General features: G+C 45.9%; 4 protein-coding genes, 1 long non-coding RNA gene and 1 other non-coding gene across 6 annotated transcripts; 2 read left to right on the plus strand and 4 right to left on the minus strand.

Moving 5' to 3' along the window:
* Positions 1-2,901: 2,901 nt before the first annotated feature.
* Positions 2,902-4,471, minus strand: LOC8042812 (cuticle protein 16.5-like). Its single transcript, XM_002415790.4, has 3 exons — positions 4,441-4,471; positions 3,100-3,967; positions 2,902-3,000 (listed from the first exon to the last, which is right to left on the minus strand). Coding segments are annotated over exons 1-3 (879 nt in total). The 5' UTR covers positions 4,450-4,471; the 3' UTR covers positions 2,902-2,998.
* Positions 4,472-30,442: 25,971 nt separating this feature from the next.
* LOC115314104 (cuticle protein 16.5-like) lies at positions 30,443-32,436 on the minus strand. Its single transcript, XM_029973135.3, has 3 exons — positions 32,407-32,436; positions 30,618-31,437; positions 30,443-30,530 (listed from the first exon to the last, which is right to left on the minus strand). Coding segments are annotated over exons 1-3 (831 nt in total). The 5' UTR covers positions 32,416-32,436; the 3' UTR covers positions 30,443-30,528.
* Positions 32,437-44,419: 11,983 nt separating this feature from the next.
* On the minus strand, positions 44,420-46,558 carry LOC115314101 (cuticle protein 16.5-like). The gene is made up of 3 exons (XM_029973125.4): positions 46,518-46,558; positions 44,650-45,544; positions 44,420-44,547 (listed from the first exon to the last, which is right to left on the minus strand). Coding segments are annotated over exons 1-3 (906 nt in total). The 5' UTR covers positions 46,527-46,558; the 3' UTR covers positions 44,420-44,545.
* Positions 46,559-68,168: 21,610 nt separating this feature from the next.
* LOC121835949 lies at positions 68,169-76,389 on the minus strand. Its single transcript, XR_006077727.1, has 3 exons — positions 76,303-76,389; positions 68,791-68,877; positions 68,169-68,288 (listed from the first exon to the last, which is right to left on the minus strand). It is a non-coding gene; the product is annotated as an uncharacterized LOC121835949 (long non-coding RNA).
* Positions 76,390-77,098: 709 nt separating this feature from the next.
* Positions 77,099-77,171, plus strand: Trnar-ucg. The gene has a single exon. It is a non-coding gene; the product is annotated as a tRNA-Arg (tRNA).
* Positions 77,172-81,880: 4,709 nt separating this feature from the next.
* LOC8042816 (neprilysin-1) lies at positions 81,881-112,137 on the plus strand. Its single transcript, XM_040210592.1, has 18 exons — positions 81,881-81,894; positions 82,240-82,469; positions 83,541-83,636; positions 84,408-84,613; positions 86,495-86,665; positions 89,558-89,641; positions 89,755-89,882; positions 90,743-90,974; positions 96,820-96,918; positions 97,007-97,084; positions 100,872-100,978; positions 102,814-102,872; positions 103,046-103,097; positions 103,699-103,897; positions 104,111-104,176; positions 105,021-105,125; positions 108,898-108,974; positions 112,029-112,137. Exons 1-18 carry the CDS (start codon positions 81,881-81,883, stop codon positions 112,135-112,137), a joined length of 2,112 nt encoding a protein of 703 aa, XP_040066526.1.
* The last annotated feature ends 18,719 nt before the right edge of the window (positions 112,138-130,856 follow it).

Below are 130,856 nucleotides of genomic sequence, written 5' to 3' on the forward strand. Positions count from 1 at the left end.
TAAAATTAGTGGTAAAAACGTCAATGCAAGCGAAGTGTTCTGCACGTTTCGACAGAAAGACTGGTATTACAGGCGGCCATCGCTGCCTCTGAAGCTCCATAAACTCAACAACAATTATTGAACAACGTGCGCGAGGTGCTCGAACAACGAAACCGAAAGAAGGTGAGTAGGGAGGGCGGAAGCTTTCTCCCTTCTGCCTGGAGAAGGAGAAAACGTCTCGTTCCTCCGTTCTTCTCGTGTCCGCTTGGGGGCGTGTCAGTAGAAGGGAGGAAAATGCGCCGTTGCTACCTTTTTCCTCCATGTTTCCTTAGAGTGCAGTGTCGGGGCAGCGGAAACTAGACAGCCGTTTTCTTTATCATGACGCCACTCTTCCCGCCGAGGTTGGGACAGCATATCCCAGTAAGAAATACGTTCAATAGGCCCGCTATTTGCCAGTGTCTCTTTCTGCACGTCGCTCAGACATGTCCTTTTAGGTCGTCACTTTGTTCGTCAATTGCAGAGACATCAGGCGCTGGAAGCGCTAAAGAAAAACCCAACTGGCTTCGCCGTTCCCCGATGCACCCAAGCAACGTCACTACTCATGTGCCTCGAAAAATGGTGTAGGAGTTCAAGGCGCCAAACGATTTGATATTTGTCATTTCATAATAGAGTAACTTACGCACGCACGCAGACAAGCTTGGACTTCAGTTTTTTAGTCTAGACTTGACAAAGGGCACCTCCTGCAATTATTTGCTTACACTCGAGAATCGTTTCACGGCCTATATAAACGCATTTGGGGTATAAAAAAAAAGCGATGAACTAATAATGCTTGTAGGTTTAGAAAGAGTTATATACGTAAAGACAGGGGACGTATATAACTCTAAACCTACATCATTACCAACGCGCTCACTAACAAGTGTAATAATGCTTACTTATAGCAGACACGGCGTTTGCCGTGCCTTGTTGAAGTAGAGTCCCGAACATACATCTAAACACTTCAGTCAGAAATGAGTGATCTTTAGGGGCCCGTTCACAAGATGACACGGAACTTCATTGCTATATTTTTCGTTACTCATCTATTTATTTATTTATCCCCCTTCTAATATCACAAGCGCGTTCATAAAGGCGTAACTTTGGACAAACTTCTTCGTGTTTGTACAATTTACAGCTCATCCTGCTTATAGCTCATTTTCTGTACCGGCGCAATCTTTTTTGCACGATTCCTGGGTTCTTCGGCGCGAGGTTTCGCTCCATGTGCTCCGATCTGCGGTTCGCAAACGCATTCGGCCACCAATCCCCCTCACACACAGACAGTGTCCCCGAAAGAAATGGTGGTGACAGAAACTGAGATTCTTAAGGTAGCTTAAGGTTCAAAAAGAATGGCTGAGCATAAATCATCTTTTTTTTGCAAAGTTAACATTCCCGTTGCGTTTTTTTACCTGTTCATGCTTTGTCACATGAGCTCCGGAACCGGGAAGGGGGGGGGGGGGGGGGGGGGGGGGGAGGGGAGCAGTGGGTGCACTTGCTCCTACAGGTTCTAAACCAGTGGCTGCATACCCCACACTCAAAGTTGTTCCGACCCCCCCCCCCTCTTCTTCTCTCCCATCACGATATATATATATATATATATATATATACATACATACATACATACACGATGTCACAAAAAAATTACATGTTTATTTTTTCACTGCAAAAGTAAACTAGACATCGCCGAACGCTCATTCTCCGCCGAAAGGCAACTCTGAAGGTCACTACAAGATGCCTAAGTTTCAGCCCGATCCGATACCTTATTCAAAAGTTATAAGTGAATTTCTGGAAATTTCAATGGGAAAATGGAGCCCATTTTTGCCTGTTTTCGGTTTCTGGTGCCCATAGAACACCATGTATTCGAAAACTCCGTCGGCCGCCATTTTCCCATTGAAATTTTCAAAAAATAACTTATAATTTTTGATCAAGGAATCGGATCGGGCTGAAACTTTGACATCTGGTTGTGACCTCTAGCACTTCTTTTGGGCGGAGAATGAGCGTTCGGCGATGCCTAGTTCATTTTTGCGGTGAAAAGAATACCCTGTATATATATATATATATATATATAACGGGCATGGTGGCGGGAGGCCGAAGGCGTGGGTATAAAACTGAGAAGAAAAAAACCCTTAGTGAAAAACAGCAACAACGGACGATATAATCTTCGACGTTTCGGCCGGAGTCCGGCCTTCCTGAAGGCCGGACTCCGGCCGAAACGTCGAAGATTAAATCGTCCGTTGCTGTTTTTTTTCACTAAGGGTTTTTTCCTTCTCAGTTTTATATATATATATATATATATATATATATATATATACAGGGTATTCTTGTATATAAATATATATATATACCCTGTATGTATATATATACAGTGTGTGTGTGTGTGTGTGTGTGTGTGTGTGTGTGTGTGTGTGTGTGTGTGTGTGTGTGTGTGTGTGTGTGTGTGTGTGTGTGTGTGTGTGTGTGTGTGTGTGTGCGTGTGTGTGTGTGTGTGTGTGTGTGTGTGTGTGGAGAGAGAGAGAGAGAGAGGGGTGAACTACATAATATTACGTCAGCCTTTAGACGGCGCCCCCACTCATCAGATACACTTCCGGAGCCCCTGCTTTGTCATTTCATTTCCGCTTCATGACTGCAATGGGCTCAGCTTCGCGTTGTCGTGTACCGTTCCTTATGTAAGTTATTCCAGGAGCATATTTTTTTTTCTAAAATTAAAAATAACGTATTTCACATAATGAATGCGAGATACTGAGAATTGTTATTATAATAGAGTAGCAACTACTCTTAATCAAATGTCTTTGCAAGATGCCAAAATAATACCAACGTATCTTAAATACTCCAGCTAGTGTAGAGAACATGAGATAGACACCAGTCTAGGCGAAAGTGAGAAGACTCAACGACTTTATTGCTTTCTTTATGGCAGCAGATATTGACAGTGGACACGTCTCCTCATAGAATCCTAGTGGCTACCACTCACGGCGGTAGAGCCTTGGAGATTTTCTGTAGAAGTGAAAAAACATTTAGAGTATTAATTCATAAGGCTGTACTGAATTTCAGCCATCCTGTTATTATAAAATAAAAACAAGTTCATGTACTTACACTTCTTCTTGCGGAGGAGGGTGGTGTAGTCTCCGTAGGTACCGAGACCGTATCCGTAGTTCAGACCGTAGCTGCCCAGGCCGTGTCCGTAACCGAAGTGGCCGGCACCGTAGCCGAGGGAGTTGACGCCGTATCCGTAGACTGGAGCAGCGTGGGCGTAGGAAGCCACAGCTGGAGCGGTGTGGTATGTCTGGTAGCTAGCAACAGCTGGAGCGTGGGCAACGGTGGCGACGGCTGGGGCAGCGTGGTAGGTCTGGTAGCTGGCGACAGCTGGAGCAGCGTGGACGGTGGACACCCTGGTCACGGCAGGAGCAGCAGCGTAGGTGGCGACTGGAGCAGCGTGGTAGGCAGCGAAAGCTGGAGCAGCGGCAGAGGTAGCGACAGCTGGAGCAGCCTGGTAGGTAGCGACCTTGGTGACAGCTGGGACAGCGGCGTAACTGGCGACTGGAGCAGCGTGGTAGGCAGCAACAGCTGGAGCAGCGGCATAGGTAGCGACAGCTGGAGCAGCCTGATAGGTAGCGACCTTGGTGACACCTGGGGCAGCGGCGTAACGGGCGACTGGAGCAGCGTGGTAGGCAGCAACAGCTGGAGCAGTTTGGTAGGCAGTGGCCACAGTGCGGCTCAGGGCTGGGGCAGCCACGCTGTAGCCGGTGAGACCAGAGTAGCCGAAGCCGTTGTTAAGACCAACAGAGTGGCCATAGCCAAGGCCATAGCCGTAACCAAGGCCAGAATAGCCAAGACCGTGGCCGTAGCCGAGGCCGGCGTAGCCCAGGCTGCCGTAAGCGAGGCCATGGCCGTAGCCAAGGCCACCCTGGACGTAACCAGCGATGGCGCTGCTGGCAAGGGCCAGGAAGAGACAAGCGTGGAACTGCAACAAGAATAGTGCGAACATATTTACATTCAAAGTTTTCTCAATTAAATATTGCTTATTCCACACGGTGGGTCATACTAATATCAAAGTAAATATGTGCAAAGTTTGATGTGTATTATATATTTAAAAATCAATATGTTTGCAAACATATGACAGTATACTCGACGGTCAACAACAACAAAAAAAACGCTCATGTTTAAAGGTAGCATTGAAGCATAAATACACAGTTATGTCTGAAATTTTGCAATTTGCAGACAATATTAATATTTAAATAACTGCGGCTCAAAATGTTTAAGTTTACGCGGCTTAGACATGAAAAGCAACAACTTTAAGTTCAAAACTCAAATGCCCATTTTTTCACTGCATAGCTTATAAACTTCTGCGAATAAGAGAGTGTCTAAATTGCAAATTCATATTGAAGAGAGCGCAAGGGAGCTTCATATGGGGTATTTCCAAGTTCATGTACTCACTCCAGTCATGATGTAGGTCTACAGAGGAAGTATCCAACTGCGAACTTTGAATTAAATGTTGGAGCTTATATACGCGAAAGGCGAGTCAGAAAGAGATATGCGTCCTATCAGAAAGCTGGAAAAACAAACAAGTTGAGGAGAACAAAAATACTTCATCGGTATTTGCAGGAAGATGACGTAGCCTATGTTAAAATTATTCAGTTATGTCGGACATGTACGTAAACGCCGTGACTCGATTCAGCACGATGCGAAGAATTCGTTGTGCATACTAGAAATAACTGGTTTGAGCAATACTTCAGTATTCTACTCTAGGCACCCGATGGAACGCACAAGTTTTATTAATATACGAACGCTGTGCGCCTCGCTGCATTCTTGAAGATCGTGTTGTTAGGTTAAACTGACAATTCGTATTCAAGGTGACGTGAGCTGTTTTAAAATTCCATCTTCAACAGCTTCAACGTGCGGCCGATCAGGGTTGTTTGCACTGAGAGTGTTTAAAACGGCCGGTCGTGACTTATGTTCGCGTTTCTTGATTCGTGATTTGTTCTGCAGCGTTCTTATTACCTAATTACTCCATATAATGGGATGTACAGCGATCATAAGGTGTTCAAGACTCACCATGTCCTGTCTTTCTTAAAGGAACCATGAAATGAATTTCCATCTTTTTCCAAATGAAGACCCCAATTACTCTTCAATGTTCATACAACCCCAAGCAGGAATCTATTCTCGTATTATTGCCTCCAGATTTGCACAGAAAAAAAAAAAGAGATAAATATTCACGTCTGCTTTCCTCCCCGACTCGACTCGACTCGGCCACCAATATGCCAAATGACGTGACCGTGGCGTAATGTATGCCTTCCTACCGGAAGCGGAAGTTCTCCCAGCCATCGCGTTTCTTCAGAACGACGTTTCTGCGTCGACGTTCCGACGCCAGGATGTGCAAACGCCGTCACCTACTGAGGTTCCCATTAACGCTGGTTGCTTCGTGGGACCCCTTGGTCCACGACGCCTGTGCGATCAGCGCCTTGGCTGTGGATGCATCGCAGCTGAGTGAAGTGCAGCTTAGAATGTTGTGGTACAGTGAAAGTATGGGCCTTGTTCCGTATGACGGGCCGCCCACGTGGCAAAGCGAGAACTCACCCCACAAAGGCTGCGGCAGTTCGGCGTCGGAACCGGCCGCGGAGGCGAGGCGAGAGCTCCGTACGGAATTGTAGCTTCACATTTTGGCAGCGAACACAAATCGCTAGAAACGAACCTCTCGTACCCTCGTTGACACTGTGGCTTATGCAGTCGGATATTGAGCTCGGTCATTTCTGTCTAAAGTACACTCTAAAAACTGTTCACGCAAAGCAAGCATGTCGCAAACGATTTTTTGCACTCTTGGTCTAAGCGTGCTGTTTTACAACGCTTAGAATTCACGCTCCCTAAACGTGAACGCGTTATTGTTTAACGCTTGGCAGGCGTTACGCTAAACGATTTTTTATAAACGCTTGTTCTAAGCGTGGTGTTTTTCAACGCTTAGAACTCACGCTTCCTAAGCGTGAACTGTGCTATGGTTTAACACTTGGCAGAACGATAATGACGCCTCCTAGGCGTGTGAAATGCGAGGCGCGGAGGGAACCTCTGGCCGTGTGCATGAGGATTTTTCGCATTTAGTATATCGTCCCATTAATCTTAGTTATTGGGACGATACACTAAATGCGAGAAAGCCCAATGCCCGCTACCAGAGGTTTCAACCGCGACGCGCATTTCACGCGCCAAGAAGGCGTCACCTTCAAAGCGTCGAGAAAACGCACGCCGTAATAAGCGTATAAGCACAAGGGCGCCCATGCATCATATCTTTATCTCATATTGTCACGGGTGGTGACCAGAATAACAATAAATAAACAGGAAGAACTAAACGTTTAATGTGGCGAACTTGTGCCAAAACAAAAAGATAATAGAAAATAATAACAAAGCGTCGCGAGCGTCGAGGTCGGCGAAACAGCAGAGTCGAGCGCTGGGGCGAAAACTGACTCGACAAGGTCGCGGGCGGCCTCTTATCTAGAGTGCGCCGCTATCTCGAAGATTCGGCGAAAGCGGTTCGAGCGTCGCGTGATCGGGGCGAGAATGAACACGCACTTTCTAGAAAACAAAAGCAGGGATAAATGATAGAAGTTGCGTGCGGTACATGAATAAACGGGAACTTTCTGGAGGACCGTGACCGAGCGTTGCTTTCTCAGCCTTGCGCGCGGCATTACTCCCCCCTTTAAAAGTGCATCGCCCCGATGCAGTGTAAAACAAATCAAAATAAAAAATACGATAAACTAAAGAGTCTTTTGGAGCACAAAAGGTCCACAGTCCTATCGAGCGTAGTACGGCTTCAGGCGCACGACGTGGACGACCTCAGGTCGTGGTGGGCGGCGTGACGATGTTCGTGTTCCGTCGGGCATCACCTCGTAGTTCAGCTCGCCGAGGCGACGAAGTACCTTGTATGGTCCAAAGTACCGTTTCAGCAATTTCTCACTGAGGCCGCGGCGGCGGATGGGCGTCCATACCCACACCCTATCTCCGGGCTGGAAGTGGATGTCCCTGCGACGAAGGTTGTAGCGGCCGGCGTCGACGCGTTGCTGGTCTTGAATACGGTGTCTGGCGAGCTGGCGGACCTCTTCTGCCCGTTGGGCAACCACCTGGGCGTCGTCACTTCCGTCGACAGCCGGTTCGTGGGGTAACATCGCGTCCAGCATTGTCGTTACTTTGCGACCATGAACCAGTTGAAAGGGTGTCACCCCGGTGGTCTCTTGCACGGCCGTGTTGTAGGCGAACGTGACGTAGGGCAACACCTCGTCCCACGTCTTGTGCTCTACGTCGACGTACATAGAGATCATATCGGCGATTGTCTTGTTGAGTCGCTCGGTCAGCCCGTTGGTCTGCGGGTGGTATGCAGTGGTTCGACGATGGCCGGTGCCACTGAGACGAAGGATCTCTTGCGTCAGCTGGGCCATGAACGAAGATCCACGGTCTGTGATGAGGACTTCAGGGGCGCCGTGCCGGAGGACAATGGACTCGATGAAAAACTTGGCGACTTCAACAGCCGTGCCTGCTGGAAGGGCTTTCGTCTCGGCGTACCGTGTGAGATAATCGGTGGCGACGATAATCCAGCGGTTTCCCGATGTTGACGGCGGGAAAGGGCCAAGTAAATCCATTCCGATCTGCTGGAAGGGTATAGACGGGGGAGTAATCGGATGCAGAAGTCCTGACGGCTTCGTTGGCGGTTTCTTGCGTCGCTGGCACTCGTGGCATGATCGAACGTATAGGTGAACGGTCTTCGGTAGCCTCGGCCAGTAGTACTTTTCTCGAATCCTGGCGAGCGTCCTGCTGTAGCCAAGGTGTCCAGCCGTTGGGTCGTCATGGCATCCTTGGAATATTTCGTCTCGAAGGCTGGCAGGAACAACCAACAGCCATGCTCTGTTGTTGTTGACGAAATTCTCCTTGTACAGCACCCCTTGCCGCATGGAGAATGTATGCAGGATTCTTAAGAAAGCACGGGGAACCGAACTCGCTTGTCCCTCTAAGTGCTCGATGAGCGCTCGCAGTTCAGGGTCGTCCCGTTGGAGTGCTGCCATGTCGCTGACGTCCAAAGCGCCGAGGAAACACTCATCGTCGTCGTCTTCGATACACTCAGGTCCGGCCTCGACAGGAGCTCTTGACAGGCAGTCGGCGTCATTGTGCTTCCGGCCGGACTTGTACACAACAGTCAGGTCGAACTCCTGCAGTCGTAGGCTCCACCGGGCGAGGCGTCCGGAGGGGTCTTTCAGATTCGCGAGCCAGCAGAGCGAGTGGTGGTCCGTGACCACGCGAAAAGGACTTCCATACAGATAAGGGCGAAACTTTGTTATTGCCCAGACGACAGCGAGGCACTCCTTTTCAGTTGTAGAGTAGTTCCTCTCCGCCTTAGACAGCGTCCGACTCGCGTATGCGATGACTCGCTCTGCCCCGTCCTGTCTTTGAACAAGCACCGCGCCAAGTCCGGTGTTACTGGCGTCCGTGTGGATCTCTGTATCTGCGAACTGGTCGAAATGGCCAAGAATCGGAGGCGTCTGGAGTCTTCGTTTCAGCTCATCGAATGACCGCTGGTGTTCGTCTGTCCATTCGAACTTTACGGCGTCCTTCGTGAGGTGCGTCAGCGGTGCGGACAGCTTGGCGAAGTCCCGAACAAATCGTCTGTAGTAGGCACAAAGACCGAGGAATCTTCTCACGGCCTTCTTGTCAGACGGCGGCGTAAATGCAGCTACGGCGCGGGTCTTCTCGGGGTCCGGTAGAACACCTTTGTTGCTCACGACGTGGCCAAGGAACTTAAGTTCACCATAGGCGAATCGACACTTTGTCGGCTTGAGTGACAGGCCGGCGGTCTTGATGGCTTGAAGCACGGCTCGAAGTCGTTTCAAGTGCTCGTCGAAATCTCGTGAAAATACCACGACGTCGTCGAGGTAGACGAGGCAGCTCTGCCATTTCAGACCTGCCAGCACGGTGTCCATGACACGCTGGAAGGTGGCTGGCGCAGTACAGAGCCCGAACGGCATCACTTTGAATTCGTACAGTCCGTCGGGAGTGACGAAGGCAGTTTTCTCCCGGTCGCGTTCGTCGACTTCAATCTGCCAGTAGCCACTCTTCAGATCCATCGACGAAAAATATCGGGAGTGGCGCAGTCGGTCTAACGTATCGTCGATGCGGGGGAGCGGATAGACGTCCTTCTTCGTCACAGCGTTCAGTCGACGATAGTCCACACAGAACCGCAGGGTTCCGTCCTTCTTCTTTACAAAGACGACGGGGGACGCCCATGGACTTCTTGAGGGTTGAATGATGTCGTCGTCGAGCATTTCTTGGACTTGATCCTGAATCACCTTCCTTTCCTTTAAGGAGACTCGATACGGCGATTGGTGGACAGGGAGCGCGTCGTCGTCGGTAATAACGCGATGTTTCGCCATTGGTGTTTGGCGAACCTTCGACGACGTGGCAAAACAGTCACGGTATTCAGCGAGGAGATCAACCAGTTGCCGGCGCTTAGGAGCTGGGAGCTCGGGGTCAATGTCGATCGGCGGCGGCGGCGTGCTGTTCTGCTGTGACGATGAGGTTTCTTCGGAGATTGCGGTGACCACGGCTGGCGCATGAAGCTCCTCAATGTGGCCCACAGTGGTACCCTTCGTTAGGTGCTGCGGCTCCTCTCGGAAGTTTGTCACAAGAACAGTTGCACGTCCTTCTTGGAGATCCGTTACGCCTCGTGCGACGCCAATTCCTTTCTCAAGGAGCAGTTGGACGCTGCCTTCCAGAAGAGCTTCACCGTGCATGGCTGCGTCGGTTATGACGGTGACGAAAACACTCGACCGCGGCGGTAAGTTCACATGGTCGGCGATAACTCGGATCGCGGTTGACGTCGTGTTGGTCTCCGCCGGCGGTAAAACAGGCTTGCGCAGCGTCAGCTGGTTTGCCCCGAGGTCGATGACGGCGCCATACTCGCAGAGAAAGTCCATTCCGAGGATAACGTCCCTTGAACAGTCTTGCAGAACGACGAACTTCACAGGGCACGTCTCACCGTGGATCTCGACGCGAGCAGTGCATCTCCCGACTGGTGTGATGAGGTGCCCTCCGGCGGTTCGTATTTGTGGTCCATCCCACGGCGTGGTGACTTTTCGAAGGCGGCGGGAGAGCCTCCCACTCAAGACCGAGTAGTCTGCTCCGGTGTCCACGAGTGCTGATGCGTCGTGCCCGTCAATGACGACGTTTAGGTTATTGGACACCGCTGCCGGGGCGTCGTTTCGGTCTCTGGTAGCGTTCGAGTGGGGGCCCTCCGACGTTCGTGGAGGATCTTGGCGTCGGTCGTCTTCGGCAACTCCACCTCCAGGGGTTGCCGCGCCTAGTTTCCCCGGCGTGGAGCGAGGGGCGACAGGCTTTCACGTCGGGGTCGGTGCATCGGCGAGGCTGGACGTCGTGGCGACGGTGACCGGAACTCTCGGCGGGACGCTGGCTCAGGGGACTGAGGTCGTCGCAGGTACTCGTCGATTTCCCGAGGGCGTTCACCATAACGTGGCCGCGGGTCGTTCGGGTGGAACCCGCGCAACCCGAGTCGTCGGTATGGGCATCGGCGGTACACATGGTCAGCTTCTCCGCAGTGGTAACACAGCGGGCGTCGGTCGGCCGTCCTCCAGACGTCTGTCTTCCTCGGCGCAGGTCGCTCTGGGGGAACGTGCGCCTGATCTTCCTGTCGTCGCGGGTACTGCGGCGTTGGGGCGTCTCTTCGGGGCGGCGCCGTGGCTTGGCGGGGAGTTTGCGGCGGTCGTCGGGCTATGGCAGCGTAGCTCAACGTCGGTTCTTCCGGTGCCACCGTGGTGACGGGAACCTCTGGTTGGAGCGCCCGTTGTACTTCCTCGCGCACAGCCTCGGCAATGGAGAGCGTCGCTGGTCGACTTGCGGCTGGCAGCAACTGGCGGAGTTCCTCCCGGACGACCTCCCGGATAATTTCGCGAATGTCCGTACCAGGAGCGTTCTCGCCGCCAAGCAGCGCGGTTGCAGCGACACTTGGATGTCGCTGGTAGTGGGAAGCGCGCGCTTGGAGGGCGCGCTCGATGTTTGTCGCCTCGGTGACGAAGGCTTCGACGGTGCCCGGCGGGTTGCGCACGAGGCCTCCAAAGATATCGTCTCTCACCCCGCGCATGAGGACCCGCAGCTTCTTGTCGTCTGTGGCTCGTGGGTCGGCACGGGCGCTCAGGCGGAGAACATCTTCTACGAAGCTTGTGACGCTTTCGTCGGGGCCCTGCGTTCGGATTCGGAGGAGATCTTCTGCCTTCTCCCGTCGGTGTAGGGTGGCGAACGTCCGCTGCAACTCGGCCACACAGATGTCCCACGACGTAAGCGAAGCCTCGTGATTCTCGAACCAATACCTCGCAGTACCCTCCAGCGAAAAGTAGAGGTTCTGGAGGCACTGCTCCGCAGTCCATCCGTTGTGCCGCGCCACACGCTCGTAGTGCTTGATCCAGTCTTCGACATCCTCATGGATCTCACCGTGGAAGGGAGTCGGCGTACGGGGGGCGGCGGGCAGGTAGACGACGGCAGGAGCGGCGGGGGTCGGCGACTGGTTGGCCATCGTCGGCTTCGTTGGCTGCTTGGTCCTGGGCGGCAGAAGTCCGAATTCCGGGTGTAGGCCTTGGGTGCGACGACTGAACCGGATCTCGGTAGTGCCTTCGTCGGATCTTCGTGGGCTTGGCGTCGGACTTGCACTGCGGTCCCTTGGAGGGGTACGCGGCAGGGGCATGCGTTACCCCGCACCTCCACCAAAATGTCACGGGTGGTGACCAGAATAACAATAAATAAACAGGAAGAACTAAACGTTTAATGTGGCGAACTTGTGCCAAAACAAAAAGATAATAGAAAATAATAACAAAGCGTCGCGAGCGTCGAGGTCGGCGAAACAGCAGAGTCGAGCGCTGGGGCGAAAACTGACTCGACAAGGTCGCGGGCGGCCTCTTATCTAGAGTGCGCCGCTATCTCGAAGATTCGGCGAAAGCGGTTCGAGCGTCGCGTGATCGGGGCGAGAATGAACACGCACTTTCTAGAAAACAAAAGCAGGGATAAATGATAGAAGTTGCGTGCGGTACATGAATAAACGGGAACTTTCTGGAGGACCGTGACCGAGCGTTGCTTTCTCAGCCTTGCGCGCGGCAATATCGTTATCGGAGCTCAAAATCCATCCACTAAATCTCTCTAGTGACTTCACCGGGCGAATTGAGTAGTGCAAGGAAGCCTAACGTGCTGTTCCATGTATAATTACGCACATATACGGATGGAAGTTGTGAATCAAAAGTAGTCGCCTCGATGCGTAACGTAGATAATGCATGTTACGCCTGCTACATTGCGCTAATTAATTTCGAGTTGTTCATAACCGTGGATTTTGTGTGACGATTTTAGAAAGTTAGGCTCCAGTTACCAAAAGGAACAGTCCAAACCGAAATAAATAGAAAGAGGCAAACACATATCAGCTTGGGGGCTAAACTCTTTATTAAACAAACTATTTTTGTTTGTACAAATAAACCAAACAAAAACAAGGTTCTTACTAAAATATTGTAGTCGTCCATGGTTAGCTGGCGAATGGCCGCAGTAAAGACACCAGTCAAATGGAAAGCCCTTTTCTTGGCTGCCATTCAGCTCCGTATCGCGCAGAAATTCGGGGCACTCGCACTAGTTGTGTTTGCAAACTTATGTCTGTCTTGTTTACGAGGTTCGAAACCCTAAAAACGGGCTTTTGACAACTTATTGCTTCCGTTATTTCGGAGTACCCAAGGCAAGGTATCTCGCTGATCTGGTTTCGGTTTCGGGGACAGGGATCCCCGTGAGCTAGCACAAACCGTGAACGTTCTAGCTCTTCGTCATGGCACTGTGTTGCAGAAAGCAGGGTGAAATACAACCACACGACCCACCGAAGCAAATCCATTGTTATCGTAAATCTTGGCTTGTGATTGCGCCTTTGTAGACCACCTTATTTGTTTTGCCGGAGAGACGCAAAACGACGGGCATTACAAAATCGTATGCGTATTCCGCCTACCTCGCAAAAGCACGTCCCCAGCCACCTTGCGAAAAGTGCGAAACGTGGAGTCCGCAGCGTCCTGATTTCCGAGACTTTTCCCTGCCTTAAGGCAGTTTTTACCTGCTAGTAGGTATGTCTACTGAAACTTGAAACTAGGGGCAGTGCCAGAAAGAAAAGAGACAAAGTTGGGAAAGCTTGCTCACTCTCCCCAATTTCTGAACTCTCAAGTGACTGTACTATAATAAATTCAACAACGGCTCTTTCCGAAATAAAAAAAAGTACTATGCTCATTACGTAAAAAAATCGTCTCAGTTCATGCATCTGTGGGCAGGTACGAAATCTTGCCCAAATTTATTCACACCGCATGATGACCGCAACAAACTTACACGAGATCAACAGGAAAATATCGGTTGTGACTTAAGTTTCCCTGAAATTCTCTATAACCGGTCATTTGCAGGACCGAATCATCCACTTGAGCGGTGCCCGTCGCTGTGCAAACACATCGCTGTGGAAACGCAGTCCAACAACACAAAGCATAAAAACTGCAGATTTAGGACAACAATCCGGAGTCCATTGTTCATATAAAACGACGTAATTTTCTTGAAAACGTCCGCAGATTTTTACTCACGGTATGCGTCGGGAATCTTTCCCATTTTGAAACGAAACGAAGGAACGAAGGAAGATTTGCTTTTAAACACGCTCGCCCCTGCTGCACTGGATCAGCTGACGACGACGGGACTGAACCCATTGGACCTCAACCCCACAACAACTAATTTGCGCTCCGTGTTACTGTGGGTTTCTGAATCCAAGCACCGCACCACACCCCACGAAAGTTTCAGCTCTTTGTCGCATCGCCGTGCTGCACCAAACAGAACGAGATTGTTGAAGTCAACACAGCGCTGCCGTGAACCTTGCCTTGTGGTTGCGCACTCGTGGACCCTGTGACTCCCTTCGCTTTCAAAGCACAGACGACGATTACGAATGGTACTTTCCGTCTTACGGGAAGATCACAGGAGCACTTCTCCGGTCACGTCTTCGCTACATGTGCTCGCTAGCCGCGGAGCTTCTCGCGTCCCGTCAAACCAAAATAATACTGGCGTCATGTTTAACGTGGGTTGTTGCCAGATTTGCTCCGACCAAACAAAAACAACGAAAGCAAACCGGCTCTGTTCCAGCGTACATCGGCGATGCACCGTGGCCGGATTTTCTCAGTCAGCTCTAACTTAAAGATGGCCTACAGATGCAGCAACACTGGTACACTGCTACCGAGTTTTCTCATGGCGGCCAGCATGGAGAGCCGTAAATTCTGAGGAGGTTGTATGAAAAGCAGGGCTCCCCCCCCCCCCCCCCCCCTCAACCCGTGCTGTTTTGACCTGTGCGGTTCTGTCATGGTGCCAAAAATTCATTTCTCTATTTTTAGCCATTCATATATTTCTTTATTTAGCCCCAGTCTAAGCTCACGAGCGCGTACATAAAGGCGTAACTTTGGAAAAACTTATCCGTGTTTTTACAGCTGATCCTGCTTGTAGCTCATTTTGTGTCTCGGAGAAAATTTTGTTCATTAAATTTCCTCGAGCTATATTCGTTCACTCACTAAAGTCAAACCAAATCCGGCGTTCCTATTCATACAACGTAAGGTGGGTCTGGTTTGAGGTAGGGCGACACTGGTTTACGTTTTGGATACAAAATTTAGCCTGTGCAGTACCCCTGCAGCCTGGGTTCCATAACAAGCACCATGCACTAGTGATACACAACCCCGCGCCGGTACAACACTCATTGAGATCGAAACGGGCAGGGGTGGGGATTGAACCCACGATTCCTGGGTTCTTCAGCCCGAGGTCTCGCTCCTTGTGTTCCAATCTGCGGTTCGCAAACGCATTTGGCCAGTCTCCCCGAAAGAAATACTGGCAACAGAAACTGAGATTCTTAAAGTGTCTCAAGTTTCGATAAAAATGACTAAAAATAAAACGATTTTTTTTCAGAATTAACATTACGGTCGCGTTTTGCTTCATGTTCGTGGTTCGGTAATTTCCGCTTCATGCCTGCAATGGACTCAGCTTCGCGCTGGGTGTACCGGCCGTTAAGTAAGTTATTCCAGTCGCAAATGTCTTCAAAAATAAAAGAAAGAAATGTATTTCACATATTGAATACGAGATACTGTGGAATGTAATTATAATATAGTAGCAACTACTCTTAATCAAATGTGTTTGTAAAATGCCAAAGTAACACCGAAATATTTTAAATTCTCCAGTTTGTGCAGAGAATTTGAGATAGGCAGAAGTCTATTAGAAAGTGAGAACACTTAACGACTTTATTGCTTTTTTTACGACAGCAGATATTGGCAGTGAACACGTCTCTTCATAGAATCTTTGTGGCTACCACCCCGAGCGGTAGATCCTTGTAAATGTTCTGTAGAAAAAATGCATTTAGAATATTAATTTATAACGCTGTACTAAATTTCATCAATCCTGTAATTATTAGATCAAAACAATTTCGTATACTTACACTTCTTTTTGCGGAAGAGGGTGCACTCTAAAAAAAGGGGGGTGTAGACGGTACACCCCTTGTCCCATATACGACACCCCAAAACTTCAGTTGGATGTAGAGCGCACTGACGTTGTACCGACGCTAAGCATTTTCACGAGCGGCTTGATAGCCGAGTTGTACAACTCATTAAGATATCTAACGTAAGTGTGACTGACTGGGAAAAAAAGTTATTGGGGTTTTCCAGGCTCAACTGCAAAATCTGTAGACTTTGATACGTACTAGCTTCTTTTTTTTTCTGTAGACTTTGATACGTACTTTAGCTGTTTAATATGTTATGTCGCACCGTCATCAACCCTCTCGCAAAAGTTGGGGCCTTCAACGTGATGTAAGTGCTCTGTACGTCCAACTGAAGTTTTGGTGTGTCGTATATGTGACAAGGGGTGTAACGTCCATACCCTTTTTTTTAGAGTGTGGTGTAGTCTCCATAGGTACCTAGACCGTATCCGTAGTTCAGACCGTAGCTGCCGAAGCCGTGTCCGTAACCCAAGTGGCCGGCACCGTAGCCGAGAGAGTTGACACCGTATCGGTAGACTGGAGCGGCGTGGGCGTAGGAAGCCACAGCTGGAGCAGCATGGTATGTCTGGTAGCTAGCAACAGCTGGAGCGTGGGCGACGGTGACAACGGCTGGGGCAGCGTGGAAGGTCTATTAGCTGGCAACAGTTGGAGCGGCGTGGATGGTGGACACCCTGGTCACGGCTGGCACAGCAGCGTAGGTGGCAACTGGAGCAGCGGCGTAAGTGGCGACAGCTGGAGCAGTTTGGTGGGTAGCAACCCTGGTAAAAGCTGGAGCAGCGCCGTAGGTGGCGGCTGGAGCAGCGTGGTACGCTGCGACAGCTGGAGCAACGGCGTAGGCGGAAACGGCAGGAACGGCCTGGTAAGAAGCAGCCACGGTGACACAGTGAGGCTGACGGCTGGTGCAGCAACGCTGTAGCCAGTCAGACCCGAGTACCCGAAGCCGTTGCTAAGGCCGACAGCGTGGCCGTAGCCGAGACCATGTCCGTAGCCGAGGCCAGAGTATTCAAGGCCGGAGTAGCTGAGGCTGCCGTAGCCGAGGCCATGGCAGTAGCCAAGATCTTCCCGGGCGTAACCAGCCATGGCGCTGCTGGCGAGAGCCAGAAGAAGAGAAGCACGGAGCTGGAATTTTTGAAGGTATTTGCACAGTTGTGTTAATTAAATATTGCTGATGCGATATGGTGCCTGATGATTCAGTATTTTTTTTTAATTGATTTGCATTTCAGTTCTGGTATTTCGGTCTAGGAATTTTATTTAGCGCGCTATACTAAATCATATTTTATTATGTTCGTTATGCTAGAATATGCGGATTTGCTAAATGGCTTGAAACGTCCTGACTACGCAGGGCGTTTTCAAAAATAAAGTTATTCTTAACTACAAGATGGGACTAATTCTAGATGATCATGTTATGGTAAACATCGTGGAGAGTAAGCATGTCAATGATCCGCCTATGCAAAAAAAGCAGTTATCGCCACCAAACATATTTTCTTAGCTAATTCTATACAGTATCTTCCTTCCAAAAATACTCCTCTTATTTATTCATGCTAAACAGTACGCTATCAAGTCAAAGCGAAGGCCTCTTGCCTAAACCTGGATAGAAGTTACGTTTGAGCTCATTCTTTCGCAATCATACTCTGTAAAAATATGATAATTCAATTTAGCTTTGATTTATCTGTTCTTCAAAGTTTGTTGATAATACGTGCAAATTGAACACACCTAAAATTGATGCATATAAGCGCTTGTCGCACCTATTGAGCATAAGATTACCCGATGTGACCAGGGTGTGACGACATTAGCTCTAATGTATCAGAATAAACGCAATCATGTTCAAAGTGTGTTATGACTTTCCATATTTACAAGCCGATACGCTCTGCAAATATAGGACGGTGTACACCACCAGCCACGCGAGCTCAGTTGTTCATTGAAAAACTGAGCTCGCGGTGTCCTCTTGCGAGTTCACGCGAGTTAGTCATGAAAAGCAACAAAGGGAGATCAAATTCGAAATGCTGATCATTCCATTTTGTGGTTCAATATATCAACTGACACGACTAGGACAATGCCCAAGGCATACAAAGACCTAACGAAAAGATCGTATTCGAGCCCTAAATAAGATATTTTCATTATGTCACATTCACTCCAATCATGATGTAGGTTTACAAAAGAGTTGTCCAACTGCAAACTTGGATTTTAAAATCTGAAGGTTGTGTAATCAAAATGCGAATACGAGAAAGCGATTAGGGGTCAATCAGAAAGCATAAAAAGATAGGCAAAATTTTAAAAGTAAAAAAATGCATCATCGGTATTCGTTGGAAGCTTACCGTCACCTCGGTTAAAATTATTCAGTTATGTCAAACATGCACACACATCTACTCAAATCAGCATGATGCAAAGAAGTCTGCTTTGTACGCACTGGAAATAACTGGTTTCAGAAGCACGTCAATATTGGAATCCGTGCTTCTGTTGCAACGCACTGATTTACTTACTGCACGAGTGCTGTCATTCAACTGTCAGTCTTATCCATGCACCGTATGCATCGCTGCATCCTTGAGCATCGTGTGGTGAGGTCAAACTAATTTCTTTTATCAAAGGTGATGGTCCCTCTGTTGAAATCCGATTAAAACTAATCAAGACTCAAATCACGGGTGGTCGATCAGCGTGCCTTGTAGTAGGACGCCTCACGCAGTAATACGACCTGAATAAATATGGATGAGAGCTACCAAGATGTATATGTTTGACAAAAAAAATCTTTTTGATACGATTTCGCAATAAGGATGTTGTACACTGCGCTACACTGTTAGCACGAACACGACGGAGGTGCCTTTTCGCATTTTAATTTTCTTAAGTCAGTGCTTTGAATCGACCCTTTCTACCCTACCGTAAGTTATTATGACATCCCTTTGATTGTAAGAGAACGACAAAAAGCGACGAGTTGTTGTTTGTGGTAACAGGGTCGCACTGCGTACATGAGGAATCAAAATCTCGGTCAACGCTGACGAATCAAAGACGCACTGATTTTCTCGCTACAGAATTGTAATATCCGAAGATGCCACGAAGACTGCAAACAAATTAATTAAATAAAATAAAAAAACACACACAAACATACTGGTTAACCAGGCACCATGTCATCACCGTTATAGTGACCCTACAAGACGAAATATATTCCTGACCGCAGAAACGCAACCTCCTTTTTTGATAAAGCCACAGAAGTTTCGATTACGCTCGTCTCCCCAAGGCTTGCAGTAAATATCAATCCATTCTAGATCTTCATAATCCCCGAATAAAGGGAACACAATAACATTTTACCAAAACATCGCCTTGGGTCGTGTTTGGGGATTTTTTCTTTGGTTGTGAGAAATATATAGCAGGAAACACATTACATTAACGCACTGTTTGCGACATTTTTAACACTTGAACCCACCAATAACGCCGCGTAGAAGGCATTCCTAAGCCGAAAATTGAAAGCCACGCCAAACAGCGGCTTACTTAACTGGTTGCGCCAAGAAGACAAAATGGAGGCAGACGATATATAGATTGAGGAACTCTGAGGGGAGAAGAATAGGGCGGCTATAGTGCGAGAACGATTCAAGCAGTTATCACTCGGAGAGATACACACAAAAACGGCGATTGGGCCAGAAAGAAAATACGTGAGTAAGAATGAAGTCATTGAGATAATGTATCGGAGAGCATACTGTTGTGCAATAACGAAATCATAGAATGCGCTTTCGTAACATAATATTTAAAAAAAATGAATTACCGTGCGCCCCAAAAAGGGGTGGGTTTCTGTGGTTCTATTTGCCATTATTGCCAAAATTGATAGTGGATTTAAAACAAAAAAAGTCAGCACAACCCATGAGCTTAAAAATGTGATTAAAATTTAAAGCCGGGCAAAGCTTCAGGAAACAACGGTCCGGGCGTTGAGATTTACAAGGCGTTTAAAAACCAACCTGGTCCTTTTTTGCGCTAGGTATTTAAAGACATATTTTACCTCCGTCGTTTTTGAGTACTCGCGCGATTTTTATGCGCAAAAGTGAGGACTCCTCAAAACGTTGTTTTATGAAGTTATTAGTCAGCGTTACTAAAACACTCAGTTTGGAAACTCGCCGTCGAAACTTTTGCCGCTAGCGTCCACCGAGACCGAGCTAAATACGACAACAGCGCCACTCTTTATCGTTTGTCTGTACTGGGGTTACCTTGAGCTTTTACAAAGCATGTTTTTGCGTAAAAACAAACGGAAAAGACTCTTTTTGTATGAAATTTGTTGGAGATTAGTACAACATAAAGGGCGCGTGATGCTTTTAAAATCTTTAGTTTGCAGGGTTTTGCGGCACAATTAATATTGTTTTTACACAATTACGCCCCAGCGGTGCTTTCAGGTGGCGCGTCCCGACCTAGGGGCATTTTAACTTTGGTAGCAAGTCGCGGCGCTTCCGCTGGGGAGACGGGGGTGGCACCCCTGTAACATCTTCCGCTGTATCTGTTTCGGCGCCAAAATGACCGATTAAAGCCAAAATAGATGTTACGTGCAGTTCCTCGAGTGGCCGCTACGGAAGAAATGGCGGCGTTGTGTTCGCCATTAGCTCGGTGCTCGAGGACAGATCGGGAACGCTTTTTCAGAGCAGTCTCTATGGCAGTTTCCCAGAGTGTTTTAGTAACGCTGGTATTGGCGGAGCGTTTGCACAGTGTTATAAACATGATTTTCGGCTCACACTGGACGTGTTGAATAAAAGGGAGGAACATTGTTACAAATGTGCATGTTACTTGGAGCATTCCGGAGTGTTGCATGACTCTTTTGCGCGAAGAGTTTTCATGTTACAGGTCGACATTGAAAAGAGTTTGACCGCGTGCCACGTTACACTATTTTCCTATATTATATCATGGTAACCTGAGGTCTGGCTTGGGCGACAGTATACGCATGGCGTAGCAAAACTACGCCCCTAGTGTTATTGTAAACAAATGTGGTAAGCGAGAGTATTCGTCTTTTTTCTTCGGTGCGATAAGGCTGTCCACTTTCGCCTTTGCTTTTGGTTTGTTTTTCTCTTTTTGGTTTTTTTGTTTTTCTTTTCTATTTTTCTTAAGCCGTTTTGTCTAAGTTCTACTCAGAATAGTTTTATTCGTAGGTTTAAGTTGGAAGCTACAGTGGCGCGTATTTTAGCGTACGCAATAAGGTTAGGATTTCATTTTTTTTTTTCGTAGGTTCAGAGGGTGTTGAAAAGCCTTTGAGCTTAAAAAGATATTTTGCGAAAATACTAGGAACTTCTTCAGCTGGGATAAGTGTTTGGGTCTTTGGCACGGCGATTTGCCTTCAACGCCGGCTGTTTTTTAAGCGTGTTGTATAGGCCGAATCACCAACCTGGTGTCTTGGAGTTCCTCTGGAACGCTACCGCATCAATGACGACTATTGGCACGGTCAGGTTAAAGTTTTGCGCGCAAAAGCGAGTACGTTGGTGGGCTATCAGATGTCTATTTTTGCGTGTGCATCGGTTTGCAATGCGTGTCTTATCGCAAATGTGTGGTATGTTGTGCAAGTGCTTCATTTCTCACGAATTAGCATACAACGTGTGCACCTTTGTTTTTTTTTTTAGATTTTATTTAGTGCTCGGTTTGGGAACCTACAAGTCGTACAAACCTGTTTCGTAGAGTGGAGAAGGGGGGAGGGGAGGGTTAATACTTTTTACGTGTTCCTGAGGAAACTTGTAAACTGATTAATTTTTATCAAAGACCAACGTGATCCAATTAAGAACCGTTATTCATGTGAGTTTGCGTGCTGCGCTTCCTGAGTTTATTCTTTCGTCAAGTGAGCACGTAGGTGCCTGTGTACGCGGGTATATAAAATAATTTGTTAGTGAATATTTGTTTTTAGTCACGCGTTTCTCTCTCGAATACTTGTTCAATGTGTCGCGCAAGCGATGAACGATTTTCTTCAAATTCTCGGCACCGATTTCTTTTTTCTTTTTTTTTTTTTTTTTGTACAGTGCAGGCCCAGGGCAGGAAGCGTTTAAGGGGCTCTGCAACGACTTTTGACCGGTTTTTATTTTCACCGAACCTGAGCGCACTGAACGTAGTGACTTCATTAAGCTTCTCTTCCCTCGAATTTCGTTTTATTGTAAAAGATATAAGCAAATTAAAATTACAAAAACAAGCAAACAATAACCTCCTTCATGACGTCCTTGGTCATGGCTTGAGTGGCCATGAACTAGAGGAGGGGTATTGCGCTCAGCAAGCACTCAAAGATGCCGCACTCTGTGTCGACGGCTCGAAAGGGCGCCACAAAGCATGTGCTGAATAGGCTGTATGAAGCGGGCGGCCAGGACGGCTCGCATTGCATTTGCTGCGCGATTAAGCACTAATTCGACATGACACTTCAATGGCCACAAACTACAGCAAGCACGGGGTAAAGATCCGTTCAGGACGGGAGCCACTTCGCGCTGCCATACCGCCAAACGGCCACACTACAAGCCAAACCTGCTCGCCGAAGGCCTTCGGAACGCTCGGAACCGATCAGATCGTCGAGCCCGTATACGACCGCAGCGCCGCCGCGTACATCCGGGACCTTTCTACGCTCGACGCTCGTCGGTACCTGATCCCATACCCCTTTCTAGTATGCGCCGCTTTTTCCACCGCTTGGCGGCGGGTATGTCGACAGGTCATTTCTCGTTTCCGTACTTTATAAAGTACGGAAACAAGAAAGGAAAGTAGTTTTGGTTCCGTATTTTAGATAAGAAAAAAAAACAAATGCAGTTTATATCGAAAACTACTTTCAAACCTATTTAAAACGGTTCGCGCCACTTACATTTTGTATTTCGACTAAAGAGAAGCTTTTGGCGACTCTGACCAGTAGTAAGCCCAGGACCGACGACTTCACATATCGCGCGCTTTCGGCACCGCGGGTCGCCCCCGTAGGTAGAGGAGGTTTCCGCGTCGTCCGGTTAAAATATGACGCACTGATACTTAGTTACTCTCTCTCCGTGCCCGCTGGCTTGCCCGAACCCCAAGAGACGTGGAAACGGCAAAAAATGTAAACGCTAATATATGATTGCAGGGCCTCTTTAAAGGGGGATTGCAACCATTTCCGAACTTCGGTCAAACATTTGTGGAAGTTGCCCTCTGACACTTCTGAAGTAAATAGCAGAAAACCGATTTCGGCTACGTGTCAAAGTTGTTGTGTAAAAAAAAAAAAAAAAAAAAAAAAAAGATAAATATTGGAATTTTTGGCACCCCTCAACTTACTCCCAGTCTGGTCGCACTCCTACTGACGTAATTCAGGGTGAGGTTCCCGTGTGCTCTCTCAGAGGACGCTTCATCTCCCTCTCTCTGCGTACATCAGCGGGCGTTAGGGCCCGTTCACACTCTTGCGACCGACTTCGACCGAGAGAGACCAGACCGGTTTTTAAGCCTTTTGCGACTTCTTAGGACCGGATGCGATGCAGCGGATCTGGTCCTAAGAAGTCGCAAGACGCTTACAAACCGGTCTGGTGTCTCTCAGTCAAACTCGATCGCAAGAGTGTGAACGGGCCTTTATGCTGCAGCTTAGAGCCGAGCGAGGTCACTTAAGCTTCTCGCCGTAGTTCCTTCGGCTGCCACTCGGGGCTACAAGTGGGGGAAAAAGCTCGGATTTTGCTTTGCTATTATGCAGCAGAATCGCGACATTTCTAAATAAAGTATATGTTTTCTCCATCCTCCGGGACGCGATTAAAACGTAAAAATGACGAAATGCATTTTTTTTTATCTTAAAATCGCTGCACCCCCCTTCCCCCTTTAACCCGTTATATTTTTTTATTCAGAGAACTCCTGCAGCGCCTAGAAGGCATTATTGCAGGGGGCGAATAATAACGAAAAGAACATATCAACATTTGCAGCACAAACTATACATTCCTGTAAAGCGTTCCAGTCCTTGACCGTCCTCACAAAAAAACGAATTTTCGCAGAGCTCCTTCCTAGTACAGTATTCGCGTATCTTGTGCACATGATCATTACGTTTAGAAAAATAATTTGGTTTTAAGAGGTATGATGAGCTATTAATACCAGTAGCTTCATGATAAATGTGGTATAAAAATTTCAACCGTAACTTTTTTCGCCCAAGATACAATGATGACCATTCTAGTGATTGTTTCAAGTTAGTTACACTAGAAAAACGGTCGTACTGGCCCGGGACCATGTAAGTTCATCTTGTAATAAATAAAAAAAAACGTCGCTCGTCTGCCGTCGGTGCTGTTCCTATTCGGCTTGATCCCTAGTTTTGCGTGCTTTCCGGGAAAGCACTATAAAAAACTGTCCGCTCTTAAAGCGAATATCCTAACTCAAAACGGCTAAAAGCGAATTTCCTGAAGCACATCCTTCAGCCCTAGAGTTGATTCTGTCTATCGCACCACACTTCCTGTGGTCGTTACACTTTTTTTGTTTACTACGTCCGCCGTCTTTTTTTTTTTTTTTTTGCTTTTTTTTTAGATACGCAGTTTTTTATTAAAAGATCAATTATTGTCACAGTGTGCGAAAAGAAAAAGACATTATCATTCTGATATGCATGAAGTTCTCATACTGTATATACAAAGTACAAGTCGTCAATGAGCAACAAATAAGTGTGTCCGTTTTTACTTGCCGTTTCTAGAGGTATCTGTGCCGAGTACATAAACACAGTGACGATTGACATTGCGTGACGGCGCTCCCTCTAATAAATGTAACCGTTTTGTATTTTTTCACATCGTCAATACAGTATCTCACTGTTGTAAGCAGAAATATCGAATCAGGTCCCTTCTTTTCTGCAGTGCAATCGAACACCTATACACTCCGTGCGACGCGACCGGCGCGCCGCCGCGCGGCCGTTACCGAAGGTAGGCAGTGAGAGCCCCACCGAAACGAAACCGCGCCGCGTACGTTGGTACGCTTTGAAGTCGGAGCGTTGCGGTTGCGCTGGGTTGACAGCATGAACTGCTGTGTCGTTAAGTGCTCCAATAGTAATGCGTCGTATCTCGTGGCAACGAAGTTTCAGTTTTTCACCTCGACGACGTTTTGTGGCACAGCGACCGCGATGGACCCATGCCCTACGACGCGAGAAATTTGGTCTCCCGATCATGTCTGCCACTATGTCGGCACTGCTGACATATTCTACACTGCCGCTTTGCGCTCTGCGTTCGTCTTCGTACCAGTAACGCCAACATATCTCAGCTCGAACTGAAATGCCATTCCACACTCGTGGGTATGAGGTGCGAATTTCGTTGAAGGAATGCCCTCGAAAGAAGTTCCGTCCCCATCGTACGTGTCGATGATATTTCCGGACCAGTATGGCACGCAGTCTGTACTTCATCAAGAAAGATTCGAACGGTACAAAAAGTGGCAAATATGAATCCAAGGAAAACTAGAATGAAACTTGGAATCTCTGGACAATCGATGTTTGACAATGAAAGTTTATGTGGTGTGCTTTCTTTTTTGATCAGCCTCCTTTTGGATGTGGAAACGCTGACACCCCGAGTCTTGAAGACAACAATTTTCTTTTCTCGGCTTTAGAGCCACCTATCGCAAAGTTGTTCGAACTGGAAGTACCGTTCACTGGTCCCTTCCTACCTGTAAAGTGTGCACCTTCCGGAAATGATGAGTGGTATTCTCTTGGCAGCATTTGACGGTCAAAAACGGTTCCCATTTAGTTACGCCGGCCAAAAATATTTCCACCTGGTTAGACTATGCCATCTCTTTTAGGTATAAGAAGTGTTTTGTCAAGTTACGGTTGTCCAAATACTTGTGTGCCGAAAATCAGCACCTCGCACAACCAGATTACTACATAACAGCTCACCGCAAAAGCCTTTGACGGCCAAACCGTGGGTTGGCCGGCAACTTAGTTTTCTCGGTTTGGAAGCCACCTTCCGTAAAGTTGTTTCAAGTGGAAGTGCAGTGCACCAGTCCCTTCCTACCTGTAAAGTCTCCATCTCCCACGACAAGTGGTATTCTCTTGACAGCCTTTTCACAGTCAAAACCGTTTCCCATTCAGTTACGCCGCCCAAACTAAATTTCCATCTGGTTTCCCTATGCCACCTATTTTTGCTATTATAACTGTTGTGTCAAATTACGGTCATGTCCAAGAACCTGCGTGTCTAAATCTGCACTTCGCACAGCCCGGTTATAACACTACATTTTGGGTCCATTATGGGATATTCCTGACAGCTTTATTACTTTATTCGTTCGAACCATAACTTTCACACCTGCTGTCTTAATAAAACTTGGCCCACTTAGTGCACGGATTTAGTGAACATCTCACTCGCCTCCAAATATCATCGACCCACCAACTTTACAGCGACAAGCGAAACAAATTTCCCACTGAAAGCAATTACGGTGGCGGCCATCTTGCTTTTCGGAAAATTGCCCAAAACCCCTTTTTCGACCGCAACTAGAGAAATTATCCCTATTTACGATTCAAACTTAATATATAAGAAGCGGAGAACAGCTAAATGCCCTTCTTAAATCTGCCCCAGCACTCATGCAACGTCATCCTCAACTTATCGGCTTAAAAAGCAAAAGTTCCGCCCGTGCGCGCTTCCGCCGCCACAGCTTCGCACGCGTAAAGGCGCCGCAGGCTGGTGAGCGCGCCTCGCTGTCGAACGCCAGCTCCTTCACTAGCGGCGCTACGCGCGTTTTTCAAAGCGCCCCCTATAGTTCCCGCACGAAGTGTATACTCATAGTTTTGTTTAACCCGAGACTGGGGTATTTCGGAAAAGGGACGAGAAGAAAAGAGGCCACAAGGAGGCGACGTCTCAAACACAGCTAAGGATTTTATTCCATCGTATGCACTTTTATACACACCACGTCCACACACCACCAACCAAGTCGACCAATGACAACATAACACCCGGAATACACTAAGCCAAACATAGGCCCAAAACATTACAAAAGAAAAATCTTTTAGCCAGACAAAAGGACAAGATAAGCCTCCGACTACACAAAGTCAACAAAGAACCGTTAAAAGGTTTTTTCAAACTCGCAAACACACGGAACCAAAGGGAAAGAGGGCATACAAGACCTAATTACACAAAGCCAAGCAACAAACCATTAAACTAGCCGATACTTAGTCACCGTAACAAAAAAAAAAGGAAAAAAAGCCGGCAACCGGTCATTCTAACCCGCACTACACATTGAAGGAAAGCGGAAGAGGGTAACCATGAACCAAAATACACAAAGGGGAGAATGCAAAAGTTCCAACCTCAACTACACACTTTCGGTTGCCGGCTTTTTTTTTTTTTTTTTTTTTTTACGGTGACTAAGTATCGGCTAGTTTAATGGTTTGTTGCTTGGCTTTGTGTAATTAGGTCTTGTATGCCCTCTTTCCCTTTGGTTCCGTGTGTTTGCGGGTTTGAAAAAACCTTTTAACGGTTCTTTGTTGACTTCGTGTAGTCGGAGGCTTATCTTGTCCTTTTGTCTGGCTAAAAGATTTTTCTTTTGTAATGTTTTGGGCCTATGTTTGGCTTAGTGTATTCCGGGTGTTATGTTGTCATTGGTCGACTTGGTTGGTGGTGTGTGGACGTGGTGTGTATAAAAGTGCATACGATGGAATAAAATCCTTAGCTGTGTTTGAGACGTCGCCACCTTGTGGCCTCTTTTCTTCTCGTCCCTTTTCCGAAATACCCCAGTCTCGGGTTAAACAAAACTATGGTTAACTTCCACTAGCTCGCCTGCACCCTTACAATTTTTTCACTGTATACTCATAGTTTTGTTTAACCCGAGACTGGGGTATTTCGGAAAAGGGACGAGAAGAAAAGAGGCCACAAGGAGGCGACGTCTCAAACACAGCTAAGGATTTTATTCTATCGTATGCACTTTTATACACACCACGTCCACACACCACCAACCAAGTCGACCAATGACAACATAACACCCGGAATACACTAAGCCAAACATAGGCCCAAAACATTACAAAAGAAAAAATCTTTCAGCCAGACAAAAGGACAAGATAAACCTCCGACTACACAAAGTCAACAAAGAACCGTTAAAAGGTTTTTTCAAACCCGCAAACACACGGAACCAAAGGGAAAGAGGGCATACAAGACCTAATTACACAAAGCCAAGCAACAAACCATTAAACAAGCCGGTACTTAATCACCGTAAAGAAAAAAAAAACGGCAACCGGTCATTTTAACCCGCACTACACATTGAAGGAAAGCGGAAGAGGGTAACCATGAACCAAAATACACAAAGGGGAGAATGCAAAAGTTCCAACCTCAACTACACACTTGAAAGAAGTAACAAGGAATACCAGAACAAACAATATGTCCTGCACCTGTACTGCATCTTTGTAGGCAGCGCACAAAGTGCTGGATAGCTAAAAAAAAACAAGAAAAAAAAACGGGGGGTTTACATCTTGAGGAATTTTCTTGAGCTTTCTCCTAGATGCATTGATGGCTGGCTAATACAATTTCCCATCGACTTAATTCGGACTGTTTCCTTCACTACCCTTTTTATCTCATTTTCCTCTCGATGTATTACCTCCGTTTCCGACCAAAACACCTTACAATTGTTGCACTCAGACACGTGCTTGGCGATCTCCGAGTTCGGTGCCCCGTTTTTTACATTTCTTTTATGCTCGGTCAGTCTGTCATTCACGCACCGCGAAGTTTGCCCCACATGTCTAAAACCACATGCTAAGGGTATCTCATAGACTACACCTCCTTTGCAAGCCACTGACCTGTCCTGATGTTGCCTTCTACATTCCTTTGGAGGTGCAAAGAACGGAGTCATCCTGTTTAATTTGTAATCAGATGAAAACACTACGTCAACTCCAAACCTGTGAGCACTCGCTTTAAGGTTATGCGAAACACTGTGGTAGTACGGGACTACGGCAACCTTTTTACTTCTTTCTCTCGTTGTTCCATTTCTCTCGCCGAAACTTGGGGAGAGCTGCCTCGTGATGAAAACTTTATCATAACCCGCATCCTCTAACCTCACCCACTGCCTTTTGAGGGCTTGGCCTACATAATGAAGACATGACTTCTTTAGAGCGTTTCCGATTATTGATTTGACCACCCCAGCCTTCACAGTCTTTGAATGGCAGCTTCTTCTACTTAAAACTGGCTTTGCCGATTCTTTTCCGTACTCCCAGCACACTCCTTCTTGTACGTGAATACGTAAATCTAAAAACTCCAAAACTCCTCTGTCTGCCCTTCAACAGTAAAGGTAAGTTCCGGTGCTGAGGCTCTCACCAGACTCTCTATTGCTCCCGTATCCTTCCCATGAAAGCTCATGACCACAATGTCATCAACATACCTTCTCACTAAAACTTCACCCGACCCCCAAACTGTCAGCCTTTCTGAGATCGCGTTATCCAAAGAGTTTAAATAAATTTCTGCCAAAATAGGTGCCACCGCAGACCCAATACACACACCCTTCTTTTAAATCCACATGCGTTCCTTGAACTCCACTACCGTGGCTTTAATATAAAGATCCAGGATCGCTAAAAAACTATCTACCGGAATCCCCGTACCCGATTGAAATTTTACCAAATATACGCTCCAAAGCCTCTCTAACCCTACTCATCAACAGCTGTTTTTCAAGAGAATAGTACAGATCTTTAATGTCCATCGAGATCAACGAGCATTGCCTCCCATGGTGAGCATCTAAAATCTGAACAAAATCGTCTGAGTTTCTTAACGAAAGACTGTTTTCCAATCTAGCGAAGTCTAAACCTTTTTGAAGAAACTTCGAAACCATGCTTTGCCACGTTCCGTTCTCATTAATAACCGTGCGGAACGGCATTTCCGGCTTGTGGTCCTTTAAGAAGAATTTTAAACTTAAAGTGCTTCTCGGCTGATTCAGGACTTTCCTGGCTAAGGTCTCTAAACCCTCGTCTTTAAGGAAACAGTCCGAATTAAGTCGATGGGAAATTGTATTAGCCAGCCATCAATGCATCTAGGAGAAAGCTCAAGAAAATTCCTCAAGATGTAAACCCCCCGTTCTTTTTTTGGTTTTTTTTTTTTTTTGTTCTTTTTTTTTTTTTAGCTATCCAGCACTTTGTGCGCTGCCTACAAAGATGCAGTACAGGTGCAGGACATATTGTTTGTTCTGTATTCCTTGTTACTTCTTTCAAGTGTGTAGTTGAGGTTGGAACTTTTGCATTCTCCCCTTTGTGTATTTTGGTTCATGGTTACCCTCTTCCGCTTTCCTTCAATGTGTAGTGCGGGTTAAAATGACCGGCTGCCGTTTTTTTTTTTTTTATTTTTCTTTACGGTGACTATGTACCGGCTAGTTTAATGGTTTGTTGCTTGGCTTCGTGTAATTAGGTCTTGTATGCCCTCTTTTCCTTTGGTTCCGTGTGTTTGCGGGTTTGAAAAAACCTTTTAACGGTTCTTTGTTGACTTTGTGTAGTCGGAGGCTTATCTTGTCCTTTTGTCTGGCTGAAAGATTTTTTTTTTTGTAATGTTTTGGGCCTATGTTTGGCTTAGTGTATTCCGGGTGTTATGTTTTCATTGGTCGACTTGGTTGGTGGTGTGTGGACGTGGTGTGTATAAAAGTGCATACGATGGAATAAAATCCTTAGCTGTGTTTGAGACGTCGCCTCCTTGTGGCCTCTTTTCTTCTCGTCCTTTTTCCGAAATACCCCAGTCTCGGGTTAAACAAAACTATGGTCAACTTCCACCAGCTCGCCTGCACCCTTACAATTTTTTTACCTATACTCACTCTAACATTTAAAGTAAAATTTTTTCCTGCTATAGTTAGTCGTTGATATTTTACACAATCAGGCATGTGTGCTATACCTTTCTGTAGTAGAAACCTGTGCCTTAAAAATTACCGCCTTTCTACCGCACCTCCAGAGGTAAATATTTTAATCAAAAATGGAAACGTACGAGGCTTGAAAAATAAAAATATGTGTGTGAAGGTGACAAGAGGCATTCTCTTTATTGCTCTCTTTACGACAGCAAACGTTGGCAGTGAACATGTCCCTTCTTCAATGACTCCTGGTCGCTGAGTTCTATGGTGGTACGCCTGGTATGTGGAGTTTCTGTAATATAAGGGGTCAATACATTTAATCATCAGGACGCTAGGCTCAGATTAAGCAGTATAGCAAAAATATGTTTAGAGAACTCACACTTCTTCCTGCGGAGGAGGGTGCTGTAGTCACCATAGGTGCCAAGACCGTATCCGTAGTTCAGACCGTAGCTGCCGAGCCCGTGTCCGTAACCGAAGTGGCCGGCACCGTAGCCGAGGGAGCTGACGCCGTATCCATAGACTGGAGCAGCGTGGGCGTAGGATGCGACAGCTGGAGCGGCGTGGTAGGTCTGGTAGCTGGCGACAGCTGGAGCGTGGGCGACGGCGGCAACAGCTGGAGCAGCATGGTAGGTCTGGTAGCTAGCAACGGCTGGAGCGGCGTGAACGGTAGACACCCTGGTAACGGCTGGGGCAGCGGCGTAGGTGGCAACTGGAGCAGCGGCATAGGTGGCAACAGCTGGAGCAGCGTGGTAAGTCTGGTAGCTGGCGACAGCTGGAGCAGCGTGAACAGTGGATACCCTGGTCACAGCTGGAGCGGCGGCGTAGGTGGCGACAGCCGGAGCACTCTGGTAGGTAGCGACCTTGGTGACAGCTGGGGCAGCGGCGTAGGTGGCAACTGGAGCTGCGTGGTAGGAAGCGAAAGCTGGAGCGGCGGCGTAGGTAGCAACGGCTGGAGCAGCCTGGTAGGAAGTAGCCACAGTGCGGCTCACGGCTGGAGCAGCAACGCTGTAGCCGGTCAGACCAGAGTAGCCGAAGCCGTTGCTAATACCAACAGCGTGACCGTAGCCAAGACCATGGCCGTAGCCGAGGCCAGAGTAGCCGAGGCTGCCGTAACCGAGGCCAAGGCCGTAACCAAGACCACCCTGGACGTAGCCAGCGATGGCGCTGCTGGCCAGGGCCAGAATCAGACAAGCACGGAACTGCAGCAAGACAAAAAGAACACAAGGACAAAGTTAATTACTCCAAATCAGATACGACCTCTTCTCGTTTCAAGGGCTTCATCTTAATTTTTAAAAGTTCCAGAACCTGAAACATTGTTTTGTATGAGAAACATATTGATAAGTCACTGGATTAACCTAGTACTTTAAAACTTGGCGACGGCGTAGCTTAGAAAATGTGCCGAGAATTCGCGTGACGCGCCTCGTAGCACGTGTCATAGCGCTTTTGACGAGCTTCTCAACCGCAAACTATCATGTACATGGGGCAGGGCAGGGAGATATCGGGTGTGGGGGATACGTCCACAAATTTGAACACCATCAGTGTCGACTGGCACTTTGCTCATTGCTCGTTAGACTGCGTGGTCTGTACTCGCAGCTGTCGTAATTTCGCTCAAATCGGCATCTGCTATACAAGCAATAGAAGGTGCAATACATACATTGTCTAAATTTTGAACGGAAATTCTATCAGATATCAGATTCAAACTCACCATACCCTTAAAATCTCAATTGTAGTTTTGGTGTTCATCAATCTAAAATAAATGTGCTGTACATGGGAGGAAGTCCGAATTAAAGTGCAAAGGATTACCCTATATTATCTTGTGCTCAAAGAACATGATAAATGTGAGCTTCAAGTTATTTAATTTAAGTAATATTATCAAGAGTGATACGACAAATGCATGCCCCGAAATGCCACAGATATCAGATGGATGCCACATAACTACAATTTTACAGTTCACGTATGAAAATAACATAACATATTTTATATAAGACTGCGTGGCTTGGTTCCGAATCGCAAGGTAAATTAACACAATTTCAAGTAAATATTTAAACTTAGTTGCTATACAAAGTATAGGCATACGAGGAAAGGGCAGTGCCTAGCGTATAAATTTACTCATGAAAGAGTGAATACGCGAGTTCCAAAATGCGCTTTTCCCAAAACAGTGTACTCACTCCGGTCATGTTGTAAATTTACAAGAGAAGTGTCCAGCTGCAATCTTCGATGGAAGGTCTGAGCTTATATACACAAACGGATGGAGCAAGAACGTGATCAACGTCCAATGAGAAAACGCATATAGAGAAAGCATGAAAGAAAGAAGTACGCTATGTGAACATCGTGTTCGCTTATCGTAACCTTGGCGAAAGTACTCAGGTACGTCAATCACGTACACACAAGGAGTTGATTAGCACGAAGCGAGAAAGAGTTATTTGACCTACCAGAAATAACTGGTTTAAAAATTATCGCGGACACTCACCTCAATATTGAAGTCGTCGTCTGTGATGCAATGAGTGGGTTTCATTAGGGTACAAACGGACTTTGATTCGGACGGTATGGTACAGGCGCTATGGTCTTCACTCTCGTTTCACAGGCCGCCGACGTGTGTGTCAATTTTGATGGGACTGGAAATGAAGAAGTATCAGACATAAAAATGCTCACGATCAACAAAACTGGCGTAGGTCGGGCGTGCCGTGCTTGTTCGCTACGATGTGTCAAAATAATAAATTCAACTGTGTGACACTCGTTAGCTGATGTTACGTCGCGAATTAAGCAGTCGTTAATACTTTGGTATGCTTCAAAGATTACTGGAAACGCTTATGTACGGTTATGTCCTGTTTCAAAGCGTACATTCAGACAATCTTTTTTTTTTTTTTACGTAATGTTCTGCAAGGATTTATTACCGAGTGCACAAGCGAGTTGGTGGTACTTAATCATGCCGTTTAACACCTGAGAGTGGTTGAGAAAAGGAAAACTTTTAGTCGAAGGAACAGACACACAAAGGAAATTCTCGACGTTCCCGTCCCGTCTGTGTCTGTTCTTTCGTATAAAGTTTTTCTTTTCTTCACCACGGTCCCAGGTGTTAAACTACATGCTTAACGTTTTTAAGTCAATCGCTGCTTTTTATCTAATTTGAGACATATCACACCCAATATCATAATTGCTCTAAAGGAAAATATTCGAAATATTAACATGTGTTGTTTTCAAAATGTACCCTCAACAACCATAAAGTTTTAGCTTCGTTTGGTGCAAAAATATTCTTGTTTTGAATGACTAGTAAAAGATGCTAATTGATGCTTTGTTTAACTAAGCGAAAAATTTCTTTACCGGCGCCTACTAAGTGGAGGGGCTGGGTCAAATTTATCTAAAGATGCAGTCCTCATACATGCAACCAAATTCTGCGGTGACATAAACATCCTAGAAAACAATCCATTTCTGAGGCAGAGTCCCACTGAACCAATTGGCGTGTTTTTTTCTTTTTTTTTTTTTTTTTTTTGCACTGCGCAAGCGGAGATTAAAGTCTCAGGTTGCACTTCAGAGGAAAACTTATCTTAATCCAAGTTTGGCAACTTGGAGGACGGAACTTGGCCGTTATGGGAATTTTCTACAAGACGTATAGTTATGTTCAAGGCACTTTGTATTGATATTTAACTAGACAGAAAAAAAGTCAAAGTATTACTTTGTCCTTGTTCGCCACAAAAATGCTAAAGTGTCATACATGAGCCAGAAATGTGAGGCGAAACTTTAACGACCATGCACCAAAACCTAACCTTGGTATTTAATTGGGAAATTTGGGCCATAGATGCCATGGGTTAACCTAACCACCACGCAGTAAAGCTTAACTTTGGCGTTTATCTGGCGATATAGTACCAATATATCGTGACTTTTGCCTGTGAATAACAGTTTTGGCTGTACCTTGACTTCTTCGGGCTGGTTCTAAATTCTCTGATAAAAACCAATAAAAACCAATAGTTGGCACAAAGAGCTGTGCCACCTAGGCAGGCCTTTGTGGGTACTCGCTCAATCCTTTCAGATAATGCTTTCAAGTTTTCATTGTCCTATTCCACGTTAAAATGTTAAAGCTTCAATAAAATTCATCTTTTAAAATTTGGAATAGTACTGTGCCACATTCAGTGGGGAGTGCTGTTTTTCGTTCGAGGTGCCGTACATTCATCGGTAGAACAAAAATTTGATTTCCCCGGTATTTTTATCCCTGAACGCCTGTTCATACAAAGAGTTAAAAAAATATATATATATATGGGCCTGGTGTCGGGAGGCCGAAGGCAAAAAACCCTTGGTGAAAACAGCAACAACGGACGATTTATTCTTCGACATTTCGGCCGGAGTACAGATGAACGCGGCTGGTATTTATACAATGCTCCGGTCGAGTCCAAGTTTAAAAAACGGCAGGATGACGGCTGGAGTTTCCAAAGAAGCGTAGGAAGAGTTCCAGATGGGCAAACGTTTATACAATGCTAAGGTCGGGTCCAAATTTTGGCGGGGTGACGGTTGTAGCTTCGTGAGAGGGGGCGCAGGGTGATTTTGTGCCCGGACCCAAAGTCACCCCGTGCCCCCCCCCCCCCTCTCTCAAGAAGATATATATATATATATATATATATATATATATAGTGAACGAAGAGGGGAGAAGGTGATTATTGAATTTATTGCATTAAAGTTAGGGAAAGGAAATGGAGTCGGCCGAAACCAGTGGCCGGGATGGTCTCATCGGTTGAGGCGTCGCCAAGGACAGAAGGTTGCGGGTTCCCCCGCTCCTGGCCCAATTTTTTGCCAACTTTCTTTTCCTTTCCTTTTCCCTAACTTTGATGCAATAAATTCAATAATCACCTTCTCCCCTTTTCGTTTACAATATTACTACGGCTGCACTTGTCAATCTTCACTCATTCCCATTATATATTAAGTCAAAGGTGCGTACTGTCGGAGTTACTAATTCGAAGTTTATTACGACGTTTCGAGCGGAGACCGCTCTTCATCGGCTGAGTCCTTAATCACCTGATGAAGAGCGGTCCCCGCTCGAAACGTCGAATAAACTTCGAATTAGTAGCTACGACAGTACGCATCTTTGACTTATTAACTTTTCCCGGTCCATTGTTCTTATATTTACCTTACTTCATCTATATATTTATGTTTCACATAAAGACGGCACCAAGCGGGCGGCACACTAAGTAGGCATGGAGAGATTGGTTAAGTAGGTAAATGTATGAATGAGGCTGAGGCCTTTGAATCGTGCAAATGTTCCCTTGAGACAAGTCCCAAATTCGCACCGGCAGTTAATTCTAGTTCCGTTTAACTTTTTTTATTTTTTTTTTTATTTACTACGGCTTTTGGTTTCGAACAATAGAAGGAGTGTTACATGTTGAAACATAAAAAAGGCTATCGCGAGAAAACTGTCTAAATTATAGTGTTAAGTGTATATTTAAAACTATTAGGTGAAGAAAGTGTAAGAATATAAGCAACACGTGATTTTATGCACTTGCCTCGCGCAAGATGAAAAATATTTGAAAAAATTGTAATAAATTTGTATTGCTTGATCATGATTCTGAGTCCTTAATCTTGGTCACTCTGCCGGATAAAAAGGCGACATAGTTTGCAACATAAGTAGTCGGTTTACCATCTACTAACTAATATAAATAGATTAATGCACTGTTGCCCTAGATTCTTGCGCCTGAATGTTTGCTTGTTGAAGCAAATGCGATACAAAAATGCGGTTCCCAAACAGGTTAGGAAAAATCTAGCCATTTCTCATCGCTATTCCGTTTGTTCAAAATACCTACCTTGTGATAAATTAAATGTGGTAGCGTACACCATCATTAATTTAAGTAGGAATTTATATGCTGCATGTTTTGCGTCAGTCTGTGCAAATGTAAGCGTTCGCAAAAGAGTAGAACTTCTAGTCTTGTTCTAAGTATAAATGTATATAGCGCTCATTCGCCTTCTAGGCGAATGTACATTTGCTCAAATATTCTCACTAATGACTCCACCAGCTACGCCACACAGTTCACGACAGTCATGAGCGCCCTCCGAGCAATGCTTACTGCCTACTACAAGAAAATCGCCATACTTTACTCGTGAGTTCGCACATTGCACGCACCTATTCTTCAGCCATCCTGCAACTCGAAAGTGTTTACAGCTCCCTTTTGACAGCCCTTTTCGAAGTACTTAGCTCCTCAGAAGGTATTTTCCTCTCAATTTATACAGGCGAAACCGCACCGTCTCAATAGATTGTTTGAAGCCAGCTTATCGTGGAAGAATTTCGAACTCCTACTCTAAACCTACAAAGCGTGACTCTGCACCAAGCTTGCTTGCAAACACACCCCACATTCCGACTTCTTCCGCACAGTTGGTTTCCTGTCGTAAGCCAGAGAGGTTTTCTGATCGCCCTTGACGCTCCGTTATGTGGACGCATATGCTACCGGAACTTGGAACCCTTCAAAGAGCCCATTGCTGAAGGAGAAACACATAAAACCGGCTGGCCACAAAAAAAAAAAAAAGAAGAGCACGAGCGAGGTCGAGCTTGGATACCTCGATCAGAACAGCGATAACTCCGGTACTGACTCGACATCCGTATATCAACGTGTATAAATTTATAAAAAACAAACAAAAAAACGTTTCTTTCGTCACAATATATATATATATATATATATATAACGGGCATGGTGGCGGGAGGCCGAAGGCGTGGGTATAAAACTGAGAAGAAAAAAACCCTTAGTGAAAAACAGCAACAACGGACGATTTAATCTTCGACGTTTCGGCCGGAGTCCGGCCTTCGTCAGGAAGAAGCGTCAGGAAGAAGAAGTCTTCCTGACGAAGGCCGGACTCCGGCCGAAACGTCGAAGATTAAATCGTCCGTTGTTGCTGTTTTTCACTAAGGGTTTTTTTCTTCTCAGTTTTATATATATATATATATATATAGATATATATTACTCTACTTTTTTAATTGTTTGTGGGGTACAAGATGAGGCTATATTTGATACTTTGAATGCCACCTGAGCCCGTAAAATCTATTACAAATAATAGATTAAATCTGTATGTTTAATCTGCCGACTTCAAGCACCATTTTTACGGTATGTTTTATATGCCAAACCAGCTTGAACAGTATGTTGGCAATTGGAAAGTCGTTTTTTTTACATTCGTACCTTTTGAATTGCAATGATCTCTTCGCCTAAAGTATAACTATACGTTTATAGATTTTAGGTTAGCTCGCTGCTAAATTTAAGTTGTATTAAAATAATATCCAAAAAAAAGTCTGAGCGTCTGTACCACGTTTGCCGAACTACAGCACTTGAGCCAAATTAGAACTTGGACAGTGTTGGTCGTTTAATATTCCGCCAGTTCGGTATTCATAGAATATTTTAATATCCTTATAAAACTATCAGCAAATCCGCGGAAACCATCACCGACACTGAAAAAAAAAATACCCACCGCCTTGCATTTATTCCACGCACCCAGAGCTAAACTTGACCAGATATTAGATATAAATTTTAAAAATAAATAATTCGATATTCTTTTAATTTATTTTGGTTTGTTGTTCTCTGATGGTAACTCTATAACTGAGAACTTAGTCCTCATCACATTTCAAATCGGAGGAGTCTCGCTCTTAGGCGACGCGCAAGACTGCAGTCGCTACACGTGTACTGAGGCTCAGTAAAAAAGCGCAATAAATTTTAATTCACAAATGTGTTGTTTTTAGGAAAGGGAATTGAATAAAAAGAGAATGACTTATTTGTTCTTATTTTAAAATTATAGAAGTTAACACACGCGAAAGAATGCTTCCAGGAACCTCAGAAACCGTAACGTGCTGTGCTTTTTTTCCTCTCGTGTTGAAACTTGTGTCTACTCGGCAGGGAGACAGACCTAGTGGCGCTATTGTGCTGGAATGTCGGGGTCGGCGTGAAAACCCCACCTTAGAAAAAGCAAATGACGTTGCTGTGTTACACGGCACGGAAACCTCACCGAAGCTTCCAACTCCCCCTTGGAATTGTTTTTCTCCCTGACAAAAATTTAAGCCGTCCTTCAAGTTGAATCTACAGTCCTTGAAACAGGCTTAAAGAACTACATTAGTCGTGACTCCCAGGTTAAATGCTTAATTTTACCAAGTGCAGATATTAAAAAATAATGATCATAAAAAAAGAAAAGCAGTTTAATAGTGAAGTGCCTTCATTCGCGTGAAGAAGCCTAGGCACCCAGGTCATATATCGTCCATCTCTAGAGGTTGACCGACTCAGCAAAGTGAATCCAAAAACCTCATGAGCGCAACACTTTCATATAATCCAAATAAGAGTTAGTTGAAACGCAAGAATTCGCAGAAATATTATACGACACAAAACTTCATTGTTTATATAATCCTCAGCAAACAATTTGGTGTTGGCTTTAACATTTGAGCCTAAAAATATTAACAAACAACGGCAATATCAATGCGTCATTGCTGGAATTATTAAGCAAACGAAAGAGATGTTGCATTTCTTTCAAAATATATAAAGACCTTTTTGTTATAAACATTTTTAACCGTGCTATGATTTTTAATGTAGCATTAATATTTTGTAAAAGCGTAATCTATGAGATAGAAACAAAAAAATACAAGGATCCCAATATGTAATATCAAAATGTTTGCTGACATTCAGGGCGGAAGCAAGGTCGTGAAAGGTAAGTCACAATTGATTTCTTGAAAGACAGAAATTTCCAGTCCCATATTGCTATAGTTTTTATTTGTAGTGCTGGTCCCGCAACATTTTGTTGTGTTTCGTTAGTATCAGTTAAAGCAGCTTGCTGTAGTTGAAAGTCATCCACATTCGACGATTGGGAAACGCTAGTTTTTGTGTTCCCAAACTTCATCAATTCCGTGAATCCACAATCGCATCAAAGGCTGACAAAACATGTAAAATATTTCTATTTCGCTACGCCTTTAACAAATCGATTCGAAAACGAATATGTTGGCATCTCGTGCCCTTATTAATTTCAAGTTTATTCAAACTTTAGGAAATATCTGATTACTTGATTGAAAAATTTGGCAGCAACCTTTATTTCCAAAGTTTTATAATGTAAGAAATGCGGTATTTAAAGGGGCCCTGAGGAGGTTTCTGAGACCGCCTAAATATTGTGATAACTCACACTGCGGACTCTGGGCATACTTGAAATTCCGAAATCAATATCATGCGCTGCCGATTTCCTTATTGAAAATACAATAGAATGTCGCAACATACCAAGGTCATCTCAAGCGATGGAAGGAGCACGTTCTGGCAGCCAGGACGGCATGTGACCAATGAAAACGCGACATGTCGTGGATATTGCAAACGCTGTTATTACAAAACGTGCATGCTTTTACAAATGATAATTCCAAATAACAGTATGAGACATATGTTAATGTTTCATGGAGAGGAAACATTATACTGCAATAATCGTTTAAAAAACGCCGCACTATGTTGTTTTGTCGTTTTTTCGTCTTCCGCGGGAGTGATGTGCCCGGTCATCTGCTGGTCTGTTTTCGAGCGCGCGCTCGTTGGGCTGAATCATCGGTCTTCCTCCCGCAGATTCCGACTGCGACGCGGGTGGCTTCTAAGCGTGTTTTGCGATCCGTCATCATCCGTGAATCCACGACCATCTTTTTCTGTTACGACACTCCGACTGACTAAAGTAACTCGCCAGAGTTTGGGTGTCCGGGCTATCCGTAGGGCAACCCGCGCGCATTCGAGATATCGCTCCGCGGGTCCACCGGTCGGAGACGCGAGAATATTTCGGTTGCTATTGGCTGAGAATGGTTCTAGTTTCGGAGCATGCTCATCCCATCACCTGAGAGGACCTCGGTGTGTGGCAATGTTTGGTTGTTTTGTTGTTGTTTTTTATGTGGAAATCGACCGCGTATCGTCATGATTTAGGAATTGCTAGGATGCTTCGAGCCAGCAGAACCAGTACAGTGAGGTATCGCCTTATTTAGGCGATCCCAGAAACCTTCTCAGGGCCTCTTTAAGGTGCGATCGTTGATATTCAATTAGAAGACTTCTAAATAGTCGTTTCTTAGAGTGAAGAAGGTGTTGTTTAAATCGCTTTCATTAAGCATTATGTCAAACTAGGGTGACCACCTTCCTGCTAGCGAAATGCGGGACACGCGGGGCAAGGGGGGGGGGGGGGGGGGGGAAGGGGGAGTGTAGAGGAAAGTTATGAACACGCACACTACGAACCGAGGCCCTGTTAACATATTTAATATCCTGTGCTGTTTATACACCTGCAAATTGTATTGCAGCAATTAAGCTAAAATAGTTTTCACTCCCAGTGATATATATTTTTATGCCAAATATGTTACTAAATGTATCGAATTGGAAAGCATAAAAATCAACTCCAGCAGCACTCAATGCATCAAATGAAATTAAGAAACAGTAAATATTTTTTCAGGCTATTGTTTCTTGTCAACGCTTACTTTTATGAAAATGGTCCTAAGCAAATTTTTAACAATATGTTCTTTTTCTTTTTGCCTTGTGTGGCTGTCTTCACTAAAAAAAGAAATCCACAGCAACCCTTTTTCGTTAAAGCAGCGATATGAAAATAATGGCAATAAACGGGCAATTTTCTTTTACGATATTTTGCCACTAAGGGGAGAGGCACAACGGCGCATGCTCGTCGGGCCTCCTGCAGAACGACGATCGCTTCCCGCAATGCTTGGATAGAAAACGGCGTACCATAGCGATTCACACGATTACCAGTGACCTCCGCGTTTCCCCGTTGTTCGGCAGTACCACGAGTTGCAGAGTGAATTTTACTACAGTGTGAAATGCGGGACATTTTGAAGATTTGGGAATTTCTCGCAGGACGCGGGACACGAGCCTTCAATGCGGGACAGTCCCGCGAGTCGCGGGACGGGTGGTCACCCTATGTCAAACGCAGTGAAGGTGGAATAACACTTGATGGGTTTGATGGTTTGGGGCTCACTCGTGTTGGTCGCACAGTAACAGGAGAGCACCACAGGAGGGAGGGTGAGGAAGGGAGATGGAGAGAGGAGGTGGTGGTAGGGAGGGAGGAGACAGGGATTGGGTGAGAGAGAAAGGACTGTACGTGTGGAGGGACAAGCAGGAGGGAGAAAAAAGAAGAATGGGGAAGGAGGAAGGAGGTAGAAGTAGGAGAAAAGGTTGGAAGAGGTACGACGGAGGCCGCGAGGTGAGGGAGGTTGGGGGGGAGCGAGAGAAGTGTAAGCAGTGTCGCGTGATGTGGGGTGTATAGGCCATTTGGCATCAATATCCCCGCTAAATTTAGCGGAGAAATTGAATTGGTGTATACGTCACACGACATAAAATTCCCTGCTAAAGTTAACCGGGAAACTGCATTGACGTATAGATCAGGTGACGTTAATTACCCGGCTAGATTTAGAGGAAACGAGATTGATGTAGTTACTTCACATCAATTTTTCAACAAACTTAGAGAGAAAACTGAATGGGTATTTAAGTCCCGTGACGTCACGTCACGGTGCGTCCATTTCTCCACTAAATTTAGCGGAAAATACTAGGGCGGACGGACAAAATTCTGGGATTGAAAAGGGGGGAGGTTAAAAGGTATTTCATGCTTTAGAAACCATACGCACCCCTGTCACCCTTATCCCATATTACAATACGAAAAAAATCATTTGACAAGTTACATGTATTTTTCTCAATAAAGAACGTACATCCTAATCTGATGTTTCCTCTCCGTGGTCTTCTAGAATACTTTCCTTCTCAAAAGGCTCCTAAATGGCATTGTTTCCTTCCACCGGCCGAACAATTTCCCAATTAGGAATATTTTAATTAAATCATTCTCATCGCTCACCAGCTATGATTTTTTTACGTGTCTAGTACATTTGTAAGAAAATGGAGGTCTTTAGGTAGCACGTCAGAGAAACGCCGAGTTTGGCGGAAGCTTGGCAATCCTAAGGGCCAAATTTGGGCCTCATACGGTATTGTTCCAAGGCGTTAGAGTAACATCTTTTTTGTGTGTGTGTTTCTCTGGATTGTTTTTATTTTTTTTTAACACATAACTGTCAAAAGTCAGGCTAAAGCCAACTATGCCACATTTGATCCAAAGTACCAGCGGGGAAGCCTACATCCGGCGCTAGTTTGGCAATATAGGCCCAAAGTTTTCTGCACGAAAACCGAACAAACAGATGCGATGCCAAACCCTAACACTTCTCTGGCGATTCGGAGCCAAGGATGCCAAAATAACAGCCAAACTACCAGACGTGAAGCCTAGCTTTGACGTTATTTTGGCGAATCAGGGCCAAGATACCCATACCTCGGCCAAAGAGAGGACAAGTTTGGCTCTATACATTTGCTTCTTTTGGCTTTATACGCCCCTAGATTCCCAGACGAACACAGAGATGCTGCCCAAAGAATTGTGCTCTCTGTTGAACCACTGAACTTCGTGAAGTCCCCTGATAGCTTTACGTAATGTTTATATTTCTCTTTAAATGCAGGGTCTTTTGTATGGTATTATGGTATATGGGTCGTGTGGATCCATATACGCATTTTTAGTAAAATTTTATAAGTCTAGCTATGGTAGGCGCATGGGAAATGAGCACTATATCGGTTATCGTTATTATAAGATAATATTCCATATTATATATTTGTTTTAACTACAGGCCCATCCCTTGACTCTGCCTCAACTAATGTAAACGCTTCAACGCTATACATGTTCATTGTGGCTAGGCAGTTTCGACCCCAATTTTTATGCGGACAATTTCTCAGAAACTTCTATTCCTGCCGCTGCTTTGAAGCTATTTTGCGGAAAGAAGTATTTTCTGGAAGCCACGAGGTGTGATGGATAATACCGGAAACATGTAGATCTCTTCTCATTTTGGTATTCACTCAACTGAAAGCGAGTTTACCACATGGCGGAGCAAGGGAAGTCCACGCGCGAATCGCACGTATGAACGAGACATCGGAAACGTGTTGCATTTTGTGCATTAAAACGAGTTCTGAGGAGCGCAGCAAGTATACCAGTGTTGCTGGAACAAACCTTCTCGAAGCTGTGAGAACGAGCACGCTCTCAATTTTGCCCGCGATGTGCTACAGCGACAATGTTGCATGGCTCAGGAACTACAACATAGTGTGCTTCACCTTGACAAACAAAAGCATGAAGAATGATTTTATGTATCGTTTTTTTTCTTTAGAGATATATCAGGTTATTTGAAAAGTATCGATTTTTGCCGTAGAATGCGCAGGGGGACAACAATTCTAATATTTAAAAAAAGATGTTTTTTAACGCCCCAGAAACTCTTTCAGCTGATGAAAAACGGTTTCGCCTCAAGCTCTATCGCCCCCTGGCACACTAGAAAGGCCACTGGGATATGAAAAACTCTTTCGCTTCAAAAAGGGAGCTGAAAAGAAGGTTTTTCGCGAAGAACACTTTTTGAAGGGTGATTAAAAGAACATTTATTGTGCAAAATATGGACAATCCGAAGAACCCCTAAGAATACTTTTACGACCAGCTTTTCTTTTAGAGTGCAGTCGGTATTCAAGCAATGAAAAAGGATGGGCGTAGCGTAGTTCGTAACGTGCAGGAATAGCGAATGTAGACCCGACAAATGAGCCAGGAATAAATGCAGTAAATTCAACCGATAGAGGTTAAAGCTGTTAGTGTCGATGCCAATAGTTGACAGGCTAATGGCGGCGCCACCCGTAGTGAGTATTGCTGGTTGAAGTAGCCAACATAGACGATACAGTATCTCACGGTCAATTGTTGTAGGCATCCATTTTGGAACGTGTTTCTTCGCTAAAGAAATATAAATAATACATGTTTTCCTTTTTTATTGCATGAACTTTTTATACTGTAAATTCTGAAAAAAAGTATGCCTCTTGCTAACAATCGTTGCTATTACATACCATCTAGAATGTGCGTTATACTCTCCTGTATTACAAACTGGTGCTTTAGAAAATGCTCTTTGATTGAGGGTAGCACCGTTACATCGTGGATAGCACCGTTACTGTCTTATACCCCATTCACACGTTCCACATAAAGCTACCTTTAGTATAGGTCCCTTTGCTATCGGCGAATCAGCTCGTGCTCTTGGGTCGCGAGCACACGCCACGCGCGGAAGATCGTTAATTGATTGGCCGCAGAGAATAAAAGGGCCCTTAGCTAAAGGTACCTTTACGGTTGTGGGAATGGGGTATTAAACGAAAATGGGAATATAGGTCGCTCACAAGAAAGGCTTGCTGAACGGGAAAAGGTTGATTATCTTTATTGCTCCCTTTACGACAGAAAATATTGGCAGTGATCACGGCCCCTTTTTGTAAACTCCTAGTACCTGACGTCTACCGTGGTATGTCGTCTTTGCCGAGTTTCTGTAAAAAAAAAAAAAAGATATTTCAGTCAATCACCAGGTCGATGGGTTCCCTTTAAGCAATGAGGTAAGGAACAAAATAAAGACGGGTTTATGAACTTACACTTCTTCTTGTGGAGGAGGGTGGTGTAGTCACCATAGGTACCAAGACCGTACCCGTAGTTGAGACCGTAGCTGCCCAGGCCGTGTCCGTAGCCGAAGTGGCCGGCACCGTAGCCGAGGGATCCAACGCCGTATCCGTAGACTGGAGCGGCATGGGCGTAGGAAGCCACAGCTGGAGCGGCGTGGTAGGTCTGGTAGCTGGCAACAGCTGGAGCGTGGGCAACGGTGGCAACAGCTGGGGCAGCATGGTAGGTCTGGTAGCTAGCAACAGCTGGAGCGGCATGGACGGTGGACACCCTGGTCACTGCTGGAGCAGCGGCGTAGGTGGCCACTGGTGCAGCGGCATAAGTGGCGACAGCTGGGGCAGCCTGGTAGGTCTGGTAGCTGGCAACAGCTGGAGCAGCGTGGACGGTGGACACTCTGGTCACGGCTGGAGCAGCGGCGTAAGTGGCGACTGGAGCAGCAGCATAGGAGGCAACTGCTGGAGCAGTCTGGTAGGTAGCGACCCTGGTGACAGCTGGGGCAGCGGCGTAGGTGGCGACTGGAGCGGCGTGGTAGGAAGCGACAGCTGGAGCGGCGTGGTAGGAGGTAGCCACAGTGCGGCTCACGGCTGGGGGAGCAACAGCGTAACTAGCTGGGGCAGCAACAGCGTAACTAGCTGGGGCAGCAACACTGTAGCCGGTCAGTCCAGAGTAGCCGAAGCCATTGCTGAGTCCAACAGTGTGGCCGTAGCCAAGACCATGGCCGTAGCCAAGGCCAGAGTAGCCGAGGCCAGAGTAGCCGAGGCTGGAGTAGCCGAGGCCGGAGTAGCCGAGGCCATGGCCATAGCCAAGACCACCCTGGACGTAGCCAGCGATGGTGCTGCTGGCCATAGCCAGGAGAAGACAAGCATGGAACTGCAGCAAGAAACACAGTCACGGACATGTTTAAATTAGTGAAACACTGATAGTTTAGTTTTTTATAAGGCAACATGGTGCCTGGTAATTTTGTAGGTTGGTTTTGTTTATAATAATGTCGATATGAATAAACTCCTCGCTTCTGATAAAATATCAAATTTCAATATATATCAAGAATTAAGATGTAGGTAAACGTTTTAAAACCTTGACTGTACTTGCACTACTGCAATATATTTCTTTGAGTTGTTTAATCAAGTTTGTTCGAAAATGTCTCGGGACGGCCTTCAGAAACCAGTGTTCGCTAAGTTGGCTGTGTTATTTGGCAGCATAATGTAAGCTTTGATCGACCGAGCAACAGCAAAAAGCCTGCCATTGGCGTCCGGCTTCCAGAAAGAGGTTCTATCTATCGTACTGTGGTGGCTTCCAATGATCCGTATCACCTCGTTTTAATGGGCGAACGTGACACGCTCTGAAATCAACGTATGTTTCAGGTACATAACTTCACGCTTGACGATAAATATGTTATACTATGCACACTTATGCTTACAGAGCTTCAAATAACCTCAATTAAAGCAATCAATTTTAAATTGAGACTTGACTCTTTAAACCGACAAAATGATATATTTCACGCATAGAAGCGCACAATGCCTCAAATTATTGTGGGCTCAGAAAATGCCAGATATGCCGTACAAAGTATATAACAAAGAATTTTGTTATCAACATGACTAGACTACATAGCCAATGGCCGACAATTATTTCGCCAACAAATAAGAGAAAAATGCAAACAAATGTGGTTCAGGGCAGTCACAAAAAGCGAGAGGGTGTAACGAAATTTCAGGTAACAATTTGTCCTCAGTTTTGTTATAAAACATTGTCATATGTAAAAGGGGCTACGCCTAACGTAATTCAGATTCTTAACGAAGAGTTGACAAGAGAGTTTCCAGAAGTGATATCACCAAAATACTTCACTCACTCCAGTCATGTTGTAGGTTTACAGAAGCGGTGTCCAACTGCGATTTTCGATGAAAAAGCTTGAGCTTATATACACCAACGGACTGAAGGAGAACCTGACCTACGTCCAATCAGAAAGCGCATAATGAATGCACAGGAAAGAAAGAAAACAGGCGACTCGTATTCCATATCAGCCGATCTTAACCTTGGCGAAAAGTATTCATTTATATCAATCACGTACATACAATGACTCGAATCAGCTTGAAACGAGGAATAGTTATTTTTACACTTCTAGAAAAAAACTGGTTTGAAAAATACGTTCCGCGTCCAACCAATATTGAATTGGACGCCCATGTTGCAATGAACGGGTTGGATTTACGCTCTGAACGCTGTGATTATGCCACACGGACTTTGCGATGCGCGACAAGCCTTTCTGCGAGCTTGAGCATCCAGTCTATTGTGTAAACCTATTTTCTTTCTTCATTTGAACGTACAAACTGCCGAAACCGGATTTTGAAAAATCAAATCACGTCACGGATTGCCGATCAGTGTCATCCTGATGGGACAAGTCCTGGAGAAATATCCGACTTGTGCATGCTCGCGGTAAACTCCCAAGCCTTACTTGAGCATAAAGCGCTTATTCGGGGTGTTCAAATAAAATCTATGTCCACCAGAAATTATCTGGTAGTCTTTCAGGTTAACGACCTGCATTATTTATTTATTTTATTTATTTGGTACCTACATCGCCCGGTAGGCATTACAGTAGGGGGGACGGAAATAATTATACAAAAGCGGACATATAGCAGAACAAAAAAACAAAAAAATAACAAATTATACAGAGAAACATGCCAATATATACTACAGTAATATCAGAACACGATCAACAGCAAGCACAGGCCGAACGAAGTAACCCGTCCAAACAGACTACAATAACAAGATTTCATCAAAAAATAATTGAACGTTAGGAAGCTCTACCAGTGAGTCGGGCAGCACGTTTCATTCACTAATTTTTTATCGGTAAAATGAATATTCAAGAACGTCAGTGCGTGTGAAAAATTCTCCGATATGTTTCTTACTGCCAGTACGAAGAGAAACATAACGGGGTGCCAATAGGTATCGTGATGTATCTATCCCGATGCTAGCGTAATATAGGCTATGCATAAACTTGAGACGGAGACACTTTTGTCTTAGTTGTAAAGGTTTCCATCCGAGCTGGAGCTTTATTTGAGAGACACTATCGTGAAAAAGAGTGTGATTTAACACATATCTCGCAGCCTGATTCTGAATTCTTTCGATTTGGTTTATACTTATATGCGTGTGCGGGTCCCAAATATTACAGGCATAGTCAAGATTTGGGAGGACATAAACTCCATTTATGGTGACACGCTGTTTCCTACCGTGGAGATAATTGGCTATCCACCGCAAAATATTTGCTTCGATATTTAGACTGCGTAGTTTATGCAGAAAAAGGAAGCGATTAAATACATCAAAGGCTTTTCTGAAATTTAGAAAGATACAATCAGTTTAACAACGTTTATCGAATGCGCAAGCAAGGACATGCTCAAATTCAAGTAGTCGCGTGTTACATAATATCCCTGCTCGGAAACCGTGTTGAACTGAGGGAAACAATGTGATTGCTATTTTTTTTAATTATTTCTAAGGTTGGAATAAATTGTGTTCCATTCATTTACAGCATTCACTCGTTAGGGAAATAGGCATGTAGTTTTCTACACTATTTTTTTACCGTTCTTATGTATTGAAACTACATTTCCGAATTTCCAATCATCAGGCAGACGTCCACTTTATAGCGACTTCATAAATATTATCAATAAGTACAACGCTATACAATCGGTACAAGGTTTCAATATAATATTGGGGAATTCCATCCGGTCCAGGTGCTTTTACTAATTTTATATAGACTTGTAATTTTCTAATGCTGCTATGACTGAAGGTAATGATTGTCCATTTTACTGTTAACTTTATCAACAGTCGAAGGAAGCGATGTAGGTGTAAAAGTTGAAAACACAGGCTTGAAGTATCTATTGAAAGTGGCTGGCTTAACACTATCGTCTGTAACGAGAGTATCATCGACCAGAAGAGCGGAGACGCCAGCCACATCCTTACGTTGCGATTTTACAAACTTCCAGAGCTCTTTTGGACAGTCCCTAAGTTTGTAATCAATTCCAGTATTTTATTTTTAAAGATATTCAACAACCTATTCACATCAGTGCACTTTAAAATCATCAGAAAAAATCCATGAGATCAAAACTCATACTATCGTAATCCCCTCTATTGAACATGTATGTCTTTTTGGGTGAGTTTCTGTATCTGGGCACATTCAAATATGTCGGAGACGCTACAGCTGCCTCGTGATCACTTATTCCTGGAACTACTGAAACAAAGGTTATCTACGGGAATCTTTTACAAAGAAGAATATCCAAGACACTTGAACGACTAACGCCAACGCCAACGCGACGAAAAATTGTCAATCACGGGACGGTGATCTCTCCAAGAAACATCTGGTAGATTAAAATCGCCACCCAGAACAATATAACCCGGCGCAACAGCAGAAAGTTCATTATACAATAAGATAAATGGCTGAGCACGGCTCGATGGGGGCCTATAAAGGAAACCAAGAGTTAAGTATTTACCTCGGGAGAGGGAAATCTTAGACCACGCTATTTTTTAAGACACGCCGGTAATATCCAGGCTCTGAAGAACAGGAAAAAATACACCGCTACCAAGATTACCTCTACCGTTACGGTAGACATTAAAGGTTCAAGCCATGACTCAGTTCCAATAACAATTTCCGGAGTGGTGATTGAGATAAGACTAGCTAGGTCATAAGATTTATCCCGAACACTTCTGCAGTTTACAATAAGAACTGTGATGTCATGGACAAACGCTGACAATGTCGCAGAAACACTTGGTAATTGTTATCGATTACATTCGACGACAGTTTGGGATTCTATATCATAGATGCATGAGTTTCGCCCAATCGAGAGTTTATTAGATTTAAAATTAAATAGTAGGTTTGTTTGTTGTTGTTGTTGTTTTTCTCAAACTCGAGTAGTTTTCTACGCCCCATCCGGACTTTAGGCGAGAAGTCTTCACTAAGACTATAGGATGAGTTTTTAAACTTCGAACTCTGAAGCAAAAGCTCTTGCTTCGTCTTGAAAGACACAAATTTTACTATTATTGGTATGTTCCGTTGACCACTGAAAGCGCCAAGTCTGTGACCATGCTCAATAGCGGATGGTTCGAGAGAACGACCGAGGCTATCACGACACAATTTTATCCAGACTCAAACCGAAAAAAAAATTTAGCGTTTCGGTTAAGGTTACGGTTACCGTTTCCTGTTGTTATCTGTTTTGTTTGGGGTTTTTAAGGTTTTAATTTTTACGATTTCGGTTACCGGTTACAGGTTCCTAAAACAGGTTTTTTTTTTTTTTGTTTCTCCAGTAACCTGCTTTATTGAAATGATAGACCGCCGTTTTTTTAATACACAGTTTAAAGTAGTCGCATATATCTAACAACGGGGCGTTCACAATAACACAAACTCAAAAATGGCTGAGTACTACTAGTTGGTCAAAAGTTGCACACATTTTTAGCTCCGAAACCTTTTCACTAAAGCTATATGCATTATATCATTTATACCCAAACACACATGGGACCCCCGCTACTTGGGGGTCATCGGATTCTATGTAATAAAAATAAAAATAAACTTCGCCCCTTCGGGGTTTTGCCGCGTTTGTATACAACCCTCAAAAAGTTCCCACTGGGTGCTGGAAGAAACATTCGCACCTTTAGTTCGCTATAGTTTGTTGCAACCTAAGATATGCAGAAGGGGCTTCGCCCATACTAAAGGAAGGAGCACAACTATAGCCCTTCCCTAGTAAAATACTGCTAAGCGAAATAAAGTAATAAAATGTTGAGTTGGGCTTGTTGTGAACGTCAGACATGCTTTAAATGCAATATCGCAGAACGAGGTAGGCTAAGGAGAGGATAGAATTATACAGAAAGCTGTAAAGATATGTCGTGCGTTGTTCGTTCCTTTCCCTGGTCTTCCTTGTTTTGCGCGTTTGCACCTACGACATGTCCTGCTGCCTATGGCAGGTCAGGAACATCGGTGATTTTGAAAGAAACCAGATCTCTCCTCAAGGTCATTTTTTAGAAAAACTAATATTTTTTTTGTTAATATCGGCAAATATTTGTTACAGGTATATAATTTGCGGTTACGGTTATGGTTACGGTTTTAACAAATTTCATACAACGGTTTCGTTCCGGTTACGGCTACTGAAAGAATTTCGTTCCTAAACGGTTTTCGGTTTCGCTTACGGTTACGGTTGCGGTTTGATTCCCTGGTTTTTGGGGACCGATCTTTTGCCGTGCAATTCTGTCCCGTTTATACAGAATCCCGTTGTCCGGACTATGGACAGCTATTTCGGGGACAAATACAGGAAAATCTGGTATTTTTGTATCGCTAATATGGACGCAAGTGTGCTAGTTAAAAAAAAACAAAAGTTGAAAAACGCCTTTCAGATATTAGTCAATCAAAGAAATCACAGGTGTGCACCCGAATGTTCGTTGCCGGTTTATAACGCGCAAATGCGTGTCTATATAGTGCGAGAAAATGATAATTTAATTATTATGATGAAAAGCGAAGCAATTCGGTTGCTGCGTGTGTGCGCGGGAGGCCCGTGTTGCTGGTGTTGCGACGTCAAGTTGCTGGGAGAAATTGCCCCGTCTGAAGCGGGCCTTAGTTCTACATGACGTGACGCGCCCGAAAACAATTTTATAAACAAGCATGCCTCCCATAGAGAAGCACGGGAAACCGGACCCGCGACCAGAGGTCGGCATTTTAGGTCGCCCTCACTCACCCTCACCCTCACAGCCACACTCACCTAAGCCCCTCACTCACCCTCACCATCACAGCTACACTCACCTTCAGCCCCTCACTCATCCTCACCCTCACAGTCACACTCACCTTCAGCCTTTCACTCACCCTCACTGAACCTCACGGCCCTCACGCACTCACCGCCCTCACGGCCCTCACGCCCCTCACGGCCCTCACGGCCCTCACCGCCCTCACGGCCCTCACGCCCCTCACTCACTCATGGCCCTCACACCACTCACCGCCCTCACGCCACTCACCGCCCTCACGGCCCTCACACACTCATAGCCATCACGCCACTCACCGCCCTCACGGCCCTCATGGCCCTCACGCCACTCACCGCCCTCACGCCACTCACCGCCCTCACGCGCCTCACCGCCCTCACGCGCCTCACCGCCCTCACGCGCCTCACCGCCCTTGTGGCCCTCACACCCCTCACGCCCCTCACGCACTGATGGCCCTCACGCCACTCAGGCCTGCTTCAGATGGGGCAAATTCGCCCAGAAACTTTACGTCGCAACACCAGCAAAACGGGCCGCCCGCGATCACACGCAGCAACCAATTGCTGCAATTTGCCATCGTCATCATAAAATTTTATTTTTCTTGCACTATTTAGACACAATTACGCGTTATAAACGCTTTTTTATGCATTTAAATCTCTTTAAGAATACTAATGCACCTTTCTGAAACAGTTTATTTTCAAAGAAAACGATCGATTTCAAACCAGAACCAAGTCTTTCGGTGTCATCATCACCGGCACGAGGTATCACGTGAAAATTTTGCGTCCCTGATTGGATGCAGCCGCTTCAAACGCCTTCGAATTGCTGCGAGTTGCTTGCTTATTTCGAGCCGGTCCCGATCTCAGCAATTCGTGTCGATCTAGGGAAAACTAGAGAAGAACCCGCCATTAACACCAAAATTGCTGACAAAGATGCTTGATCTGAAGGGGGCCTCGCGCACTCACCGCACTCATGGCCCTCACACACCTCATGCGCTCACCGCCCTCACGGCCCTCACGCCTCTCATGCCACTCACTGCCCTCACGCACTCATGGCCCTCACACCCCTCACGCACTCACCGCCCTCACACCACTCACGCACTCATGGCCCTCACGCCACTCACCGCCCTCACGCCCCTCACGCACTCATGGCCCTCATGCCCCTTACCGCCCTCACCGCCCTCATGGCCCTCACCGCCCTCACGGCCCTCATGGCCCTCACGGCCCTCATGGCCCTCACCGCCCTCACGGCCCTCACCGCCCTTACCGCCCTCACGGCCCTCATGGCCCTCACGGCCCTCACCGCCCTCACCGCCCTCACGGCCCTCACGGCCCTCACGGCCCTCACAGCCCTCACGGCCCTCACGGCCCTCACTCACCCTCGCACTCATGAATTTTCCTGGTACAGAAACTCACTCACCCTCACCTCACCCGTGAAGATGAGGTTGAGTGAGGGTGAGTGAGGGCCCTCATGAGTGAGGTTTGCCGAGGTATGCCCGCGACACAGGCTGCCATTAGCCGCATATCGAGGAGCCGTCTGGTGGTGCCGCTTGGAACCAAAGCGAGGAGAGGACAGCTGCCACGCGCGCGGTGCCCGCACCCTACACTTTGGGCCGGACGCATTGGAAGGCTTTTGGACGCGGAAACGTGCACATGCAGACTAAAAACCTATTTCCGCGGTACAATTCTGGATCTGATTAAATTAGCTGCGAAGAACACCAACACTTACTAAGAGCCGTGACGTTGTCGCTTCTGGCGTTGCTTGGTTAGGGTCATCGGCTCGTAGCCTCTTCTACGCTTTGAGGAGGTATTCCCCCTCTCTCCGTCCCCACGCACCCTTGCCTTCTCGCACTCGCCCGTCACCATGATCGTCCCTGGCTAGCAAGCGACGCTCTTGAAAAGATATCGTTACATTTCAGTATTGAGGGGCTTTACAGCAAAGGGTATACGCGCTACGGAATAGCTTTTGTAAGTGCACATGTTTTTGTGCTCATGGCTTGTACTGACGGCTCATCAGCGGCTATTCATTGGACGCCATATGTGAGGGCGATGTTTAGAGCGCATGTTCAGAACGAGCTTACATTAATAGGCTGCTGAGACCGGCAATCTTGATGGTGCAGAATGCACGTTTAAGAAAAACTGTGGAAGCTCGCCGTCAGCACGTGTTCATCAGTCGCGCACACTGCTATGGCCGCCAGTGAATACTCCCAATTAGTGCCAATAAAAATAAGCTACGCTTCAGTGTAACGGCACTTACCCACCTTGTGACTTAAATCATTGTTGCCAGTTACTTGAAACTTTATCTCAAATCACATAAAACTTTTTTCCGTCCTCCAGAAATTTTTAAACAGTTCGCGACAGAGCAAAGCAAGATTCCTAACACCGAATCTATGGGTGAGGAATTCGCACTTTTGAATCCTGACGATCGGCAATAGCATCTGCTCTGCAGAAGCCCCAGGATGACGGCGCCCACGACAATATCAAAGAACGACTGCCGATACTCGAAGCGTAGCTCATTTAGTGGCTCTACCTTGCAGCCGAGCCCGTACTTTCCCCAGCACACATTTCGCACCAATGATTTTGCTTTTCTCGGCACATACAAGTAAGAATGACCACCAGCATGATGCAAAAACATCACGTGCAAGCCATGTATAGCAGGGACCAACGTTACTAAACCACTCAGTTGGGAAACTGCCATTGGCGACGTGAGCGATCGAAAGCGTCGCTGTGGTCACCCCACCACAATTGGCCGAATGCTGATTATGACGTCAGCAAAGGATGTATCATCGTCAGAAATAAGAGGGATGTAAGAACTTCAATTTTGACGGCGTTGGCCCTGTTGTTTTGAGAGCGCTATGATTTCAGGCTACCACCTGCTCATTGCAAACACCATTGGACTTGTTGTTCGCAAAGTACTGACGTCACGAAACGTAACCAAGCAAGGGCGCCACCGAAACATCTCGACGCTAATAGAGACTGCTCTGAAAAAGTAGCCCCGATCCGTCCTTGAGAACCGAGCTAATGGCGAACACAACGCCGCCATTTCTCCCGCAGCGGCCACTCGAGGAACTGCACGTTACTTCAATTTTGGCCTTGGCTTCAATCGGTCATTTTGGCGCCGAAACAGATACAGTGGAAAGGGTTACAGGGGTGCCACCCCCATCTCCCCAGCGGACGCGCCGCGACTTACTACCGAAGTTAAAATGCACCTAGGTCGGGACGCGCTACCTGGGCCGGTTTTCTCGAAGCGATGGTAAACCTATTTTGGTAAACCACGGTGCCTAGGAAGGGAAAAGTACCTAGGTACTGTAATAAACGGCTGGACATAGAACAACAATAATTATTTTTGATTGGGCAATAAGATGCGCCATCTATCGGTGAAACAAGCCAGTCATTTTGTTTATCCTCTTTTTCCGCTGGTTGTCATCGATCTAGCATGGTATTTTAAGTCAAAATGTAGTAATGTTGTACTTGAAGACCAATTTATTTGCTTCAGATGGTACGAAGAAATTTTAGCTACTATGCTAGAGTTTGTCGAGGAATATTCAAAAGTGTAAGAAACATTTCCTTCGATATGTTTCGCCATAAACAACGCATAACTTTCCCGTGTGCCTTCCAGTCTGGCAACGCCGGTGCTGTAGTCTCATTTGTGTTCCTTGCAACGCACGTTTCTGCGATTCCTGCTGATCTCAACTGTTTGCCCAACCGATCCACCGGTGACGAGAAGCTAAGCTTCTCGTCACCGTTGAATTGGCCACCGGGGATATGTAGAAACCTCGATGCTGTCGGCATACTGTCGGCGCACTGCGAACAAAAAAACAGTACAATGTCTCAGCTGTTCACCCGGAACGAAGACATTATTGGGGATAACCCCCTTTCTCCGCAAAGTAATCGCTGCTCACGAGTTGGCGTGCATTGTGTAACAAATTAAACGTCTTAGTATAAATATGTACCAACACTCGTTCGCCAAACATTTTTTTTTTACTCACCATAAAAACACTTGCAAAGCTTATGTACCGTCGGGTCCCAGACTGCTGAAGAGTGACGCGTTCGCGGAATGCTGCCGTCGGTTAGTTTAGTAGTCCCTCTGAACTATCGCTTTGCTTGACGTGCTAATAGGTTGATGGTGAGCCATTAATATAACAGCCAGATCGAAATGAATGTTCAGCAGAACCAAGCAGAACTATTAGCCCTCATTACGCGACGCCGCGGCCATTTTGCTTCTAGGTACTGCTTCTCCCTCGGCGCCCCTGCTCTCCTAGTCACGTGACCTGGAATTCCCCCTTCTAGGGACAATAGTTAACTTTAAACCACGGTTCGCGTTCGAGAAAACGGGCCCTGAAAGCACCGTTGAGGCATGGTTGTATAAAAACAATACCCTGCAAACTAAAGATTTAAAAAAAAACATCACGCGTCCATCATTTTGTACTGAACTCCAATAAATTTCATACAAAATTTCATACGTTTGTTTTTAGCAAAAACATGCTTTGTAAAAGCTCAAGGTGACCACAGTACAGACAAATGATAAGGAGAGGCGCTGTTGTCGTATTTAGCTCGGTCTCAGTGGACGCCAGCGGCCCAAGTTTCGACGGCGAGTTTCCCAACTGAGTGTTTTAGTAACGTTGGCTGGGACCAACTATAGGTTAGTTATACTATAGTTATACTTAAGCCACTAAATGAGCTGCACTTAGAGTATAAGGAGTATTCACTGGGCGCCATATTTATGGGTGCTGTCTAGAGCGCATGCTCAGAACGAGCCCACATTAATAGGCAGCTAAGACCGGCAATCTTGAGGGTGCGGAATGCACGTTACAAAAGAACTGTGGAAGCTCGCCATCAGCACGCGCTCAGCAGTCGCGCACACAGCTATGGCCGTCAGTGAATACTTCCTATAGACCTATATTGCTATATTACCCAAGCATCAAGGAGAATGCAGGGATTGACGTTCCACGCACCACACGCGCATGCCTTTCCCGTATAAAAGATTCGAAGTAAATAACCAAAATGAAGCGTTGACGAACGCGCGTGCAAGATAAAATTTGTTTTAGGTATTTGCTTCACAAAACTTACTACTGCTGAGGCCAGCACGAGCGGCGCGTGGAACATCAATACCTGCATTCTCCTTGATGGCTGTGTAATATAGCAATAGACCTATTGACACTCCTTTCCCCGACATTGCTGTGGGCGCCGCCATTTTGGTGCTTGTGCAGAGCAGACGCAACTGCAAATCGTCATGATAAAAAGTGCGACTTCCTCAGCATAAGATTCGGTGTTAAGAAGTTCATGTAATATTACTTTGCTTTGTCGAGAACTGTTTAAACATTTGTGGAGGGCAGGAAAGCGTTTCCTGTGATTTCAGATAAACTTTCAGGCAGGAATGGGCAGTATTTCAAATACAAGTATTTGAAATATGTATTTCAGATACTTTGTGTATTTTGCATTTGTATTTAATGACAAATTGGGTAATGCATTTGACGTGTGTATTTAAATACTAAAACGTGGATATTTCAAATACAATTGTAATTAAATACAATTTTGTGGGCAAAAATACATCCCTTAAATTTATTGTCACGACTCATTTTGCTCATCCTAAGACGTGTTCAGAGCAGGAAGAAAACTACGTTCTGCACCGAATGAAGTGTCTCTCAATCAAGTACAAGCGTTTAGTGACTTTGTGATTATGGTGCTAGTCCAGGGCAAGAATAATGAAGAAATCGACGTTCACAGGCAGACTGGCTAAATAAGTGCCTGTGATAACTCGTGATGCTTTCCAGCCTGATTTCCATCCATATTTTTGCCTCGAACATTCTAAATGCGCGGGTCGTCCAGATTTTCGTAACTGGTGCGAGTTGCAACAATAAAAAATTTTCTAGCTAGTGCTGCGCGTCTTGGTCGTCTCGGTTCTTTGTTGGTCTATACCAAAATGTAACCGACAAAAAAAGCTGCTTGAAGCTCTGTACTTTTTTCACCTCTTACGTCCAAGCCGATTACATTTTTTTGTGATCATATTTCTATTACGTTACTAGAGCCTCGCACACTAACTCCCGAGTGTGCGATGCAAAATTAAAATGAGATACCCAGAAACCCGTTGCAGCTGCCCTGAAGTCGCTGACGCAAATTTTGAGGAATGTATTTGGAAAAGTATTTGGAGGAGACCAAATACATTTGGTTGTATTTGCATCTTGTATTTAAATGCTTTTTGGAAATGTAATTAGATTTGTAATTAAATACTTTTTGACAGAGTATTTTGTATTTGTATTTAGATACATATTTGCATGTATTTTGCCCATCCCTGGTTTCAGGTAACTGGCAACCATGATTTTAAGCCACAATATGGGCAAGTGTCGTTACTATGAAGCCTATTTAGTGGCACTAGTTATACTGGTTTAGGGGAGGTGTGCCGCGCAGAAAATTGAATGCATGCCACTGGTTCATGGCGCCGCTCGATGGCATCCCGCGCATGGACCCAGTAAAGCCCCTTCATGTTTCAAAAGTAGCGCAAGGTGCGTCGATGCACGAGGCACGTGCAACGTGCATCCTTTGGGAAGATCATGGCGGCACAGCGCACTGTAACTATGGTGCCTGGAACGCGTCTCCGACTGGTGTGTTTACCGCGGCCAAAAAAGTGGTCCCTCAATTTCCGCCTGATGACGTCATAGAAGTGTCATGCTGTCGCCGGTCGCGACCCTGGTGGCGTCCCAACAGTTATGGTGTATGTAGCATATGCCTGTTCTGCTGCAGGTCGCCTTCCACTGTGACAGCTCACGGAAGCTAGTGCAGCCGGAAGTTGGGACGGCTAAAGGGACGCCGTGACGACAGCGACACTCGCGTTCGCTCGTGCTTTTTGCCAGCATTTCTACGGCCAACCGCCAGGATCGCGACAGGCAACAGCATGACACTCGCGTCATTTGTTGCCACATCGGGACCACTTTTGATGTATGGGCGGGATAGGACGCTAAACACACCAGTCGAAGACGCGCTCCAGGCACCATACTGTAACTGAGCTAGATTTCAGACGCCATGTTCTCCCAGAAGTGGCGCGCGGCACGCGTCTCGAGCATTTCCAACACAATGAATGGCGACACTTTTCCCAGGATAGAGGAGCTTTAGGGCCCGGTGGCTTATTTGCAGCTGAGATAGATAAGTACTGCGGCTCTGCAGGTCTGAAAAATCTCCCACATGATGCAGAATTGTGGTATTTTATTCGAGGACGTAACTAACAATTCCAGTCAATACATTAAAGTTTAAAAAATCATATTGAAATTAATAATAAATTTAAAAAATTAAAACTTAGTTTATATCCTTACGCAGGAATTGTGGCGTGCTTTCCACGCTAAAGGCTAACAACGTACTTTTTGTTCTAACTTATTTTTTTCTCTTTTTTTTTTTCGTTTTTTACTTTAGAACAAGATTGCTTATTCAGGATTTTTTGATGGAGTGAAGCCAGGACATTTCGAGCTGAATTGTCTACTGCCGTGGGTTTCGTGCACCACCAACTTGGTGAGAAGCAGCTCGTACAGTTGTCCAGCGTTCATGCCCGCTCTTCCCAGGATATAATTGACCTCGGCACCGGTGTGCAATAACAACAGTTTCCTAGACGAAAAACAAAAAGTGGCGTAATTAGCAGAGGTGCACACATCAAAGACAACTACTTTGTTGACTATAACGCGCTGGCCAATCAACGCTTGAACAAAAAAAAAAGCAGCATTAAATTGGCAATTTGTGATAGTTAATTCATAATAACATTAAAAATGCCGAAACTACGCAAGGACAACAAAAAAGAGGACGAAAACGACGCACTCTCTACTAACATTTACTGAAAACTGATCTCTTATATAGTCGTGGTAAAATACAGTCACTCCCACATCCGGTGCAGCCCCTTTCGCAAAAAAAGCTTGCCGATAATGGCACAGAATTGTAGCAAATAGAATCCTTGTTTCTTTTTTCTTTTCTTTTTTTTTTTATTAACGCGATAGCGTTCAGGAGCTCGCGTCGTAGAAAATCCGGCGTCGGCGTCGGCGGGACCGAAAAATTCCGGCATGCACCTGGTGACGTCACGTGTGACGTCACGAGGGTTAATTTTTCCTGCTATATCTGGAGGGGGGGGGGGGGGGGGGGAGAATTTCCCGGGTTAGTGAGCGTGAGTACGGGATGACCACCGGTCTCGCTGAGTCTCTTTCACGAGGTTTCCTTCGTGCGTTTTTGATATATTTTATTATAGCTGTCCGCCACCTCCGCCAGAGTGCTCTAGGGCTAGCGTGCTTTCTGTAACCGCGCTCATGAAACTCTCTCGAGCGCCATGTGCGCAAGACTTTCTAAGTGGTGCATCCAGGCACACAGAAGCAATGCCTCTTTTTGCTTTATTAGACTGAAAAAAGCTAAACAGGAGAATTACCCTTTTTTCTTTTTTGTTTCGCCTTCAACTATGAAGAGCCAGTAAAAGGGCAAATAGAGTTCCTGGACCTTCGGCTAAACCTGATGGGAGACCACATCTGCTGGATATATGAAAAACTCTCGAAAAAGGGCATTGACCATCTGATGCCTGACCCCAAATGAAAAGGACGAAGGTACCAGAGCACGAGAGCACGAAGCATCACTTCGTCTTTTGTCACCTGAAACGGCACACCAAAGAACACGTCGGGCGTTGCTGTCGGGTCGAACCATTCGAATAAGGTGAGTAAATAGCTTTGACAATCGTAAATCAGAGGGGCATTTGCTAGAAAGTAGTCCACGAATCTCATATGCCGCGAGCCTGCAGGTAGACCCTAAATATCTCGGGGCCACGACTGACAAGCACCACACGGTCCAATCGAAAAAATAAAATCCGGTTTTTCTTTCGTTCTTTTTTTTTTTTTAGCTCCCTTGGGTCTAGCCTTGTCCGTCCGGCGTCCATGCTCACATCGATTGCAATCCCATCTGTCTTCTTAAAAAAAAAAAAAAATGTTTGCGCAGTCGACAAGATTCGAACCTGTGCGGGGAGACCCCAATGGATTTCTAGTCCATCGCATTAACCACTCGGCCACGACTGCGGGAAGAGTAGGGGGCTCTGAGATGTGGTAGTAACTCAAGAGCTGGGGATGTCATGGATGAAACGTTGCATGTAGCCGCTCAACGTTTATAGACGAGAGGGCGCTGCAGTCAAATGCTCAAACGCGTATAGACGCTATGCAGCAGCTGTACATGGACGCCGCCATAACTGACCTTCAATTTTTGTTTTCTCTTATTTCGTTTATTTCACTTCATCATTACCATAGCGGGCCAGATTATTTCCGCATTAGATTCAACTGGGTCCTTTTCTAAAGCAGCGGCCTTTGTAGAGGATCGTCAACTACCGTTTCAGTTGCTCGGCATCTCGGTGAGACAAGAGAAGGTCAGCAATGGCGGCTGTAATTTGGCGCGTGTGTAAAGCGTCTATATAACCACAATCCATATTACACATTCCCTTTCTGACATGGACCGTTGATTTAAGCGGTGGAAATGCGTTCCCACGGCTTCTAGCGGATCCAAGCTGATCCGCTAGAAGAACCACTGGATCTGCATTTCACCGGCCATAAAGCAGTAATAATGAAGTCGAAACGGCAACCCGGAACTCAGCACTGCCTATGAGCAATAAAAAATTCAGCACCATCAGCACTACCTATGAACAATAAAATCGGTATCATCAGCACCACCAGAGCTTCACCCCAATCAACATCATTCACCACGTGGAGATGTGGTCATTCTTTACTTTTTTTTTTACTGGCATACAACAGGCATCTTAAAAATCTCAGATAGCGACTTGCTTAAAACAAAAATTAAAACAGCAACGAAATTATTTTTATGAGCCGACGTCCACTGAGGTCTAACATTTGTCAAACCAAGTAATGGCATTGTGAGCGCTTGTGGCCTCTATTTCATTGAAAAGAGCCTGTCAACAAGAAAGAGGATCTTGCTTTCTTTCTCGGTGACATCTTTCTTTTCTCACTGAAATAAATTTCAAAGGCGCTCAAAATGTCATTTCTTGGTTTAACGAACATACGGCAAAGGTTCATGTCGGCTCATAGAGAAATTTCGTTTTTCAGCTCCCTCCATATTTTGATCCACGTAACGTCATGTTCTCAAAATTCAGAATTTTAACACCATCACAAGCGTTATATTCACAAGAAGTTTCAGATTTCTGCAATTCGTTGTTGCGCTCGTGTGTGAGTGTGTGTGTAGAAAGGGGGGGGGGGGGGGGGGGGGGGGGGGGGGGCCTCAGCCGAGCAAAGCAGTGGGCTTCACCAACCCACAGAGGTCACCTGCGCGTTTCCTGTTTGACGGTGTTTCCTTGTGTTTGTGCTCATCAGCGGTTGTGATATTCTCAGTTTCACCACAAGTGCGAGCAAAGCCAAAACATCAAGCGCGAATACGCTGCCTTAAAGGGGTACTCCGCAGGTGTTTTCATTAGACAGTTTTAGTGGACCGTACGATATAGCTTTACGTACGCAAGGAAATTGCGGGTCGTGAGTGCGCATGCGCAGAACGCAATAAAAGGGCTAGCGTATTGCGTACGCACTCAACGCTGGGGATTTTGCGTTGCTGGCTAGCGAGCCTTGCGGGGCGCTCTCGAGAGATCTTGGACCCAACGAGAGCGCCAGTTTCAAGATGGCGGTTGCCTCGACTGGCGCAGTAAGGGTGACGTGTTGTTTTCGAAGTTCTGTGTTACGTGAAATTGCGTGGTGTTTAGCTCGGCGATTCTTTCTGGGACCTACCGCGGTCGAATCAGATGGCCGTGCAGCTGGAAGAGTGCACAGCCAATAAGTTAGCAGCTCGGAACGTGCGTCGACGCTGCGACCTGTTCAACGCTAAGCCTATTCCCACAGTTCATAGCCGACGGACGAACGACTCTAAAAGAAATCGCCGAAGTTGTCGCTATGCACTGGACATAAGGGTCATGAATTTCATTCCGCGATAGCATTGATAAAAGGTGCCGTTTCCACGGGACGAGTGACGGAGGCTCCGTGACCGAATTTGGCTACACACTCGTACTCGTAGCCTCTGTACCCCGCAGAAAAGCGCGCTTGACGAGGCAGCTGTGGCTTGGTTTAATTTTAAATAAAATGATTGGACACGTTTTCATTTTCAATATTTTTTTCCAGGAGCATGGTTGCGCTATAAGCACGCGGAATTCTACGGCTCTAGCAAATTTAACCAAGATCATGCGCGGCGTTCACTCGAAAACGTAACGCACAACTAAATTCGGTTCAAGCAGGTCATTTTTAGCGTACGCTATACTATTGCGTATTGCGTACGTAACGTCCAGCAACGCTATACTAAAACTGTCTATTGTGTCCGATTTGCTTGAAATTTTGCTAAACTCACCAACACACATCGCTAAAATAGTATCCAAATATTAGGTCAACTTATATTGTTTTTTAGAGAAGTTATTGAATTTACAGTTTTGGTCCTCACCGTGTTTTTTTAAACTGAAAGTCTCTACTAGGCAGCACTGAAAAAGTGACGTGAGTGGAAGGGAGGGGGATACTCTTGGGACTGTAGAATTTGTTCCCAACTGATTCGAAGCACTTTCATGGTGTCGAATGAATTCTTTGGAAGCTCGCTCCAGAACCCGCGAGCCAGAAGGAAGCAAATGATTGGCATATTCTATTTTTAGACTGCTTGTTCGTCTGGCAATCCTGCCTGCCGCTGACGTCACGGCACTGAAAAGTGCGGGTGTATTCGAATGTTGGTTTTTACATCATTTTCATTTGCCAATTTCACAATAACTATCATGAATTTCGTGATATTAAATAGCATACCGGAAAGGGTAAAGACCAGGGAGTCAGAAAATATAGTTAGTTGAGGTAGCTCGAAAACCCTGTGGAGAACCCCTTTAAAGAACACTTTCATCGTACGAGCGCGCGTTGCCAAAATAATGGGTCGTTTTAAAATAGGGGGCGCCAACATTCTGGATCCCCCGAGCAACTTGGGGTGTCGTACTGCGTATGCGCAGAACTTGTGCCCGTTCGGCGCCCCAAGCAGCTTGTGGGACCTGCTTCCTGCTTGTAGGTTTCACTGACGATGTTTCCTGCATGGGAGACGAAACGTTTGATTAAATTGTTAATCTTGTTGAGTAAAGTCGGAGCAGTTTTTTTTATCACTGTAGCGTTAGGGCCCCCTATTCCTCCCTGTTCACTGGCGATTGCGAGCTGACGGCGAGATTCCACAGTACTTTTTCAACTTCCATTCCACACCAATAAGACAGCTAACCTTAGCAGCCTATAAGCGTCAGCTCGTTCTACGCATGCGTTGTGAGCAAAGCGCTCTAATGTTGCGTCAAGTGAATACGCCCTTATAATGCGGCAAAGGTTTCAAGAGCAGGCTCCCGATTTAGGATGCCTGTCTGCTCCCCCAACACAGACAGTAATTATGTCATATAGTATATGCGCGTGTTACGAAAGCGTCGGTGCCTGTTGGGCTGTTCAGATGCCTTCGCCGCGACGGCCCACAAGGGAGGCCATGCCCAGCACCAGCCAGGAGCACAGGCCGGACCGCCGGAGGCACGTGCAGCAGAGCAGCAGTTCGGCATCCACGGCGAGCATCGCGCCCAGTGGAAGAAGCCGACGGCAGCCGGCGGGGACCCCGCCCGGGTCCCCCAGGCCGCCTATGCGGGCCCCTCGGCGATCTCCGCAACGCTGCCCACAGCGGTCCTCGCATCGGGCCTCCAAGAGGGCGCCACCGACTGCCCCCGCCGCTTCTGGGGCAATGGCGCCAGTACCGCGCCACGTCCCCCAGAAGATCCCCGATCAGGTATGGGTGAAGAAATATGTAGCGACTGATCTCCCGCAAAGCACTCGAGAGAGTCAATCGCTGCACTCCGCGGAGAAATCTCGGCCAACGACGAAGTTGGAAGTATGTTAAAGTCTAAAATAAAAACAAAACTGTCTGCGAGTTGGCACTGAGCATGGCGTTTCACCGACCCCAGTACCACAGCGCAGACCGTTTTAAGACGAAAGCCTTACTTGTCCTATTGAGCGAAAAATCGGAATAAATGCCAAATGGCCATAAAAACGCGATTGCGTGGCACGCGCCGCTCAATTGCCGACCTGTCCCATTACCTTGGCGTCGTCCTTGCGGTCGTCCAAGAAGTCGTCCCTGACCTCTAGGACGACTTCATTTGTCATATTACGTGAAAACCAAGCGGCGTCGGCGTTGTTGTGCCTGAAAGCTGGCCATAAAAATACGGGATCAAGCGTCATCAGCCTGATGTCATCAAGCGTCATGATACGTCATCAGCGTGATGTCACCGCCGGAGCACCGTGTGGGGAAAAGGTGCGCTTCGGACTTCATCTCTGCTCGTTGTGTGCTTCGTGCAATGGACTGTGAGGCGACCGCATTTATATCCTCGGCTTCAACATCGGCAGCAGCGTCTACATCTACGGCGGCTTCCGCAGGCAAACGTGACCGCCCACGCAAATGCACTACAGCCTCCTAAAAGGGTCCCTGAAAATAAAAAAAAAGCCCTTTTAAACAGTCTAGTTGGGACACGCGTGTCAAAAAATTAATTTTACGCGAAACGAAAAATCTTCGAGCAATATTGACGGCGTGAGATTTATTTCAAATTCTGCGCGCAAAGTCCATGACGTCACGGAATGGTCATACACTCTTTCCACCTCAACGAGATGGTCATAGACTCTCTCCACCTCAATCAGGTGGCTACCGACAAAATAGAGTCTCGCGCCGTCAATACTGCTCTATTTTCTTTTCCTTTTTTGGCCCCTTCTAGGAGGCGGTAGCGCATTAGTGTGGCCCCGACGTCGTCCAAGACGTCGTCCTCGAGGTCGTCCTAGACGTCGGTCTTGACGTCGTCTAAGAAGTCGTTCTTGGCGTCGTCTTAGAGGTCATCCTAGGCTTCGTTCTCTAGGCGTCATTTCATTCTCGACGTCCTTCTTGACGTCGCCCTAGAAGTCGTTCTAGACGTCTTCCTTGACTAACTTTCGCCTTCCTACACGTAAGCAGACTTAAGTACACGTTATCAGCCCCGTCCATCGCCGAGCGCCCTCCATAGACTGCAGCGATTGGCTATCCCAATCACTTTTCGGGAGAGCAGACGCTCCAGATTTCTTAGATGTATAGTCTAGCCCTTCAACGCCGTTCACCAACTTTGACTGCATGCACTTTAAGAAATCAGTTGACATTCCAGACTCCGGATTCAACCCGGAATCTGGAATGTCCACTTTCTCCCAAAGCACTTATGAGATCTAGTCGCTCCAATCTACGGAATGAACTCAGCGAGTGATAAAGTTTATATTATGTTTTAACCTAAAAAAAAAAAAATGGAAGCCTGCTCGCCGCTGTGGCACTGAGCGTGGTTAAACGTTGTGTTCAATGCCACAGGGTAGGCAGTCCTCGCCAGCGCGATCATCACACCTCCCCCTTCTAGCCCGCCATACTGGTGTGAGCGGCTTCAGGATTCTCGCATTCAGACAATATCACCATTAAAAGAAATTTATTTATTTTAGACTGCGGTGAAAATATAGTCAGGAAAGCAAGAACTTTCACATAAAGATTTTTTTCGAGACATCTTAGTCTTGATTAATTCTCGTGTGAATTGAGCAACGGAAACTACAGCTTGCTTTCTTTCTTGTTCTACTAAAAATCCCAGCACGACGGTGGGGCTGTGCCAGTTTAATTCTTGTTGCCACATCATGTGAGGGTCCAAAGTAATCCTATAAACAAAATAGAGCTGCAAATAAGCAAAACTGCAAATTAACAAAAAAAAAAAAGCAAAGTGCACGAAATCAAATATTTCGACCCCCCCCCCCCCCCCCCCCCCCGGCTTACGTTGGCCCTCGACCTTTCTCGAGTGGGCTATCTGGCAACAAGGCGTAAAGCTGGGCGATTTGGTTGATGGTCATATTGAATGGGTTAAAACAGCGCAAAAAAGACGAAGGACCAGTAAAAGGAAACCTCTGCGCCAAGAAAAAGTTCAGCTATAAGTCAGCGCTGTGTCTGTGTGTTTCCTTTTACTGGTCCTTCGTCTTTTTGCGCTGTTTTAACCCATTCAATATGGCTATCTGGCCCCCGCAATCAAATGAGGTTGAGAGCGCTGACTCTAGGGCGTGGCCTAGCATGTTCACACTTTTTGCGTCATGATTCGTATTTTGGCGTTCTTATCAGCTAATGGCGGAATCTAATCGTCTACGGCGTGATAATTAGATGCTCGTCACTCGAAACTTCTTGGGTTGTAGCTTACCAGTGATTCTGCAATGCTTCGCCTGCGCGAGCACTCGTTTAGCGAGAATTCTTCTAAAAACCGCGATATCGCACGCGTACCTCCCGCAGCGCCGCACGGAACGTTTGAGAATATCTCACTTTTTGCTGAATGAACGAGTTTTCATGGAGATGTGAGATGATGTAGATTCTATAAGGTCACTATAATGCTTATAAAGCAAGGCCCTCACGAACAATTAGAGAAAACGTAGGAGGTTTTCTAGCTGTCCTGCTTCCAGCACGAGATAATTGCCCTTTATTTTGCCACTGACTGTGGTTGATTCCTTGAAGCAAGTAAGCTGGCACTTAAAAATGTACGACTAAAGTACCTCCTTGGCGTTCTATAACTGTCACAACATTCCTACAGTTAATGGCAGATTTGGCCTGCGTCTCCATTGTAATTAAACGAGGTCACCCCTGCACCGCTAGTAATAAATGAAAAAACACCTCTGGATTCGTTTGGTCTGCGGTGGTGGCAACCAAGTTTACACTCTGTTTTACCGTATCAACCAGTGACGCTTCTCTTTGCAGGTGTTCTACAACAGCAGGAGCGCCCGGCACCCCCAGGCTCTGGTCTTCCAGAGGTTTCCTGTGCACCGGCCTCCCAGCAGCAGCGGTACCGCCACCTCGCAGGACATCGCCACCACCGCCGCCAGGTGCCCACTTCTGGTTCACCAGAGAAGATATTCAGCAACAAAAATGCATAGCATTTGTAGGGCCAGCTCTTAGGATTTTCGTGTCCTCACTGGGATGTAGTCTCGACAACGTCACGGCATCACGTGACGTTGTCGAGAAGTTATTCGAAAGGCGCTATAAATGCATAGTAGTATATGTCCCCTGTGACGTCACATCTTGCAGTCACGTGACACTCGACGTGACATCCTCACGTCACGTCACGTGACACTAGCGTCAGGTGAAACCATGACGTAACATCATGACGTCACAGTGTCATGTGACACCACTGCAATGGCCTCTTCACTATATTCGCAACAGGAGGGGCGCGATGAGGCCCTACAAATGCTGTGCATTTAGAGCGCCTTTGGGAAGGGCCAGAGACGACCAACTTTGTTTAGCAAAGTTCGTGTCAGCGTAGCAAAACCTAATAAATGTTGCCAATAACCACTTTTCGAATTTTCGTGCCTCTTCTGCACTCCTATACTCTGTTCACTCCAAAGTTAGACTGCGGTGGGAGCTACGCTTTCGCCAGACGAATCAACGGCCTCCCTCTCATCACCTGACCGATCTTTCCGCGCAGGGATGTGGGCGAGAGCGTGATCATGTGGCAAAAAGATCGACGTTTGAGTTTCACTGGTCCAACGCGCTCGTTACTTTTACCGCAGTCGCAGCTTAGGGGTTAATGGAGTATAGAAGAATTACTGTCCGTCCGGTGTCGCATTGAAATATCTCAAAGTATGGACGATACCATGTATTTTCCACTCTTTGTCCGTCTCCTCTTTAGTGAAACTAGCAGAAATTGCAACTATCTGTGTATTTAATTTTTGTCTCATCTTGGCCCACTAAGCGAACTTCCGTCCGTCACTGTGCTTGCTCTCCCAGTACGCACAACCTGGCTCAGCACAGTCGGCTCCAGAAGGTGATGATGAAGTCCAGCGTGGTGGTGCTCTCCGTCGCCTTCCTCATGCTGCTGGGCGTCGCCTGCGTCGTCATCGCTAACAGGAGTGAGCACGCATTAGTGTGTCTGCCCAAGGTTTAAGCACCAACCACAATGTTTCGGCAAAAGACCAGCATGCCTTTTTGCTCCTTTAGGGGCAAGGCATGCAGGCGTTCTAAATAAGATATGTTGAAGAACGCTACATTCATTGTTATTAGTTTTTTTTTTTTTTTCGTAGCTACAGATGCCGAGATTGTTGTTCGTTTCTTTCTAATGCAGCAACTGGTTTCAACATGTTCCTGCTAAACAACGCGACGATGCCCAGTAAGCATATCAATGGCGTTTTATACAGTTGCTCTCCGTTTGAGAAACGCGCAGTAAAACCGCTTCTAGACTATTCCTTTATCCGTCCCCCGTCTCACCAGGTAGCAGTCAGATGTAAAACATGCCAGTAGCGAGAAAATTTAAATAAAAGGCAAAACTTTGCCGCAGTCAACCTTCGCTGCGTGCGTGCGAGTCAAGTCACATGCGTGCGAGTCAAGTCAGAAAATCCTTCATACCTAGGACCTGACGTCACCGCACCATTGTAGTGGTCATGCTTGCTTGTTCTTGCCGAGGAGAACAAATTTGGCGGTACGATATATGTCCTGCAGGAGGTTCGCGATCAAGAGCAAGAACACCACATATAGCTGGTGTGACACCAATGCAAACCACGCATAGGTAATAGGCACAGACGAGCGGGTTAGCGACGCTAAAGAGCTTAGATTTTATAAAGAGCGTTTGCAATTTAATGGCGGACGCCTGTTGCCGTGATGTTAATGTAATAATCTAGAGGGAAAGGTACCATTCATGGAGGTAGGAATAAGAGAAGACGACATACCGGCTCAAACCAACCACACGAGAAAATCCGAAGTGAAGCCGGAAGTCGAGATCGCGGTCGGTGGAAACACACTCAAGGGTGCCCAAGTTTGTCCAATACGTATTTTTCTTTTGGTCATCATTGGGAGAGTGTCCCTCCAAACCGGAAGGCTCCCTCGGCCTCACCTCTGGTAGCGTCATGTCGCCTCCAGAAGCTTCCTACCTCCATGGTCGCACGCATTGGGGCCGCTTGGGAACGGCGGTGCACATAGACGCGGGCATCGGCGATCCCGGTCGGCGGTCCCGATAGGTCCTCATTGCTGGCGACGCCTTCATGTGCACGAAAGAACAACAGACATCACCTGTAAGGTGTCTACCTTGCTCTTTTCTAGCTTACTTTGCAGAAAACTCAGGAATCGCGGGTTGTACAGAACGAAATAAAGTTGACAAGCGCTCGAGCCACTTCAACTCGTCCAGGCAACACGAACATGCCTAGCCTTTCGTCTGCTTTCTTTCTCCGCTCTTCAGTCGCCCTTTTTCTCGTTCTTTCTCTCGGGACCGCCGATGTCAGCGTCCAGGAGAATACATTACTTTACTATAGTCCGTTGCAACTCAAGAAGGTAGGGCGAAGGTAAAGCGGGCCGGGGAGGAGGAAGCAGACGGAACGCTGGAGAAGAGAGGGGGAAACCTCGTTCTCTCTTTAGCGTTCCGTCTGCTTCCTCCTCTCCACCCCATCTTACCCTCGCCCTACCTTCTTGAGTTGCAACGGACTATAGGAGAATACATTCCACACCGCTCATCTGCATTAGACAGAACGCCTACAGCGCCGAATTCAATTTCCAGCCCTGACGGTGGGGAGGTCCGCGTCAGTCGACGCGCATGCGCATCAGGATGTTAGCGGCGGCCGCGGCGGTGTCGTCTCCAAATTTCTCCGCACCGTGCTGAATTATTTTTTTTTTTTTTTTTTGCCAAATAAGTTATTATTTTTATCACTCGCAGACATTTCACGACTGCGCGCTACGCTACGCCGGCAGTCGGTACGCCCGTGCAAGCCAGTGTCTCGAAGTGTCAAACAACGTCAAATGTGTTGCGTAATGTTTTCGTTCGATACTTCGTCGAAACACTGCACACGATGTACACCGAGTTTCAGCAAGCATTCGTTTATTTTTGGTTTCTGAATCTGGCTTTTAGAAACAAAAAAACTCCCCAATTATGTGTATTTTGCCGTTTTGCGTATGTTATTTCAGTGATACGTGCTTTACTAGTTAGTATGGTGTAGTTTTTGGATTTTATCCTATAAACGAGGAAACACTATTGTTCTTTCGTTTAATGCGCTACCGGCTGTTGGTCGGCAAAGCATTTTGTCTTTAGTATTTAGTCTTTATTTATTTGGTTCTGGAGAGCCGCGGCACCGCGGAAAGGCCCGTATCCAAGGAGGCCCACGGTGCCGCGTCTAGTGAACATGATAATGTGGTGAGTATATACATGCAAGACGACGACGACATGGGTTGTTGGTATTGGGGAGGGTGGCAGTCCGATTCGCAGAAGCCCAGATTTCGTGGAGGCGGGTTGGGCGGCTCAGCAACGAGCCATGGGGATCTGGCACGCCGTTCGATCAGTGCATGAAGGAGCACCAGGAACTTGATGGCGCTGTTGATCACGGGGGTCCACTGGGGTCCACTGTTGATCACGGGGGTCCATCAGGCTCCAAGGAGGCAGCCCAGTCAAAGTAGCAGCTGCCGCCTCCGAGGAACCTAGACCCAGGGCTCAGATTGAGGCACCGCCGTCGCCCGGTGTGCCATCCTCTCAACGTCGTCGTCGTTGTGTTCTTTATTTATACGCGTATATATGTATAAATCGAATAAGACAGATAAAACGACACACAATCGAACGGCCAGCGGCGCACCCACCGGGCACTGCCTTTGAAGGAAAAAGCCAGCCTCGATATCAAGAACCACCAACATCATCATCATCATCATTTACCACTCGATAGCCGACCCGAGACCTCCCCGACGATAGGTGGCTCTCGCCAGGGTGAAATGTCACGGCTGCGGGACGTCCAGCCATTCGACCCAGAAAACCTGTCCGTGCCGGGGCTATTGCAATATCGAGGAGTGGAATGTATTCCCCCTAGTAAAATATTTGACAAAATTAAAAAAAAAAAAAAAAACGCTTTTATTTTTTATTTATTTTTTTTATAGCGCAGCTTTTACGCGCCTGTTTCCGCGTTGAGCGGCGTCGCCGTCGCCGTCGGTTTAACCACGCGCGCTGCATTATGAGACGTCACAGTTTCCCCACTATATTTAGCGGGGGAGCTGAATTGGTGTTGAACTCATGTGACAACAGTTTTACCGCTAAATTTACCGCTTGTGGGAGTCACAGACCTACACACCAATTCAACCATTTCGTCGTTTACCCTGAGACTGGGTTTTTTTTTTTGAAGAGCAGAAGTAACAGAAAAAACAGACAAGTCTCAAACTCAGCTACAAGTTTATTTCAACAACCTTCTCTTATATAGTTCGTTCTCGTCGTCATCAACCAATCACATACGACTTGTCCTCTGCACCGTGACCTTACAGGTTCCACTCTATCACAAAAGAAGCGGACATCCCCAACGTTTCCAAGTGAAAAGGTTCTAGCAGAAGATATGTCTCACAAAGACTCCAAGCAACTCTTTTGTGTCCTCACAATAAACAGGACAACAGCCCATAACAACATCCCACTCAAAACCGGTCACCTCCAAAATTATAGAAAACAGACAATACCCTCCAATACACACCACAGACAATACACACCAAAGAAGCCTTTCAGGATGACTAAAAAAAAAAAAACACTTAAAACTGTAAAAATTGCTTGCAGCGGTTCCCTATTTGCATGGAAGGTTGACTAATGCAATTTCCCGACGATCTAATCCTAATTGTTTCTCTCACCACCGTTTTAACATCGTTGCTTTCTTTAACAACTACATCCGTTCCAGACCAACTATATAAGAGGAAGTTGTTGAAATAAACTTGTAGCTGAGTTTGAGACTGTCTGTTTTTTCTGTTACTTCTGCTCTTCAAAAAAAAAATCTGTCTCAGGGTAAACGACGAAATGGTTGACTTCCACCAGCTAGCCTGTACTTTGACTCTTTTTTCACACCAATTCAGTTTCTCCGCTAAATTTAGTGGGAAATTGAATTTGTGTTGACGTCACGTGACGTTCATTTTCTCGCTAAATCTAGCGGAGAAACTGATTTTTTCCATAGGTGATGTGGCATGAAGTCATGTGACGTCATTTCCCCCTCTAAATATAGCGGAGATTGTGGAGGTCACGTAGCGTTCATTTCCAGCCAAATTTAGCGGGGAAGCTGTGAGAGGAGAGAAGGGTATGGAGGAGGAGGGGTTAATACGGAGGAGAACGGTACGAAGGAGGAAGAGGACACGGAAGAGTAGAGGGGTGCAGAACCAGTGGGTGAGGAGAGTGATCTAGATTAGTATATATATATATATACATTTCTTTCTCATATTGTATAGCACGGTATATCGCGAAATCAAAATCCCTCAAGAGCTGCGCTCTAATTTCGCATTACACCGATTTTTAATCGTATTTCCTTTTTGTAAACGTGAAGTTTTTTGTTGTTTTTTTCTTGTTTTTTTTTGTTTTTTTTTCTTTACTGGGTTTTACAAAACAATTTTATTTATTTTATTTAGGAATACTGCAGGCCAATTGCGGCCCAAGCAGGATTGGGGGTTACAAAAGTGGAGTAAAAAAAAAACGCAACACCAGGTAATCCGTAAAATGGGAGAGGGAAACAGGGGAAAATTATGCAAAAATTGTAATAAAGCACATGTAATAGCTCACAACAAAGTTGGGAGGGGTGGCGGTAGTGGGGAACAGGAAAATAAAACACAATGCAAAGAGTTACACATCAAACAAACGCTCAATCCACTCCAAAACATTGTCAGATATAAATATGTGATGAGGTAGGTTGTTCCGTTCTGTTATGGTTCTGGGAAAAATGGAGTATTTAAATGCATTTGTTCGAGCGAATACTGGAGTTATTTTATGCGGATGGTCATGCCTTGTGTGCCTAGTCGAGGATGGGTGAAGAAAGGACGACGATTCAAGCCGGAGTTTTTTAAACCAGAGTTGATAAAGAAATTTTAGTCTAGCTAGCTTCCTTCGTGATTCAAGAGAGATGATGTTGTTACTTTGAATTAAGGCAGCAGGTGAGTCATGCGGGTGGTAGCGATTAAATATAAAACGAGCTGCTTGCTTTTGAACATCTTCCAGTATCTTGATATCTTTTTTTGTGAATGAATCCCAGACTGTACAGGCGTATTCTAACTTCGTTCTTATCAATGTGTTATAGGCTAAAAGTTTCACATGAGAAGGCACGTGCTTAAGCTTGTGCCTTATCATACCTAGTTTTCTACGGGCACAAACGTGTTCAATGTGTGAGGACCAAGATAAGTTGCTAGAAATTGTTATACCAAGATATTTAAAGCTCATCGTCCGAGAGATGTAGTTATCACCAATAAAGTATTCATACTGATGAGAGGACTTTTTGTTAGTGATGCGCATGTACAAGGACTTTTCTTGGATAAGCTTCATCTCCCAACGATCGCACCAGCTAGAAACTGCATTAAGACTTTCGTTCAGAACAACTTGGTCCCTAGTAGAGTTAATATCCTTGAACAATAGACAGTCGTCCGCAAATAAACGAATACTCACGCTTTTATCTATACAAAAAGTGAGGTCATTAATAAAAATTGAAAAAAGAAGAGGGCCAAGGACACTCCCTTGCGGAACACCCGAAATTACAGGAAGAGGATCAGAATGGTGACCGACTACATCGACGAATTGTTTTCGCATTTAAAGATAAGATGAAATCCATTGAACAACTGTGCTGGGAAGGCCAATCTCATTTAGTTTGTATATAAGACCGGAATGAGGAACTCTGTCGAAGGCTTTGCTAAAATCAAGGAAGATGACGTCGACTTGACCAGGCCTATCTACTATAGAAGCAAAAGAATGAATAGTTGAAATGAGCTGAGTAGTAGTAGAAAGTCCCTTTCGGAACCCATGCTGAAAAGGCGAGATTATTTCATGTTTATCGAGGAAATCATTGATGTAATTAGAAATTATATGTTCCAGTAGTTTACACGAAGAGCTGGTGAGTGAAATTGGGCGATAATTTGTTAACATTGTACGGTCTCCTTTTTTAAAAACGGGTACAACCCGAGCAATTCGCCAATCTGAGGGAACAACGCCACATGAAAATGACATCTGGAAGATAACAACAAGGAATCTACAAATCCACTCAGCGTAACGACGAAGAAATGCATTTGGTATATCATCAGGACCATTTGACGATTTAGGTTTGAGGTTAAGTAGCATAGAAAAGATACCTTCAGACGTGATGAACTCTGAGCTTATTTCAGTTTCTTCGTTAAAGGAGGAATGTCTAGTGTAAGACTTCGAGAACACTGACTGAAAGAAAAGATTAAACTCCGTAGCTATTTGTTGTTTGTCGTGAACCAACATTTCCCGAATTTTGACATAATCGACAGTTTTTTGTTGATTTGAGCTGAGGTGTCGCCAGAACTTCGCTGGATCTGTCTTAAGGAATCGTGTGAGTGTATTGGAATGATAGAACTGTTTACTTGTGCGAATTTTAGCTGCTAGTGCTCGCTTTAGGCAGGGGAGGGAGGAACTGTGAACTCGACTTCTACGGTTTCTTTTTACTTTCCGTACTAGATGAATTATTTCGCGTGTCATCCAGGGGTTTTTGCGGCGCACATATTTACTTTTATTAGGAATAAAGTTTCGAAGACAAAAATGACAGATTGATTTAAATTTATTCCATAAATAATTAACGTCGTTCCCAGAAAATGTATCTAAGGATAACTCAAGGTAATCTACAGATTCGTCATTCGCCCTAGAAAAGTCTTTAATAATTTTGCGCTTCTGGGCCACAAAATCATCCGAGCTGCCCATGAGGCAGGAGAAAGAAACAAGCTTATGGTCGGACAAACCATCCTCCACTGATACCTGTACCTCAGACAGAGACCTACTATAAAGGACAAGATCTAAAATGGACGATGAATCACCCTGCACTCGTGTGGGTACATTAACTGCTTGAGAAAGGTCACAGGCAAACGCAATGTCGAAAATGGTTTGGTCAGAGGGTGAGGAGGATGATAAATTATGCCAATCAACGTTAGGTAAATTAAAATCACCAACCAATAGCATGCAGCTCTTGGAATACTTGAGTATATAATCATAAAGCCTAGCCAGGTATTCATTGCTTGATGAGGGTGAGCGATATACAGCGATCAAGATGAATGACTCCTTCCCGTAAGTAACACGAAGCCACAGGCTTTCATGATCAGTCATTTGATCTAGCACTACAGCAGATAGGCTGCTTTTTAAAATGACGGCTACACCGCCACCACGGGAGGGTCTATCTCTTCGGTATATATTGTATGAGCCAGCAACTATATCACGGTCATCGATTTCATCGCTTAGCCACGTCTCAGTTAATACTAATACACGCTAAAATGGCTCGCAAAAGTCAATATCTTGGCGGATCTTGTAGCAACATTTCTCGAAAATGTCTTCAACTGATCACATTGTTGTGATAAAATTTCAAGTCGGAACTCCGAGCACAAAGAAAATAAGAAAATAATAACTGATTTTTTCAACGTCGGAGCGGCAGCTGTCGGGGAGACACCGAACGACGGCCATGCTTCTTTGCCTTATCCAGAGATGGCGCTACGGATTCACTGGACGCTGACTGAACGAAAAAGCGCACTTTTTCGTTCAGTCAGCGTCCAGTGAATCAAAAAAACGAAACAGAGCCTACCAAGCTGTGCCTGTTCTAAGCAAAAAGCAACATTCGATATTGTGCTCACATACCGGCACTGCCATATCATACTGACATACCGGTACTGGCATATCGGCAGCCCTGTTCCAACATGAGCAATTTTCTAAGAAAGATAAAATCTACTGCAGCCCGCTAAAAATATAATATAGTGTGTCAGCCGATCTATGCTTTGACTAATGAATTAGAAATTATTGTTACTATTATAGATTATTCTAAAAATCATATATTGCAGTGTGCCACAAGGCACATTCGTATAGGTAATTCATTAATTCAATTATTCATTCACTCATTCATTCTTTCATTCACAGTCAGTTTCAGTTTCAAAATAGCAGAAAAAGCTCACTCCTTTCCACTCGCCTCTTCGCCAGTGTTCGCCTTCTCCTAACGCAGAAAGAGGGGAGGGCATTGTGAAAGAAGCTAGTACCGCTATTATTATACAAAAACGAACTTCAGTTTGTTTCGGGACGTTCTATTTCAAATTTCCCGCGCAAGAAATCTTCCTGCCGCCGTCCCTCTACAATGCGGAGACGTGCCGCCATCTGCCGATGCCCGCCTCAACTGAACAGCTATGTTTCGTTTTCGATCGCTTTCATTTGTTTTGGGCCGAAATGTACTGCAGTCTACGCTAAATTTGCGTGAAGTACTGACGTACGCTTACTCTCATCCCTTGTCCCCAGATTATTTTATTCTTCCTGTGTCAATGCAGTTCATTATGTTAACCTTCCTGTGTAGAACCCCTTGTCGAACTTCGTATCATAGAACAGTGTAAAACTCCTCGCCACCTCGCTACCGCTCTTAAACTTCGGCCTCTTTGTGCCCTGGTTATGCTTCGAAGACTACGTTAATTACGTTAAAGCACGCTTAAGAGACGAAATTCGAGCCTAAGAGCTGAAAGACTCGCGCTGCCGCTGGCGAATATATGAAAAATCAATTGCAGCCGAGCCTGCCTCCGATGACAAGCCGGCGCCAGGTGCCTTCCTGAATAATGTACCGAGGATGGTGACCGGCGGTTCAACAAATGTAGGCCTGGCAACTGGACTAATCGGTAAATCCAGAAACTAAACTCAGTTAACCAACTGAAAATCACATACTACTGTTGTGCCTATTTGTACGCCTCTTATGTCCCGGTTATTCGTACCGTCCGCGTGGCCTAATGGATAAGGCGTCTGACTTCGGATCAGAAGATTGCAGGTTCGAGTCCTGTCGCGGACGAACCACGTTTTTTGTTTACTTTTTTTTTTCTTTTTTCCTTTTTAAATTTTTTTCAATTTTTTTTTTTTACAGACATTGACTTTTTTTTTTTTTAGCGTTTCGTTTTATGCAGATTTGCATATCCCCTTGTGGCCATGTAACATTATTTGGCAGAAATGGCTGGCTGCCGGTTTGCCCTTCTTGGGGCCCAATGCTACACGGCGAGACCAAGCGGGACCGGAACAACGCCGTCTGCTGCGAGTGGTCAGCACCGCGCCGCTGACCAATCATAGCAGACTGCGTTGTCCCGGTCCCTCGCTCCCGCTGTGTCGCATTGGGCCCCTAATGTAAATGCAGAAATCCGAAAAAAAATCTATATCCTGCGCATTTAAAAAAAAGGAAAATCATACGGAATAAAAATGTAAGTTCATATTGGGCACCTTGTTCATCGTGCTCCAGGGGCCCCTTTCCCACGCTTGGTCTAATTATTAGTATTTCATCTCTCGTCGAAAAATATTCCTGCACACAACTACGTGGACGATGCATGTACTACATGTTCAGATTGGTTCGGATAATCGACTGCTACGCCTTTTATTTTCAGCGCCCAATAATAAAGCACCGGGCGAGCACCAAGGCGTCCTTGGTGCTCTTTTCCGAAATACGAAAGCACCCCGAGGTGAGAAATACGTCCTGATCTAGAGGCTAGAGCATACATATAGTGGTGGCATACCTGATGGGTTGCATCTCTGATAAGCCGTCAGACCTAATAAAAGGAAAAATTTAACCTTATTTCTTGAGTTCAGAATTTGTCTTTAATTGCAAGAAAAAGAAAAAAAAAAGAATGTATATAGCTTTTGATATATTTTTTTCTCAGGGATAAAACGCATTTTAGGGTTTAAACACAATGTACTGAACACTGATCTCTCCTAGCCAGCTCACCCGCACACACTTGAGTTTCCCAGCTTTTAGAGTCTTCTGGCTGTTGTATCTTGCTGTATAGAAGCGAGACACTGCAATTTACCGCGGATGTATGGCTAGGGGGTGCGTTCACTTGAAAAAGATATCGACGTAAGAACCAGTTTCATCACAAAAAAAAAGGGGGGGGGGGGGGGGGGGGAGGCGCGGGGGGGGGGGGGGGTGTTGGCCGCCTCGGATGCAGCGCTCATTCGGGGTGTCACGCGGGCCACGAAAAGGGGGGGGGGGGGGGGGGGGGGGGGGGGATGGATCGCCGCGGGCCAATGCCCGCGGGGATCCATCCTTCCCAAGAGAGCTTGTGCCGCTGACCCTAGTGGCGGAAGGCGGATGATAAGATTATCGTCGCGTTCCGCCGCTGCTAGCTTTGCGCCTGCTTCAGGAGTGATAACTTTGGCGCGCTTTCGAGTTTCCCGCGAGCTTCAAGTCGTTCTAAAAAGAGTTGATTCAGTGCTTTTCGATGACGCTCAGTAAGTTCTAATTGGAACCATATGACTATTTTCACTGATTAAAATATAATTAGTAAATTTAATTAACTAGAAAACTAATTAGTCAGTATCACGCATTTTCTGACGTCCGCCACCACGACTTGTGCGGTCCCGAGAAAATTATCCTTTTGCCTCTAATGCACTAATTTTAGTGTATTAGGTTTTCGTCCGCACTTTATTTTCATGTTGTGCGTCCGCATCTTTGTTTCTTTTTTTTTTTTTCTTTTGAAAGTAGGGTGTGAAAGAGCGAGCGAATACAACGAGTTGCAGGCGGCACCGCCTGCAACTCGTTTTTTTTTTTTTTTTTTTTTTTTTTTTTTTTTTCCATTGTGTCTTAAATGTCTTAAACAAGACGTTTTTGAGTTCCTGTTATTGCGAATTGTTGAATATATGTGACTACTTCAAACAGTTTATTATAAAACGTCCATCTAGCATTTTAATAAAACAAAAGATTGGAGAAACCGAAAAAGAACGGTCTATAAGAATGTGTAACCGGTAACCGAAACCGTAAAAAATTAAAAAACGTGAAAAAAAAAAGAAACCGATATCAGCAAGAAACTGTAACCGTAATACTAACCGAAACGTTATATTTTTCGGTGAGTCCCTGCTAAAAAGGTTTAACTCCGCTTTGATCCGTACAAACATTATGGTTTTTAGTTCCTACCTTTCTAATTGAAGCAAGTCTTGGCTTGGCGTCGTAGGGTCCCTAATCTTATTATTTGTTCTCTCATTGCAAACAATGTGTGTTATGCATCCTTCGTTTTGCCAGACGTGAGGGTTGATTTTTATCGGGACTTTGTGGGCATCTTGCCTTCCCGCTGATTACCTTTGAGTCTACCCGCTGTGAAGATGCTTGATACTGCAACAAAGGAGCGAGCAAAAGTTCCCAAATATTATTACTTAATCACAGCTTTTAATTTGCACCCATTCCTGCCTCATTTGCCAGAGAACTGCGGAAAAGTTTACTTATAATTCCGAAACATGTTCTTTTTTTTCTTCTTTTTTTTCAGGTTTTAGCAAAGATTATGTGTGCACAACAGACAGCTGTACGAAAGAAGGTGCGTAAAGACATGAAGGGGTCCATATCCTATCAACGCCATCTCCAAATGGCAAATTAATTATTATGGCAAAGCCTATTCACTTCGTTATCATATAATGATCCGGGATACTCGACGTGAAGAAGATTGTGCCTGTTGGTTTAGACTAGTAGTTTTTTTTTTGCGGTCAGCCTAACCACCACCTTCAATTGATTTACTAAAAGCCCTTCTATGGCTTGGACGTACGCGTACTGTCAGGCATTTAGTAAATACACTTCACCAGATTGTATAATTCAACGATAGATAAACTAAACTGTCATAACTCTTTATTACAGTGGTTCTCAAATGGGGGTCCGCGGACCCTTTGGGTTCCGCGAAGACATTCTAGGGGTCCGCGAAGCCCTGCCTCACCAGTAAAGCACGGCGATAAAATTTGTATTTTCTCAGATTGAGAGGAAACGTTCCAATTTTCGGGTGAGCTTTCTCGTGTATATGTCAATAAAACAAGTTTACTTTACAGTATATCCCTTAGTTATATCTATTTATTAAATCACTATCATAATTAAGCTATACCTTTCCCTTCCCCTCACCAAGGACGGGGTCCTCTATCATCTCCGCCGATCCACAAAAGGTCCGCGAAACATCAATGGTTGAGAACCACTGCTTTATTACATTAAACGCTGTATTGGCCGTGTAGTGGTTAACATGCAGCCACCGTTCGTCAATTATGATGCTATAGTGCGCAAAAATATGCACATGGCAGTGGAATAGCGAAGGCTCGGTTGCGTGTTATATAAGTCCCATAGTGGTCGTTGACTAAAGGCGTGACAATGTATGAACCGGGAAATATGCGATAGATGCTAAAAATTTTCTTCTTCACATGCATGTGCGCGTAGACAATATGAGCACCTTTTTGCAGCACTAAGTTATCACTCCTCTGTTTTAAAGTTTTCGGAACATCATTTGGATAAATGTTAACCATTTATAGCCATACTGCTACCGGTCAATACTGAGCAGCAGAAGAATGCTAATAGGGGGTATTCCCTGTACGCCATATTTGAGTGCGCTACTTAGAGCGCATGCTCAGAATGAGCTCATATTAACCGGCTGCTACGACCCGTGATCTTGATGGTGTGGAATACACGTTGCAAAACAGCTGTGGAAGGTCACCATCAGCACGCGCTCTGCAGTCGAGCACACAGCTATGGCCGCCAGTGAATTGTCCCTATTGAGGAAGGTTGTTCGCGTGCTTTTAGGGTAATGCAAACAATTTATCGACGAATGGAGGCAGCAGACAACCACAAGCGTTTGTGTTTCCTTCCTTTTTCTAAAAGAATGGTGTGTGCGTGTTTATACAGCCTGATCTTAGTTTGCCTCAATGAGCGACTTGTCTCTCAGTTGTAGATGAGCAATTTAGCCCGTGCGGTACAACCACTAAGCTGGGGTCTTTACTGTGTGTGGCACACAGTAAAGCACTAGTAAATCAAAACCGTGCAGCGCAGATTTTTTTTTTTATGGTTTGACAAATTTAATATAGGTGCGCCCTCCAACTGCATAGCCAACGAAACTCAATGAAATTATATGTGATGTCATTATTTTCTATTTTGACGTAGTGATCATAAATGTCAACTTTACTCTCTGCTGCAGAAATGTTCCTTATAGGCTTGTTAATAATTGAATCAGTTAGGTATTAGCTTTGTTTTTATTTTTACGTTCTAAAAAAACGTTTTTTTTATATAAAATGTTTTGTTTTGTCACGAGCCCCTCATAGCTACTGAACACACTGGCCTTCTCTTCTCTCAGAATTAAAATAACAATACAAAACAAAAACACACACTTCAGTCATGCCCTTCCTCATTTGTAGGACTCGCGCCACTACTTTGACGAAGTTGAGTCAGCATCTTGAGTCAGTATCTTCAAAAATGAGCCAGCATCTTCAAAAATGAGTCAGTATCTTCAAAAATGAAACTAAAACAACCCTCCTTGACCACTACAAAACACATTTATCGCTAGAAGAGTATTAAGGTGATAGAAAATCCCGAAGGCAAACGAGTGATCAATTTCAGAGGTCCTATACTTATCCAACGCAGGTTAGCATTCATATAATGCACTAACACCACAAAGTCATATCTCTGTTCGGGTCAATTAATGCTCTAAAAAACAACCCGTTTCCTCTTTTCTTTTTTTCTTTTTTTTTTCTTCTTTTTTTTACTTTTAATCTGCGTTTTTCAAGATGCAGTTATTTTTGTGAGAACATTTGGTAGATACGGCCCCGAGTCGACTTGCAACTTGGTTTGTATACTGTGAGCCGTCTCTAAGTTGGCTCGGGCTTCGCGGATCTCCCGGCAAGGGCACTGACGTGACGTGTTAGAGGCCTTCGCGAAGGCGCTGTCGCGCACCCAGCGGTTTCGTGAACCTGTGCGCGAGTAAGGACTATCCCTAAAAGGACTCTCAACGACCCCCTGATGCCCGTTAATATGCGCCCAGGCATGTTACTCCATCTCACAGCATTTGAAAGAAATGTGAGCGAACCTTCGACACACCTTTTCAATGGCGAGGCCGGCGCCGTTCAGACATTTCCTCTTGTTCCAGCGTGGTTATATGTCTTTCTTTCTTCCCCTTCCCCTCTGGCTTTGGTGCTGCTCCAGGGGAGCGCCTGGCGAGCTTGGTGGACCCCGCGCTGAGCCCCTGCGACAACTTCTACGACTACACGTGCGCCACCTGGGCCGAGGAACATCCAGTACCCAGGGGTGCCGACCGAGTCTCTTACCGCTCCAGCCTGGTCGACTATGTCGAGAAGAGGCTCGACGAGATCGTACGAGGTGGGTCGCAGAACGCTGCTTTTTCACACACGGCTACACTTTCGAAATTAAAGGGGGTGCCATACAGTTTATGGGATAGCCAGATATCTCCAGAGAATGAGAAAGGAAAAATATATACACCAACCAATCTCTAATTGTTAAGGGACTCTACATTTCGAAACCAACTTGGTTCACTCATCAGGGGCGACTGTGTCCATTGAGGAGTATATAGCTTCTAAAAGCCGGTGTGAACGTTAACTCGTAGCAATTTTCACCTCTTTAAGAGGTCATCTTTCCTTTTTGTTTTCCTTCGTCACGTGGCGCAATTCATTGGAGCATACTGTAGGTAAATTGCCAAGGCCCCTGGTAATATTTCCTGGTGTGGTCTCCAGAGATGGGATCGAGCGAGGGAGAGAGAGAGAGAGGGAGAGAGAGAAGGAGAGAGAGAGAGAGGTAGTCGGAAGAGAGGTTCGGATCAAGAAACATTGTGTGAGAGTTCGAGGAGTTGAATAGTTTGAGTAGAAAATCTGGTGTATATTCAGGGACCTGAATATACGCCAGACAGCAGAGTCCTTTTAGTTAAACATAATGAGGAGTACTTTTATATATGTTTTAAACATGGCGTAAATATACACGCCTATTAATCCAAGTTATTATATGTCTGGTACATCACTGTCCTCATCATCACAAGAAAACAACACCGGCGTTGTGTCAACAACAAAGCAAGCCCATGCAGTTTCATTCACGCCACCGAAATTCCAGATGATGACGAAACCGTGTTCGTCAAATGGCCCCATAATGCACATAAAAGACAATTCACAAAATGGGCAGCGCCCTCCACCGGCGCCGAAATGTGTTCTGGGAATTGGCTACAACGGAGGCGTGACGATTGAACACACGTGCGCGTCTTCTAGGTGTTTATTATTTATGACTCGTAAACAAAAACTGAAACTTATTCCAAACCTTTTCCAATTAAAAGAGTTCAATCCTGAACGAAAACTAATTCAAGAGAATTCTTTCACGGTCCCTTTAGCGACCGGGTCTTGCTCAAACTCTCGGGTGGCACTAATCTCGGCCCCCTTGTCCCAACAGCCGAACTGCGGAAGGTGCTGTCGATGCCCCTGGCTTTCAACTTCTTGTCGAGCCACGTCAAGGCCATCCTCATGAGGAACGCCTGCATGGAAGTCGGTAAGCAAAACGTAACCTCCCTGCCCTCCACCTAGTGGCACGTCTCGGTGAAATATTCCTGAGTGTGTGCAATTTCGCTGGTGTAAGAAAAATAAGGCATGTGAAACCCTTTGAGAAACCAAATCTCAGGTCAACAATATTTTGTACGGCGTGGTTCAGGTATTTTACCTGCTTAGTGCTTTATTCACACAGTAGTCAATTATAATGTAAGGACGCGCTAGGGAGATGTTCCAGTTGTCTCGCCTCCAGCACGAGTTTCCTCTTTGATAAGGCTTCGGAGTTTCGTGAAATTCGAGAGTGCACGCACCTCAACCAAAGCACGGCGGAAGGTAACAAGCACGTGAGGGTCCCGTTTTCATTATGTCAAAGACTATACAATTTTTCCAGGTCTAGAATTGTGCTTCGAGTACTCGCCAACTATACTGAGATGCGATATTAGATCTATTATTTCCAAAGAAACGACTCACTGAAGTGAACGAGATCAACGGAAGGTACTAGATGAACGCACCTTCACGACAGAATGGCTTTCTCGCTTTTAATACAAACCCAAAAACCTATTTTCTTTTTTTGTGGGGGGAAGGGAGGGGAGGAGGGGGGAGTAAAGGGAAAAAGCTGGAGCGCAACTAACTTCGAAAGAGAAACATTCTTCGCACCGTGGCCGAAACCACTATATTATCTTTTCTTGTATGAGATTATAGAGAGTTTGATTAAAGAGTCGAAGTCCAGCTTGCATTAAAATGAAAGTGCGCGCGTGGCTGGCATGGCGTGCAGAACGGCTCAACGACCGCGGCTTGAGCCCTCTTCGGGAAGTGCTTCAGACGCTGCACCTCCCCGAGTGGCCCACGGTCAAGATCGAGTTCGACGGCTCGCAGATTGAGGACGTGGCCGGGGCCTTGGGCTCGCGCCTGGGGCTCTTCCCCCTGGCGTCCGTCGACGTGGTCAGGGACCCCGAGAGACCCGACAAATTCCTGATTGCGGTGAGACCGCGCAGCCCCCGCTTTGAACGGTGCACTGTCCACAGCGGAATCTTCTAATAATAGAAGATTCCGCTGTGTGTGCGTGGGGGGGGATTACTCGATTCGTTTTTAATTTAGAGTTCATATTCTACATTACAATGAACCACAGGGGACGCTACGAGCCATCGGAGCGTATTCGATATCATCTGGATGTCACGCGACCTAAGTTAAAACCGCAGGACAAGCTCTTTCCTCAAAGCCCTCTACTCTTTTCACTTTGACAGACGGAATGCTGGAGAGGAGGCAAGGAGGAACTCGCCTCCCCTCCATCGTTTACTCTGTTTAAGTTAAAAAAGGGGACTGCTTTGTGAGATGAGGGACAAGCGGGACAGAGGAAAGTTGAGACTCCTTCCCGCGTAACTCGGCCTAAAGTCTTATCCCTGCCTCCCAGGGGGTCCACTGTTGGGGTACAGCGCCGATAAGGTTTGGCTAGAGAAAAATTGTTGACTCCTTCGCAAGGAGGAAAAAGCCAAAAATAATGCTTTTTAGGCGTTTTTTTTTTTTTTCCGATTTTGTGTAGGCTACCCCGCAATATCCCACACTGCCCGGTGATAGTTACAAAAATGCAAAGGAGAAGGAAACTGACTTAGTAGTGCGGGAAGAGGAATCCTATGTATTCAGTTTTCAGGCTACCGCCCGTTATAAAAGGTACAGCCGTTAACGTCTCTGATCTTTACCATAGGGTAGAGTTCCTGTATAGCTACCTACGGTAGCAGAGTTGCGCATTCAGCCTCGGCGCGTGGCCGTAGCGCCGGCTTTCCCGCACGAGCTGGATGCTTTGCTCCTCACGTGACTAAATTTGGCGAATAGCGGCGCCGCGCGCGCCGCCGCGCATGGAAAACAGGAGAGGAGGAAAAGGAGGCGGAAAGCGTGGAAACATACGCCGGGCAAGAGAAACGTCGGCGGAGAGACCGTAAAGGTGGCTTTCTTGCACGCTACGCGATGCTTTGCTCCTCACGTGATGGATCTCGGCGAATAGCGGCGGGGCGGCGCGGGGAAAACAAATGCGCAACTCTGGCTCGATCTCTACCATAGGGGGTTGGATGGCGCTATAGCTGCTCTCCGAGCCTGGCGCAAGTGCAGCCACCGGAAGTTTGATGCTTGTCCCGGAAGTCGGGACATTTCATCCAGTCGATATTTTGGTCCATGCTTTTTTGTGTCTTTGGTTGGGTTTTAATACTCCCGTTCTGGATTAAATCCCGAGAATAAGGCATTTGGACGTGGGACATACGCACACTTGATAAACTAGAATCTCAAAATTTTCACATCGAATGGCTTCCCAGGAGACTTGTCTGGTCCGCATGCACTGTTACTCCACAACAAACAGGCTCTCTTGGGATGACAAAAAAAAATAAAAAAATACAGCGCCCTGAACGTTGTTCGAACCAGCATTCGGAAGAGTTAAAAACCTGTCAAGCGTTCACTTCCGGGACAAGCCTCTTACTTCTGGTGACTTCAAATATGTCTGCTCAATGCGCCATCCAGCCCCGTATACAGTAGATATGAGTGGTTAACGCCCATTCATTCTCCGGGAGGAGCAATTGTCTTGCACCATACAACTGACCAAAGTCACGCGATCCAGTCAAGCCAGATTCGCAGTGCTGAGTCGGCTGGGATGGCTCGTGAAAACTTACTTGTTCTTTTGTGGAAGAAATCGCGCACTAATATGGGTGTTCCGTGTGGCGAGTATTCCGGCGTGACAAAAATTCCTTGTACAAGATGCCCTGTGACAAGTTGGCCTACCGTAGGGGTTCACCTATGACCAGTGTCCCTGTAGCAACAAGGGTTGTGACTGCTTCTTCTAGCACCATATATACAGTCTCTTGACTGTTGGGCTTGCAGCTGGACGACCCTTCACGGGAAGTGTTCCGGAGGGGCGCCTTCCTGAGGAATGAGCGAGAGGCGCTCGAATATGAATCCCTGGTGCGGAAGGCCTTCGACAAACTGGGCAACCCGGCTCTGTCAGACCTCCTCGGATCCGCGGTCCTGGGACTCGAGGACGAAATCTCGCAGGTCGTACACCCTATACCCCTTCCTATACACCAACTCAGCTCTCTGAAGTCACGCCATTCCGGAGGCGTAGCTGTCGGCATTACGCATGCGCAGACGCAACTCACGCGGATCTGGGTTCTACGCACGCGCACTGCCCACACCTGGTGTGGACAGACAAGAGATTTTTTGTACACAGATCGTTGGTGTATGCTCCTGGGACGCTCCTCGAACGACGATGTTTGCAAATACTTTTCAAGGGTGAATGCTACTCATCTGTGGAAGACGAAACTATCAGAGGGACGCCACGACGACAGATAGCGCTAGCTTGCGGGTATGAAGCCCCCTCCATTTGGGTTGCTAGATGGTTTCAATCGAGAGGCAATGACACAATACATTTTCTTTCAATAAACGTATTTACAACTAAACTACCCTCTTTTTGTGTGGAGTGCTCGTGATTGCCAAAGGTTTGTCGTATTTGACGTGCCAAGTTAGCCAGGATAAAAGAATAAAAATAAAAGTAAAAAGGTCAATGCTTAATACATTTCCGTAACACAAACGCTTTAAAGGGATGTGGGACCGAAATTCGGAGCTAAGAGAACTAGGCTGGAGCGATAGGAGGGGCGGGGCGCTGCGAAGGCCCCAAACATCACGCGTACAGAAATATATTCAACGGATGGCCGTAGTTTTGAAGAAGTGCTCGATTGAACAAGGCTGACGAGGCCGTCGAGACAACTCACCGTCGCGATTCTCATTCCCTTTCCTCCTCACTTCGTGCCCTCGAACAGGTGAACAGAAGCGAAGAAGAGAGAAGCGATGCCGCTTCCCCTCATTTTTAACAGTTTCAGGAGAATCGCGAAGTCATATTCCTCGCTGGATCGGGCCCTTCTTTTCCGAAAATACGACCATCCGTTTGAGATCGATGTATGAGTGATGTTTTGGAGTTTGCAGGCGTTCCTTTCAACGCTTGTGCGGTCGTTTTTTGTGAAATAAACATTTCGGTTCATTATCCCTTTAAAGATTTCGGTTCATCGCCGCTTCCCTACCGCCCACTCTCGGCGTGACGTCCTGAGCAATATCCTGTCCACTTGAAAGCGTTCATTATTCGTGCAGAGTGAGCAGCATTTACCTCTGGTAAAGTGTTTGATCAAATATCGACGCTCACATTCGTTTAAGCTTAATATTTCTGGGGAATGCCCCACACGGTCCATTTCAAGACCTAGCTGCATGAAACCCCACTATTCAAGTAGGTTCTTCTCCAGTCGAAACGCCATGCCTGGTTCAGTCTTTTGCGCAATGCGTAATATCATCACCAGATAAGCAACCGAAGTTTATTACGCAGACATGGGCGTACCAAGCCGGGTGGGGGGGGGAGAGGCATGTGTTTTGCCCCCCCTCTAACAGCCGCCACTGTGCAGGGCAAACACTGGCCGGCGGCGCCCCAGAGATACCAAAGGAACTCCCCCCCCCCCCCCCCCCCTCCACACACACACACACACACACACTCAAAAACCAGTTGGTACGCCACTGGTCACAGTCGCAGAACAACGTCATTAGAAGCTTCGTATCAGTTGCGGAGCTCATGGTTCTGCGGCCGGGCCAAAAAATGTCTCGGTCGAACCCTACAGTCCGCGCTAGCGCTTCGAGTTTCCGGCTCAGCATTAACAGCGACGCTGGCTCCACCCGGCTCCGTCAGCTCCGCGTCGAAACCTTTGCGTCTTACTGTTCCGTACTAAGGTACTGACAGCGTCATGTAGGGGCGGCCGTGGCGGCTTGCGCGCGATATTCCGCATATTCATCTTCGCATCGGCTTGTGAACTATGATAAAGTAAAATATTCTTCTTCAATTTGAAAAACACGAGAGAAACACGTAGAGACGAAGACAGACAGTACAGCTCTTTCAACTAGCAACCTGCATTTCATGATGCCACCATCAATGCGTCAGCCCTTCCCTTTCCTGATCTCCAATTCGCTCTAAAAAAAGAAGAAACCCATCGGAAAACTGAGAAACCCGGGAGGAAGAAAAAAAAAAAGAATTCGTTAAGGAAGAAGAGAAAAAAGACTAAAGGAACTGTTATTCTTGAAGTTGGATAGATTTTTGGTTATGCCGGCGTGTTTTGTACCCGGGTGTACAAACGGTTTTAAGAGCAACAAACAAATAAAAAAGGGCACTTTAAACTATTGATATACGACAAAAAAAAAAAAAAGCTTCGGACTGCGCTACATCGCGCACAGACAAGCCCCCCTCGGCAAGTTACCATGAATGTGATCTCCACTTTACAAGCGGAAATGTTCTGACAGTTTATAAACACGAAATAGGCAGTGACATCGAGGAGTTACCGCGAGAAAGATGGGAGCTCGTCCCATAAGTGATGCGGAAATTCCAAAACTACGGCTCTTCCTGTCTGCTACCCACGCGCGGGTAAAAGTCGCACGCAACTGCTACAGTCCTTGAACATGCATCAGGATGAAATGAGGAGCTGACAAAACCAGAGGCGCCCGTGGTACTCTCAGTGCCCTATCAGTCACTCGTGGCGCTCGTGGCGCCTAATGGCCTGGTGCCAGAAAATGTTTGGCTGGGGCGCAAAGAACCGACGAGATAGGAAGCTCCGCAACCAATAAGCGAAGTGCTTCCAGTGACGTTGGTCACAGGCAGCTTAAGAAACGCAGGGCGTAGCTTCACTCCTCTTGCTTCGTGACTGGCTCTTTGGCGTTCTTATAGGGAAATGCCGTCATCTCACTGGCCACGGTGCGATAACGATAACACCCTGTATTTCTGTCAGTGACTCTAGCAGCTCATCACTTTGTTTGATTTGTGTGCGCTTGATTTTAAATTTATGAGATGTCAGCATAGAACAATTAAGTGTGAGCGAACATGTCCCCGACCGGCATAATGAAAGCAGATTCAAATTGCAGGCGTTAGGACCTACGATGCAACCCGAAGACAGGGTCAATCTTTTTGGGAAAATGTCTGTTGCGGACCTGCCAACGTGTAGCAAGGTTTGAATTTCTAGTTCTTGTAGCCTCTACAATGTTAATGATTGCCGAATATGCCGTAGCACATCGACACACGCAGATTTCATATCTCACACGCAAATGGTTCTCGGGCGCAGTTCCGCTGGCTCAAATTTCTGAACCGAACGATGGAGAAGGTGAGGCCCGTGCACCGGGACAACAATGTCCTGGTACGGAACCTGCCTTACCTGAAGAAGCTCGTCGAGATCTTGGAAGGTCGCCAAAGGTCAGCATTCAACATCCGCCCTCTTCGATTTGGCTGGCAACTTTCTCTTGTTTTCAACCAATGTCAAGCTCACATTTAGTCAGTGTCATGTAATGGCCTCCGAAAGTTCAGGCGCACAATACAGTAACCGTCGATGGGCGTGGTAATCTCTTCCAAATTATCACAAGAGAGAAAAAATGCTATGCTTTCCTCGTTTACAGACTTTAGATGGACACTCGGCCATAGGCCAGAACAAAGGCAAATCGACAATTCCACGATGTTGGTTGTGAGTGGCTAAGGAACCAATGGAAAGATTTGATTTATAAAACATAGTGTAAAGCGAAAAAAAAGGACACAAGGAAGAAGACACAAACAGATGCCTGTGTGTGTGTTCTTTGTATTCGTTGTTTTTTTGCACCTTAGACCATGCCCTGATAACGCTCACCAACTACTCCAACTACAAGTTCTTCGAAAGCCTTGATTTGTTTAACAACAATAAGATCTCCTTAGATAAATGACTAATCACATGACCGTCTACGACTCGGACGTCGTTTGGCATCAGCGTTTAATGAGTTTAACCGCGCCGAACGAAGCGGAATGGACCAGTGGAGCGCGTAGCCTCGCGCATTCACAGTTCCTCTTGCGATGCTTATGGTAACTGAATTATGGAGTCATCGGTAAAGTAACTGTATACATGCTCCTCAAGCGGATGTTAGTTACTTTAGCGAGGCTACGCGTTGCACTGGATAATTTCGGTCGTCGAACACAGCATTTAGCCTTGCAGAAGGTGGTTACGTGTCCAACGAAGATTAAAAATAGAAGGAAGGAAGAAATTAGAATGGGTGAATGTAGAAGGAAGATGGTGTGTCCGCTCTCTGCAGGCGTACCATCATCAACTACCTGGGCCTGAAGGCGTTGCTGGTGTTCTCTCCTCTGCTGCCTACCAACACCGAGGGCGCCATCGCCGGCCTGTACGGCAGGCTGCTCACGGGCAGGGCGCCGCAGCAGCTGCCTCGCTGGAGGTTGTGCCTCAGGGCAGCAGAGGACGCCATGCCCTTCGCCTTCCTCAGCATGTACCACAACGTCTTCGTCAAGGAGCACAACGTCCTGCAGGTACGCCTCTCTGTCTGATTGTGTTATAAGTGGCAATTGTTTGCCAAAGGATAGTCTATAATGGCAAAGTTGCAATACAATGACTCTTATTTCTCATCAGTTTGTCTTGCCAAATTATACGTTTTGTACATGGTAGCGTAATTAGAAGGAGGTAGAGTATATAAACAATAAAGTTAATCCTATAAAGCAAAAACAAAGCTGCTTTGATGCATTGTTGGCAACATATTTTGAGTTGAGGTGACTACAAAAATTATTAAAAAAATTAAGTTGCCCCTGTCTGCTCCCGCAATAGCACTGTAGACTTAAAGCCACTTTAAATTAAATAAATAAGGTAAATGAGCCGACTAAAAAATAGTACTTGTTTAATGTTATCTAGTTAGACATGGCTTACTTTCTGGGACAGTCCGTCCATTAAAAAAGTTTTCAAGGCAATACCAAAATTCTAATTGATTTGCGTTCTATGACACCCAGGCAATTACAATCCCAGGGAACATTTCAATTTTTGATCACTAAAAGCAGACATCGACATTTATGTTAATGTAACCATAAGATTCAATGCAAAAAAAAAAATGTAGAGCCGTGCAATAACATTTATACGCGTCCAAAATTTTAATTACTGCTTATTGATATTTTATGATTGTTTACTAAATTTACCAAGAAAACGATGTTTTTGTTGCTCAATTGAAATCCTCATTTTAGAGCATACGTCTTGATGTCAAAGAAAGTTGGTGACGAGATGACAAAAATAGCTAAACTTCGTTTCAGCTTAAGTCCAGACGTAGCCGACGGTACGAGGGCAGGTCACTGTGCCTTTTATGTTTGTGATTGATTCAGAGATGATAGAACACCTGCAGAAACATGACGACCATCATGATGGTGCGCTTTTGTCGCCTTTTTGGTTCATCCCAGCAACTCGTATAGCGTCGGCTGTGTCTGCACCCGCTCGTTACTCAATGGCCACATTTCGCAACGGAAACTTGAGTTTCAGGAACGCAGATGAGTATAGTCTCAGAAAGTGTGTGAGAATCGGCCCCGCCATCACCGTGGGTGGACGCGGGAACAGGACCGAGCTTCTTTTTCTTTCCATTGCGTGTTGGCGTTTGCACGTGCGCCCCTGTGTGTGGGTGAACTGGCGACGCTCGTGCGAGCTGGGGCAGGGGAGGCTTTGAGAAGAGAAGAAGACAAGGACTGCACGGGCGGTAACCTTCTGCAGAGACATTCGAAAATTAGCTTGGCTTGTAAATAGACGTGTTTTTTTTTCTTCCCCCTATCCGCGGAGTCCTGTCTGGTTTATTCTTCCGTCAGCGACCATCAGCTGCCTCCGTCGTCGGGTCCCGGCGCAATCTCGATGAAAGAACATCTTTACTGGCGCAGTCGACAGGATTGCGTCAGCGGACCACGGCGGCGTGATCTTCACAACGGAATCGGCGGACAGCGACTTGACGCGGCTTTGGTGGAGCCTTCTAAAGAGAAGACTGGACCACCGATCTCCTTGAAGACTGGACCACCGCCCTACTTCGTGGTGACAGAGCTACCTCGGACCAGATGCCGTCCCACTCCAGCGAGGAACGCCTGAGTCTACAGCTCGGACATCATTTCGTGCCTGACTATTCTGAGCAGCGGGCTGCGTCTGTGATCCAGCGGCAATCGTTGACCTTACGGTAAGGTGATTCTTTGACGTGTGCCCGCCATGGATGCAGACAGCGCAGAACGGCGGATGCCGGTTCTAACGCCAGAGCAGAATAGGGGTCGGAATAGGGATGTTGACGGGCCTGGTGAATTGTCACCTTTGAGTAGATTAGTGGCAAACTCGCAGACACAAGGGGATGGGAACGGAGGAGTCCGATCATACAGCTCAATTGAAAAGGAGATAGAACTTACAAGGGAGAAAGAACGGCTGTTACGCCTCGAGCTAGAACTAGAACATCTACGCTCAGAAAACCGAAGGCGAGCCAGTGGAGGCGACATGGAGTTCAACCTCCGAGATGAAGTTTTTAGCTTTTCAAGATTGATGAAAGGAGTACTGACTTCTATGCCGTCGTCCGAAAAATTAGTGCCGAGCTGGTTTGATGGCGTAGAAAGCGTCTTCGAGACATATGAAGTCCCTGAGCGGCTCAGAGGATATCTTGTGCGACCTTATTTCACGGAGAGCATGCGTGCACTAGTGAATAGGGTGAACACGGGTGAGAGAAGTGGGTATGGTGCGGTCAAAGAACGGGTCTTGTTAGAGCTCGGACTGTCTCGAGCTGAGGTCTGGAGGCCCTTTATTGAAACCACCACTTCTCTCAAGGAAAAACGCGAGAGCCCAAGGCAGGGCATCGTACCGGAAAATTATCGGGTGAAGTGTTTTAAATGCAAGGAATTGGGGCACTATTCCCGCGAATGTCTCCGGACGAAGACACCAGAAGAACTTCTGTTTCACAAGAAAAGAGTAGACGCCAAGAATGTCACCGTGGAGGAAGGTTCCTGTCGTGAGCCCGACAAGGTGACGACCGAGGTGGGCAAGACCGACGGTACCAACTTGGACAACCAAGATCAGAAGAGGTGGGACCCATCGGTCCGCGAGGTGCCTCAGATTCTGTTACAAGCCGACGACACGAAACGGTCGTCGAAGAACAATCGCTGCTGCGTGTCTGTGCAGGCGGACGTTGACGACAGAAATGAGCTGAACGTCTCGCGTGCCTGGAGGACGTCCCAGCGAGCCGAGGATGACCACGACGAGCAGGTGAACGTCGACGACGAAAGGCCGTGCACTTGGCCTGGGCGGCAGGCGTCCCGGCGATCTGAGGACGACCCATGTGTGAACTTCGACAACGTCTTGGCCGGTCCCGACATCTTACCTGGGTTGCACAAGTTCCTACAAGCCAATAACGACGACGTTGAGAACGTGGGCGCCGGTTACAAAGAAGAACCGAGGGTATCTTCTGGGAGGCGGAAATGCCGGCAAGTCAAAGATGACGACGGCGAAAACGTGGACGGCGACGAAGGACCGAACTTATCGTCTGGGCGGCAGGCGTTCCGGCAAGCCGAGGACGACGACGGCGAGAACGTGGACGACGAAGGACCGAACTTATCGCCTGGGCGGCAGGATGACCATGACGAGAACGTGAACGTGGACGACGAAAAAGAACCGGATATTTTGCTTTGTTGGCAGACGTTCTGGCAAGCTGATGACGACCACGGCAAGGAAGTGGGTGTCGACAAGAAGTCGGACATCTTGTTAGGGTGGCTGACGTCACAGCCGGCCGGTGAAGGTGTCAGGGAAAGCGGGGACAGTGACGAGGACACCGTCTTCGAGATGAAGATGTCCCAGATTATAGCTAAGGACGCCGATGAAGACTCGACCACCTGCCAGCCGGCCACGTATGAGAGAGCTGGGAGTGTAGAAGACGTCGACAACGGCGACCACCTGCGAGGCCCTTTCCTGATTCGTAAATCAAGACAGAGTATAAACTGTCGTCGCTCTGGCGCGGAGAAATTCCGGAAACAGCTACACACCGTCCGATTCAAGCCCCGCCGAAATCTGGGTGGCTTGAATAATCTGTCGACAAAGAGGCCTAGGCTAGGAGGCTAGATGCTGCGCTGGTCTCGGCTCGAGATTCGTCACTGCTTTGGAGCCTTGGCGGGCACAGTAAGAATCACTTTACTGGTGTGTGATTCGCATTTTGGTGTAAATTTTTTTTATAGTTTGGATTCTGACGGGTTGAGTCACAAACTCTATGTAAGGTGTGTCTGCTATGCGTACGCGTTTGAGTTTAGTTGTTATATATTATTTTTGACATTTCGGGTCTAAAAAATATACTTAGTCGGGAGGTGTGAGAATCGGCCCCGCCATCACCGTGGGTGGACGCGGGAACAGGACCGAGCTTCTTTTTCTTTCCATTGCGTGTTGGCGTTTGCACGTGCGCCCCTGTGTGTGGGTGAACTGGCGACGCTCGTGCGAGCTGGGGCAGGGGAGGCTTTGAGAAGAGAAGAAGACAAGGACTGCACGGGCGGTAACCTTCTGCAGAGACATTCGAAAATTAGCTTGGCTTGTAAATAGACGTGTTTTTTTTTCTTCCCCCTATCCGCGGAGTCCTGTCTGGTTTATTCTTCCGTCAGCGACCATCAGCTGCCTCCGTCGTCGGGTCCCGGCGCAATCTCGATGAAAGAACATCTTTACTAAGTGTTCCAAAATGCGCCTCTGGCGCATGGGAACGCAAGGAGGGGTACGCCGATCAAAGGATAACATAGGTAACGCGTACTATAGGGAACGCACGATAACGAGGCAACAAAAGCGCGCGCCGCCTTTGGTTGAGGGGGGGAAACAAAGACACGTAAACTGATTTGTGGGTAAACAAACGCACGGGGTGCGCAAGGAGCAGACGAACTTGCGTGCCGTATTGCTTCATCTAAAGGTTTGTTAATAAGACGTCATACTGGTCGTACAGCCCTTAGCTTTTCCCTTGAAGGCGCCAGAGATTTGTAGTAAAATCCCTAAATAATGATCGTTTGAGCACATTTTGAGGCGATTTTAAAATTAAAACTACGCTTACAATAAAAGTGAAAAAACTTAAGGCGTACCGGAGGTCTGTTATATATTGATATTAAGACCATGACGGCAAGACTAAATGTCGTGGTATTTGAGTATTTGTGTACATAAATTGGACAGGACAGTTTCCGCTAGATTTATTTTCAATAAGTTCAACGAGATGGCGGCGCCAGCACCAAACACCCCAAGACAGAACCGTATATAGAGAGACTTTAGGCATTCATTGGGAAGCACAGGAGGCAAAAGCGGGGTGGGCATGTTCCAGGGCGTTTTCACAAAATGTGACCAACCAGAAGCCGCGAATAATATCCTGGCAATGGCCGCGAGAAACAAAATTAATAGAGCCGTCGGAGTAACTTTCGGTGACTGAAAATCCGGTGCACGTGATGTTTCCTTCACGGTCATCCAGAATCAAAATCAATCAAAACTATGATTCATCTGCATATTTTAGATTATTTCCTCTTTGGAGATTACGGACGAAGATGAAAGTGCCCGTATAATATACATACATATACACATATATATATATTAGTCTGTTTCAAAGTAAAAAATAAATAAACTTTTTGTTGCTTTTTCTTCATTCAGCTTTTTAAGGCTCTTTTTCGACTTTTCCAACTTTCGTATCTTCAACTTTTTAATGTGATAGTATCAAACATGTAAGCAAGCCCCTATATACACTTTTTTATTATTTTTCTTTTTATAAGAATTCAACATAGACATCAGTCGTAACGATGTCCGTGATGGTCAGTATCAAATGCCGACAACAAATGCGTCAGCGGCTTCCGCCATGTCCTTTTTTACTCGCTGGGGGTACTTTTTAGAAGCAACAGGGCAAAAGGGCGAGGACACAACAGGGAGATACACAAGACACAAAGGCGCTGCATCACTTTTGTGTGTCTCCCTGTCGTGTCCTCGTCCTTTTGCGCTGTTGTATCCTAGTATGAACCACCAATCGCCCAACCCTCCATCTATAGCAAGGTACAGTCTCCAACAATACTATAAACCCACTCGACGAGGCAATTCCAGGTGACTGTGCTGGATACGGATTGACCTGCAGCCTCACATTGACTGGATGAGAAAATAAATGAACATTTGTTCTATATTTCCTTTAAAAATCAAGTGTCTCTGACCAAAGTATGCTCCAAACACACACGAACTGCCTAGGCAAATTGTGGGAGATTGTACCTTTAAAAAAAAAGAGACCTAGCATTTGCGTCTGCGTGTCAAATTTTGCTCGCTTGTAGAAGTAGTAGTGATTTTTGTAACATGAATTCAGATATCTGTGATTAAACTTGTTTGTGCATCGCTGTTCAGTTGCGGGCTTCGTTGAGCAAGATGAAGGACCTCTTGGGAGCTTCCTTGGAAGATATCACCTGGCTGAGCTCTAGGGACACCCCGAAAGCATTAGACAAGGTAGCCTGACGACTTTTGTTTGTGTTCTCGTTGCGGAGCCTTTTTGTTGCGTTGCATTTTGCTGAGCTCACATTTCTAATGCATTCAGCTGAAACGGGTGGACTTCGTCGAATTCTTTCCTGGGTGGGTAATGAGCGAAGAAGAGCGGAATGTCTTCTACGAATCGGTAAGTGTTCCCCTGCAGTGGGTCGGTGAGCCCCTTTGCTGAGCGGCTCACATTTCTCGAGAACAAATTGGGCAATGCTAGGAATATGAACTCTCAAGCCAAATAACCAGGATGACTCTTCCTTACGCATGATGTTCCCACAGGAAACAACAAAAATTTGAAGAAAACTTTTACTGAGTTTGTTACACTCATTATCGTATTCTTCTATTTAGCAGCGGTGTTATTTTAAGTTATATAAAAAAGTCTAGCGTTCCATATGTCCTCTAAGGTATTCATCACTGCTGCTTTAACATTGTGACTGAGTGATGGAATAGCAGCTCCCCCCTCTTCCCCTTCCCACTGCTATCCAGAACACGTGGGCGCGGGTGCCTCATCTAATATTTCATCCGCCCCTCGGACCCGGAATTTCCGAACTCGATCATGTAGAAGTTTGAGTTAAAATTGTCAACTTAGTATAGGTCGCGAGAAATTATCACAGGGCTCAGGACACATTCGAAATAACCCTTTGAATACAGCGCCAACATGTGCAGCGGTGAAATCCATTTGACCCCTGGAGCCCGCCCCGTCTGGAGTTATAATGCCTGCCATCTTTAGAAAAACTACTCGGCCCGTTTGGTCGAAGCGCGGTTAAGGGCTAACCGCGGCTAAAGTTAGCCGCAGTAGCTAGGAGAGGGATTTTGAAATCACGTGACTGGCTCGGCAGGGATGCGGGGCAACATGGCGGTGCCCCGGTGAGTGAGCGCCGCTCGCTTTGGAACTATAATATGTCGTTGTAGTAGCTGCAATATCGGGCGCGTTAGTCAGCAATGAATGGTGCAGGAAGCTTTGGCTTTGCCTTACCTCACTTAAATCGCAAAGCATGAGCAATGCTCTCGTCGCATTTTTCAGATAGTCTTTTGATTCTGGCCATTCCTAAGCCTAAATGAACGCGATAATTGTCGGCATGGCAATGTCTTTGGAAAGTGGATTGCCTTGACTCAATCGGCCAGGTTTCTATAGCACACAAAAGCAGACAGCATCCCAATGAACCTTTTCCACATAGCGACGGCACCAGGCGGTGGCAGCACGAACTAAAAATCGAGGAAGTGACCTACCTGCGCTACCAATCGATTATGGAGGCTACATTACCAGTTTCTTCGCTTTCTGAGCAGCTGCGCGTGCCCAGCGCGACTTTAAAGAGGGGAATCTGTGGCGTCCACCCAAACGTCGTGTTTTCCTTTCCGTCGACGTTCTTTTTTTGTGTAACACAATTATATATATGCTGCAGTTACGTGTTCTATATGCAACCTCCTTCCGAATTTCCTCGAGTTTTCGTTCCGACTTCCGCCGCTTGGCATCGGGCGCTCGCGCGTGGGCAGAACGCTTCTCGGAAAAGGTCCATTGACTCCGTAAGTGTGACGTCATGGGTCCAAACAAACCGTTGCTGGGGCCGTTGTTATGGACAAATACATGTGGCTAGGTTTCACTACGAAAACCCGACCGGTCAAAAATCGGGAGTAGGATTTAAACTTCTAAAAATCACAGATATAGAAAGTTTTAATGTCATATGTGTTTCGACAGAAGTGTGCCGGTAATCGCTTGTTTCTGAAATATTCACGACTGTAACTTCCGGTCGTCACGATGCCTGCTGCAGACGACGAATGCAAGAAGTATGCCGTCTGCCACACGCCGGCCGGCCAAGCCGGCGCCGTCGTTTGGATCATGTGAATAAATACGGTATTCTGATATTGCATTACTTTGAAATATAATGAGTTTCAGACAGTTATAAGAATTCATAGTGGGGTACGAGGCAAAGTATGGTTTATCGAAATTCCGGGCGTCGATTGAGATGATCGTCTGCTAAAAGATCTCAGTGCACCCGTGAGAAAAGCACTTCAAGCGATCGGTTGAGATCCCAAATTTTGTTTACGGACTCGCGCTATGCGAGGGTGCTTCGTACCTGGTTGTAACCATCGCTGCGATGGTTACTACCAAATAGCGATAGACATGCTTACAACCCCAATAATAATAATTAGCGACTTACGTCGATGGCGTACGATTTGTTTCTCATGCTGGCCTGCAATAAGCCGGTAATGCACTTCAGGTCGTCGTCGTAACTGATCTGCATGACGTGGTTTGATTTACGGCATTTTCACCGCCATAAATTAAGCTGGGTTCTTCACAGAAAAAAAAAGAAAAACGAACATTTCGGAGGCTTCTACGGCCATGGCGATGCACTTGTTTTTGTCGCTTGTTTACCGACGCAATTCTATGAAGACGCCCGCTACAACAGAGGCCAGCCAATCTATCGTGTCGTCTGCTACCAAAGCAAAGCGGAGTGGAATACTTCGAAAATGGCTTTCATCGTTGCAATACGATGCTGAGATGACAAGAACATCTTCATAATTAGATATCAAGAAGTTAGGTTGCTTACAAAAAATGATTTACTTGTAAGCAAAAATCTAGCCTCATGTGGAGTCTCCATGCAGTAGTCCATAGCAACGTCCCTAGCAACGGTTTGTTTGGACCCAGACGCCATGTTGTGACGTCATCACTTACAAAGTCCAATAGACCCTTTCCTAAATTTCCAAAGCACGCGTCGCACGTGCTGGCCTATGCAGTAGTAATTTTTCTAAAGCAAAAAGTCTAAAACAAATTTTGCCTTGCACGCGCGTTCGTCAAAGCCTTATTATGATTATTTACTTCGAATTTTTTATAAGAGGAAGGCCAGCGCGCGCGGTCCGTAAAATTAAGCGTGTTTCACATGCAGCGGTTTTGGCCCTAGAGCGGCGCGATTTCTGCCGTCGCGGCGCACTGGCCAGTACCAGCGGTTGAGCGGCACGAGCGCCGCGACGGCAGAAATCGCGCCGCTCTGGGGCCAAAACCGCTGCATGTGAAACACGTTTCACACTTCCAGCGTTCTCCTCGATGCTTGGGTAATTTACCAATAGGCCTATTTTCACCGTAGCCAAATAAACAGGTGTTTCAATTTATGTTGGTGTTATATACAGTTCTTACATGCTGGCCAGCCATGCTGCCAATGTACTGCCCGCCTTTCACTGCTCACTTCTTCCTTTTCGTTTCTATAGGACTGAACTTCGTCGTCCTCTTTCAAACTTGGAAGGAAATTTTGACGAGGCTTGTTTTCAATTCAGGCAGCCAAGCATTTAGAAATAATCCAAACAAAGATAATTAAATTTAACTTACCCAAGATCTATACCACGAGCAACAAAAATTTGTCTGCTCAAATGTATGCCGTGATGAGTTGCGAGAATCCAGTAGCGCGCATTGTTGGGTCCCCCCTTTTTGGGACCTCGCTACAACCAGTAGGTGACACCAGCTATCACCCTATAATAAAACACAAGGCTAACGCTCATCCAGCCCTCGTCAAACTTGGGTAGGTACCTAGTAGGGAAGGGCGATTAACTTTTAACCGCGGTTAAAATTAACCGGCTTCGAGCAAACGGGCCCTGAAGACAAACACCAATGCGATCGCGAACGTGGAAACTGTGTACGCCGCAGCCATTTTGTCGAACCAAGCGACGGGGCCATGCGTGGCTCCCCGCATCCCTACCGAGCCCCCAGTCACGTGATTTCAAAATCCCTCTCCTAGGCTGCGGCTAACTTTAGCCGAGGTTAGCGCTTAACCGCGCTTCGAGCAAACGGGCCCTGACATGGTTCCTAACCTCGTTATTGCTATCTACACTTACCTGGGGCTTGTAAAAGAAAAACAAAAGGCTATATTGTGGCACGCGTGTTCAATATGGTGTTTAGAGGCGTTTGTGGGTGCAGCACTATTTGAATGCAGGTACGAGACGTTCCCGTGGGCAACCTACTGAGAAGCGTGATGAGTGCCAAGACCGCTCACATCGACAATCGTTTCCGTCGCCTTCTCTATAACCCCAAGCACGTCGGGTAAGTCAACTTCTCTCGTGCATATTGTTCAATCGTCTGCAATCATATATTAGTCAATGACCCACTTCATGACCCAATTCGAAAAGTTTGGAATTAAGCCATTCGAGAGTTTCCGGAGTAACGCAATAGTTTCTTGGTGCTGCCAGTTGTATTCTATGCACTTGGTGTTGTTCTTTTGTGGGAATGTTAAATCACATTTGACATATATATATATATATACGACTCCGTAATCATAGTTGAGCTCATAATATGTCAAATTTGAGTGAAGCACGGTCGCGCTGCGCCGTGAGCTGCGGAGACAGAGAAAGTGATCGTTTGCGGAGGTAAGGGGGTATAGCATTGGTGTGCAGATATTCTGTTTTGTGAGCAGAACTTTTTTAGTTGAGATACGTGATATACACTTGCGAAACTGAGAACGTTTGTTGACCATTTCGTTCTTTACATTACATTCCGCAGGTGCTTATTTATTTACTTATTCAATATACCTCAAAAGCCTTTTGGCTTTAGCTGAGTGGGTGGGCTGTTCAGTTTGATAAACCAAATTAAGAAAACAAAAATTAAATAAGTGCTCATAAACCAAAAATTGAAGAGCACACACTGCAAAACATGTATACACATAAACTTGTACATATTAACAAAACTCAAGATGTTAACACAAGTAAATATAACACAAGCACATAGACATGAAATAAGTTGAACTTTCAGATATTTTATACCACAACCTAAAACATTTTGTCTATTAAAACACGTGGTTGGTAATTTTGTAATGAAAATGGTTGCTAATTCTGGGCGTAAATTGCCTGGATCATAAATAGAAACAATGACATCGGGAAGATAATGCCGCGTGGCAAAGAAGGGTTATTGAATGCTATGTTGACCCAAACATAAGTTTTGAAGCTCTTGGTGCTAAAGCTACATGATTATTTATATCGGCTTCAAGGAGCGAGGTGGATGTCCGAGTGGAATTGCTATGTAATCTGTGAGTTATCGTATGTTCTTAATTGTACGCCGCGTTTCCAGCAAGGAAATCGTATAATTTTGTTTAAATAATGAAATGCTGTCGAAACGTGAATATGATGTCCAAGTGAAACGAGCAGCTCAATTTTGAATATATTCAATTTAGTTAATGAAGATGTTTGGTGGGGAGACCATTCATGCAGATAGCGAATGCGTATTTAATTTTGGGCGGACATAATGTTTATCAAGATAGTTTGCGGGGGTAAGAAGGTGTATATATTAGATTACGCTTTACCTAACCGAGGGTAAGGGAAGCTTTAGACGTTATAGTGTTAATGTGGGAGACCCAAAAAAAGATTTCAGGTTAGTTCGACACCGAGATGCTGATAAGCGGAAAGAGCGATGACGGGTGAATTCTTGAGTGAATAAGCAAATTCTGAGTTAGTGCGTTTATAGGCGAAAGAAACGAATTTACATTTTGTTTTTGCGGCACCAATTAATTACCTGGTCAATATCGTTTTGACTTTTTAAGTGATCGTCTGGATTATTTTTTTTTATTGCACACAGAGTGGATCCTTCCTCGAGGAGTCCTTGTATGTCGCTCATTGCCTCAGTTGCTTTGCCACGTAAAGCCCCAATATTTCCAGAACGTTTACCGTTTTTGTTTTAACATTTAACGAAAGGACTAGGATGAACAAAGGTATAGTTCAGTACTTTAATATTATAGGGATATCCTAGCCGACTTCCATTTTAGGAACCAATCGTTGAAGCAGGAGTTGTTTTGTCAATGTGTAATACGACACATGTCATCGTCAAGAGCCAAATTAATGCTTCTTTGTGTTTGTTGGAGGACCATTTTATACTCGAAAACATCGCAGGTGGTTCGGGTCGGTGTTCGATGTCCACGTGACCTATGACCCGCAGAACAACACATTGTGTAAGTATACACATCTCGTGTGGAGCGTTCAAAATATTGGAAGTTCCACGACAAATGTTTCCAACCCTCGCGACGCTGGCTTTATAAGCCTCAATAGCAGCTGCATTTATTTGTGCCTAATTCTGACCTATCCGAACTTCCATGCGATGTCCCCTATTGTGGTTTGAATGCAGACGTCCCGATGGCAATGTTTGCTGAACCCATGGGCTTCGACAGCACCGAGACGTAAGCATGCCTGTAAACGGTGTTTGTTTTAGCTTAGTATGTATGGTGAAACGCAAGAACAGAGGGATCACTCGACATTTATAAAATGCCTAACTTTCAGACAGCACAGAAATATGAACTCTTCTTGTGAAAATCTCTCGACAGGCAGTCCACAAATATTTTATTATTAATTCTTTATTATAGCAAAAGCAACCCTATTGATACTGTTCAGACTAGATTGCCTAAATTTTCCTGTAATAGAAGACCATAAAAAAATTGGGCCAATTACTTGTAGTCTGAGGAGTTGTCAGATTACTGTAGGAGACAAACGTCTCGGTCAGTGAGTGTAGAGCGCGGTTGTCGTCCTTTTTCTCCCTTAAGAAATCATTATTTTTGGTGACTTTGGCACTGCTTGTGCTGTGCCAGCTACTCTATTGCAGCGCGGACGGCCTGTTTTTTTTTTTCTATTTAGCTTAAATGGCATGTCAAACGCCCAGTGTTTCTGAACTAAATACAATTTACCGTTCGAAAATTCGGGTAGGAGTGAAATTAAAAAAAAATCGCTCAATTTAATTTGATGAGAACTCTATACGAAGTCCTAAGGACGGACACCTGCCCGCAGTCCACTGTACATTCCTCGCGTGCTGGCCGACATGGCGCACAAGCTGATGGGCGTTGTCACCGGCCTGGGTTCGCTGTACGACGGGAACAACGGCGTCGGGAGCTGGTGGACCTTGGGCACGGCCGACGTCTACTCCAACTATAGTCGCTGTCTCTCGCGGCAGTACAACGCATCACTGGATTTCGGCAAAGCCGCCAAGGTGAGAGCGGCAGCCGAGGCACGCTTCGGCAAGAAGATAATCGTGTGACGACGCCCTCAGCGAAAGAGCATACAGCACGCGACATCGGACCTTAGTGCCCAATGCATTGTAAACGTTAAAAAAAAACGAAATCGTATATGAGAATTATTATGTAGTGAGTTTCAAGCCGCATCTGACAGAGATGTTCACTCAGCGCTTCTTTCAAACTTGCAGCACTACAGCGCCAAGACGGTGGAATCCAACGTGAGGGATAATGCAGCCCTTCCTTTCCTCCAAAAGGTTAGGTCATTATTTTTTTTCTTCTGATAATATTATGCTGACCTTAGTAGTTTTGTGTAATATGCCTTGAAACGCAAACGCAAGAAAGCGCCGTAGATTTTTTTTTTTTTTAATAAAACTTATTTCCCTTTAGTTTGCATATCCGGAGGGTTTAGTAAGGGAAAGATCACTGCGTTGAGAAGGGAAGCGGGCTTGGACCCTCACTAACCTCCATTTGGCTCGCACCATGCATCACTACTGGCACTCGTAGTGCATAAATAGCACAATTACTCGACTAACTTATGCATTGTTTCGAAACAAGAGCTGTGAGAAAGCGTTTCCCCACAACACACGGACGACCGATCATTTCGACCTATTCTATGCAGTGAGCGCAAGGCCCATCATTTGCATAGTCATAGAAAGTGATTCCAAAACTTCAATCTGCGCTCGATTCCTGGCACGTAAAACATCAGTCTCAGTGTCGTAGCTTATATTCGCGACTTACCATTACTCCTGCCTCGCAAGGTTATTTCAATAAGAGCAATGACAATCGACCATCTCCATGCTTTCTGGGGAAAGCTGTGGGCCTTTTCCGCAAATGGCAAAAAAAAATATCCAGGTAAATTCAATGCATGCATCAAAAGACAGATTGCTCCAACTTGGCGTGACTCATAAGAGTGTTTGGTTCGGCTGCTCCACGTTACAGTACGGTAACATATTTAAGGCTCTCTCTTAAAAGTTTGAAACTTCTTTAATCGGGGAATATCGTAGCCTATGTTCTAAAACTTTCAAATAACTTTTGCGGTATCAGCAAATGTGTATGACGGTGTGCCGGACATGTTTTTTCGCCCCATCCACCAACCAGATGTTCACTCAGCATCTCAGGGAGAGGGGCATCAAGGGAAACTTCATGCTGCCCAATCTGGCCAATGTTACCAAGATGCAGCTCTTCTACATAGCCTTTGCCATGGTGAGGCGTCAAGTAAAACAGCTCTCGTGCACCGCGATTATGTCACAGCAGGGGTTCCTCAGTTTACTTGTTTCTAAACAACAAACAAACTAGAGATGCGAAACCTTTTAGAATATGGTCAATGCACCCGTTTCCTTATATCAATTCCTTTGGCGTTAAGATGCTGTTATAGAGTCATCTTCGGAGTATTTATCTTCGGTATGTTCCCTCGCTGCAGCCGTTCGTGAAGCCATTTAAATATAAAAGTAGCTGATTCTATTTGAGTAGAAATGACAAGACAAAGCTAGGCTTATCGACTCAGGGCTTCGGTGGATTACAATAGACACAGCCGAAGCTCCATTTACTCTCGCATCATTTGCTCTGCTACTGACAGGTCCTTTAACAGAACTCACGAGAAGAAGGCTCAAGCTTCAAAAGATTCAAGCAAAAATAGACAGAACTAAACGGCACACGAGATTTTCAGCCCGTGGCTTGTCATCGTCCCTTCCGCCGTCACTTACAGTCTCACTCTCCCGTAACACATATGTGAAAAGAATACTTTATCTTATTCCAGAGACAATTTGCTCTCACTTGTTGGCTGTAAATAATAGCGAATGCATTGCGCATGCGTACAGCGTTCAGTGCAGACATGTACAAATTACTCAAAAAAGGTAGTTAAGTTAAGTTACTGAGTATCGACGCCAAAAGTAATTAGAGTAGAGTAGAAATTACGAATTTGTTATAGTAATTGAGTAAACTACTAACTACTGTAAAAAGTAGCGAGTTACTTTGAAGTTACTTTCCAAGTTACTTTTTTATATTTTTGTGGTAGCAAGATGAAAAGCAGTTTTGATCAATGAAAAACCCTGCGAGCCTAAAATTAACGCAGTCTATTTATGGCTTGCGGTTTCGCCAAAATAGTTTATTCGCTCGCAGAAGCAATTGACTTTAGCAAACTAGAACTGACGTTCGGGTTAAAATCTCTGCCTTTCCTTCATAAACCACTACTACTACTAAAGTTCTTGATAGGAGAGTTTTCCCTTTTTCCTTATAAAGACCTCCCCAGCCAAGCTAAAAAGACGTTCCACCGAGGGGCTGGATGGAACGGCAGCATTGAATTTGAGAAACAGGCTGTGCAGGGTCGGGTAAGCGAGTGTCGGCATCTTAGGTATCCATGACGAAACATGTAAGGTTTGCCTCGGGTAGAAAATCTTTTATAACAAACTTTCCACGTTTTATCTTTTTTCTTCGTCAAGTTGACATTGTTATGACTGCCCCCTCTTTATTCCGACGTCGTTCTGAGGGTACGCTGAGCGAGTGCACCAGACCGTCAAGGGTTCAAGTCTCGCGCCACGACGATGAGATCATCCGGACGACTGCGCGAAAAAAAAAATTGTTTTTGTTTAACAGATGATGAACCGAAGTATACTTCGCCGCTGACGCCGGGTCCAACAAAAATATCTCCCAAGGGTAACTCCCAATCCTCGCCGGCGACTGCAATATTCTGACGCGCCTGACACGTGCCTGACAAGTAAATCGTTTTTAACAAAGAGGAGTTCTCCCAGGTATGGATGGTAGGAAGGACGCGTAGGATTACGTGAACAAGCATCGGCGCTCGTATACAGTTGCGGCTAGAAGCGGGAACGTGCTCCCATGAGTGGATTATCCGTGCCAGGGTTTGTGCGCGGGGGCTTTGCAAGGGCGTATGCGCTGACGACAAGGCGACCATGGGAACAGGCGCCCAGCTGCGAGGTCATTCCAGTGGCGCCTACCGTGGAACCTACTGCTTGAGTCAGAACTCACTAAAGACAGACAACACGAAAACAACAACTCTCGGATGTCCCCGTCTTTCACGGTTGCAGCTGGAAACGCGGCGCCTGCGTGCATTACAGGATTAGGTCAATACCCGACCAAGGCTTGTTAAGCATCTCTTCCTGCGTTCGTGTAGCCTCGTCCCACTACAGCGACAAACAGCGATTTTTGTCCGACGACACCACAAAGTTCCGTGTCTCCGATGCTGTCCCACTACAACGACCAATGCCCGCGACAATCGCCGACACGCGCCGACAAACGATCGACGACGGACGAGTCCTTGTCTGTCGTTGGACTTGAAACGCCGCAAGCAGTCCCACTGAGGAACATGTCTCGGAGACAAACGTATCCTCCTCGCCCGGTTGTGCCTTCTGTTGCCTCCCTTCCCACCCTTCTACCCTTCCTCCCGTTCCTCCCGTGGCTCGCTTCGCCGCTAGACCTTCAGAAAAGCCCTTGGCGGCCACTCCTCGTTCCCGCAGTTCCGGTCCCTCGATTGCTCGTCGCGGGCGCGGCTTGCTTGCTTGCGCCGGGCGGTCGGGTTGCGAAGGGGAATTTGCTGTGGTTGGTTTTGCTCGCGAAAACTTGGTGCGTGAGGTGGTGCTTCAAGACGCCGAGGTCTACGGCCCTGCATCAGGATGGATACCCACTCATGTTCGAGGACTAACCAAAGTAAGACCTCTCAACACGAAGTAGGACACCACGTTCCGCGGCAAGCCATTCCGGCAGACGAGAGACTTGTCATCACGTTCTGTGATAATCGGGATGCCTTATTGTCCTCCAAAAAAACGCCTGCCCTTGATCATTCGGATACGAGGTTATAAACATCCTCGAAATCGGCGTGAAGTTCCGTGGCGCTCACCTAGAATTCCTCGATCGACTCAAAAAAGGAACGATTCGGTTATTCTAACTCGGAAAAAGCTTGGTGTCGATTGTCACGACTGTTTGCGGAAGGTCGCCAACGGCAAATAAAGACAAGTGAATGCTTTAATCAAGAAATAAAGTAATCGTCTCCTCTTACACCGTGTTTGTCGGCGCGTTTTATGCCCAAAGAGCAAAACACGAAAACCGCGTCGCCAGACTCAGTTTGTCTGTGTATTTCGAAGTGTTTTGTTGACAACTCCAGTCCCACTAGGAAACAAGTTTCCTTGTCTCTGTGTTCTGCGTCGTGTCCGCCAAGTGGGACGGCGGACTTCGACAAACAGGCTGTCTGTCGGTGTCGTCTGTCGCTCGTTGTCGTGTGTCGCTGTCGTTTGTCGCTGTCTGTCGCTCTAGTGGGACGCGGCTATTATGTTTTGGCTGCTCGTCGCCACCTTGATCCAAGGACGCCTTCCCGAACAAGGGGGCCCCTTGTTCGGGAATGCCACTTCATCTGCCGGCGTCTTATTCATTTCTGCGCTCAAACTTTCGTGATGGGCAAAATTAGCACTATATAATTTCGAAAGTAGTTAGTAATTTGAGTAGAAGTTACCTAAAAAAAGTAGTTAAATTAAACTACTAATTACCCAAATAAAGTTGCAATTGAAAGTTACCAAAATACCCGAAAAAGTAGTTAAACTACAGTAGTTTGAGTAGAGTAGTTGAACTACGTCCAAGTCTGGTTCAGTGTCGGTTACCGTTATCGATGTTTTTCAGGATATTTTTTTTTTTGTTCGGTCACACTCACACTGTACTAAATGTTTTTCTTGGTCTAACGTGCTAAAAACAACGAACATAAACCCGTATCATGCTTCTCAGCCTTATGTTTCTGGCCATGACCGGCTTTCTGGAGTACTGAGAATGTAACAGAAAGTCCCATCGTGGCTTCGATCGTTTTGAAATTCGGCTAACTCAGGTAAAACTATTCTAATCACTTCCGTGCAATGTATGGTATGTAGCTTTATATTTATATGTGTTCACCCCTTCATGTGTGCGTTGCATGCGTTAAACGACTCAAATCTTGCTTCCTTAAGCTTCTTTTTTTTTTTTTTTTCTCTTTGGACAGGGGTTTTGCGAAAACTCCATTGACGGCTTCGTTCAAACTCACATCAAAACGTCAACGGAAGCCCTAGCCAGGCACAGGTGAGAATGCGATAGGATTCGAAAAAGAAGAAAAAGAAACGAGTTTTGATCTTTACTAAGAAATAATAAATAAATAAAGTTTGCACTCTAAAAAAAGTCTGTGCGTCTACTTTCACGCACAAAACTCGGAGAGCCAACCACCGCAACTTACGGAGTTAGTTCAGCGAATGAGGATGCCGAAACATAAGTTTAGACCGAAAAACGCAGTCTGAGTTGTGACATTAAGCAATGCAAAACGTCACGCTTGCATTGCTTAATGTCACAACTCCGTCTGCGTTTTTTTTTTTGGTCTAAACACATGTTTCGGCATTGTCATTCGCTGAGCTGCCTCCGTAGGTTGCGGTAATTGGCTCTCCGAGTGTTGTGCGGGAAAGCAGACTCATGGGCCTTTTAGAGAGTGTATCGATCTTGAATTTTCGAGACGATACACCTTGTCAAATCTTCCTCTTGTGTTTCATGCGCCGCTCCGCGATGTCAGATGCACGGTAAATGAAATAACCTAATCACTAGGCTCAGACTAACCTTACCCGTTTAAATAAACATTCTCTCTATAGGGAACATTCACTGGCGGCCATATCTGTGTGCGCGGCTGCTGAGCGCGTGCTGACGGCGAGCTTCCGTAGTTCTTCTGCAACGTGCATTCCGCACCGTCGAGACTGCCGGTCTTAGCAGCCTAGTAATGTGAGCTCGTTCCGATCATGCGCTCTATAGACGCTTTGCAGCAGCTGTGCATGGACGCCGCCATAACTGACCTTCAGTTTTTGTTTCCTCTTATTTCGTTCATTTTACTTCATCATTACCGTAGCAGGCCAGGTTATTGCCATATTAGATTTAACTGTGTCATTTTCTAAAGCATCGGCCTTTGTAGAGGATTGTCGACTACCGTTTCAGTTGCTCGGCATCCCGGTAAGACAAGAGAAGGTCAGCAATGGCGGCTGTAATTTGGCGCGTGTGTAAAGCGTCTATACATCGCCCTCAAATATGACACCAAGTGAATACCTCCTATTGGCGACGTGCGCGATCAAAAGCGTCGCTGTGGTCGGCATTCCACGATTGGCCGAATGGTGACTATGACGTCAGCAAAGGTTTTCTCATCGACAGAAATAAGAGTAATATAAGAACTTCAACTTTAATGGTGTTAACAGTGTTTGTTTCAGAGCGCAATGATCTCAAGCTTCCACCATGCTAATTATAAACACCGTCGAACTTGTTGTTCGTAAGGTAATGACGTCACGAGAGGGAACCATAGGAGGGCGCCACAAAAACATCTCGCCGCTAATACCGCCTGTAAATAGTGAAGCCTTTGCTTCGCTTATCACATGCAAGGGTGGCCAAGCTGCGGCTCACGAGCCGCATGCCGTTTTTCGCATGGTAAAGTGCGGCTCGCCCCCCCCCCCCCCCCCCCCGCTTCCCCTCTCCCGCCTTTGTCCCGGTCACACGAGCACTTCCCCTAGGGAGCCTTCATGTGCGCTCATGAAGGTACTCTAACTTCCCCAAAAAGAGAAATGGAATGCGCTTTAAATTGAAAGACAAGTTGCGGTTCGGTAGTCTTGTGCTACTGCTACCCTACGTACAGCCAGACTGCTTTTGACTCGGATAGTTCGAGTTTCGTTTATTGCTTTAAAAAAAAGTCCCCCCCGCCCCCCCCTCCCCCCCCCCCCCCCCCCTCCCTCTTCCCGGCGGCTCTTAGAAGTTTCGTGGTGTTGTTTGCAACTCTTAGGCCGGGTCAGCCTGGCCACCCCTGGTCTATCGTGTGTGTAAGCACCTACTCTCTTGGATTGGTTGCCATTCGACATACGAAGCACAGATGTCTCGGCGTCTTGCGGTCGTAAATCAACGTCTTTCTCGGGATTGTACCAATTCATTTTGTAGCATACTTTTTTTTCTGTTTTGTTCGGAGCGCGTAATAGAGCGCTTCTCGGCTCGAGCTCTTAACTTTGACTGGTGCAACGACGCCAATGTGGTTCACGTTATTTATTTTTTTATTGTTCCTGATCAATTTACAACATATTTAAGAGGAGAAGCAGGATCTTCTTGCCAATACGCATGTTTACGTAAAAAGTCTGCGGCGAACAACGTGGGAAAAAAAATCAAACTTTTACAAATAAAAAAACAAACAGATAAAACCACTTCTACTTTAGAAAAAACCGGACGCCCACGCCCCTTATCTCAATTGTCTGTACTTCTGTAAGTGGCGCATAAAGTGAATTCAAACTCAGCTACTCTTAATCTGAGCACAAATGCGGGAGGCCGGTTTTTCTGTCAACTTCCGAGCGAACATATCGTAAGTCAGCTTCATAGATACGTTCGAGTTTTTCTTCGTGAGTAATCAGGTGGAACCGTAAAAAAGATAAAGTCATTAGCTTAAGTACTGCATAAACATGTCTCTTTAAATATGCGGTTGTACATACTAGAGTTCCTGTATAGGCTCCCTACGGGAGCTAGAGTTGCGCGTTCACCCCCGGAGTGCCGGCTTTCCTGCACGACGTGCGGAGTCTGCTCCTCACGTGACTGAATTCGGCGAATAGCGGCGCCGCGCTCAAAAGCAGGGGTACGTACGCCGGGGTGTGTGCGACGTCTACTTTCTTGCATGGCACTTTCCTGCGTTAATCTCGGCGAATACCGGCGCGGCGGCACGTGGAAAACAGACGCGCAGCTCTGGAGCCTATACAGGAACTCTAATACATACCTGCAATGTCAAAACAATAAAACGTTTTCATTGATAAATAAAACGTAACGCAAAAGTAACGCGCATTACTTTTTATATGTAAGGGTAACGCATTCATTTTATTTTGATGTAGCGTAGGTCGGTAACGCGTTCTTTTTGTTTACAAGTAACGAGTAACGCAGTTCTAACAAAAGGGCAAACAGTGCGCTAAATACAGGGGCAGAGTAGAAGTGCACACAGGTCAAGCGCCTGTCCTGTGTGCACTTTTATTTTGTTGCTGTTCGTTTCGCGCTGTTTGTCATTTTGTCGGTGTTAACCAACTACCCCACATCGCCACACTAATGTATTTGGTTACTTTTCTTCTGTAACGCCTACAACTGTTTCAGGGTGAACATTCCGCTCTGGAACATCGACGGGTTCGGCGACGCCTTCCGCTGCATAAAAGGATCCGCCATGAACCCGCGCCAGAAGTGCAAGTTCTGGAGGTTTCAATAAAATGTATTAATAAATGCTCATATACACGTACATTGGAGGTTCCAGAAACCCTAGTTTTGTTTGACAACTGGTATACCTGCGAGCTCTGTGTTCGGATTTTAAAACGTTTTTCATCTAAATGACGTCGTGTATTATGTCAATGTACAACTTTATCGCAAAAAAAGGCGTTGAACGCATTGACCTCGGGTGGCACATCGACAGGAACTTTTCGTAGGCCGCTTTTCCCTCGCTGCTTTCCGCATAGTAGACGCTGCTACTGTGGAGACGCGCCCCTAAACTTGCCTCATCTCTGTTACGTCACGGCGCGGTGGTGGCGCGTCGGTCGCACTTCCGGTCTGGGGCTGTGGGCAGAAGTCCCCGTGTGAGACGTGTATTCCTGCGCTGTTTTGAAAGGAACCAGACAAAAACCTGCCTTCTCGTCAAAACGCCGCGACTGGGGTTGTACCAAAAGAGTCAAGAAAGGTTTGAGGGCCAGTTTTCATGTGCTCGGTTCGTCCGAGAACGATGATATGTGCAGTGAAGAGGTAAAACCCGACGCCGTCGGACCACGATTGCTTGGGCGGGAAGCGCTTTGGGTTGAATTCACGGATACTTGTGGTCATCAGATTTATTTGTTTTGTCCCAACATGAACGCCGGAAAACTGCCAAGTTGTACGGACCACCTGCGGACTACGTTCATTGCGTCTTCAAGTTCAAACGGCCGCCTGATCGTTCGAACTGTCGTCTGCTCTTTCAAACGTTTCTGCTTGTCTGCTTTTTTAGACGACACCGGCCCATAGACCAAACGTGGGCCCGGTACTTGCGATAAGAAGTAAGTACAGGCCTCAAACGACTTAAGTTTGAAGGTTGATAAGGAGGCTCGGTGTAAACAATAGATACAAGGATATATTAATAATTGTTACCAGTGGCCATCACAGACTTGTTATGCCTAGGGTGCCTTCATGTGCGCTATGCTTAGGGTGGCGACATCTGGCCATTTTGTTCCCACTTTTACATTTATTTTTTGTTCAGAAGCGCGTGATAGAGCGTGTCCCTGCACGCGTCTGTGGCGCTGACTGTGCTATGGCGACATTTTGTTTTCGTCGATTTCTTTGTATTTTCCCCGTGAGCGCGTGCTGTCGGCATCGGGTATAGGGTGCCTACATGTCTGTCTGTCTCAGGGTGAAGACATCCATTGTTGCCCTGAATGTGCCAGCGCGTGACGCTCTCGCGCACTCGGTGCGTGACTTGGGTGGCAAAATGGCGTCTATGCGTTAGCCAAAGCTACGCGCTCGAGCTGAGTGACACCGGATTGCGCGCGCTTCAAAATGCATACAAAAACGATTGGGCGGAAAAATGGCTGAGATGTCACCACTCAAGCAAAAGCGCGCGTGTGTATGAAGGCACTCTAATCGGGTACTACAAAGGGTGGCATCTCTAAATAGAAGGTCATTGAAGCACCCTAGTTATGCTTGATTCACTTGGTCCGATTCTGCTTGAGATTTTCAGTATCGACGTCCACCATCTCAGCTACCTTTCACGCTTTTGCAGCCCGAGCGACGTGGCGACTGAAAATTGCGAGCGAAATCTCATCATGCGAGTCAGGCTTTAGCATACATTCTGCGGCTTCCACGCAGAATGAATCTCCGCATGTCACATTGTTCACGCTAAGTTTTGCGGTGTAACGAGCCTCGTTAATTTTGCTGAGGCAACTCAAGTAGTCAAGTATTGCCCAAGAAGACGTAGAATCAACAATTCGAATTCGAAAAAGGACAGGGGGACTCACACCGACGCCGACAACACCGCATTTCAATGGTTTGTTGATGGGCGACGGCGAGCTTCTTGCCCACACCCCCATCGCGCATGCGCGCCCGCGGTGGCGTCCGCTAGAGGCGCTCCGGTTTGTGCGTAACTCAGGATATGAGCTACGCACATATCTTGAGCGGCGCCAAAGGGAAAACGGACGACAGGCACTAGGGTGTCATGGACGAGTAGCCAATGAACTGATAGAAGGCGATGTCGGCTGGTCTTTCTTTGAAGCGAGGGAGGCAAACAGCAAGCTTCAGTACTACACACCTCTCCGGTACATGAACGGAGACCGGTGGACCAGGCGCGTTTTTATGTATATTCACCTGAAGCATATCAACTCGACGTGGAGGAAGAGAGTCACTCGTCTTGGGACAAAGTTTAAGATCTTCAGCTTGGCCACTGAACCTCAAACAGAAAAGGAGTGGATGAGCACAGTGCGGAAGGAAGTGAAGAGGGTTGAGAGAGACCGTTGGATGAGCGGCATGCTACAACACCCTTCCATGCACATGTACGCGTCTCTGAAGACGGAGATTGCCCCGGTGACTTTCTGCGGGAACACACTGGGCAGTCGACTACTTATAGAGGCCCGTGGTGGTGCCCTACGTACCCGCCTATACGTAAGCAAGTACGATAGCAGCGTGACTAGCACGGTATGCAGTGCGTGTGGAGCGGGTGAAGAGACAATCGACCACTTGCTGCTTGCGTGCAGAGCGCTACACCCAACGCCTGTCGTGGGTGCCCGCTTGGAGCAGGCACTTGGTTTCACCAACGAACAGACCCATGTAGTATGCTCCAAGCGAAGGCTCGAGGCATGGTGGCAGACTCGACTGAAAAATCGGGGTCGTGACCAAGACGACCAAGGTGACCAGGATGGCCAATACCCGCTGCTTTACTTTTGGCTGGAGGGGCAAGACTCACTTAAAACGATGGTGTCATGTGAACTGATTAACTTTGACTGTGCGCCAGTGACGGTTGGCGAACTTTGGACACACGTGCTAACCACTTCTCTTTCGTTGTTGTCCTTTTTTATTTAGTTATTCTTTTTTGCTTTTATTGGCATGTCTTAGAAGACTCTCGTTCCAAAGAGATTGTGCCTCAAATATACATACATACATACATACATACATACATGAGTTGGTGTATAAAATCTCGTAGCGGGTTGCAGGGACGTTGCGGGACGCAGAAGACCCACGAAAACTCCATTAAGCCATCGAGATTTCCGTGTGACTGCTCTGCGAAATCGATTGCAGCTAGCAGCTACAGAAAGCTGTAGCGGCAAGTTCACTTGCCAGTTTTCTCGAAGTAATCGGGGTTTCACACCGCCTGGCGCTCTAAAAAGGACGCCGGATATATGCTGAGAAACATGTGATGACAATCTCCAATAATATAACGAAACTTATGTTATCACGCGAAGGCAACACAAAGTTCACACGTTCCCCACTACCATTATTGCAGAGCCGGAAAGGGTCACGTTGTAAGCATATTTAATGAACACCTAATGAGTGTATAATCAAGAAACAAAAAAGAGCGTTTATATTACACACAAAACAAAGGCACAAAACACGAAGCATTCATTCGTAGTAGAACGACTCAGTGCCGTTCATCATAGGCACCCTTTGCTTGGCCATCGTCGCCCAGCTTTGAGACACATTTCTCATCACTCGAGCCGCGTGACCAAAATCCGAGTCACTCCTCACGCCTGTCAACACCGTTGAATTGGACGTGTCGTCACTGGCGTCGTCTTTGTATTCGTACGTCGACGTACCGTTGGCCGGGACCTCAAGATCGGATTGACCCTCTTCGGCATCCGAAGCGGGATAGCTCTCTGTGACGTTACCATAGCTGACGGAATCGTTGAGCCCTGGCATGCTCGACCTAGGGACGTGTCCATCAGGAGACGCGTGCGCACCTTTGATGACGCTATCGTCGTCTCCGAATTCGATTGGAAGCAACGGATCAACGTCGTCTGTTGGCGATGACGGAAGGGCGTGCAAGGACTCGTTGCTTCGCGGCGCGCTGCTCGTGCTCTTATTGGCTGGAAAGGCAGAGACCAGCAGGTCCTTGGAGTGCCACTGGTGCATGGGCTTCTTGGGACGCCTGCTGCGAGGCGGCCGCGTAGCCCTTGTCTTGGAATACCGAGGCAGGGTCACAACCGGGTTGTGCTTTCGGACAACCACGACTGGAGTTCGGACGTGCCGCCGCAGGGATTTCTCTGTCATGAAGACCACTAGGAAGATAGATCTATTGAAAATGCTATGAAATGTGCATTGAGGAAATCGACAGACGTTCCTCAGCTAAAAACAGCTTGGGTACGTTGTTTTTTTTTGTTTTTTTTTAATAACTTAATAAAACGCGACTGTTTTTGTATGTTTTTGTTGTGATCAAATAAAATTGGAATTTCTTTTTCCAGAGGTTTAGTTGTGATGCTAGTGCGCAAACTTTGGAGATGTCTGCTTCTCTTATTGTTAATAATTTCAATACTGAATATACTCAAGTCACATAGTTTTTGTTTAACAAAAGGAAAACAGATTAGTTGTATGAATCATCAGTGTACTCCTATGTTTCATAGAACTCTGCTACTTTAAGTGAAGCACCCTCCGCGCGACTCGAGCGCTGCCAATTTCGAGGTTTCGGCGGTGCTTCCTGCTCTGACTTCGTAGTATAACATTCCCGAAAATTACTCTTCATTTGGAGCCTAATACCCCTGTTACACGGGAATTTATAACTACAGTTAAGCTAACTGCAGTTACTCCGAACTGAAGTTTTGCGCAGTACACGGCTGGCCGAACTGCGGTTAGCAAGAAACCACGCAAACTGAGCTCCACGATTTGTTTGGGCTCGGCAACTGAGCTAAAGATGGCGACGAGTGCCGGCTACCGAAGCACTAACTATTTCGGAATGCCAGGGGACGCACCCAGAAAACCGTGGAGACAAATGTCGCGGAAAGAAAGATGCCTCGAAGGCAGATATGCAGGTAAAGCAATTACGCCATGTCGCGGGGCGCGGCGAAACCCGGGCGCTGTCATTGATTCTGGTCAATGGAAGTGCGGCTTCCCTCATGTCGCACATGTTTGTATTTATTTTAGGGGTCTTAATAATCATTTGTTACGCACCACAAAGAAATTTATGGGTCTAATTACTCGTTTTAAACAATTATAATGATTATGAAAAAAAAGCGTGTCCTTGACCTGATCACGGGACATTGGAGTTGGTTTCGCTTTGGCTTCAAATTTTTAACTGTAAGCAGAATGGCCGTGCAACATTATCTCAGATTCTCAGTTCCATTCGGTCAAACCACGGTTAGCGTCCGCTAACTGCTGTTTGCCTAACCACAGTTATACTGATCCGTGTAACTAGGGTATAAGCAAGCTTAAACAAGTCGATACACGGCTTGGGTAATAATATGACAACATCCTACCGCCACCACAGGGGCTCGTCTTGTAAAGCTAAAAATAGTGTTATAATTCATCTAGTTCATTTCTATGTATTATTTTATTGTTTATTTCCATGGTATAATTTATTTTATCTTATTGGATTATTAAATGTGTATGCATACACATTAAATAATCCAATAAGATAAAATAAATTATACCATGGAAATAAACAATAAAGGGTTCAGATACAGCACCACTGGTTATCTTCTAAAACTATGCTAAACTTTTACTCACAGTTTGGAACTGCGTAGTCGGGATTATCGATGTCTCGCAAGCTTTCTTCCGTGCCCACTGTAAATCGAAAAATAAAAGAGTTAGAAATCACTGGTCATAAGATTAATGTGACCTTCCGGAACCTAATGCGAGCTGCATGCCAAACGATTAGCTTGTTCCTCTTACCTTTGACATAATCTCTACCGCTATACGGCGATGCAGGCGTCCCTCCTGTCCTGAAAACAATGTCGGTTGTTCAGAAATGGCGAGTTTCCTCATTTGCCAGCAGATTAAAATGAACCAACCAGCGTCTATCGCGTCTCGGCCTTCATACGAAAAGTTTTAAGAGACACAAATCAAATTTTTCCTGCAAAAAATAGCGTTATTGGACCCTGTTAGAAAACGATATGTCACGTGACGTCACGTGCGATGTCATTTAACGTGACGCGTCACGTCACATGTTGCTTTGACGTCATGACCCTATCGACCCGCTAAATTTAGTGGTAATATTTCCGCTAAATTTGGCTGAAAAGTTTCCGCCAACTTTGGCGAGAAAATTTTCCCACCAAATTTAGCGGGTCGATAGGGTCATGGCGCCACAGCCACGTGTGATGCCATACGTGGCTGCGCGCGCTCCATTATAGGATTTCTTGGTCCCGCCGATGCCGGATTTTCTGCGGCACGAGCTCCTAAACGCTATCGCGTTAAAAATGACGATCCGTGGCAATTGAAATGATGTTACATCAACCGCCATAGTGATGGTTTAGCCGCTGAGCGTGTACCTTTGCAGCGTACATTATGTACCACCGATTTTGTCCACCAGTTACCAGTATGGTGCAACGACGTCACCTGCAAGCCACCTATTGATGACTGCTAAAGTACGTATAAAAAGTGAGTAGCGTTTTGGTTAAGTGTTTCGATGGTTTCTTTTTGATAACGTAGTTTTCCTTACATTTTGAAGAAATGCTATAGTTTGAATAATAAATCCAGCCCGAAAACGGAATTTGGTAGAGCAGAGGTGACCTCGGTCCATATTTTGGTTCTAACAGAACAAATATTGCTATGACTATTAAGTGATTATTTGAAAATATAAATTACACCTATGATACCGGCAGCCACATCGACACCTTAGGTGGTGTAATGAGAAGGAAACTATGCCAGAATACATCGAAATTGGTGCCGTTAACACTAAGGTTGACAGCATCGATTCCCGAAGTAGCTGAGTATTTGAAGAGAATTAAAGGACACACCACCTTCTGTGTGAACCATTCCATGGATGATGTAGCCCCAGAAGACTCCGACCATGGTCACCATGGCAAAAGAACACAGGGCGATGACGGAAATACTCCTTAAGAAATAGCAACAGGAATATTATTCTACGCCTTCGTCGTGAATATGCGCGCCTCTATGCTCGAGAAAGGTGACAAGTTCTCACTAAAGTGGCCAATGCGGGCGTTAATTCCTCTGTATTGATGACACGTTAATTTGCTAACTACACTTCTAGACAACATTGATATTGTCACTATACAACATTTTCTTGGTCTCGCCATAGTTAAAAAAAAAATCGATTTTTAGAATTTTTTTCAGTACTGTCTAGAAATATAACACGGGCGCGGCCTTTTTGCTCCGGGCCCTATATTCATGAAAATAACACGCAATTCGGAACGTAGAAAAAAAAAATTGTTCTACGCCAATAAAAAAAAGTGTTTACTAAAATAGCTTACCGTTGTTTTCTACCCCATCGATTTTTATCAATGGAGAGTTTTAGTAGGTCGCTGCGATGACTCCGATAACAACAGCCGATACTCCGCCGCCGCATTGGTGCATTCATCGTATCGTTATCGGGTATCGTTATCAGGGGTATCGGAACAATCTACTGAAACTTTTTTTAAAACGCAAACATAACTATGCTACGATGTTAACGCAAATATTGCAAAGGTGCATGCGAGCTGAACAGAATAAACAAGGATCCCTGGAGAGGGGGGAACAAGGGGGACAAAGGGCTAACACAAATCTCCAAACATAACTAACCGACATAGTGCGCGATGAAAAAAAAAATTCCGCCTGATCCTGGTATCGAACCAGGGACTCCTCCATTTCCAGCGGAGCGCTCAACAAACTTAGCTAACCAGGAATTAGACGTCAGTAGAACAAACGGGTTTTATCCGCCGCCATAAGCCTGACACCAACAAAGGTGAACGGCCTGCTTTTTAAGATTATGATTAGAGCCCTGCATATCCGCGGATTATGCGCGGATACCTGCAGTTAACTGGCGGGTTCGGTTGAAAATGAATCAGATTTGGCGGATGGTGGATCGGATGCGAATGCCAGGGGGCTGCGGATGCGGATCGCATGCGGAAGTCCGCAGGACCAGATCCATTTTTGCCGAGGCTGCCCATAAACGTATACGACCGCGCAGTATAGAATGAATAAGTGAGTATTCCTATGAAGTACATCATCGAATGTATTCAGAGGGCAAACTACTTTCTTAGATAAAAAGTGACAATCAGGGAGAAAATTGTTCTTCGCGTCAGTAAAGAGCTGATTCTCAAAAAAATAGCTGTAGAACGTTTTAACTCGCCAAAAATGGTGTCACTAGAAAAAATAAAAAACGCAGAAGTATCAGTCGTCTCGGGAAGCGTGTTCTTGTTTGGCAGGAAAAAGGCGGAAAACGTTCTTTGGGCAAAGAAAGCACGTACAAGCCACAAGAAAGTAGAAGAAGCCTGCAACGGTGGCTTCTTCGCCTACAAGTGTAGATAGAGGAGACTGAGTTCGACACGCTGGAGTGGTGGAACTTGCGCCAGCACGAGTTTCCGGACCTCATTATTGTAGCATAGTTCGTGCATGACATCCCAGTATAACGTGCACCAACAGAGAGAGACTTCTCATTAGTGGGTATTAATTTACGAGAGACAAACCAGTCTGAATCCGTCCGTGTTGACCATAATCTGTTTCTTCAACACAGCAACCTCGACAAATGAAACATTGCGTATATGTGCGTTTTTTTTTTTGTTTTTTTTTTCGGCAGTTGGCTTTAAGTCGTTTTAGGTATATAGTTCCGAGCACGCGATCGAGGGTTCGCGTTTAAAACTGAACCGATGGGAGGTGTGCCATTATTGAATATTGTGATATTCTCTCAGTGTTGTACTGTCACCTGACCGCATATGCACGAGGACTTTGCCACGGCGAGTGAGCCCCTTTCCTTTCCCACTTTTTTCTTGTTTGGCATTACTAAAATGACGGAAAGTTATTAGTCGTCCTTTGTCGATGTTTATCTTTGTAAAATATGTGTCTGCTTGAAGTGGGTTGTACAAAGCAAAAAGGAAAATAAATATAAATTTCCTTCCTCTTGGGCGCAACTTCTGGACAGAGGCTGTCAAGGACTCCCAAGACGCTCTCATAGCTGCGATAATATATCCAGCGATGCGAAGTGTCTCTGGAAGGATGATAGATTATTTTATAGATACGATGAAACAGAACAGGGGTAAAGTGACTTCCACCGTATTCTGACACGAAGAGTTCTTCGTAGAAAGGTAAGCAACCAAATTATATGATACCATACAAACTTTTTTCTTACTCATGCGAGATTTTATGATGTAAAATGAATGAGCGGATTGAGGGTCGAACGCGGTTGAGAATTTTACGAATGCGGTTTATATGCGGACGATCGAAGTGTTATCCGCGCAGGGCTCTAATTGTGATGTTAATGCAATTAACGCAAAAATGCAGGCAAGCGGAACTGGATAGGCGAATCAATCTGGCGAACAAAGACTGCAGTAGTGTGTGTTGTACTTTTTTTTTTTTTTGACCGCAACATCGGGGCTTTATTATTGTGTTTAGATTACCCAACTTATTTGCATTCTTATATATATATATATATTTTTTTTTATCAACCAAACTTTTTTTGTCAACCATACGAATAAAGCAAACATATGTTCCTTACTGCCATTATCATAACACAAAAGGGGACAAAGAAGAAACACAAATGTCCAAACACAGCTCGTCGGCGTAAAACTCACAAATAACAACACCATGATTATCAACAGGTGAAAATGCACATTGCGGTGTTTATCAGAGGAGAAAAAACAAACATAAAAAAGTGTTTTTGCCATCTCTACGCTATTATGCCTGCAAATTAACGTGGCCGATCAGTCAATTAATTTATCAAATAAAGGGTGCTAATTAACCGGGTTAAAATTTTTAATCGATGCACAGCTTTAGTATTTATGGCGCGTAAGTTCCAAATATGGTTTAATTAAAAACGATATTTCGCAATAACCTGCGCAATAAATACCCACGCGTGGCTCGTTTCTTTGAATATAGCATGGGGGGAACCTAGAACGTGGAGCACGTTAGTTGAAAAGAAATTGGCAACGTGAATTCGAAATATTGTGAAACTTTCCAAGGTTCCGCAAATCACAAGAATGAATGTCGGAGCACTTACTGCGTCTTTCGGAAACCCCTTCCCGAGTGAGCTGAGCTGAGGCGGGATCCAGTCAGGGCCTCGGACGACCTGGCGATAGAAAACGGAAGAGAAAAAAGAAACACTGGCTGTACTATAGAAAGTCTCGATGTTCCTGCTTACAACCTCACCACCGTGAAAATAATCCATTAAACGATGCTGTTGTTTTTTTCACTCACTGATGTTTCTGCTGGGTTGTCCTTTTACATTCGGCTTCTTTGGATTTTAGGTTAAACACAAACATCATAACCATGGAGCATGGTGGAAATGAGACAAATAAAAATTAAAGGAAGATTTATTGACTAATCCTTAGGGAATGCGTTGGCATAACCCTTGGAAAACGCCACACACACGTCCCCTTTTGGGAAACACTAACCTTTCGCTTTTCTGTTTTGGCTTTCTCTTTTGGCTTTTTATTTTTATTCCTTTATTTTTTTTTTATTCGTTACGGGGTCAGTGTTAGCGTTTCCCAAAGGGGGACGTTTGTGGCGTTTTCCACGGGTCATGCTAACGTGTTCCCTAAGAATCTACCAATGGATCTATCTTTAATTATTTTGCCGCCTACTACTTAGACCAGCGCTAGTACTTGGCTCACACTCCATTTTGTAGCACAAACGGAGGCATACGCGCTCCGCACATCCGCAAGTTCAAATTCGCCCCAGCAACCGCGCGCGCATTATCTTCCGCCCGAGATTGTCGCCTGCCTCTCGCCTCGCCACGCCGCGAGCGCATTGGCTTCCGCCTTGTGACGTCGCCTGTCCCTCGCCTTTGTCCTTCACTGCTCTTCTAATAATAATAATAATATTTTTTTTTATTTGCACGAGAAAGTTTGCGCACTCAGCGGCGTGCAAGGCTAGACCGAAAGGTTAGTACCCTTACGCATGTGCGCCTGCTAGCCCGCCGCTGAGTAGGTGTAAACATAAACAAACAGTTGTCGTAGGTGCAAGATAACATATATACACGTATAAAAACAACGAATAATCATAACCCTGAGGGGAAGATAAGAAACCTCGCTGTGCCCTAACCCACCCCCACGCAGACCACGGCGGAGGCCCCAGCCACAAGCCCAAACACGCGAGCGCACCGCTGTGTGTGGTGCGCCCCGCGCAGCCAAGCCCGCAACCGCGGCCTCCGCCACGCCCCGCCCCAGGGTGACACGGAGCACGCGCGAAGACCCTTGGGCGAACCCCTTACGGGCCACCAACTTATGAACAGATGCTGGCCGTATCGTCTGCATAGCTCATGGGATTCCTCCCTGACCCGCGGAAGAGGCTTGCGCTCCCTCAGTAGAACAGAGAGAAGCTCACCTACGCCTGCAGGGATTGAGGACAGGCCATGTCTTACAGTCCTGGCATGCAGTGGCTCAGGCTGGCCAGTACGTCTATTCACACGGGCTGCCGTTGATAGGTACGACCCGGTCAGTGAGCCGTCCAGAGCGCGGCAAACCAGGCGCACGCGAGCCATTCTCCGACGTTGTTCTCTACGCGGCGCGCTTCCCTTTCTAGTGTTTTGTCCACAGACAGAAGCTGACAGCTTTTGCCTATCATGTAAGTACTAATGCTACGCATTAAAATAAAATAACGACAAACACAAAATACGCCTGTGTATTGCATTTCCTATCTGGTGCTGATATCTCGTACGCTATTGCAAAGCACTCATAAAGTGCTGAACCTGCCATTTTTAAGCATTCATCTGAGAGACACCAAAACGCGAACCTATCGAGTTGGACTATATTTCCACTCTCCGATTCAATGTGTGAGTTTGATCGTGAGATATTAGAAGATCGAAAGAGGCGTAACAATCTGCAAACGAAGTAACTGCATGCAGTCGTGTGTGTTATACTTTTCTTACCGCAACATCGGGGACAATTGTCATTGTGTACGGATTAAACCAGATTATTTGCATCCTTACATTTTCTTCCTCAACCAAACTTGTGGCGTGGCATATGATCACGTACTATAAGAACCGCACAGGAACAAAGCGAACATATGTTCCTCACTGCCATTATTATAACATATAGGCTTGTATTTTAATTTACCACCCGGTGGACTCTGGGATGTATACCTGTGACTACGATTATCTCTGCCGGTGCCAGTCTAGCCAACTCTGCTACAGAAATATATCGTAAAAGTTATCTCCCCCTCCCCCCCCCCCCCCCCCCCCCCGCCCTTATCAACCACCCAAGCGAAAAATGCCTAGTCACTCGGCTGTGGACGCACACCCAACTAATGATATTTATCAGAAAGGAGCTACTGCGCATGGTCAGAACGCATTCTACATTCCAGTAGGGAAATGTGGCACCGAATAAAAGACAAATATTGGAATAGTCTATAGAACATGGTGACAAAGAGCGCACAGGAGAGGAAGACACTGTAGAAAAAAACAGGCAGGATAGGCGTAGGGCACCTCAATGTCCAGGCACTCTAGACGGACGCTTACTTGCAACTCAGTATATAAAACACACAAAAAAAAAGAATATTATGCAAATTAAAATTGAACATTTCCATGGCACAATAACCGCATAACAGTCGCGAAACAGCAGGCATGAACAGGCATGACGATTCTCTTGACGTGAACACGTTACCATTTTTATTTGTATCATCTTGTTTCTTCTTCTGGTTCATGGTTTTATATATCGAGTTGCGAGTCAGCGCCTGTCTGTTTTCTTCTACTGTGGGTTTGTCTCCTAGCTGTGCGTTGTTTATCGCCATGTTTAATGCATATCAACTCGCCCAACTCACCACGTTGCTAAATAGTGTATAGTTTGCTCGCCATAACTTCGAACCGAAGCGACAAGTGTTGCATTCCCTTTGGACGCGCAAACAACTAATCAAATCCATACTCACGCATCCGAGACATTGCGACAAAAGGACACTCGCCGGGTGGGGTTCAGCCTGTGGATGAGACAGGCCAAATGAAACGGACGTTCTCGGGGTCAGCCGAAAACATCACCATAGGAAAACCTTTACCTTTTCGGTCGTTCCCCTGGTTTCTTCAAAATAGACGGGACAGGAGGGCCACTAGAACCAACGACTCCGTTAGGTATTTGAGTACAAGACTCCTCCGCCAAGGCCTCTAAATCCGCTTCATGCACCTGACGTTATATCGCAAGCCCGGTGGCTATTACTACATGTACCACGGTAAAACCAACATTTGTAGCAGGTGAACGACCAACATCCATGGCAGACTGTATGAGAAACCACGATGCACTGCGAAATAAGCATATGGTTCCGATCGTCTTGCTGTAAATACGTGCGATTGTAGTACATATATTAAGCGAACACTAAGAACAATAAAATTCGTCTTGTTTTAAGTGTGTCTTTTTTTTTCTTCCAGGAGAGTTGAATATAATTACTAATACAAATTTTTAATTTTGCATTAGTAATTATATTGTATTTGTATTAGTATTAAAATGTGTGCAACAACATCCCAGCATGCATTCTCCACAGCAGCCCGGGCGTGTTCGCATCGAAAGGTGAAAGGCATCAGCAAGAACGTTTTGTGTGGAGCGACGTGGAGCAGGAACGTGAAGGTATTCGCGACTCCAGCGAATACCTTCAGTGTGTTTGGGAGCGCCGCCACCAAACAAACATGGCGGCTGGGAACAAGCGACGTCGGCTCGGTCGGGACGCCTGAAGGGGTGGCGCGTTCAATTGAACAGATTTCTTTTGTTTAATGCCCAATTTATAGGTATCTGAACTGTGACGTTTAAGTCTAGCCGGTGCACATAAACTGGCAGAGCTTAGTTTTGTTTTCCCGGTGCTTTTTGTTCTTTTCATGTCAAACTTTTGTTTCGGAGATTTCGTTCAAAACCGAAACTAGGGGCTCCGGAGAGACGGTAATAGGCTCTAATCAGTTTTGATCAGCTAAGAAAAGTGGCGATGACTACATAATTGTTCCACCGAGAGCAATTTTCAGCTAACTCGCACGCCTCGACCATGCGACTTATCTGTCCGCGAAATCGAGCTTTTTTGTGCGTATCCGTGTCCCGTTTAAAAGGGCCCTGCAATCATTATTAAATGTCTACTTTTTTTGCGGCTCCCACGTCTCTTGGGGTTCGGGCAAGCCAGCGGGCACGGAGAGAGTAACTAAATATCAGCGCGTCATATTTTAACCAGACGACGCGGAAAGCTCCTCCACCTACGGGGGCGACCCAAGGTGCCGAAAGCGCGCGATAAGTGACGCCTTTGGTCCTGGGCTTACTACTGGTCAGAGCCGCTTAAAGCTTCCTTTTAGTCGAAATACTAAATATTGGTGGCGCGAGCCGTTTCAGTTATTTATAAAAGTAGTTTTTGTTCGCTATTTTAGATCAGAAAAGACACAAATGCAGTTTATAAAGTACGGAAACAAGAAATGACCCGTCGGCATACCCGCCACCAAGCGGTGGAAAAGGCGGCGTATACTAGAAAGGTGTAGTGGGATCGGGCAAAGACGAGCGGCGAGCGCAGAAAGGTCCCGGATGTACGCGGCGGCGCTGCAGTCAAGGATCCGACCGGTTCCGAGCGTTCCCAAGGCCTTCGGCGAGCAGCTTCGGCTTGCGATATGTCCTTTTTGCGGTATGGCAGCGCGAAGTGGCTCCCGTTCTGAACTGATCTTTACGTCGTGTTTGCTGTTGTTTGTGGCCAAAGAAGTGTCATGCCGAATTAGCGTTTAATCGCGCAGCAAATGCAATGCGAGCAGCCCTGGCTGCCCGCTTCATACAGCCTAGCCAGACATGCTTTAGTGGTGCCCTCTCGAGCCGTCGACACGGAGTGCGGCGGCCGTGAGCGCTCACTGAGCCCACTACCCCTCCTCTAGTTCACGGCCACTCAAGCAACAAAGGACGTCATGAAGGAGGTTATTTTTTACTTGATGTTTGTAATTTTAATTTGCCTGTAACTTTTAAAATAAAGCGAAATTCGAGAAAAGTTTCATTGAGTTATTACGTTCAGTGCGCTCAGGTTTGGTGCGAATTAAAAACCAGTAAAAAAGTCCTTGCGGGGCCCCTTAAAAAACAGCTCCAGTCGTCTGCTTGGTCAACAACACAGGCTGCAGAAAAATTACGAAAATTAAGCAAGCGCTTCTTGAGTCAAGGAGCATGTTAACCCGCTTGTATACTCGTATTTCAATTCAGGTTTTAGTAGCAGTCGAGAAGTCATTTTGACGAATATGCGGGTTATGTACAGGGTGTCACAAAAGAAAATTTACACGGTCTTTTTTACCGGAAAAATAAACTAGGCATCGCCGAACGCTCATTCTCCGCCCAAAAGTAGAGCTAGAGGTCACAACCAGATGCCAAAGTTTCAGCCCGATCCGATAACTTAATAAAAAGTTATTAGTGATTTTCTGAAAATTTCAATGGGGAAATGGCGGCCGACGGAGTTTTCAAACACATGGGGCTCTATGGCACCAGAAACCGAAAACAGGCAAAAATGGGCTCCATTTTCCCATTGAACTTTTCAGAAAATCACTTATAACTTTTGATTAAGTTATCGGATCGGGCCGAAACTTTGGCATCTGGTTGTGACCTCTAACTCTACCTTTGGGCGGAGAATGAGCGTTCGGCGATGCCTAGTTTATTTTTGCGGTAAAAAAGACCGTGTAAATTTTCTTTTGTGACACCCTGTATTATATTACGTACTATACCCCATAAAAGTGATATTAGTATATTCTTCGGATTGAAATGTGAGCTTAGTTAAGTGGCTATTGGATGAACTGCCGAATAAAAGTATATTTGACAGACAGAGAGATACTACTTAAACTCAGCCAAATGGTTCTAGCCGGCAGCACGGAGACGAATCTGGACAAACTGAAGAGAGTCTTCATCGGAGATACAAGCCGAACCCCTCTGCATTGAACTTGACTTCGAATCCTGAACGGAAAAATTGAGTATCTTTTGTGGCCGGACAGCCTGAACAATGTAGACGTATATGGCTGCTGGCTTCGACGGGGGTATAATATAAATATTGGAGGCGTGATAGATCATAATGTCGTGACAGTTTCTAACTTCGCGAGACGCGTCCCCTACTTTTTGAAAGCAAACAATTTCCCTCGTTGATCGTAAGCAGCGAGCAAGTTTTCCGGAATCAAGTGATTGCGAAATCAGCCCAACTCTTTCGGTGAGGTCCAAAGGCTTTTTCGGCGAAAAGCAGCCAAGATGAATAGCCAACGCACCGACTGGCGTGGGTGGCTCAATCTTGAAGCTAATCGAACACAACCAAACTCAAGAAAAGCAGCTATCGAACTTTCCCATTCACTTGACTGCACATTGGTGTTCCCCCCAGTGAAACACCTCGTCTGCCGTCCTTAGTCCACTGTTCTACATCCTTATAAAGAAACCACTTATCAGTTACCAAGTAGTCGTCACTTTGAATGTGATTCAAGACAGACAACAAATCAAAACGTTTTTCCGTGATTCCTCCTCATCCAAAAAATCGAAAGCACGCGACCGTGTGTTGTGGAGTAAACGGGCTTTCAAACACGTGATAGAAGGAAACAATCTACTGAGGCTTCACCACACTAATCAACACTCGGACAAACTTAAGAAATATTCGGACCTTCGTTAAGTTACTTTGTTCGCCACCGCGCCGATATTACGTGTCCGCGAAAGCCGCCAGAGACGCGGAAAGGCGCAAGGCGACCTGTTCCGGCTGGTCCCCGGTTTTCCCGCTCGGTGCCGTCCGTTTTGCTGGAGTCGCGAATACACGTTTTGTAGGCTTGTAAGTGCACGTGTTTGCACTTACGAGTAGAGATATGATAGTGGCCACTCACCAGGATGCGTCAGCATAGCATATTCGCGATGAGCAGTTTGGGTATCGCCACCTGGTGGAATTTTTTCACAACCCAGAGTGAGGATAGTCCAACTTCCTCTGCTGGTTCAAGCACGTGTAATGCCAAGCTTCTATGCACTATAAAGATTAAGACATAACCGCGTAGGTAGCACCGCACTTCCCACAGTGAGGAAAACAAAAGTACACCTAGCGAGCTTCTCACAGCAATAAAAGCTCCGTTTCCAACACGTGTTTGTTGCCCTCCGTCGTGCTTTCGCTGCACGAGCGCCGAAGTGTTAGCAAAAGTAGATAGCTGGCACTGGAGGCAGAGCGTCTACTGCAGATCTTATGTTGCAGCAGGTCTCCAATTGTCAAAGAGAACACCATGTGCGTTCAATGCGAGAATAGCTTTATGCCAGCTCTGGAGCCATGCCTCATTCCGAAAATGATGGGTTGTGACGTTATCAGAATACGGTCCATATAGGATGCTCCGATTGGTCACGAGCTTCGTGTCAGTACAAAGTGCAATCTCGGATTCAATCGACTTGACGACCACCGCGACATCAGGACGCGGGGACAATATATTTGTATCGCCCCGGCGTCCCGAAGTCGTAAAATGGATCGTCCCCTCTTCGGAACGATATATCTATGAGCGAGAAAGTGATTGACTATTGGTATTTTTACACCGCGCCGAAAGCAACTCATGACGTGGCGAAGCTGAGCATATAAATCTTAAATGAGACAAAGCTGTCTGTCCTTTCCCGCAATAGTTAAAATGAGGTATACTCCGTCTGCATCTGCAAGATTAAATGGAGGCAACTTCGTGGAGGAAATGTGAATTGCATTACTATTCGGTGCATATGGTCCATAAAAGTGTACGTAAAAACACGAAACATCTTGAGACCGGAAACGTAGTCAAGGGTTAGCCGGAGGTTTCAAGCGCGAGTTCCCGGTAGAGAGGAAGCAATGTACGATATTCGAGCGTACTGCAATATCGATGAACTTACATTCGATAGAATTCCATTGTCTTCGCATCAGGAGCAAGCTCTTCATCGTCGTCCCTAGGAGTGCGTAAATGCTCTCTTCAATTAGATTGCCAAAACAAACTACACATCTACACGGCTCCAGTTAATGACAAAAGAAAAAAACTAAAAAGGTGGCAGGAAAAAAAAATCAACCTGGGAAAATTATTTTGCGGACTTTTTTAACGAATCATGCCATGTTCCCTGAATGTCTAGTATAAGAAAATAATATGGTGGAGGCCGTGTAAGAGGCAATATACTATAACACATTAATGAACGTTGAGATGGAAAAGATTATATTAAAAGAAAATTCTACTCTTCCGGCTCTTTGATATGTGTTGCTAACCTGCACGCGCTGCCCAAATTGATCCTCAATGCTACATTTAAGCCGGATTTGTTACGCATTTCTATTTTTATTCCACGAACGTAGTCTCTCTAACTTTAAAGACTAAATTGTCCCTTTCTACGGAAGATTTAATGATTTGGTGACTTATATTAATTTTCTGTTTTATTTATTTATTTTTTTTTTCAAGAATTGCAAATAGAAATTTGTACATATACAAGACGCTGTCTCAATTTTAAGCAGTTCGATTCTTCTGGACTCAAGCCATGAGACCTGCGGAACACGGCGAACCGCTTTAATCAAGCCGACAGCTGAATTAGACGGATATAATGATTAAACTCCGTTATATTGCCTGGCACAGAGCTTGCTTACGATACGCGAACACTGAACCTCAATCCAAGGTCTGGTCCCTGACCACTTACAGCTCCATGGTATACAATCGGCAAGACTTGTCCTCTTCCAGAAGAATGTCACGCCATGATCATGAACGTTGGCTGCGTAAAAGCTCCACTGCAGCGCGAACGTGTAGCTTGCCGTGACAAGTCATAACCGCGGCATTTGTAGAAATGGCGGTAGCGTTGCGAGTCCTGTCACAGCAACGCTTTTGGTCTGGCTTCAGCTGGCAGAACCGAGCTCGAGGGCAGCTGCAAGATTCTCGCGACGCTTCGCACGGTGGTGGTGGCCGATGGGCCGTCACGTGACATTAGA

Source organism: Ixodes scapularis, unplaced genomic scaffold (assembly GCF_016920785.2).
Source record: "Ixodes scapularis isolate PalLabHiFi unplaced genomic scaffold, ASM1692078v2 PGA_scaffold1__304_contigs__length_218370807, whole genome shotgun sequence".
Classification (NCBI taxonomy): Eukaryota; Metazoa; Arthropoda; class Arachnida; order Ixodida; family Ixodidae; genus Ixodes; species Ixodes scapularis.

Excerpts from the sequence above, each read along its gene's own strand:
- LOC8042816 (XM_040210592.1), top strand. Across the intron at positions 90,975-96,819 it reads AGGAGCACAACGTCCTGCAG|TTGCGGGCTTCGTTGAGCAA; the intron begins GTACGCCTCTCT and ends ATCGCTGTTCAG. Across the intron at positions 103,098-103,698 it reads GGCTTCGACAGCACCGAGAC|TCCACTGTACATTCCTCGCG; the intron begins GTAAGCATGCCT and ends ACCTGCCCGCAG.